This window comes from Panthera pardus, unplaced genomic scaffold, assembly GCF_024362965.1.
Source record: "Panthera pardus isolate Hobbes unplaced genomic scaffold, ASM2436296v1 HiC_scaffold_3, whole genome shotgun sequence".
Classification (NCBI taxonomy): domain Eukaryota; kingdom Metazoa; phylum Chordata; class Mammalia; order Carnivora; family Felidae; genus Panthera; species Panthera pardus.
Window position 1 is genome coordinate 17237418 of NW_026526876.1, and position 141669 is coordinate 17379086.

Consider the following 141669-nt stretch of genomic DNA (forward strand, 5'->3'; position numbering starts at 1 on the left):
GGACAGACGCTCGCTGGATTCTCACCTCCGCCGTCAGAGTCCGATGCTAAACCAAAGGCTTGGTAAAAGCAGGCCTGACCCGAAGACAGGGAGAGACCTCAGAGCACGAAATAACGGTGTAAACCCTGCGCTTCCTGCAGCCACAGGCTAAGGCGTCGAGGCCCTCGCGTTGCCAAGAAGGGGATGGAGACCGTCACCCGTCTCCTCTGCCGACAGACTCAGCACCCAGGCCGAGCTCGCGACACGCAGACGCTCACACGCCTGCTGCCCACGCCACATCCCCGGCCGGTCCCCTCGGCCAGCTCCCACCCACCCTGACTAGAAAACCAAGTGACGGCTCCCGACCGAGGCGGCAGTCGGGCGCTCCGCTCGGCCCTCCTGGGCCCTGCCACCCTGCACCAGCCGGCAACCAGCCGCGGGGGGAAAGGGGGCCCAGGTTTCTGAAGGTCCACACCCGCCCATCTTCTTCCTTCTGAAGCCTCGGGATTAAAGGATCCGTTTTATTACTGAAGAAAGGACGCATCGGACACCCTGCCCCCGGGCCGGGTTTGCCTTCACGGAGTCCAAGAAACCTACAGCAGGTCCCCTGACGGGAGCGAGGCAGCCGCCAGCCCCGGGTCGCCTCTGTGCGCCAGCCGCTCACAGCCGCGATCCGGCTCCTGCACCAGCTGGGCACTGCTCGGGAACTTCTCGAATACCAGCACGCTGGCTCCAGCTCGGCCTTGGCCCCTGAAGTCTCCTAAGAATGTCAGCCTCTTCAAGGGAGACGGCCGCTCTGCATTTCACAGTAAGAAAGAGACATCCTTTTCTTTAAACGGTTCACGTTTATTATCGAGAACGGTAAAAAAATCTTTTAAAGACTATCAGTATTGTATTACCAAGAGTGAGGTAATATGTTTACAAAACATTTACAGAATTTGATATGCAAATAAGGAACTTAGGAAGAAAAAGGGGTTAAGACATTAGTAATAGAAGGGAAACCGAAAGAACCCTTAGGGCAGGGGAGAAGTGCGGGGCACTGACAGTCGGGGCTCGGTCCAGACCCGTGTGCCCGCGGCCCCTCCCGGGAGAAGCAGGTGCCGTGGCCGTGAGCCGGCCCTACGAACGTGCTCCGAACTCTCGGAGGCACTCCACTCCCTGGGGACAGGACAGGGACACTTCCGAGTCAACTGAAAAGGAACACATCTTCAGACTGGGGGAGGGGGTGGCTGCAACTCAAAGAGTTCTACAAACATCCCTGGGCTGAGGTGGGCTGTGGAGGGAAGTGTTTTCCTGGCAGCTGGCAGCAAAATCGCCATCTGAGACACAGAGAGAGAGAGAAAGAGAAGGAAGGGACCACCTTCAGGTCCTGGGAATCAGGAAGGAGGAAGCGCTGATCGGAAGCAGCGCAGGTGTAAGCAACCCTCCTGTGCTTTCTGGAAACAAGGCTCTAGGTGCCAATGACGAGCGTATCTTCTCAAAGGAAGCCGGTGGCTGCGCCCCGGGGAGGCCGGCAGTCCCGGAGGGGCCCAGGGCTCAGCGTGCAGGCCACCCCGGAGCCGCACTGACCGGGCGTCCCTCCCGTCTCGGTGCTCGCAAGGGAGCACAGCGCCCTCCACACGCTCCTCCGCTGCGTGGCCACCCCACCTGGGCCCTCAGAGCAGACCGCGAGCACCGCGGCCCGGGACGCACATGCCCCTCACGCACACCCAGAGCGGCCGCGTGGGTTTTGGCACGGATCTTTAAAGACACAGCCTCTTCCGACACCACCCGACACGTCACGTCCTTATCACAAACGCGAACCCGATGCAACCTGCGGTCAGATCTGCGAATGACCCGCGTTTCCCGTAAAAAGCTGAAAAAACCACGGGCCACCACGAGATGGACCGTGCTCTGTCGCCGGGGTCAGAAAGAAAACGTAAAAGGCAAAGCAAGCCCACGTTCTGATTTGCTTCTAGAAGAATCCCTTGTAACTTGGACTCACTTTCTACTTGCCCGTTTCTCCCCAGCATCGCACTGCTGCCCCCGCCCCCCCGCACCCCTCCCCGCCCTGCTCAATGCCACCCACTCGTGCTCGGTCTCACACGCACGCGCCCCCCCCCCCCCCCCAGACACTGACTCACAGACACCCCTGCACGCGTTGACACGCGTCATGCACGTGCGCCCCACTGCTGCCACAGGCACCCCCACGGTCACACCCGCTCGCACCACTGCCACCCCCCACCCGCATGCCCGCACCCGCAAACACACCCCCAAAGTCCGCACTTTTCTTCTACAAAGCAGCGGGGCTCCCGCAGGCCGCGCGCTCTCCCGGAGCGGCCACACGGCGAGAACACGGTGGGCTGAAGTGGACACCGGACGATCTCAACGTGGCAAAAGCGACTGGGCCTTCAAAATACCCCTCCAGTGACGAGAAGGACCACAGGGGCCCCGATGCTATTAGGCTCTGAGGAGGCACCGGGATTAACGCTGGAGGGAGTTCTGAACCAGCGTCCGCAGGGAGAGAGGACGACACGCCACGGGAAGAGGGCAAGAATCCCTTCCCTGCGGGTTCGCTTCCAGAAAAATCCTGCTCTGAAAGTATCAAAAAGGTGTGAAAAGGAGGCAAGAGGAAGTGTTTAATGACGGCGGTGGTTTCCGGGCGTCGCCGGGAGTCCCCGAGGGTCCCCTGACCGTGGACGCACCTGCCCGCGGGAGCAGAGCTCGGCGCTCCCACCGGCCACCCCCAAGGCCTCCCGGGGTAGCAGGTCTGCCCCCGGGAACGAGGGGGGGGGGGGGGGCGGCCACTCAACCTGCGGGCCGGGTCGGCTGTGCACGCGGGGTGGGGACCAGCTGGCAGCTTCCGCTCCGGGTAGGGGGGTGGCTCGTCTCTGAAGGACGGTGTGGGGACCCACCCGCTAACGGACAGCGTGTGGAGGTTGTCGGAAACGTTTTTTGCATCAGCTTCGGAGGCAAAGTCAACGTCTTAACTGTACACGAGCTACTTGCCTTTCGAGGGAGCCCTTGTGCTCTGGTTTGCTTTTGTGCCCACTGTGTACAAAATCTATGGCTATCGAGTTGGAGTTAAAACTACCTGCCGACAGGGTCTGGGGCGGAGGACTACGTCTGCCGTCTGCAGAGCTATCCGCGGCCTACAAGGTGACGAGTCGGCACAACGCGGCCGCCGGCAGGGGGCGGAGCGCGGCGGGCCGTCCGAGGAGGCGCGCTGTCCCCTCCGCGCACGGGCGTCGCGGCACTACCTGGAAACCATGGAGCCGCAGTGAGACTGGCTGGAGGACGTGGTGGCGGCGCTCAGCTGCGAGAACCCGCTGTGGCTGGACTCCAGGCTGGTCATGGAGCCCCTGCGAGCGGCACAGGGAGGGACGAGGCATCAGGACCCCGCGGCGGGCCGCCCCGCCCCCGCTCTCGGCCGCCCCGCCCCCACCGCCCCCGCACACGGAGGACGTCGCGCGCCGGCCGCCACGAACGGCCCCCCGAGGCCACGGCCACCCGTACGCGAGACCCCGCGGCCGGCGGCCCCGGTGGGAGGGGAGCCCGTACCGGAAGTCCTCGGACCCGATCACCTCGGTGTAGTACATCACTTTGCACTTGTGGGACGACACCTGCAGCGAGGCCAGCACGTCGTCCACCCGGGGCAGGTTGGTGGCGGCACACGCCGGCATGCTGTGGAACTTCCACTGCAGGATGTAGAAGCCCGGCCACCGCGTCACGTGCGAGCCCTGGAACAAGTCGGGCGGTGCCGGCTGAGAGCTCGCTTCGGAGCCCCTCCCCCAAGCCCACCCCCCAGCAGACGCCACCCGGAGGCTGGCCCCGTCATCGCGCTCCGCAGTGACCGCCGGCCATCTCGGTGGGTGGCCCGCCTGCCGGCCCCGCGGCCAGGGCCCCGCTGGGCGCCGAGGAGGACCTGTGGCCTCATGGGGAGGACGGCCGCAACAGGGGCAGGCGCCTGGGGGGCTGGGTGAGCTCAGGCCACCCTTCGCTCAGCCCTAAGGGGCTCAGAAAAGGTCATCTGACCAGGCGATGCTCTCCCGGACCTGCTTGCAATCATCTACCTAGAGCATTCTGGTTAAAAGGATGTCAACCTAGGGACGCCTGGAGGGCTCAGTTAAGCGTCTGACTCAGCTCAGGTCATGATCAGCTTAAGATCAGCTCAGGTCATGATCTCACAGCTTGTGAGTTCGAGCCCCGCGTCGGGCTCTGTGCTGACGGCTTGGGGCTTGGAGCCCGCTTCCGAGTCTGTGTCTCCCTCTCTCTCTGCCCCTCCCCCGCTCGTGCTTGGTCTTTCTCTCTCTCTCAAGAATAAATAAACACGAAGAAAAACCTTATAAAGGGTGTCCATCTAAAGTAGGACTCAATGTCAACGTGCGAAAATGACCGGAGCCTCACCTTCAACTGTCCGTTACTTTTAAAACGGAGTAAAAGCCTCTCTTTTACTCTACTTCTCAGACCAAACACTGACAGGCTTATCCCTGAAAACTGTAAAGGCAGCAAAATTACACATCTATTATGCAGGCCAGAAGCGCCCAAGGACCACTGTTCTTAGTACAAGCACTGAAAATAACCGTCCACGACTTAACAAATGAACCGACAGAGCATTTTTAAACGAACTAGAATGCTCAGTAACGACAGCGGACAGCTCCCGAAGCACGTGCCTCTCCCCCTGCTGATTTAGGGCACTTTTCCTCTCGGCGGAAGCCTGCCTCCAGCTGTCCAAGTGCACAGAATGCCTCTCCCTTCCCTCCACGTCACTTTCATGAAAAGAACTTCTAAAAAAACCTCATGCACTTTAGATCCAAGTCATGGATTCAGTCCAGAACCGTCACTCAGGTCTGAGTTTTCTTCGGGGTCTCACTTGGCTTCCTGAGTGTCGTCCTGACAGGAACGGAAGCCGGACACAGCTACGGGCTCGCCCGAGGACACACCGCGCCAGCCACGCGGGGCATCGGTGAAGCCCGAGAGCCCTCCTTTGCGAGACGAAATACGCAAGCCGCAGGGAATGCCGGACGGGCCTACCTGCACGCTCTCCCCTTCTTTGCAGATCAGAGGGGACTCGACCATGCTGTAGTCACGGCCCGGCTGCCAGACTCGGTCTATCAGCTGCACGTTGTTCCCTCCCGGGGAAGTGATGCTGTGCGCCCCCAGGGAGTCCTTTTTGGGAGGCTGGGGCGACCTCTTGGAGTGGTAGATGTTGAAGACGATGTCCCCTTTGCACACGTCAAAATCCCAAGTGATCACCGAAGAGGCATCCACAATCTGAATGAGGATCTGGAAGAAGAGGTTGCATGAGGCGACCAAGGGAAGCACGAGGCCGCCCCCCTCCACCCCCGCCCTGTGCTGCCACTGCCACTGTGGTGGCTTCGTCTCCGGAGGGGCTTTCTGGCCCAGCGGTGTGTGTGGGGGTCGTGGGAGGAAGGGAGACGTGTCACGTCGGCCGTCTCTTCACCCACATCCGCCTTCCGGCCACCCAGCCTTCCGGCTCTCCCTTCTTTCGACCAGTGGCCCCCGCTCCAGGTCAAGCTCTGTGCTCTTCCTTGGCTGCCCCCACGGCCCAAGACTTCCCACTGCACGAGCCTCCGCGCTCGAAACGCCGGGCCCTGGCTGCCAAAATGCCTTAGCCACACAGAACAGAAGGAACTCAACACGGTACAGAAGCGGTTCCGCGGGTCGCTCTAGGCTGGCCAGCACAAGGAAGGTGCCGGAGAAGGCACAAGCAGAACAGAGGGCACGTGGAGGAACAGAAAAGGAAACGTTCCGGGCAAGCGGAGGGAACAGAGGCTCGCAAGGCACGGTGGCAGCCAGCGCAGGCGGGGGAGCAAAGAGCCACGTGGCATGGGGCAGGGGAAGCGCCCCGGGGACCGAGCGCCAACCTAAAACCCGAACTTCCTAACGGCGCGCCCGTATCAAGTTTCCCAGTAGGGGATGATCAAAGTTACATAGTTCAGAACATGACTACGGGAGGGACGTGAGAATTGAAGCCAGCTGTCCGAGGCTCTGCGTTCGCTCGGAAACCTTAGCCGGGGCCGGGGCCCCCTCTTCCCGGGAAGAGCCTTCTGCTCGTCGTCAGGCAGACTCTTTCCTCCTCACCACAGAAATACCACTCCGGAATTTCCCGAAAGAGCAGATTCCGGGAGCACCAGAGCCCTTTGTGGGAACCGCGCTTCCCTTCCTGCAGCGAGGCGGCTCCCCAGGGGCACAGCTCTCCCGAGAGGCACCCCGTCTGCCCACGGGCCCCCTCCTTTCTGTGCTCATGAGGGGGACACTGAATTCAGCCTTCGTTTCAGGGGCGTCACCATCCTCGATTTGTGTTTTACTCCAGCCCCAAAGCAAGTTCTGGTGCCGTGACACAGAAGGCGTTCCCACTTCCACAGATACCCCGTGACTCTCAAGACACGGTCATGCGCCACCGAATTCTGTGCCACAGACAAGACGGGGTCACCGGAGAAACGAGAACTCCGCCTCCTCGAGCCTGGTCTCCGTGCAGGAGATCAATATAAACAATCCTGAAGGCAAAGCCCTGAGAATTCAAGATCTCCCTACAGAATCTAGGAATGAGGCACACCTAATGTGCCTCCGCTTGTGTGAGCACAGTGACGGTCCCTGCCCGCCCCGCAAGTGACAGGCCGGCCATTCCGGGACACACACCAGCAAGGACAGATGGTGGGTGGCGGTAAGGGGTCAGCTCCCGGCCACCGGCTGCGGCCTGAGCCCGCAGCCCCTCCTCGCTGACCCCTCGCTGGGAGCCCAGGGCCGCCGTCCTCGGCATCAACCCTCGAGGCGGAAAGCTGCCCGGAGCTCAGGAGGGGGGCTCGGCTGGGAGCCCTCACAGCTCAGGCCGCCCACAATGTCATCAGAGGACACACGGCGTATACAAAACACAGGCGCACTCTTGCTTCCGCACCAGAGGGGACAGCAAGAAGGGAAGAGAAATGTGCTTTTCTCCTCACTCTGCTTGACTTACAAAAACGGGCAAATTCCTTAAAATCTAAACCACCAAGGCCCGGTCAGGAAAAAAGAGAAATGAAACCGGCCCTATGTAATCGCTAAACTAACCAAACCGAGGAGTCAAACATCTTCCACAGGAAAGACTTTCCACGTGCCCCCCCCTCTCATCCCTGCGCTAAGAGGTTATCCAGTAAAACAGAGGTGAGGAGGCCTGATCTCCTTCCGAGCACAGATGCCTTGAGAGACGCCTGCCCTTCAGTGTAGACATGTGCCTCAACTACAGATTTAAAAAAAACAAGCAACAAAAATTGACAACAATCTAAAGACAACAACCAGAGAAAGCATCTGATTTTCCTGAACTAAATCCTATTCGGCAGGCCGCCTGAAGAATTTCCCCCTGGGGAGAAGGGGCCCCACCGCCCTGGGCCGTCACCGCGGAGGGTGCACCTCGTGCGGGGCTCCCTTGAAGACGCTGGCAGACTGGTAGATGGTCTCGGTGCACAGCTTGAGATCTTCATTCTCCAGTTCCTCCGCGGTCCTGTACAGAGATTTGGGGACCAGTCCGCCCTCGGGCACTTCACACTGGAAACAGAAACGCGGCAATAAAAGTTGTGCCCGCACACGGGGTCCCCCTGAACACCAAACACTCCGGCGAGGGCCATGTCCCAGCATGCTCGACTCCTCCGGGCCGCCCGGGAAACGGAAAACGCTGGCGAGGTCGAAAAACGTTCTGTACGACTTGGCAAAAGGATTTTTAAGAACCTCTTAAATACACGTGTCATACTTTAAACGAGAGCAAGTTGAAGCTGATTTAGCACAGAATTCACACGAGTATTTACGAGGTACTGGACTCAAATTACGAAAGCTGGTTTATGTAAGAATCGCAAGCATTCACACGGCACCGTGAAGAGGAAACGTCACGTTCAGAAAAGCTGGATTCTCGGCAACTACAGGCATTTCTTTATTACACGCAATTGCCGTCAATACATACGTAACCAGCGATGAGAGCTTTGTGTCTGACCCGGGTCAGAGGATCCGTCCACAATGCCAGACAAAAAAATAACAAAGGAGAGCCTCTTCTGAAGCCGCTGCAAACAGGCTAAGTTGAACTAGAATCTGTGTATTTCATAAACTTCCTAGTCGACCTTGACAGAGTGACCCAGCACTCAAGTTCACAGCATCTTAGCAGCTCTCGCACCATCGGCCCCGGGAGGCGAGGGAGGACACAGGGAACCCACACGACGGTGTCCGGCCGGCAGTGCGGCCAGCCTGGAGACCTATCCCGGCATGACGTCCTGTTAGGGGACATCGGAGCGCCGAGTGCGAGAAGCACAGTGTGCAGGGACACATGACAGCCGGGAGAGCCTCAGGCGCCGGAGCCCGGACGCGTGGACAGAAGAGGACTCTCAGCCCGGTAATCGCATCACGGTGGTCGGTGCCTGACAAACGTGGTCCGATCCGCCGTGAGCCAGGCCTCCCTCCAGCTCACAACGGAAGGACCGGCCACTCGGGACCGTTCTCATGTAACGCGAGCCGTCTGTAGGATGCTACATGCCTGACCTCCCGATTCAACGTCACGGCGCCTGGAGAGGAGGGCCCTGTAGTTCGTTTGCCCCTCGCACCGCGACGCCACCTGCAATTCCCGAGCGCAGGACCCACGACCTGAAAGCTGGATCCGAATGCTGTTCAACCTCCTCCACCCATCCCGAAAGATTCTCCCGAAAGCCCAGTTCGTTAGCTCATAAACACACACGTCAGATCCAGTGTGTACGTATCCGAAGCGGGTAACTTTATTTACCGTGAAGATGACAGAGATCCTTCCCCTAACGAGAGCCTGACCCCCCTCTGGCTTCGGCTGTCACTTCGGGAAGCCACCTGCGCCTCCGCAGGTCTCTTTCACCCTTGTGTCATGCCCTCGGGCTGTAAGGTCCTCAAGGACCCCTCATCACAGTTCAGGGCACACAAGTGGAGGTGTCTGCCCGAGAAGCTAGCAACCCCCTTTGAAATGTTATCCTGATTTACGGTCGGGGGGAAATCTTGGGAGAATCATCTGGACTTAAGTGTTTTTAAAAAACGCACAGCTTCCCCCCGACAGGTAAAAGAAATCTGATCCACACGAAGCTGAGTGAATAAAGCAAGCCGTAATTATATTAGAGTCTAAAACAAATTCTCATTAGTATTTAACGACGAAGAAATGGGCATGTTATCGACCATCACTTACATGGTTCTATTTAGTTTAACTCTGGGTCAGAGAAATGTCAGCCAAAAGAAAGACAATACTCCCAACTAAAGGTTCTGAAAATCATCTGTACCAACCAACGCCCACCCTCCCTATCCCTGTAAAGCGGCCAAACGTGTAACTACTTGCCTAAATACATACCATGCACTCCCCGCTCAGGAAATCTGGAATAATCTCTTTATCGATGTAATCCAGCAGGCCGCCAGGACCCTGGTAGTCATTTCCTGCGTAAATCAGGAATTTCCTTCTGGTGTTGTCATCGATGAATGGACTAACCTGTAGGTAATGAGAGAAGATCATGCGGTCATCTTTGCTTGGCCGTCCGATTTCCAAAGATTAAAATGACAACGAGACAGTATGAGTGGGGGGGGTGGGGGGGGGTGGAGAGGGGGCCGGGGAAGGGAGTCTGATACATGGAAAGTCTGTCCGCGTGACAGAAGGACGTTCGGGAATTCTTTCTTCCCTTCACTGGTTTGAGAAACTGCGTATCTTTCCACGTTTATTTTGTTATTTCCTAGCCAGCTAAGGCTAAGGGTCAGGGACACACGCACGCGGACGCACGCACGTCCGCCTTCCAAGTGGCTCGTCGTTCGTGCAAAGCGGCGTCCAGACCTACCAGCGTCCAGAGGACGGGAAACACCCTGGGGGCGCGAAGAATGAGGAGGCGGCCGAGCGTCTCGGGGTAGTTGGCCTCGACCACCTCTATGATGCGCAGCAAGGCCTTGACGCCGGGTCTCCACAGGTGGCGCATGTTCAGACCCTCCAGGTCCACCAGGCAGGTCCACGAACTGTAAGGGCGTGCAGACGTGTGTCACTCGCCAGACGGCACACTCGCCAACCGCGTCCCAAGCGACTGCTACTGTTTTCTCGTTTCGATACTGGGCAACAGCCCTTTACACACATCAACACAAGTCCACCAGCCTTGAAAAACCAAAGTGTCGCGCACCGTGTTTCTATCTACTCGAGGCAAGCACGCGGGATCGGTGGGGTGGGACCGATCCCCGAGACGGCAAAGCATCAGCGGCTCATCGACCATCGCAACCTCACCCGGGCACGCACGTGACCCAGCACAACGAGGTGACGTGCCGTGCTTGACCCGCTGCGCGGCCTCTGCCGACCCAACGGGGCACGGGCCTGGCTTTCTAATGCGCGCTGTGGCGAACCACGAGCAGCTCTTCCTCCGCAAGGATCGGAGTCCAGCGCGGCCTCAGGAGCCGAGACTACGGCAGGGAACGCAAAACCCTCGCAACTCCTTCCTGTCATGGCGGAACTTCCGTTCCAGTTAACCTGCCGTCCCCTTCTGGTGTGAGCCTCTGAACCGCTGCACATTCTCAGAATGGTTTACCAGAACTACGAGTATGGTTTAGAAATGCAGAATAAGTTTTTGCACCCCCGGGGGCTCCCCCCACAAGGACCATGCAGACTAACCAGACAGGCCGACCCACTCAGAGCGAGGTGACAGCAATGCCTCGGGGTTAAAAATGCCAAAACCCAGCACCTGTCCCTCCCAACTAACCGTATTACACGGTTATCCTTCTTCCGCCTTTGAGGACGCTGTAGAAAACAGGCTACTATTTAGATTGGGTTCTAAAACCCTAAAAGCGTGACAATCAAACCGGCCTTGGGTCCTAAAAGTCAACTAGAAATATTTAACTCGTATTCTCAATAAGCTGGAAGGGAAAACAACATCAACGTCTACCTGATAGGTCGACCAAAGACTTTTGTATTTTCCTCACACCGTCTCAGCCCTTCTTCGTTTATGGAGAGAACCTAAGTGAAAAAGGGCCATAAAAAACCCACAATTAGTCTAAGCAACACCACCGTGTCAAGCTAGGAACCAAAGGGACAATAACAAAGCCCGTTTTAGGCAAGTAAGTCAACCGAAAGAGTCATCGGTTTAGATTTTACGACACGTTCATACACACACACAACCTGTGGCTGACAAAGAATCTCTCTCTCTCTCCACAGGGGGTGAGCACTGTCCTTTGGGCGAAGGTGACAGCTACGTCCCGTGAGATGGGAGCTAGGTGTCACCGGATGGGCGGGGAGGGCGTGCCCCGCTGACCTGTCTCTGGAATCAGCGCCTCTGGGGTATGGGGGGGGGCGGGGGGGGGAGGGTAGCTGCGAGCAGGGGAACGTTCAGCCACACGCAAATCCACGAGGAAGGGCAGTGTTAGAGCGGACTGGAAGCACGGCTGAGGGGACTCTCTGATCTGGATTCACTTCCCCTGGAGACACAGTCCATCCACATCTTTATGTGCACGAGTGCGTATATGCGGCCACGCGCGTGTGCACGTGTAAACGCTCACACGGTGGTGGGGCCGACAGAATACACGACGAGATGCCAACGACAGATATTCGAAGACAATGGGATCACGGAGGTGTCTTTTAAAGTTTTCGTTTGTGTTTTGGTTTAAGGACAACACTCTTCTCCTAACTGCCCGCACTGTGGAGGCTGAAGGGGCAGGGGGGAGCCCGGGGTCCAGGGGCGGGAAGGAAGCATTTCTAATCGCTCAGATGGGAGACGCTAACCGCCCTCCCACCCCCTGGTGAGGCCGTGCTGGGGAAAGAATACCATGAAGAGGTCTGACCTGAGTGAGACACATCTCAAAAGGAGGAGGGGGGAGGGAGCGATTCGATGGAAGAAGAGGGCTCCAAATCGGCCCCAAGAAGCCATCCTGAGTGGCCATGGTGATTTTTCGTTCACGCTTTCCTGTGAAAAGTATCTCTAGAGCTCCTGGGCCCTCTTCTGAAGTTCTAAAAACGTACTGAGAGAGTTCCTCTCCTGATTGCAAACGCACTCCACGCTCGCTCTAAGGGGACAGTTGTGACGGTCGGAAGGGGGCGGTGGCCTCCCCGGGAAGCACTTACGTATCGCAGCAAAGCCTCCTCGCCGAGCGCTCGCACCAAACCCTTGGTGTCCATCTGCCCCAGCCTGAGCACGTAGAGCGGCCGGCCGTCTGCGGAGGGGAAGGAAACGCATGATCGGCACCGTTCCCGGCGAGCAGCTGACCGGAGCCCTAACGAGGAGCGCGCTTCCCCGCTCAGAGGCCGCGGCCGGCTGCGTGGGCACAGCAGAGCCCCCCCCAGCAGCCGCCCCTCTGCCCGGGACCCGGGGCACCCAGCGGAGCTCAGCCTCCGTCCGGCCCTCCTCTAACCGCCGGTGCCGACCGGGGCTCAGACTCGAGAACAACCAGGGGGTTGAACAGAGCCCACTTTCAACGGCGGGGGGGACCTCAGAGTACCCACGCTTCTTCCGTGAGCAGGGAGTATTTTAAATCTTTGATTTTTTTTAGGGAAGAAAACGTGTTCATTTCATGGGTTACCAAAAAGTTAACGTCTAGATTTCCTAGAAGTGCGCTTACCCTTGATTCCCACCTAGAGGATCAAGATAATTGAGGACTTTCAGGAACTCTTTACTTTCATACCAACCAGCACAGGGCGGCTCTACGTGTTTACAGCCTGGAGGCCTAACATGGAGCCTGAGAGGAACCTCATTCGCTTTACAGATGCGCTGTCATCACACGACAGTTACGCGGACGGCGTAAAGACCTCAGTGGCCACAGTGGGTCCCGGAATCAACAGACTCTCTAGATTCTAGACCCCTGACACTTGTTGTCTCAGGGGAGCAGGGGAAAGGATAGGGAAGGAATCTGCTCCTGACAAGCACCTGAGACCCGTCTTATGTCGTCCACGGGAAGCCAGCCCGCTCCTCTGACAGACGGGGCCCAACTTTTCCTTGTGTTTATCACCCGGTGAACTTCATTCACCTCCCACTGGCTCCAGACCTGTTCTACGTTTTTGTTTTTTTTTTAATTTTTTTTTTTTTAATGTTTTATTTATTTTTGAGGCAGGGAGAGACAAAGCATGAACAGGGGAGGGTCAGAGAGAGGGAGACACAGAATCCAAAACAGGCTCCAGGCTCTGAGCTGTCAGCACAGAGCCCGATGCGGGGTTCGAACTCACGGACCGAGAGATCATGACCTGAGCCGAAGTTGGACCCTTAACCGACTGAGCCACCCAGGCACCCCATAGACCTGTTCTACTTAAAACAAACTCTCTAGACTCTGGCTCTAGATCTGTTCTACTTAAAACAAAAAGGTCTTTGCGCTCCCAAATCCTGTTGAAGGGAAGGTTTATAAAAAGTGTCTCCCAACGTTTATAAAACACATTCATGTTTTACTACGACGCTTCAGTCTTCGAAGGGTCGGGAAACAGAATAAAGAGATGTTTCCAGTAAAAACTAATAAAGCTACAATTAATATGGAAAAGCACAAAAGATGACGTCTGGAAAACAGACACATCAGACCTATTCCGCTTGGGAAGGGCCTGCTTTGAGGGGGAGGGCGCGCCAGGGCCGCCCCGTGCCCTGTCCACGTCTGCGATCCCGTCCTGTCCGCTGCCCAACTCCGAACCAGGATGCAGAGGGCACGCCTCTGGCAATGCCGGCCTTCCCGCAACACGAAGAAACTTGGCGGCCAAGGGGGGGGGGGCGAGAGCGGAGGGAAGGAAGGGACAGCCCGTGCCTGCGCTCCACAGGGACGCAGGGCGGGGGGAGCTCCCAAGCAGGTGGGGGGGGTGTGGGGCTGGCCGCGATGAACGGGCGCCCCTCTGCCCAGGCGGAGAGAGGCGGGGAGACCACCCACAGGCCCTCTGGACTCGGCGCGAGGCGGCCTCTAAGCGCGCCCGAGACGCCCAGCACACCTTTGTCGTGATGGTGCCAGCCTCCGGCGTAGTAGTCCTGGAGGACCTGGGGGGGGCTCCAGGTATCGAGGATGTAGTCCACCTGGTGCTGCTTCCGCCAAGTCAAAGACTGACACATGATCTCCCTGGCTTTGTCGATGTTGAAGTCCCGGGCACGTAAGAACCGAAGAATGTGCTCGTCCTTTGGAATCTGTGAAGAGAATAAGAGGTTCCTAAGCAACGGTAAAAGCTGCTAAGGGAAGAAAACCAAGTGACTGAAGGGGAATGAAACTCTAAAACTCACTTCTCGTCCAGAGCGAGCTGCATTATTGCGCTATTTAAAATCAGCCGCTACTTGTCGCTCAAAAAGAAACATTCAAAAAACAATTTTTTTTTTTAAATCGGCTGTTACTAAAAAACCCCCCTCAAGGCTTTAGAAAATCACTACCGCTAATCTGAGTAATCTTTCCAGAATTCTATTTTGGTGTCAGCAAAGCAGAGCGGAGGCAGAAATAATCTGTTAAACGTCAAATGCTCCGGCCTGCCGGACCGATCCGTGATTGTGATCTGCGTTCTGCACATGTGTATCGCACCCGAGCCAAAGTCAGAACGCAAAAGTGTTGCTGGTTTTGGTGGCGGTGTCGCTAACACACAGGGACCTTCTCTGGAGAGTCTGCTACCGGACGAGTCGGCTCCTCTGAGGGAAGGACCAGGCCAAGACCGTGTCCGAGTCTTATCTGGCCCGGCCGTCTTCCTCCACGGCCACACGCTCGCCGGTGCACACCGCCGGTCCACGGCGGGTGGGAGGGCAGGGAAGGGGGAGCCTTCCGACTCCCCCACTGCTGGGAGAGTAACTCCAGGCACGGAGATGGCATCGCTGTGACTCAGGAAGGACCAGCATCCCACGGACGTGGTAAAGAACGAGGGTTCTGGGACCGGAGGGCCTGGCTTCAAACCCTCACGCCAGCACTCCCTCGGGGGAAGACCTCGGGCAAGTTACTTCACTGCCCTGTGCCTCAGTTTCCTCGTATGTACAACAGGGGTGGAAGACACGTCACCGTCTCAGAGGGACGTTGGGAAGATCTCGTAAAGGTCGTGAGAGTGTCTAGCCCGTGGCAAGCTCACGACAAACGACAGCCATCATTACAGCGGCTGTGCTCCCGGTAAGTGCTACCAACAGTCGTCAGACACGGAGGTGCTGGTAACCAAGGCCGGCAGAAACCAGCGCGTGGGTGGGCTCCATGCAATGCCCAGCTTCCCTTTACTAAGCGATGCCAGTAACTAGCGGGACATAGCAACGTCCCTGTGTTCACTTCTAGTCCCGTTAGCATGAGGCGGGTTAGAAAAACCCGACTCCTTGGGGCGCCTGGGTGGCTCAGTCGGTTAAGCGTCCGACTTCAGCTCAGGTCACGATCTCGCGGTCTGTGAGTTCGAGCCCCGCGTCGGGCTCTGGGCTGATGGCTCAGAGCCTGGAACCTGCTTCTGATTCCGTGTCTCCCTCTCTCTCTGCCCCTCCCCTGTTCATGCTCTGTCTCTCTCTGTCTCAAAAATAAATAAACATTAAAAAAAAATTAAAAAAAAAAAAAAAAGAAAAACCCGACTCCTTATAAGGCTAAATTTTACCAAAACCTCAAAATCGAAACTCAAACACTTCTAGTCTTAGAACAATCTGTGAATTCCTTCCAAAGCTTCTGAAAATTAAAATGTCAGAATACTGGAACGTGATATCGCTTTATAACGTGACATGTAATTTTTGAACACCTTTTATTCTTTTTATTGCCAAATTTTTTTTAATGTTATTATTTATTTTTCAGAGACAGAGAGAGAGAGAGAGAGACAGAGCACGAGAGGGGGAGGGACAGAGACAGAGAGAGACACAGAATCCGAAACGGGCTCTAGGCTCTGAGCTGTCAACACAGAGCCCGACGCGGGGCTTGAACCCATGAACCACGACATCACGACCTGAGCCGAAGTCGGACGCTTAACCGACTGAGCCACCCAGGCGCCCCTAAAGATTTTATTCTTAAGTGATCTCTACACCTAACGTGGGGCTCAAACCCACAACCCTGAGATCATGAGCCACACACCCCACTGACGGAGCCAGCCAGGTGTCCCGACGTGTAGCTGTTTTTAAGTGACACCCTTCTCTGGTAAACCTAGAAAAATAAACTAATTCTAAATAGAAAGGCATCACAATTTGCCGTCAAGGACTCGGATGCCACACAGAGAAACACAGATCCTGGGACTCTGGGACTGGGAGGGGCTTCCCCAGCTACGGTAATCGGGAACATTTACTCCGAGGAACCATGAACAGGACCCGGGCCCACAGTTCCACGGACAGCACCACCACACACGGCGGGGGGGCCGGTTCTCACTTTGCCCTTGTGGGTTTCCTGGAGCCACTGGCGAAGCCGGATCAGGCAACTCTCCTGCAGCGGGGTCAAGTCCCCCAGGTATCTCTTGATGTAGTCTGCGTCTAGTTTGTCTGGAACAGAAATTACACGACAGCGTTTACAACAAAGAACGCTGGAACTTGAAGGCGTCCAAAGTCGTCCCGCTCAGTAAAGTGTGGTCCTCCGGCCACAGAACTGAAGGATGCCACAGGGACAGCAGGGTCAAGCCGGCCCCCCCTTAGAGACCCTCAGTGATCGTCTGTAAGACTAAGTCCCTGGCCAGGCCGCAGCTCAACCTACTGACTCAATTACCTTTAGGGCCTAGCACACGGAAGGCATAGAGTATCTGGCGACGCTACGATTGCAGTAAAAGGCTTAGTTGCTCCCTTTCGTTTGCTAAGTACGCCTTCAATTAAAATAACTGAAAAACATCTCCCGGTTTCAATAAAAGAACAACTTGATAGAACTCTTCCTGCCCATTAAAAAAAAAAAAAAAAAAATGAAACTTTTCTTCGTTCTAAGAGAAAAACTACAATGGGTTACCTAAGCCAGAGGAAAAGGGAGAGCGACAAAATGATACCTAAAGGTCCTAAGGAGACAGGAACGGGCCGAGGAACCGGAGGGAAAGGACCCCATACGACCCCCGGTCCTGCTCGTGGGACACCGCATCTTTCCTACCTTCAGGGGTCCCCGCCGCCGGCTCGGGCGGCCCGCCGGGGCTGCTGAGGGCCTCGCCGCCCAGCCCCTCCGCCTGGGCAGCATCCGAGACGACAGCAGCCGAGGACGCCGCCTGTTTCTTGCAGGACGAGGACGTCTCTGAAGAGGAAGCTATGGGAGGCGGAGTCCAACGGGGCACGAACGTGATGCCTTCTTCTTCCAGCTGACGAAGATAGTATTCAATGATTTCTTTCCCCTTGAAAATAAAACCGATTTGACGTTTAGTATATGATCCACATTCAAATTATTCGCCCCTCCCCCAGATTTTTAAGACACTAACAAAAACCGAATAGCCACAGAAGAAATCTATAAAAGCCAAAGCCAAATGCCTCTGTGTCTGGGTTTTTCATAATTATTTTACTTCCTCTTCTCCAAAGGTCCAGGAAGTAATTTCTAAAGAGACAGGGTTTTTTAAATGACTGATTAAAAGCACCCATGTATCACCCTTGTACTCAATCTGTGCTTTGTGTCTCGACCCAAGTTCTCTCCAACACCCTGAAAATAAAGCCAGCCTTCACCTAACATTCATGATCTCACACGGACACTCTCAAAACCAAAATCCCACAGCAGCGCTGAGCAACAGCACAAGAACGAGACGGAAAGTTTTCCACGCAAGGTGAACCTAAGAACCCGAGGCCTGGGGACCCCCGGGGATCCCCGACAAGCGCTCCCCCTGCCCACAGACAGGTCCGCTCCCGCCTCGCCCACCCACCCCAATCTGCCAACGATTCTGGGCAGAGGGCACAGCGGCCAGTGGCTGCACCTTCCTTCTACATCACTGGCAACAGCAATATCTGAACTCCCACCCAACCCTCCCCCTCCCTAGAACCCAAGACTCGGGGGAGAGTCAAATCATTTCCGCGTCGCGAAACGGCCGGGACGCCCGACTGGCCCGTTTCCGGCCTTCTGAAAACACTGCCAGCCTCGAGCACCTCAGAGGCTCCTGCCTCCCCTTTTCCATAAAATCCCAAGCTGGACTCACTTTTTTTATGTTGCTGGTGTATTGTTTCATTGCAATTTTTTCCACTGTACTTTCGAAACCAAAGAAAGATTTAATATCTAAACTTGCAGACTGTTCAAAACAGGTCCAATCTTCGTTTTCAGGGTGAACCTGCAGACAAATGAGAAATCATTCCCATTAACTATGCTGATGAGTGACGGTATCATCTGTCGGCTTCTCCATCAACTAGTAACCAAAAGAAAACACTTACTCTACCAGTAACGTTACGGTCATGAAAGCAGCAGATGGAAAATTTACACAGGGAGGCTCAAAATCATAAAAAGACCTAAATATTTGTAAAATATTCTAGGAAAAAAAAATCGAAAAACGCCTGTTAAAAGGAGAGCTCCGCTTTCATTGGTGGTTCGTTCATTCACCGTATTTCCTGAGCAGGGTTCTCCAGTGTAGACAAAACGAAGATCCCTGCCTGATGCAGCTTACGGTCCGGAGGGGGAGACAGCCAATCAGCCATGAACATAAAGAGGTAAGAAACTGAAGACAAGCGCTAAGGGAAAAAGGAAAAGCTGGAGCAGGTGAACGAACTGGGGGGCGGGCAGCAGAATTGAACAGGGCGTTCAGGCTGGCTTCATCCGGAAGGGCAGATGTGAGCACAGACCGAAGGTGAGGGCGGGAGTCCAGCAGAGATCCGGGGGCACAGCGCCCCCCGGCAGAGGGCGCACTTGGAAGCAGCCTGCGCCATCAGGGAACAGCAGGTGCGTAGGCTTGTGCACAAAGACGGCAGGACAGCAGATGTGTGCGGACGAGAAAATGAGGGGCCCTGTAAGCCCCTGGGAGGCCTCTGGGCTTTTCTGTGTGAAACGCAGGAAGGCTGCAGAAAGTATGATACGATCTGACATACTTTATTTATTTATTTAAAGTTTTTAATGTTTATTTATTTTTGAGAGAGAGAGAAAGAGCAGGGGAGGGGCAGAGAGAGAGGGAGACACAGAATCCCAAGCAGGCTCCAGGCTCCGAGCTGTCAGCACAGAGCCCGACGTGGGGCTCGAACCCACGGACCGTGAGATCCGTGACCTGAGCCGAAGTCGGACGCTTCACGGACGGAGCCCCCCAGGCGCCCCTGATCTGACATACTTTAAATGGATCACTTGGGATTCAGCGCTAAGGATACGGTGTAGAAGGGTGAGGAAGAAGCGAGAGACCCTATTAGATTATTCTAATAATCTGGTGGCGAGTCAGTGACGAAGAACAGCAGATCAGCCTGATCCAGAGGTACCCACCACAGGCAAGCCCTGCTTTCCCGAAGTCTGCATTCCGCCCCATCGCCTCTACGAAAGACTGACATTCGTGCCTGTTTTGGCTAACCAAAAGAAATCTAAAGAGGATTTCCTCATTTAGGGAAATGGGTGAACGTGAAAACAGCGTTCACCGTTTGTTTCGCAAAAGCCGTTACGGAGGCAGCTCGTACCCCAAGCGGCGAGGATAGCACCAAGCCCCCCACCCGGCCTCCGGAAGCCTCGAGACTCCAGAGCTTAGAACAGTGTCTGTGGGCCTCTGGGCTTTGTCTCCGTTTATTCTGTGCACCTGTTAGCAAGACGGGTCCTGGGGCACCAGAAGCCCTTAAAGAAGCTCTGTTTTGCATACGGGAAGGCTAGAAAATCTTCCCATATACACTCGTAATTGCTGCTTTGCTTTGCCCGTGTTCGGCAAACGAAAGGCTTCACGGGAACGCTCTACTTTCAGAGAGCGGAGAAAACTGTTCTCTTGGGTCCTTCCCGTGTACTTCTGAAGTGTTAGAGTGGTGCCGGAAAGGAAGGGACATGGGAAGGTCACAAGGCGACCTCGACTGCTACAACCATGTGACCCATTCTGCAGTAAACCACAGCTGCCACCCGCTGACCCCACGCGTCCGAAGCGAGGGGCGGTACCTGAAGAACACAAGGCGGTGTGCCGTTTAGCGCGACGGCCACGCGGGTCCCAGAAGCACAGGCCGGCCCAAGCCTGCGTCCCCTGCCCTCCCCGCGCCACCCCCGCGAGTGCGGTTACTCACAGTGTAGCAGCAATGTTCGTGGATGATGACCCGGTTGGAGAACGTTTCGTTATGGGCCTCGATGTGCAAAGTACGTTCCCGAGAATTCAGTGAGTTTTTTTGGACAAAATAAACATAATCGACGCCTGCAATCTTTAAAAAAAAAAAAAAAAAAAAAAAAAAGGGAGAAAACAGACTTATTACTGACACCGAGTGCAACAGAAGCCGTGAGCGTTAAGTTCGTCTGCAGGGGGACGGCCTAAATGTCCCCGTGGGTACCTTTTTCAGCAGCCTTGGTGCGTCTATGTCCAGCTTGCAGCGCCGTTCTATAATGTGAACGGCCCCGTCTTCGCTCTTGAACTCGTTCACGGTGTCACTGTCCACAAACATCGGGATCAAAGGACACGTAGGGAATCTCCTTTCGTAGGCCTGGGGATACATTGTTTTAAAAAAAGGAATTGAACAGAGATGCGACCCGACAGCCCGTCACTGAGATTCTCCCAGGAATAAAAGCATCTCCCGGGGCGCCTGGGTGGCTCGGTCGGTGAAGCGGCCAACTCTTGATCTCAGCTCAGGTCTCGATCACAGGGTAGGGAGTTCAAGCCCCGCATCGGGCTCCACTCTGGGCACAAAGCTTGCTTCAAAAAAAAAACAAACACGGCATCTCCTGATACATGTCCACGCGTCACCACAGAGCTGCCTTTGTCTTTACATCATAAGCTTTTGTTAAAAAAGAAAAAGACATTCTGTGTTCATGGACTGGGAGACTCAGGGCAGTAAAGACGTCAATCCTTCCCACGTGGCTACAGAGGTTTAACACAACTCCTATCGAAATCCCAGCAGGGCTCGTCTTTGCCTAAGCTACAGACAAGATTATTTTAAAATTTATATGGAGGGGCGCCCGGGCGGCTCAGCCGGTCGAGCATCCAACTCTTGATCGCGGCTCAGGTCACGATCTCACGGTTCACGAGTTTGAGCCCGGCGTCCGGCTCTGTGCTGACAGTGTGGAGCCTGCTCGAGAGTCTCTCTCTCCCTCTCACCCTGCCCCTCCCCGGCTTGCACTCTCGCTTTCTCTCAAAATAAACAAACTTAAAAAAAATAATAATAAAGTTTATACGGAAAGGCAGGAGAACTAAACCGGCTAAAACAATTCTCAACAAAAAAAGACTAAACTGGGAGGCGTCACTCCAAGAGGTGTGGGATGGGTGCCTACTGCGCAGCCACGGTGACCCAGGCTTGCGCGGCTGGCGGTGGAAGGGACACAGACGTCACAGGGCAGACAGCCGTACACGGACCCACACAAATACGCCCAAGTGATTTTCGACAGAGATGCAGGAGCAATTCAACGGAAGAAGGACGGCCTTTTTGCCCAACAAATCTGACTGGAGGCCTTGCACACCAACAGGAAGGAACAACAACAAAAAAAAAAGGACCTCAGCCTGAACCCCACACTGGATGTACAAATTAGCTCAAAACGGACCATGGACTCAAACGTGTTTGTAACCTGCTTGAAATGACAACTGCAGAAACGCAGAACGGATCGGCGGTTGCCAGGGGCAGGGGTGGGGGGGAGGGGGGGGGAGTGGGTGCAGCCGTCAAGGCACTCGGAGAATGTTCAGTACCTTCGCTGCATCCACGGCGGTATTCTGGTTGTGACGACGGACCACAGTCTCCCTAAATGTTACGGGGGGCGGGGAGGAACGGGTAAGGAACACAGGGGGACCCCCGGTGTCATTCCTGGTGAATAACAGGGTATTAACACACCGTGAATCTTCAATTATCGCAAACTACGAAACTTAAAGCATGAAAAAAAGCTTCACTTCCTGTATAATTCATCCAAACTTTTCGACAATGCACTCAGGCGCCCGATTTAGTTTACGGCGTAGCGAGTGTGGTGCTCTGTGAAGACAGCGTTGCTGACGACCTGACTATTGAATTTACGCTAAAACCGAAGCCACCCGGCGGCTCGCGGGGCTGCAGGAACAGGAAACCGAGGCGGCCGGATGACAAGCGTCTGGGCTCTAAGAAGCAGCATGGAAAAGAAGCCCGGGGCTGGGCCCAGCACCTCGGTGACGCGATGTTCCTATTAAAGTGACAAATGCCACTCCTCCACCAGCTGTCCTAAAAATGGGGGGGGGGGGGGGGGCTGGCTTCCCGCCTTAAGTTAATCACAACCACACACAGATTTGAGGAGAAACGTATGCTGTTGGCAAGGTGAATGACAACCTCAAAGTGGCACCGACTGCTGCGATGTGACCTCCCACAAGGGGCGAGGCGTTCCGGCGCACGGCCAGACTAACACGCTGCCTTCCGAGGAGCAGTTTCCTGAAGCTGCCCGTGGACAGATCTGACGTCTGAACAGAAGTAATACTCAGGTCGCAGGAGCTGCACTGAACCCCCCATAAAGCACCAGAGCAACCTATTTCTTATTTTTTGTATTTACAATTTTTTTGTATTTGTTTTTTAGAGAGAGAGGGAGGGAGGAGCAGAGAAAGAGGGGGACAGAGGATCCGAAGCGGACCCTGTGCTGACATCAGCGAGCCCGATGCGGGGCCTGAACTCACGGACCCTGAGATCCATGCCTGAACCGAAGTCGGGACGCCGCTACCAGAGCGACCTATTAATCCCTCCACCCGGTTTTCACTAATCTCACTCTAAGTATCCTCGATAATCTGGTACGTATCTCCTCTCCTCTCCATAACATTACAGGGCTACACCAGTCTGCAAATTTCCGGCTGTGCTCCTGCTGTCTATGTAAGATACCACGCGAGACAATATGGGAGGCGGTGGAAAATGAAGCAGACAGTTCAGGAAAGGGAGTCAGGGTCATACACGAGTGTGTCCTAAGAATAAGCAAGTGCCATAAAGGTGTAAGAAGAAAGAGAACACCCTGAGCTTTGGAGAGAGGGGTGGTGTAGGAAGGCTTCACGGAAGAGGGGGCATTTACACTGGGCCTCAAGGCACACGACTGTTTATAGTTATCGAGGAGGGGAGAGATTTCTAGGAAAGAGAACCCAGGAGCGTGGCCTCAAGGGAATGCCGCAGGGCGAGCAGGGACCGAAAGCCAGTGGAGGAGGGAACGGTGGCCTGCAGTGACACTTCTGACAAGGCCTGTCCCTGCTGAGCACAGCCCACGTGGCCACACCCTGAGGGCACAGTGGGGACCAAACCCAATGGAAGGTCTGGCTGTCTTGGAGTTGACCTACCTCACGGGGCGATGGAGAAGGAGGGAAGTCTACTATGTGACCAGAGTCGCCCTTTCAGAAAATCAAGGACAGCCATGCACAGGGCGGTCTGGAAGGGAGGCAAAACTTACGTGGTGGCCAATTATAACTGCTTTTTAAAAGTCTTTACTTTGGGGGTTGAAAACATATCCTTCCTATTTACCTACTCCCCCCTCCTCTCAAATATATTCTGCATCCCATTACTGCTATAATCTTGACAAATCACACAGCATTCGTCTCTTAATGCATTTGAAATCAACAACACGTAAGGAGTTTATCGAACTGCTCAGACCATACCACACAGAAGTCTCTGGGAGGCCCGTTGAGTATTGCACACGGGAACAACTCTAGAAAAAAAAATTTGCTATCATTTGTTCTACAGACACTGAAAACCATCTAAACTGAGTTTTAAATTTTAATAATTACAAAAAAAAAAAAACAAAAAAACCCTGGCTTTGTATACTCCAGCGCTATGACATATCAAAAAATTGAAATACAAGGATTCAAACAAAAAGATTCTTTTTAAGTTACATACGGGGCAGAGTAGGCACTCGCCAAGAAATACCCGAAGCCGGGATCTCTCCTATCAAAGGACCTATTAGATCATTTTCAAAATGCCCACAACGGCCTCTAAATTCTTGCAACAGAGTGGTCGGCACAGGGCATTACCCTCACAGCCCAGTCTTCAATTGAAGACACAGTACAAACTCTCCATTCCCTGTAAAATCACCCATCCGTGTAGACGCCTGTTTTCACAGAGACTGGCTTTTACTTTGGCCAGATGGCCTTAGACGTGACAGTGCTAATGCACGACCCACCCGGGGAATCGGTACACTCCTCTGCAAAGCTGTCTGTGCGGAAGGTTCCTAGCGAGCTTCTCCCTGCTTCCCTGCGCGCCCTGGTCGGCACCTGCCCCCCCATCCCCAGGCGCACCACTCAGCCACGGGGCAGGGGCCAGTCCATGCGTCTTCGCATCGCCTAAAACAAAGTCACTGCTCAATAAACATTTTTTGAATTATGGAATAAAACCTTGCTTAGACAGGGGCGCCTGGGTGGCTCAGTCGGTCACGTGTCCGACTTCGGCACAGGTCATGATCTCAGGTTTCGTGAGTTCAAGCCCCGCGTCGGGCTCTATGCAGAGCTGATTTCAGATCCTCTGTCTCCCTCTCTCTCTCTGCCCCTCCCCTGTTCGTGTGTGCTCGGGCTCTCTCTCTCTCTCTCAAAAATAAACATTAAAAAAAACAACAACAAAAAAAAAACCTTACTAGATAAAGCAACAAATCAGCTCTTTGTCTCTGTGCTCACTTACCTGGGCCAATCTTTCGGAGATATATAAGGCTCAGGAATTCTGCATACTGTTGGCGCAGAAAAGCCTAACTTTCTAGAGGGTTATAGAAAAGGAAGATCGCAAAACGGTGACAAAACTTTAGTCTCTGAAACTGCTTACGGATACCAGACCCCAGTTTTTCAGCACAAACTACAATCTACAAACTTGCTGCAGCCTCCGAAAAACAGAAGCATCCCAATCTTATTGGAAACATTTATGCACATTCTAGTTTTGCCCACAGGAAGGGCCTAGAAGCAATGACACCTCAGCAGCAACAAGAAACTTGGCATCTAGAGCTCGGTTTCTAAATACCACTCAGGACTAGAGAAGAAGGCGTGCACTGTCAAGAAATGACTGATTACAAGTCTGAAGGGAAAAGGTCAAGGTGAATCTGAAGTACTTACCAGAAATAAGGATGCGCTCAGTGACTGAGGGGGGGGCATGTCAAAAGGACACAGGAACCAGCCTGAAGGGGTTCCACTCCCCCCCGTTCCGAGATCATTTGAGCACCAGAAAGAGAAAAGATAGTGATACCCAAGAGAAATGGGCGGGGGAGGAAATCTTACAGACAAATGTCACCTAATAACCACAGGGGCAAACAACACAATCAGAAAACCACAATTCTGCAACCACCAATTCATAACTGGTTCGGGCAAGGATCGACACAGGGCACTACTGAAAGGCTGGAAGAGACAGCACGGTCTCCAAGATCAGCCTGCAGGTTGTCAGTTACAAAGGGACAGATGATGGAAATCTGTCCCTTTATACTGTTAAGATCTAGCAGATACCAGCTCCGGCCAAGGATTTAACTTAGGACCAAGCACGGGACAACCTGCCGCGCTGCTGTGACACAAGGGAAGCACGCGCGACCTCTGCACACCTCACAACAGAAAGGGAGGAAATAATCAAGACAAGTCCAAGTTACGGGGCACTGCACAAAAGCACCGGCCTGGACTCTTAAAAAATGAGAAAGGCCACTGTCTTGAAAGATGAACAGAAAAAGCCGAGAACTATCTAGCATGAAGTCAGTTAAAGAGACAGGACTACCAAAGGCTATGCTGCATTGGCTCCTTGGAATAAAAATAGCTCTAAAGAATATTTAAGGACATGTGCCCATGCATCACACACTAAATACTATCATTCTGTCCGTGTGAAATTTCGCGGGTGTGATAACGATGACCGTTAAGCAGCGTTTCTGTTCTGAGGCAATAATGCTCTAGTACTTAGGGCAAGGGTAATGATACACACAGCTTCTTTCAAATGGTTCTGCAAGACTCAGGCTGTGAGTGTGTGCATGCATGCATGTGTGTGTGTGTGTAAGAGATAAAGAGAATGTATTAATTTATCTAAGTGGAAATGCAGACACGTATTTGCTACGCTTCATCAACTTCTTTAATAACAGAAATTTCTCAAAGTAAAAAGCTGGGGACACTAGCAACAGGGGAAGGTCACTTCGGGGGGAAGGGCAATATGGAGACCAACAGTGCTTTTGCACGGAACTGAGTACGACCTTGTCACATCTTACCCAGCGTGAGGTTTGGCCCAGCTCCAGCCCGAGGTGGAAGGCCAGGTGAGAGGTCCCCCGGGGCCCTGCACCTCCGCACGGGGGCCTCCGGCCTGGCCCGGCCACCGTGGCTCTGAGGGGACGCGGGCCCAGAGAGCTCCAGCTGCCGGCTCTTCACGAGAAGGCAGCAGTCTGGATTTCTGTGTGCAGCTTCCCCATTCTGAAGGCTTAGTTCGTGCCCACGGGCCCACGTCCGCAGGCCTTCGAGTCTCCTCCCCGCACCTATCTCTCCAGAACTGGGCAGGAACCCAGGCTTCAGTTCTCTCCGGGTTCAAATCACCGCCTCGGGAGAGCCACAGGAATTTCCCTCCGTCTTAGTTTTCACGAACTATCTGCAATATTATTACGTCACTTCCTAATCACACTCGGCGTGTATCAACCACAAAAATCAAGAGAGGCCTGAACAGAATTAAATTTTCCAGAAGGCATTCTTCCAGCGCGAGAGAAATGTTCTTCGATGTCCTCTCTTAAAAGGAAAAGCTACTTTCGCAAGAGACCAAGAGACGTTGACTATTATCATCATTGGCTCACTCGTTTTGTTTCACAGAGCCACTGTTTCAATAATAAAAACAAAAGCAGGGCCTTACCCATTTGCCCCAGGGAGGAAAGCTGCCTGCTGGGTAACTCGGCTTCCTCCCACCTTCCTACACCCACTCTTCCTCCTTCAAAAGGGATTTCTGAGCCTGTAATTCGGGAGCTTGGCAACAGCACTTTCAGTTTTTAACCGAACTTTGAATGCAATTTTGAGATATTAAAAGCTTGTACTGTGCTAAATAAAACCATATTTTAGGGAAGACATTTCAACTTGAGAAGTAACGAGCTTAACAGCGCATTCTGCCAGGAAAACCCATTTAAAAGAAATTCCATTTAAAGAATCTACCTTCAGATTGAACTAGGTTCATACACAACTTAGCCAGCGAACTAAGCCAGCCGCTTCCCGTACGACTTGGATATCCTATGGCACTGGACGTGACCCTCAAACGCACTTAGACGCAGAGCTGGTTTTACCCCGGAAAGACTCCCGAAGTGGAAAAACCCTAAATACGGCGGGAGTCTCTCAGAAGTTGCCAGTGCTCGAAGAGGCAAATATAAAACGCATCGGGAAGATGTGGGAAACTGACCGAAGCCCCTCAGAGTCGGTTTTCCGTAAATCGCCGACTTAGCAGAAGTGACAGCCACATACGTACAGAGGGCCTGCCGCATAAGCCACCGTGTTGAGATCTAGACGTGACTGTGGAAGACACAGGGACGGGGCTTCTTCAGAAGCAAGACACAGACACACGTACCGTCCACAACGAAGAAAAGACAGGGAGGAGGTCACGGACAGCAATGCACCGTACTGACAATGAAACTGCTTCAGACAGTGGGGGGGGGGACATGGCTCCAGGATGGGTGGCGAGAGCGCGTGTGCAGAAGGGAACGTTCCCGATGGGGGCCACGGGAGCGACACCACAAGGGAGGAAACACTCCGTGGACACGCTCCGGAGCAGCCGTTCAGACCCGCGGACACCGCGTCACCTGCCTCAGAAGCGGCTCAGGCACAGGAGTCACGCGGCGAAGAGCTTCGGGCACCTGGTCTGTTGCTGGGACTCCAAAGCATACAAACAGCTCGGCTAAGTGAAGGCGTGAAGAGTGTCAACGGCCCGAGGAAGCTGGGCCCCCCCACCAACACTGCATGTGGTCACAACTCAAGTCCTTGATGGGCTCTTGAATTCCGCCTCCGCTATTACAAGACAGGCGGACTTCTATTTAGTCCACTTGTAAGGCGAGGTTCCGAATCACGTGCTACTTACTTGTGAATAAATGTGTTCATTCTTTTTTTACTTTTTTTAAGTTTATTGATTTTTGAGAGAGAGAGAGAGAGAGAGACAGTGTGGGTGGGGGAGGGGCAGACAGAGAGGGAGAGGGAGAGAGAGAGAGAGAGAGAGAGAGAGAATCCCAGGCAGGCTCCGCACCGTCAGCGTGGAACCCAACGCGGGGCTCGAACCCATGAAACTGAATGAGCTGAAACCAAGAGTCAGACACTCAACCGACTGAGCCGCTCAGGCCCACTCAGGCGTCCCTATATATATATATATATTTTTTATATATATATAAATATATATATTTATATAAACACAAAACAAAATGTTTATAAAAACTTAAATTTTTGAAAATTTGAGTCCTTTCCAAGAAAAGTTATAATCCAATCAGTTGTGATACACTTCCATTCATCCAAAGTCTTCATGACCAACCCAGTCAGATTAGCGATTTTCAAACGAGTTCAAGACCATGAGCGGACTAACTGGGGTAACAGGGTACAGACAACTGTCCGGGCCAAGTGCTGAGTTAGCACCAAAGTCCCCATCCTCAGTCACCGGCCTTCAGTGGGACCCACAGATCAAGTCACAACAGACTGGACTAGCCCCGGGAAGGTCACACAAGAACACACAAAGATTCTAGGGCAGCTAAAAAAAATACGCAAACATCTGACAGGTGCCAAGCCGTCTCCCTCTGGGATCAAACACATCTGAAGTGTAAATTAGGCATTTCGTCTTAGACAAGCTCAGTTCCAGGGTTCTGAGGACACACTCTCTCAGGGTGACATTTAGTGTGGAGAGGGTGTGAGTCGGGCCCGCGGGGGCCGGGAGCTCTAAGGACAGGGCATCATGACCGACGCCAACGGGATCCAGTACAAGAGGCTGGACCCTCTTCTAGGACCTTCTCCGTGGAGCAGGGCCACGATGAGCGAAGACAGGAGCGCAGCCGAGGCGCAGATGGCGGACGTGCGGCTCCCACACCTTGCGCCACAGTGTCCCGACCGCACGCACATTCTTCTGACCGTCCCTCGGTCCCGCGGCCGCCCTCACGGCCACCACACCGCGGGAGACACCGGCCGTGCTTCCCGGCGACCGAGGAGCCGGCTCGGTGAGCTCCCCCACACCCCCGGGGGAGACAGGCGGGTACTGGGAGGCACCGGGAGGAGCGCAGGTCAGGCCCCGTGTCCCTCGTTCACACGCCTGTGCCCCTGCTCTGGACGGTTCTCAACACGAAACGGCTGTGTTAAACGACAGAAAAACTTCGCAATTTCTTCCCCAATCCACCTATTTTCGGTGGGACCACAGCACACGGACGCGGGACATGGTGCCACTGGGGGCGGCGGGCCTCCCTCAAGCAGAGGGGGCCGTGCACGGCGGCCACCTGTGTCCCCTGCCCCGTCACCGGCCTGCAGACGACCAGCAGTGGCAACAGCGGCACAGGCAGAAAGGTTCTGCTGGAAATTACCCACAAGATCAAAGGACTTCACGTGCGAGGAGTTTCAGTTCCATCGAGGTCGCTACCCTTCCTTACCCATACTACGGTATTTGTAAAGAGGGCCCCAAATCACACAGCAGGAGGGTGCTTGCCGACCTCTTCGACAACTCGGGTGCGTGAGACCCAAACCGTGCCTGACTCCGCTCCAAAGGGCAGGGTCCCACACCCCTGAGCGCGAGGTGGGACGGGAGCCCCCTAAACCCAGATGCCTGGCAAAGGTCTCTCCGCGAGGGTAGCGGGAACTGGCCCTCCATGAACTTGTATCTAGTTGAGGATGTCCGACCACAAACGTTTCGACCGTGAGGGTCCCAGCCCAAGTGACCGCGAGTCCTTGACAACAACACTGAGCCAAGGAGCAGGTGCAGGTGCGGCGGGCGGACCGCAGCAGAATGTGATGGCGCCCGTGACCGCGCCCCTGCCAGTGCTGCCCCTTCCCCCCCCACCCCCGCACCCAGGACAGCAGGACGTCAACCTGCACCCACGGCAGCACGCGGCCCGAGCACACTGCTCCCGGCTCCCGGCAGAGAAACGCGAAGTCGCTCTCTGACAAGGGCCAGCAGAGTCCCGGGACTCCTCAATGCTGTAAGAACCAAACGAGCAAGAAAACAAAGAACTGTCCTTAGAAGAAAAATAATCAATCATCCGAATCTATTTCAAAATTAGCATATGTTCGGGGAGGGGCGGCAGCGCCTGGGAGGCTCAGTGGGTAGACCAAGCGACTCTCGACCTCAAGGACGTGAGTTCAAGTCCCACGCCGGGCACAGAGCTTATCTGGCTCCGGCAAAGCTACCAGGCACAATAGTTTCTAGCTGTTCCTGGTTAAAGACAAACGTGAAACCATTCCTTCCCTCCTTGCGTGTGCAGGCAGCTGTACGGCTACACTCCTGATTCAGTAAGGTCTTCTAGAATACTCTACCTTACGGTACTTGTAATGTATTCCTTCTCGAGAATTTCCGGGCAAGACTACGTGGGAAACTTCTGTGAACACAATTTAATAGACCGACACAGAGTTCTTGAGCTTTCAAATGAAATTCCAAGAACGATCTAGCATGCTCGATAAACCGGATCTTCCGCTTTTTAGCCTAGAGTAGAAAGCTAAGGCCCTCACGTGTTGCACGGTATTATGTTTCTGGAAGAGCTGGAGATCGACATCTCAGACACTAGCCTGGGGGTGACTTCAGTTTGTTTACAGCCTTGAAGATAATCGATGAGGACATTTCTGACTGGCTTCTCTGGGAACGTTTGTCCTCAGGCACCACCACATGGTGCCCTACGTCAGAGGATTCTAAATGTCCCTTCGCAGCACCCTTGACATCTCAGTAACTTTTCCGCGGTGCCCCAATGCCAGAAGAAGTATCTGTTGTCATTAGGTCCAGACAAGCTTGAAAAGCACTTGTGTCCTAATAACTCAGTAGCCATCTGAAAAAATAATACTCTCAAGTCGAGGGAAAATGTGTTTTTGTCCCATTCCTACATGGCCAGTGTTACTTGTGAGGGTGGACGCTTGGGTGCCACCAAGGCTCGGAATCACACGGGGCGCTTGTGCTCTCGTTTCCTGTTGCCCACGGATTCTCGTGCCGCACTAGCTAATTTTTAGCACAGCAGCCAGCGAAAACGCAGCTCCACAAAGATGCGACGCCATGAAAAGAAACCGTGTGATCCAATCTTGAAACGTGAGCTACCGTGCATGCGCCAGGAGTTTGCACAACGTCCAAGAAACGTTGACTATCGAGCGTGTTTTCTCAAAATGTAAAAAACACCCGACAGCACTGTGGTGCCCTGGGGTGCCTCGGCACAGTGCGGGAACTGTGGCTGCAGGTGCTTTATTTATTTTTTTTAAATGTTTATTTTTTGAGAGACACAGACAGAGCCCAAGGAGAGGGGCAGAGAGAGAGGGAGACACAGAATCGGAAGCGGGCTCCAGGCTCCGAGCTCCCAGCACAGAGCCCGACGCGGGGCTCGAACTCACGGACCGCGAGATCGTGACCTGAGTCGAAGTCGGAAGCTCAACCGACTGAGCCACCCAGGCGCTGCCAAGCAAGTGCTTTAAATGTTATTCATTTGTTCCTAAGTTCTGCCTGCATAGAGAGGCGGTATTCAAAATCTGAACAAACTGAGCTTCAATCCAATGGATCATTCTCTACCATCAAACTTTCTATCAAAAACAAAGGGTCCAGTGTTCTGCTAAGTTTCCAACTTCTGCACAGAGATCCTGGAGAAGCAAAGAGATGGGTGAGCAAAGCTTCTGTAGTAAGTGAAGGGCCAAAAAACAAAGACTTTCAGCTTCACGGGCCAGGTAGTCTCTGTCGCAAATACTCAACTCTGCTTTTATAGGACAAAAACAGCCACAGATAATACGCGAACAGATGAGTGCAGCCGTGTTCCCTTAAAACTGTATTTACAGACACCAAAAACTGAATTTCATATACTTCTCACATGTCATGAAATATTATTCTTTGGAATTTTTCCTAACCATTAAAAAATATAAAAACTAAATATATATATATATATATATATATACACACACACACACATATATATAATTTATACATATTTTTATGTATCATCTATATGATCTATATATAAAAACTAAGAGCTGTCTGCAAAGACAGGCAACAGGGCACAGCCTGCCCACCCCTGATCTAAGAGATGACCTCTAACATCCTTAATTGGAATTCCTTATGGAATTTCCATTCCTTAATGGAATTAAAGTTCCATTTAATTATTTTCTCACAAAAATTCCAGAGTTCTTGAAAATGCCAATCAGAGGGTGGGTGATGGGTATTGAGGAGGGCACCTTTTGGGATGAGCACTGGGTATTGTATGGAAACCAGTTTCACAATAAACTTCATATATTGGAAAAAAAAAAAAAAAGAAAATGCCAATCAGTCAAAACTGTGGACAAAAAAAAACTTGACATAAAATAGAAAGAACTGTGAAGCCATGGATGGTCACTTCATACGTTTTACGTTTATTTACCTGAACCGTTCTCCACGAGAAGGCAGGATTCCAACAAATACACATCTAACTGACATCCACAAATCTGACTATGTGCATTTCACCCAAAAAAGGAGTGGGGAGGAGGGGAAAGGAGAGAATGCATTTGAACGATGAGGAAAACACCCACCATTCCACGCCATGAACGGACGACTCTGGAACTCTGTCATCTGAACCAGCAGCCACTAACCACATGTGGCCAGTTAAAAGGTACGTAACTTTAACATTTAGTTCCTCAGCCTCACTGGCCACATTTCAAGTTCAAGAAGTTGCTCTGATATCCTTGGCTGATTTACAAGGAACATTTTGACCTGACAACTACACACCTTTGTCCTAGCTCATGTCCCTAGAACGTCTGTGGGGACTGCGGTGAGCCCTAAATAATAAGTCTAACGATAAATGTCTTCTCTCCTCGAGACCCAGAGAGTCATTCATACTTCTTGATAAGCTAATTATACTAGTCTGAGTTTCAAGTCTGTTTTATTAACTGGGTCTTGTTATTTAAAGCCTTTTGTCCAGACGCAGAATAGAAGGCTGTATCACCTATTTAAAAATTTCTGGGGGCGCCCGGGTGGCTCAGTCGGTTGAGCCTCTGACTTCGGCTCAGGTCATGATCTCGCGGTCCGTGGGTTGGAGCCCCGCGTCGGGCTCTATGCTGACAGCTCAGAGCCTGGAGCCTGCTTCGGATTCTGTGTCTCCCCCCTCTCTCTCTGTCCCTCCCTCGCTGGCACTCTGTCTCTCTCCCTCTCTCTCTCAAAAATAAATAAACATTAAAAAAATTTTTTTGTTTTTAAATTTCTGGCATCGGAGGCAATTTTTTAGAAAACAGGCAGCTTCTGACCACACACACCAATCACAAAGGTGACTTCGGGTGAACAACAAACAGTCCATTCCTTCCAGGACTGAGGAGGCCCCCCTCCTCTCGGCGCCCCCCCCCTTCCTGCTCCACCCTCCCCACCCCTCTCGTGGTCTGAGTCCCAGATCCAGTTGCCTTTTCCGCCTAGAATAGAACTTTAGCAACTACTTTTCATCTTCCTTTTTGCTGACAGCCTGAAGAGTATCCCTTTGTTTTCCAGCTTGCAAGTATTAATCCAGATTTGAAAATAAATTACAGGAGCAATAAAACATAATAACAATAAACCATAGGTTTCCATCTTGATTCTAACAGATCCAAAATCTTAGAAAGGTGCTACGAAATCAGAAAGCGTTCTCTTTTCGGGGTGCCTGGGTGGGTCAGTCGGTGAGGCATCCAACTCTTGATTTCAGCCCAGGTCACGATCTCACGATTCGCGGACTCTGCAAGATGCCTGCTTGGGATTCTCTCCCTCCCCCTCTCTCTGCCCCTTCCCCACTTGTATACCCACACGCTCTCTTTCTCTCTAAAAAATAAATTTTAAGGAAGTTAAAAACAAATGTTTCAGTGTTATTTTTTTTTAACGCCAATGTCTTCTGCTGCAGTATATATAAATAAACCCACCCAAGGAGACCCTCTTCAGCAATACAATGTGATGAGCGATTCATCCGTGCATACATGAATGAATCAAAATAATTATGCTGAATCAAAGAAAACAGGCAAAAAAAAAAAAAAAAAAAAGTACGTGCGATTCTGTAAAATTCTAGGAAGTACAAACTAATTTACAGTAACCGAAAGCAAATCAGTGGCTCCCTGGCGTGAGGAAAAAAGAAATTACAACGGGACATAAAGAACTTTTGGAGCGATGCCTACGTTAATTATCTTAATTACAGCGATGGTTTCAAAGGTAAGAACACATGACAAAACTTACCCGACTACGTAGCTTTAAAATGTACAGTTTATTCCTAAGAGACTCTTAAATATGGAGAACAAACAGAGGGTTACTGGAGGGGGTGGTGGGAGGGGGCTGGGCTAAATGGGGGAGGGGCACTAAGGAATCTACTCCCGAAATCATTGTTGCGCTGTATGCTAGCTAATTTGGACGTAAATTTTAAATAAATAAATAAATAAATAAATAAATAAATAAATAAATGTATGTACGGTTTATTATTCCTCATTTATACCTCAGTTAGGCCAAACAACAACAACAGCAACAAATTCATCGAGTTTTAACTGGCAGCCAAGTCAGGAATTCCTAACATCTGCAGCAGTGACCAGTCTGACCGACAAGGGAACTTGATCCACCAGAGCAGGGAAGCGGCAAGGGTGAAAAGGGACGCAGGGTGAAAGGCTTTGTCCCTCGCTGTCCAAGACCGGAAGCAACCAAGGTGTCCTCCGAAAGAGGGATGGATTGGTAGACTGGGGCGCGTCCATACGGTGGAGCGTTACCCAGCCACAAAGAGCAATCAGCCATCAACCCCCAAAAATACGTGGGAGAAACTTCAATGACTGCTGTTTAACGAAAGAAGCCTGTGTGAAAAGGCCACCTGTCATAGGATGCCCACCACATGGCATTCTGGGAACGGAAAACGACAGAACCAGCCGAAAGATGAGCGGCTCCCAGGTACTGGAGGAGAGGGGGGTGGGACGGACAGGCGGAGCACAGAGGGTTTCCTGGGCCATGAAACTGCTCCGTGTGATACCTTAACGTGGACACGTGATGTTCTGCATCTGTCCAAGCCCACAGGATGTCCAACACCAAGAGTGAATCCTAATGGGGGATGCTAATGAATAGTCACGTATTGGGGCGCCTGGGTGGCTCAGTCGGTTAAGCATTCGACTTCGGCTCAGGTCATGATCTCACGGTTTTCGTGAGTTCGAGCCCCGCGTGGGGCTCTGTGCTGACAGCTCGGAGCCTGGAGCCTGCTTCGGATTCTGTGTCTCCCTCTCCTTCTGCCCCTCCCCTGCTCACACCCTGTCTCTCTCGCTCCCAAAAATAAATAAAACATTAAAAAATAAAAAAATAAAAAAGATCATGTATTAATACTGGCTTATCAGCTGAAACAAACACAGCACACGGGCTTTAACGACAGGGGTATCTGGAGACCCTCTGTGTGGTCTCCTCAATCTTCCGCAAACCTAAACAAACTATTCTAAAAAGTAAGACCTATGAAATATGAGAAAAGAGCAAAAATCTATCAAGTGTGCTCTAAGAAAACAAAAGACAAACTTCTTTTCAGAAGGACCTGGAGAAATCACTCAACAAACATTCACTCCCTTCCCCACGGCGGGCGCTGAGGAGGCAGGGACACAGGACAAGGACCTTGCCAGCACGGGAAATGAGGCTGACAACACTCTACCCAAGCATCGCCTACTTACTGACCGCTGCGTATGCACCGTAATTGGCTTCACAAAGTCTAATGCGCTTACTAGGCAGAATCTTTCTACGAAATGAGTTTCTCTCTACTTAGAAACGAGGAAACAGAGGCCGAGAGAAGCCAACGTCCCGGGGATTTGAACCCGGGTCCGCGCCCCCTCGTACAGACCTTGGGATAAAAGACCCGCCTTCAGGGGCGCCTGGGTGGCGCAGTCGGTTAAGCGTCCGACTTCAGCTCAGGTCACGATCTCGCGGTCCGTGAGTTCGAGCCCCGCGTCGGGCTCTGTGCTGATGGCTCAGAGCCTGGAGCCTGCTTCCGATTCTGTGTCTCCTTCTCTCTCTGCCCCTCCCCCCTTCATGCTCTGTCTCTCTCTGTCTCAAAAAATAAATAAACGTCAAAAAAAAAAAAATTAAAAAAAAAAAAAAAAAAAAAAAGACCCGCCTTCAAATCTCAGCTCCGAACAGCAGTCGGCAGAGAGCCCCGGGAGATTCCCGTATTTCGCAGAGTCCCAGCTTCTGCATTTTCTTTAGCGTACAGAATCGTGGAAGATTCAAAAAGGAACTGGTCAGCGGGCCCTGACACAGACTAAGTACAACAGTCAAAAAATGTGGCTACTGTCCTGTGCTGAACTTCCCCAAGAGGAAGAAAGTGAGTGCGCATTGAGTGCGGCAGCCCAATGGTTCCAAGGAACCAAATTGTCTAGGCTCAAAAAGGGGAAGGAAGCCTTTCTAACGCAATCGGCTTTAAAAACTAAAATATTTTTTGACGTTTATCTTTTCTACCATGCTTTGAAAACTCACCCCCCAAAAACCGCTCTGTTCACCAGACTAAAGTGGTAATCATATTCCCAACGGCCCTAAAAACACACGATGCAAATCTCATGAGGCTTTGGTGAAAACCCACTATGTTAAGCTTCTAAACAGCCAAGTTAAAACAAAAACAAAAACAAATACTCGGTGTAAATAATATCACGTAGGTCTCCTTCTTCCTACAGAGAAAAGGCAAACCGAAGATACAGACAGAAATCACCTTTACTTCGATGCAGGTCTTATGGATAAAATATTCCCTCTGGAAGATGAAATAAATACAAGGAATAGATTTAGCTAAAGAACTGATTATTAGCTAAATGTACTATACTCAGTTGCGGGAATCAGAAGATAGGGCCCTGAAGATAAACACGGCCAGGGCTGGGAAGAGACCTTTCACAAAATACAGGGGGTGGAAGGAGGGTGCTGAACGAGAGGACGTTCTCTGAAAAGGTTTCGGTTCCAGGGAGCCCTGAATCAGGCCTCAGGCTACTGGTGTTAACATTTTCCACAGAATGAGGAAACACAATACACTGGAAGGGAAAGAACTCGCGTCAGGAAACTAATCGCTCGGCTCCCATCGCGGCCTGAATAAATGTAAACATTAGACTGCTGTTCCCCACAGTCCTGGGCGAGTCCTCTCCTGCTCCAAGGACAAAGCCTTCCCCGGATCTCGCACCGGATCCTGACCGGAGATGTGATGCCGCGCCCGCACTCACGGCCTCCAACGGACTCCTTGGAGCGCAGGGTGCCGGCAACGTCCTATCCACCCCCCCAGCCACCAGCTGTGTGACTCGGCTAGTCACCAGTGTCCTTTCCCTCTGCTCCTGCAGCACTGTCACCTCGGGCCTGAGACACAAACCAGGGAGCCGCACGACAGGGCCAATGGACAGCTTGGGCTCTGGTGTCGACGGGCCTTGATCTGAATGCCACGGGTACCAGCCGTAAGCAACAGCCTTCGATGAAGAAGACGACCGTGAGCCACCAAAGACAGGGCACGACGGGGAAAAGTGTTACTGTCCGGCAGGCAACCCAGTAGGGCACAGGCAGATCAGAGGGAGAACGAGGAGGAGAAAGGGAGAGGAATTTTAAAGCAAAGCCCACAGACCTACTCCAGACTACACACTCCCAGTTGGAAGATAGGTAAGTCCAGGGGCGCCCGGCGGACTCAGTCGACAGAACGTGCGACTCCTGATCTCAGGGTCATGAGTTCAAGCTCCACGTCGGGTGTGGAGCTTACTTAAAAAAAAAAAAAAAAGTCCTGGTGATGTAATGCACAGCACAGCGATTATAATTAATACTGCACTGCATGTTTGAAAGCTGCTAAAAAAGGACATTTTTAACATTTATTTTTGAGAGAGAGAGAGAGAGAGACCGAGTATGAGCGGGTGAGGAGTAGAGAGGGAGACACAGAATCCGAAGCAGGCTCCAGGCTCCGAGCTGTCAGCACAGAGCCCGACGTGGGGCTCAAACTCGCAAACCACAAGATCATGACCTGAGCTGAAGTCAGATGCTTAGCCAACAGAGCCACCCAGGCGCCCCTAAAAGAGGGTATCTTAAAAATCATCATCACAAGGAAAAAAATGTGTAACTGTGTGAGGCGACAGATGTTAAATAAACTTACTGTGATGGTCGTTTCACAAATTTGTACGTATCTCAAAACATCGGTAGACACCTTAAACTAATACAATGTTAAATGTCGATTATATCCAAATAAAGCTGGTGGGGCCCTACCTACAAAGTAAGTGCAAGCCATCAAAAAGATACCGGTAGGGTCCTCAACTTCTTCCGGGTCTAATTTAGATCTGTGGAAATTAACGCAGCGTGTGCATCTCTTTTAAAGATTTTATCTTTAAGTAATCCCTTACACCCACTGTGGGGCTTGAACTTACAACCCTGAGATCACGAGTCACGTGCTCCACTAACTGAGCCAGCCATGCGCCCCTAACGTTGCGTCACACAAACGAATGACAAAATACTTACGTACCCCATAAATGCTCACCATTATCCTTACACCTTTTGTATGTTAAGTATTTCTCAAACACTTAAAGGGAGAAATGTTGGTTCAAATTCAGCAGGAGGGTCCCTGTTTGCCCCCAGGGCCCGGACAACTGGGTCTTCTCATTGGACTATAAGCTCGCTGAGAGCAGAGCCCAAGAAGACGGCTCGGTCGCTCTACAGGCTCAAGGCCTAGCTGATGCCCTATCAACCTCCTCCAGGAGACCGGCCTCTGAAGGCAGGACCTGTTAGAACCCCTTCCCATCTCCCTGTGGCATCCAGCCCTACTTTAACCTCCTGGGCACATGACTACCATTCTCAAACTAAACTGCTTTGACGGTCTTAAACTTTCTTTTTTTAATTAGTTAGCTATGTGATCTCTGTACCCAAGACGGGGCTCCAACTCAAAACCCTGAGATCAAGAGTCACACGTTCCACTGGCCCAGCCAGGTGCCCCAAGAGTTTTACACTTTTTTTTTTTTTTTTGAACGTTAATTTATTTTTGAGACAGAGAAAGACAGAGCATGAACGGGGGAGGGGCAGAGAGAGAGGGAGACACAGAATCGGAAGCAGGCTCCAGGCTCCGAGCCGTCAGCCCAGAGGCCGACACGGGGCTCGAACCCACGGACCGCGACATCGTGACCTGAGCTGAAGTCGGACGCTTAACCGACCGAGCCACTCGGGCGCCCCAAGTTTTACACTTTTAAAGTTGAAAACATGATATAGTTGTATTTGAGGACCATGTACAAAACACTCTAAAATTCCTCTCGTGAAAAAGATACATGACTGTAAGAATCACAAACGTAAAGACTTCCCGCCTCGACCTTTCCATTGTCAGGTGACAAGAGTTGAAACGTATCCTTGTGATTTTTTCTTTACCTTATTTGGTTGGAGGAATACGGGACATAAGGCACGTGCCAGATATGTGTCGATCAACTGCCTGTGCGATCGGTAAGGCTTCGGTCAACAGTGGGCTATTAGCAAAGTTGTTGGAGAATCAAAGGTTATATGTGCAGATTTTTGACTGCATGCAGGGATGGGGGGGTGGGGTGTCTGTGACACTAATCTGTGTTCAAGGGCCAACTACAGTTGGAAAAAACGGAGGTATACACATCTTTTAGGTAGATCTTTATACGTAAGATATACGTCAATACATTTTGAAGGTCAAAGGTCTCACAGGTGACAATTATTCAGGCCCCAGGCAAACACGAACGCCTGCAGCGCCGTGACAGGTCTCTCTTCTCTGGGGTTTTCCGCGTGCAGTCACGTGACGGACCCATGCATGATCCAGTGGGATCCAAGACACCCCGTGATTTACCAAAACCACTCCCAGTCCGCACATTTTTTTGTCTAATAAAGAGCAGAGTGTGGGTGACAACGAAAATAGCGGTTCTGCATATTCCTGTTCAAATCAAGTTGGATTTGGCAGAGTACGGCTTTACTTTCCAGAGTGTAAAAAAATAAATCCAAGGACTTGAGAAAAAGCATTTGGTGTTCTGGGGAATTGCAGCTGTCAGCTTTGAAAGATGCCATGTGTTTGCCCACATAAAAGAACGTAATGAGCTATGGAAATATTATCCGGTTTCATGAACCAGAATAAAAACTCCATCATTAGCGGACTGAAACTAGGAGCCGTTTTAATCCACCAGGAAAATATCTATCACGTACTATTTATTAAAGGCCTATCAGACCCGTCGTACCTCACACCCGAAGCGTCTGATTCTCTATTGTCTCTTCGACTTCTCTTCCCTTATGGCAGGAGCCCAGCGTTTTACATCGGTGGCCCCTACACCTGCTTCTTTCTTAAGAAACCAGGAACAACAGCAACCACAAAATGCACATTATAAAGATATACTCTGAGGGGCGCCTAGGTGGCTCGCTGGGTTGAGTGTCCCTCCCTTGATTTCGGCCCAGGTCATGATCTCACAGTTTGTGAGATCAAGCCCCAGGTTGGGCTCTGTGCTGACAGCACGGAGCCTGCTTGGGATTCTCTCTCTCCCTCTCTCTGTCCCTCCCCCACTCGCACAAGCAGGCTCACTCGGGCTCTCTCTCTCAAAATAAATAAACTTAAAAAAAAAAAAAAAACTTGCTTAAAAAATATATGTATACTTTGAATATATGGAACAAAATACAGTGGTAGAATTCTTCAAAGAACTTGCCTTTTGGATCTAGAATCTATTAATATAAAAGACAAAAAAGAAATGAACTTAGATATGCAATTTTTTGGTTGATCAAAAACTAGATCTTAAAAATGTTCAGCCTTGGGGCGCCTGGGTGGCTCAGTTGGTTAAGCGTCCGACTTCAGCCTAGGTCATGATCTTGTTCCCGAGTTCGAGCCCCGCGTCGGGCTCTGTGCTGACAGCTCGGAGCGTGGAGCCTGTTTCAGATGCTATGTCTTTCTCTCTCTCTCTCTCTCTCTCTCTCTCTGCCCCTCCACCACACATGCTCTGTCTCTCTCTCAAAATTAAATAAAACATTAAAAAAAAATTTTTTTTTAAATATTCAGCCTTTTAAGAAGAAAACAAGTTCTGGGGTGCCTGGGTGGCTCAGTTGGTTAACTGTCCGACTCTTGATTTCGGCTCAGGTCATGATCTCATGGTTGGTGGGATTGAGCCCCGCATCAGGCTCCACGTAGACGGCACAGAGCCTACTTGGGATTCTCTCTCCCTCTATCTGCGTCCCCCACCTCCCGCTCATATGCACGCTCTCGCTCTAAATAAATAAATAAATAAGGAGGAAAGCAGCTCTGACACGTGCTACGACGTGGATGGCCTGTGAAGACAGGTCGCTGAGTCAAACAAGCAAATCACTAAAGTACAAACACTGTCTGATTCCACTTCTAGTAGGAACAGTCATAGCGCGACTCACAAACACAAGGTAGAAAAGGGGGCAGAGGGTTTGCCGGGGCCGGGGGATGGGGAGCTGGGGTTTAACGGGGACAACGGTCCTATTTGGGAAGGCGAAAAACAGAAGTGCTGGGGATGGAGGCAAAACAAGGTGAATACGCCCAACACACTGACTTGTCCGCTAAAAATGCTTCCAACGGCAGATTGTATAGCATTGTGTATTTACCACAATAAAACACAGCACAGATCTTCTCCACCTGAAAATTCGCAGAGTCATACAAATAACTAAGACAAGTTCAGAGAAGCACACGTTATAACCCTGTATCACTAAGTAAACACAGGAACAGTCCGGAGAAGCACATAAAGCCAGTAGTCTCCCCGTTGGCATGTCAAATCCTTCGAAAGAAAATATGATGTGAGAACAGGCCACAGCCTGTTAGAGAGTCTATTCCTTTCAAAAAGTTTAAATTAAAAAGTTATAGCTGAAACCAGCTTCCCTTCCTCCCCTTCCATGTGCTATAAATTCAATTTAAGGAGACCTCAACCAGTGTTTCTCAAACCCGAGCAGGTATCCGAACCGCCTGCGGGGCTGGGACACCGGGCTGCTGAACCCACGCTCAGAAATCCCGATTCGGGAGAGAATCGGAACTTATTATTGTCAGAATTCTCATTCTAAACCAACTCTGTGTTAAAAGTAAAATGAAGATGAGAGGTGTTTGGAGAAAAGTTTTCTAAATATTAATAGTATAAATCCTGCAATATAATCAATGATCTCTTAGATGAATTTCTTCTTAAAATCTGTACCTTGCAGCTTTTAGCTCTGGACTTGATTTTTAAGACAGACACGGGGATTAGGCTAGAAAAAGTAAGAGAAACATATCCCTTAAAATTAGACCTACTAACATTCATTAAGAAAAAAAGAGACATATAATAACCAACCTTTCAGGTTTAAACCTGAAGAAATCTTTTTTAAAAAAATCAGACTACCATACTATCAGAATCAATAATTTTTAGGTGAATTTTATGTTCTATAGGGGAACCCCAGAAACGACATTCTCTTACACTTGGTATTCATCACTACGGGAGAAAAGCCACTCCAAACACCAAATAATCCATAAAGCAGGACACGTTTTCTACTCAACTACACTGATTATAAGCTTCAGTTCACGGACTATAAACACTATTCTACCCACAAAACATGGTGTGAGTCAGATTCCTTCAAAACATGAGTTGAAGGGGTAAGGGGCATCAAGGAGGACACTTTTGGGATGAGCTCTGGGTGTTACATGTCAGTGATGAATCGCTAAATTCTACTCCTGAAGTTATCGTCACACCATACGTTAACTAACTTGGATTTAAATTTGTTTACAAATACCAAAAAAAGTTTTTAAAGAGCCACGATTTAAGCGCAGGTAGCAAATACCTCCGACCGAAAGAAGACGCTCCAACGTGCCCTTTTGTCAAAATTCTCACTGGCTCTGGGTACCAGGCCGAAGAAGTTGAGCCTCACCTTGAAGGTGTGGGGCGGCCACTCAAAGAACTCTGAACACGAAGCGTGTTCAGAGTTTCAGCCGGAGCCCCCGGCGGCAGCCCCGAGCGAGGGCAGGCGGGTGAGGGGCAGCGGGGAGGCGGCGTCCAGGGGCCCGAACGGGACATCAGGCGCTGTCATCGGAGAGGAGCCAACACGATCAGAGACGGGCAGATTCAGACACGGTCCGGGAGACATCAGGGAAGGTTCTGGTCATCACAGAGCCTGAGGGGTGGGGAGGGAAGGCGGCCAGGAACGCCGAGGCTTCCGGTCTGGGAACAGGGCACGTGGTGATGGCACTCGTCAGGAGCAGGAGTTCACAGGAAAAGGCAGAGCTCCTGAGGGGCATTTTATTGGGTGTGTGTGTGTGTGTGTGTGTTCTGGTGGGCTGTGTTCTTTGTGCGGGCAGGAGGAGGCAGTGGATTCTGTTTCAGAAACTCTAAATTTGTACAGCGTCAAATGGAGACGTCCTAGCAGGCAGCTGGCTAGGAATCTGGAAGTTCCTGAGTGGGAGTCTAGGCTGAAGATAAACTCTGGGATCTTCTGTTTCTAAAGTGACGGTTGAAGCCATGGGTTTCAGAGGCTGCCCAGGAAGAGATGTCAGGTGAGAGAGAACCGGATTCTTCTAAAACAGCACGAACTACCAACTAAAACAGCACGATGTTTACGATGGCCAGAAAACACGAAATATACAACCGGCGGTCCCAAAACGGCAAACCAAGTGTCATCAGAGGAGGGGTCCATCTGTCCCCGAGAAGGCACGGAGGTGGGAGAGAGAGGCAAGACCGGTCAGAGGGGCAGGCCAGAGAGTTCCACGTGCAGCCTCGATCAAATATGCAGGACACTCACACGCTGGCTGCTCATCAATAACTCAAAGTGCACGCTGAATACTCTAATGCGAAAACGTGCAGGGGAGCCAGGGAACACACGGCAAATTTCTGAATGGAGAAGGGACCCGGTACACATCAAGACACACAAAGCATAAAGCTTTTGTTCGTTCGACAAAAAGACTCGTTCTCCTAACCTCAAACCGTGCCTCGCCAGGGCATCAGAATGCAGTCTATGCTCTGTTTCAACACGGGAAGTCACTCCCCTAGAAATACACAAAACTGGTTCCCTCTCATGCAGGTTAAAAAAGAAAGAAGAATCAGTAATGACAACGGCGACCGAAGTCCTCTCTTCAGTGAACCTGCCTGCGGGCACTTCTCCAAGCGGCACCGCCACCCCGGCCCCCCCTCCACCAGATTCCCCCAGGCACCCCCCACTGCTCACGCTACCCCGAAACCCTCTCAGTCGGCCCTGCCATCAGATGCACTCCTTCCCTGCTTTCTGTAGGAACCACAGGGACCCATCATAGAAAGACCCGGTTTAATTTGGGAAAGAATATTTTGCCTCTTATTAGCGCTTCAGCTTTCCGGAGGACGGCCACAGGGACGGATGGGGAGGCCGAACCGATCGAGGCCGCATGTGCTCCCATAGGCTCCCCGGAACAGTGATGGCGGCTGAGGGTTAGGATGACAGGAGGGGACGGTGGCAGTTTCTCTCACAAAGCGAGGGCACGAAAGGACACGAAGGGAAGGGAGGAGGTGGGAGAAGCAGGGAGACTGAAGACAAGAACCACGAGCGACAGCTGATCTGGAGCGGGAACCAAAGACACTGTTTTAGGCGATCGAGAAAGTCTGAACGTGGACCCGGTATTTTTGTTAAGTATGACAATGACGTACATGGCGATTATGTTGAAAGAATAAAAGGTCCTTACTGGTTACAGACCCTGCTGAAGTAGTTATGGGTGAGTTCACAAGATGCCTGAAACCTGCTTTAAATACACCAGGGGAGGGGCGCCTGGGCGGCTCAGACGGTGAAGCATCCGACTTCGGCTCAGGTCACGATCTCACAGTTCGTGAGTTCCAGCCCCGCGGCGGGCTCTGTGCTGACAGCTCGGAGCCTGGAACCTGCTTCGGATTCTGTGTCTCCTCTCTCTGCCCCTCCCCGACTTGTGCTCTGTCTCTGTCTCTCAAAAATAAATAAATGTAAAAAAAAAAAAAACACTTTAAATACACCAGGGGGAAAAAATGGGGAAAACAGATTTAACAATAGTGGCAAAGCACTGCCCCCGCCACCAGAGGAGGGTGACGGGCCCCTGGCCCTGCCTGGACCCTTCATTCTCCCAACTTGGAGAGGCTTGAAAATGTCCGTATCAGTGTTCGGGGGGTTGTGTCTTGTTTTTTTTTGCGTGTTTCTGCAAAAACAGGTAAACCAAAGAGGCAAGGAGCTGAGTCAGATCCTGCTTTATTTTTCCTTCAGAACCACAACTGTCTCCACCCTAGCACATTAAAAATAATTCAGGATGCATGATGTGTTGGAGAGTGGGTGTAAGAGAAGGGAAAATGCCTAGTTCTATACAGAGTAGTGCGTACTGAGAATGTACTATAACTGTCTGTTTCCAAAACTAAGTGAGTCTGACTAATTACACCCCAATGTGTATCAAATGCGGTAGGATTCACACCCTGGCACTCGAGAACCTTATAAATAAGAAGTCTACCCTCTCCCCGCACTGAAAAACTGACCAGGATCCTAATATACCATCAGACGGACTGGGTCCTTTCCCTCCTCTCCCAGAAGGAGTAAAACTGTTGAAAGGCAGCCCCCGAGATACACGAGCACGGCTTGTTCACCTCTGAGCAGAACAACCGCTCCTGCCCACCAGGCCGCTGGCAGACCTCACGACACTTGCGTTAACGAAAGGGATGCATCTCAGTGTCACCTCGAGAAACCGGGAAACCGGAGCGAGGGACGCGAAAAGGCCCAGGGCTGAAATCTAGGGTGAGAGGAAGAAGCCGTGCTTCGAGAAGAAGGACGACAGATGGCACGACAACACCTCAAACTAAAATCCTGCTCAAAACCCAACGTGCACGGCACTCGGGTCAGAGGAAAAAAACAGAGAAAACGGGACAGGTGGCTCAAAATGTCCTCGGGAGAGCGGACGGGGCTTCGGGAGGCAGCCGGCTGCCACACGGAGCGAGAAAGGACAAAACAGGAATGCGCTCCGGCAGGACCCGTGCCCCTCTATCGCAGCCAACCCGAGGAACAACCTGGAAGCGGCTGCCCGCGGGGTTGGCTTGTGCGCCAGGCCACCTCCTCAGGAAGCACTCCACCTGCCAGATTTCTGCACGCCTCGCACTCGCCCCCTCAGAAGACCAGACTCGGGGCTCTCCTCACACTGCGGGCACACATGCAAGGCGCCTGGGGCCCCCGCAGGTCTCCCTAGCTGTTTTGACAAAGGAAATCTGAATGGATGCAATAAAGCCTAAATAAAAATATAAATGCCCGCTTAATGCAAAAGACATAAAAGGCAAAAAAGAAAAGAAAACACACACTCCTGATGCACTCCACTTCGTACGTGGAGGCAGGCACAGGGCTGGCTGCGAGCAAGGAAGAGGGGAGGACGTGTGGGTCTCGCCCTCCCCCACCCTCCTCTCTGCGGGCTAATTCCAGCACCTCCTCACCACAGCCTGACACTAGGAAACTGACCCGTCCCCGAGCGGGTTTGCGGCAGGGCCGGTGGGGACCGAGCCCACAGCCCATCTCTCCCTCCTGCCTTCGTCATCTGGTCTTAGCAGGAAGCCAGGGGGCACCTGAGGAAAGGAAAAAGGGACTAGAAACAAAAACAAAAACCAAAAAAACGGGATGAAACAAACAAAAATGAAACACGAGAGAGAAGAACAAAAAGTCAGTCTTGTGGTCGTGGGCCATTTAATCAACAGCGGTACCCCGGCAAATAGCTTCTCTGTTTATTCAACCTACAGAAATACATCGTTCAAACTCCTAATAAGGGGTTTGTCAACAGGACTTCGTAGGGTTTAGGAAGATGTAAAAACAAAAAAAGAATTCGCCACATTCCCCACCAAAAGGGCTCTGCTCCTAAGGGAGGTATTAGCTCACTGAAGGATCAAAGTGTTCCGTGGGGAACACGTAGATCTCGTGTCTGAAAACAGACCACAGGGCGACATTTCAGAGCTGAGTTTCTGTCAAACCCACCTCCCGAGTACTCAAAGCTCAAGTGCACACATGTCGGCTGATCAAATGCAATCTGAGAGACTACTATGCATTTAGCGCTGACACTCGAGGGAACAAGGAAAATAATACACGAGGTCACTGCCCCCGAGGAACATTCGAAATAGCTGCATGGAACCCTGAGAATGAAAGAAACGCTAATTACAAGGGGGAGTAGCTAACACGGATGACCCTTATGACCCTGATAAGGGATCGAGGAAGGGGAGACAGACCCCAGCAGCGGTGCTCAGAGGCCTGGGAAAGTCAGCTGGGTCAGCGGGACGGAGATTCAGAGGACAGACGGGAGAAGCAAGCAGCGAAGGGAAGGAAGGAAGGGTCAAAGGGGTGTGAGGGCCAGAAAAACACCGTGTGGCAAGCCAGGACAGCACAGAGCAGACTTAAACGTCCATGTTCGTGAAGTAAGGTGAAACAGAGAGGGGAGGACAGGAAGGGCCTTGCGAGAGAGAGAGCAAAGGAGTTTAGAGCGGGTGGGACAGGTAAGAGGTCAAACAGGCAACTGCCAGGCAGACACAGCGTATGGCAGCCGAACGTAGGGCGACCTGTCCACGTAAAAGACGTAAGGACAGAACAAACAACTCAGGTGGTGCAGGGAGAGAAGGGGACAGGAAGCGCGTGACCCGAAGGCACGACCAGAGGACAGGTGTGCTGGGACGCAGACGGTGGGCGCTCTGGAAGAAGGACGGGGCTTCTGAAAGGAGGGAAGCTGGCCAGAGCAGGGCAGGAGGGGAGGGCACCACGTGGCTGGCACTGATGGCCGGACAAGGTGGCGGTCCGCGGGGTGGCAGGGCACGTGGCAGAGCCTCTCCCATCACGCGCTCCAACTGGTCAAAACGACGGCTGTCCTCAGGTGAAAAGGGATCATTGGCAAGGGGGCGCCTCGCCGGCGAATGCTGGCAGAGAGCCGTCTGGGCCGCGGGCTTTCCTCCCCCTCGGGGCCCTGGCCTCCCGCGTGTCCCTCCATTTGCTCTCCAGCAACTTTACCCTGCCTCTGGGTCACGTAGGAAGGGGCCCTTAACGGTCAGCGGGGGCGAAGCCGTCACTGAACACGTCTAAGTTTTAAAATTATGTTTTAGCTCAGAAATTTCCACGCGCAGCCCTCTCGAGCCAGCACGCCAGAACCCTCCTGCCCATCCAGAGCCCCTTCAGTCCCCCTCCCCACGACCCAGGCAGGGGAGCCCCGGGAAACGTGCTTGGCTGAGACTGGACAAGTCCAAGGCGCCCTCGCGAACAAGAACCTTCGGAAAACACCGCAGACACACACGGGGCGCCGGAGGCCTGGCAGGATAAAGAGAACCGAACGCGGGCAGCAGACCTCTACCACGAGGTGTGTCTCAGGTTCCTCACCCTCCGAGGTGCCTCAGGTGGTCTCAGGCGATTTCTCAACTCACTGAGGCTCTCCCGTTCCGTTTCTGGGCAAATACAGCATGAGAGCGGGCCCTTAAAACGCCACAACCGTTTTGCTGGTTTCTGCAGAAACTCCACCTCCGTTTTGCTGGTTTGCCATTTAATTCAAATGGGTTAGTGAGAACGCTCACGTGATTTCCTAATGCTACGGGTACACTGATCCCAAAACAAACGCTACACTGAATCCATCAAATGCAATTAACATACTTGATACTCCCCCCCCCCCCCCCCCGCGCAACTTACAAGCAACTTACACTAGTCGCTGTTCCCCTAAACCATTTTCAGGCCATACTAAATTACAGTAATGCTCTCGGTTAACAGACAAGGGCATCCGTTCACGGAGTGGCATCTTCCCCGACAGTCTCCCCCCCACGGGACCCCTGTAAAGCAGGGCTTGGATCCACCCCCAGATCCCACAGGCCGACCACCTGCCCAACGCCGCTGTCACCGCCACGTGCTGTGACTAGCGCCTCACCCCTTCTGAGGCTCGCTCTCAAAAACGTTTCCCTTGAAGCTATAGTTCCGTTCTTGCTTTAACTGGCCATCTCTCTCCTCACTCTGAATGAGCCGCAAAGACTATTTCTACAGGAAGTCTGTTACACTCCTGCTTAAGCTCAAGGAAAAAACCAGTGATAGGACAAGGTAAATGAGGATTTTATGACGTACAACTTCAGCTTGAAAAAATGGCAAATGACACCACACCAAAAAATCACTAAAGACTTAAAACGTGCTAGCTTCTAATTCCCGAAGGAAAACACATTTTGTTTTCAGATTAAAAAATATTTTCGGGGGCACCTTGGGTGGCTCAGTCGGTTGAGCGTCCGACCTCAGCTCAGGTCACGATCGCCCAGTGGGATCGAGTCCTGAACCGGGCTCTGTGCTGACAGGAAGGAGGAGACTGCTTGGGATTCTCTCTCTCCCTCTCTGCCCCTTCCCTGCTCGTGTGCGTGCACGCACACTCTCTCTCTCTTTCTCTCAAAATAAATAAACTTAAAAAATATATATTTTCTCACGACTCAAAACAAAATGATTTCTTGCTTCAAAATAAAAGCAATTTAAAAATGCATTAATTTTAAAAGACTGGGAGGTGGTTCAGAATTTGAATTTCAGTCTCCTGTAAATCCATGCATAAAAATGGGCAGGACAAACTTTACCATTTTGAAAATAGCAAAGTAAGGAAAATAAGGAAGTTGATCACTAGACAGTCAAAACTCCTCTTTATTAAGCTAGCATCTGTAGAAGAGACCAAAATACCTTTGCCACACAGAATCAGGGTTGCACGGAGCTTTTATAAGATAGTACTTCATGTTTTAGAAAACAGAATGGCTCCTGTCCCCCTGCCCCACCAGGCCTGGCCCAGTCCTCGGGGCAGTCCTCTGCCCCACACGGTGCCACTGGGCTCTGTTGCTCCCTCACCCCTCTCCCCCAGTTCCACCAGCCTCTACCAGCTGAAAAGGGTCAGGCCGCCAACCCTGGGCAGATAATCCACAGGCTGGCCAATAACCTACATCCTAGCTCCAGGGGAGAGATGACCGGATCAAGTCTCTCCAGAATCTGAACTAGGAAACAAGACCAGAATCGGTCACTTAGAAACTGAAAGAATATAACAAGCAATGCCACAAACTGGGGCCTGCGGGGTTTTGAATAGCTCAAAGAGCACGAGAGCTGAAGCCACAAGGGAGGGAAGACCAGGAGCGAGCAAAGCAGCCAGCTGGTAGGAGAGGGGGGCTCCCGCGTACGGAGCAAGGCAGAGTCCCACGGGGTAAAGTTCCAGGGACAACTGCTGTGGACAGACGTTCCCCAGAGCTGCCAGGAACCACCCTCCAATGCCAGGTCCTTGGAGCTCAGCCCATCCAGCTTGCATTCCTGCATTTCTGTGCAATTCACATCACCCCCCATGTGCTCCCACGAACAATGCCCCTTCTCAAGCTCTCTGGAGTGGGTCTGTGCTGCACACAGCCAAAAGCCAAAACAGCACGTATAACATGCAAACAGGAAACAAGCCTTTCTTGATAAACCATTCACAAAACATACTCAACGGTCCTAGTATTTAAGGGAAATACAGGGGCGCCTGGCTGGCTCCATCAGTAGAGCACAACACTCTTGATCTTGGGGTTGTGAGTTTGAGCCCCACGTTGGGGGTAAAAATGACTTAAAAATAAAATCTTGAAAAAGAAAAAAAAAAAAAAAAGGAAATACAGAACTAGAAACACCACCCCCACGCCAAAAGTAAAACCCCCAAAACCTCACACTGACTGAGGAGAGGAACAAGGCAACTTTCTGAGGTAATGGATGGAAAGGTTCTACAAGTGACGTGTTGGTCACTCTTCCTTCAAAACTAATCAAAACGGACACTGAGTATGTGACCATTTCACTGTATGTAAATTATACCTCGATTTACAAAAACAAACTCCTTGAATCTAAATTGCTTCCTTGAGAGGACTTGAGTTTTGGAGGTTATTTTTCAAAACTATATTGACCTGGATAAATCTCACAACCAAGGTTGAGCAGAAACAACCAGATGCAAGAACACCTGAGTTTCTAGTTAAATACAGAAACGAAACAGCCAACACCCATCAATGGTGTTCAAAGTGAGAGCGGCGGCCGACTTTGAGGTGGGAGGGAGGTGGGGAGTGGGACTCGGGGAAAAAAAAAACCCTCTCCACATCCCTCTTCTCCTTTAACAAACAAGAAGAACAAAATCCAGAGGAAAAAGTATTTCATCAGAATCCTGCTTCTGAGGGGCAAAGGGGGAGGGAGAGAGAGAGAAATCTTAGGCAGGCTCCACGCTCAGTGCAGATCCCGGCGCGGGACTCGATCCCGCGACCCTGAGATCACGACCTGAGCTGAAATCAAGAAATGGACACTTAATCAACTGAGCCACCCAGGCGCCTCAACTCAGATCCGTATATCAACCTGAGGTGCAGTTTTAAAAAAACAAACAGGCAGGTTTTGATTTTCAGAGACTGAGAGTTTGAAGACACTTCACAAACTCTAGCCGTGGCTCGTCAGCATAAAAACAGAACAAGTAAAAATGGGAGAATGGAGACAAATGATAAACATCCGGCTACAGGTCAAATCTGAATACATCCAGCTACAGTCAAATCTGAATACTTGAGACAGGCCAAAGAGTAAATCGAAATGTAAAGTACTTACAGCCATAATTAACTCAAAGGGGTGTTTATACACCCTCACTGGTGACTGGTATTTCTGCACCATGATTGTAACACAACAGCAAACCTCTCACACCTGCAAGACACAAATGTATTGCGATTACAAAAAAAACCCGTGATACAGGGAAAATTTAAATCCGTGTTTACTCATCAAACCACAGCCCGAGTGGAGAAAGGGACCTCAATAGGTCGCATCATTCTCTACACACAAAAATCGAAAGATGCTACTTTGATTACACGAGGAAGGAGAAGGTAATGAGACAGTTTAAGAGTCGGTGAAGGAAGTTCAAGCGTAATGAGGGAATCCCCTCTGGTCGGCCTCCCGGGGCCTCTCCAGGGAACGTACGGGGATACAAGATCCCAGTCCTTTCCGGCACTGAGATGTTACGATCCGAGTATTAGTTCCCGAATCATTTTCTCTTCCACGACTTTTACAACAAGCCAAACCAAAATGATGGCACTTCAGGATATGAAGTCTGGAGACACACAAGCATAGAAGTGGAAGAAAATACTACCGTATCTCAAATGATGGAAAACTCCTCAAAAGCGAGCTTCGAAGTCTAACTGTCCATCCCTGTCTTCTAACTGCGGTGACCACAATTTCAGAGACTTGTCTTCACGTGGCGGCAACACCAAGCACTCTGGCTGGAGGCTCCCCTGAAACTTCCAAGCCTCAAATAGCTGTGGTATCTGTCCGCAATCAATTCGAGTCCTGGAGCCTACTTCCCCGAGGTACCCCCTGGTACCTTCCCCGAGGTACGTATTCCTGCACCGGTGGTGCCAGCCGCCGTGCACTGTCGTGAAAAATACACTCTTTTTGGTGGGGGGGGGGGGGGGGGGGAGTCCTCCGCGAGACCCTACTTCCCTATTTAAAAACGAGGAAGAAAAAGAAATCCAAAGAGCCTACCTGTCCTGCTGAGGATAATCATTAAGAAGGTTACTTCATGCTGGATACGGTGAGGGGCTAGTCCAAAGTACAAAATGGAAAATACTCAAGGAGCCCAAAGTCTAGCTGTAAAAAAAAAAAAAAAAAAAAAAAAAAAAGAAAAGGATTACGGAAATATATTTTATTTCAGAAGATTCCTATCTACGTTATTACATTTAAACAGGGTCTGGAACTCTCTCCGGCATGTTTGTTTAGCTTATCTCTCTGAAAGAACAGGTTATGTTGGAAAACAGCGCTGACAGTCTGAAAACTGCCACACAATTACTCTCGGTGACCTCAAGCACGTCCCTTGACTTCCCGTGGACTCAGTTTCACCTCTGTACAATGAGGTGTGGAGGGCGATAACCTTGAAAGACTTCCAGCTCTAACATCATGACACGCAGAGCCCCAACTCCGGAACTCTCCACCTCCCCTGGAAGCCCCGCATTAATCCTCACTCTGGGACTGGCAGGTCCTGATGCGCTGGGACCACGATCGATTCCGTTTTGCAACCCTGGCGATGCTGGAGCACAATTTGAAAACCGGGAAAACGGATTTCCGAGGATCTCCCAGAGAAGGGGAGGGCGATTACGGGGTATACAAAGGGATGCGGGGGGCTGGGAGACTCAAAAAGCAGTGCTCGGCTGAGATACTCTAACATCCATTCACGATTCCACTGCCCGGCAGAACCCACGCTGGGGAACCCGCTAATTCACGAACTTCTGAACTCCTGCCAGTTCCAGCTTCGGATGCTCGGGTCCAGAGAAACCTCCTACGTGGGAATCCGGAGTTACGACGGCCAAGTGGCACCCCGGACCCGGGCAGCCTCTATTGCATGACAATTGGTGCTTAAAAATCAGCCAATGGCCAGACCCAGGGAGTCCACCGCGCGCAGGCTGAGGGCAGCCGGGCCCTCGGGCCGGTACGGGGGCTCCAGCGCGGCGGCCCCCGCGGGCCCCCAGCCCCGACCGGCCCGGGGGAGGGGAGCCGGGGACGGGATCAGACCCCAAATTCTGTCTCCCGCAGGGAGGGCTCCCGGAGTGGGAGAGCGGGGGCGGGGGGGGGGGGGGGAGTGCGGGAGCGGGGGGCGGGGGGGGCGCTCCCGCCGGGGCGGAGGAAGCCGGGGGGCCGCGAAGGGCCCCGCGACGCCGGGAGGGGCCGGGCCGGGGGCGCGCTCGGAGCCCGCCGCGGCGACGCGCGCCTACCTCTTGTCAGAAAGGCCGGGCCCGGAACGCGAGGCGGCGGGGGGGAGCTCATGCCGGCGGCTCCGGGGTGCCGTCGCCGTTCCACTGCCTGCGATCGCAGCTCCGCCGCCGGTTCCGGGGAGTGGACCGGGGGGGGGAGGGGGGGGCGGGCAAGGGAGGGGCGCGGCGAGGCTCCAGTGGTTGTTACGGGTGACGGGGAGGGCGGGGCCGGGCGGCCGGAAGGGGCGCGCGTGCGCGAGCGCGGCCGAAGGACGGAGGCGGGCGCTACGACCGTTGCTAGGGGAAGGGGAGGAGGGGGACGACCCGGGCCGAGCCGCGCTGCGCAGGCGCCATCTCGGCGGCCGGCGGGCGTGGGAGGAGCTCGGAGCTGGCGCCGGCCCTGACGCAAGGCTAGTCTCGCAAGAGGCCGCTGGCCCCGCCCTGTTTTCGTCACAGGGCGTGGCTAGGCTGAGGGGCGGGGCTCGCGGGCCGCGGTGGGGAGGGCGGGAGGCGGGGCGAGACACGGGAGGGCGGGCAAGCTGGGCCTGGAGTTGCGCCGAGTTGGAGCAAGCCGGTTCCTGCCAGGTCAGAGTCAGCTCCGGGCCGGGGCCAGGCCGCTGCTGCGAGGCCCGGCCGGCGCCGGAGGTCCGGTGCCTCCTCATTTTTTATGGACTGCTCGGGGGCGGCAGGCCTCCCCCTGCAGCGCCCTGACCGCATTCTCGCCGAGTAATGCAGCGGAGGCGAGTGCCAGGGCTTGGGAGGGGCTGGGTGGAACCGAGCATCGTCTTGTCAACACGTCCAGGCCGCGCGATGGAACGAACGCGGGGCCAGGTCAGCCCCTGGGGACCAGGAGGGCTGCATTCCAGCGGGACAGCCGCACTTCCAGCTGTAGCTTCAGAGCGCGAGGGTGATGCACCTTGAGACCCGGCGCCTTACGGGGAGCGAGGGCTGGAGGGGGAAACGGCGCACGTCCCCCCACACACCGCAAGGCTGGCTTTACCGCCAACACACAATTTCTCCGGCCGTGTCACTACTGCGCCCTTTGCATTAGTCACCCGGGGTGGCTGCACTTCGGATGCTGCCCCTGCACAGAACACTTCCGGAACTGCTTTGGAATTTCCTCCAGGGTTAGTTTAGCAGACACCCAAGAGCACCATTTATAACTTGATCACACCCTATTTTTCTCTGACCCTCATTTTCCAACTTGAGCAGCCACACTGCTCACTAGACTCAGCTCCGACGGGCTTCGGCCAGTTTGTAAAAATTGCATCCACCTTCAAAAGATGCTTTCGGAAAGAAACATCCCCGGAATGATGAACCTCCCGGTAGGAGTAAACAGCGGCACCCATGAAATGGTCTTGTCAAAAATTGACCTGATCTGATAAGCTCTAGGTGTAACCACCAATTTACTGGAAATAGAGAACAGAGAAACGTGCCAAATGATTTCAGGGGAAAAGAATCGCCCAAGTTTCAACTGTGGGAAACACTGCATGACAAACATATTATTTATCGAATCAATTCTAAAGGAAAAAGGGTGGGGGGAGGACCTAAAAGAGATTGGGAGATCATTGAGCCATACGCTTATGGTTTGTAGGCTTTGGTGTATATATAGTATACTTCAGTTAAAACTTTTCCAAAAGGGGCACCTGGGTGGCTCCGTCGGTCAGTTAAGGGACCAACGCTTGACTTCGGCTCAGGTCATGATCTCACGGTTTGTGGGATCGAGCCCCAAGTCAGACTCCTGCTGCCAGCACGGAATTGAAATTCAGTCTCTCCCTCTCTCTCTCTCTCTCTCTTTCTTTCTCTCTCTCTTTCTCTGCCCCTCCCTCCCTCCCTCACACGAGTGCCCACACGCTCTCTCTCAACCCTTTAAAAAAAAAAAAAACTTTTCAGAGGAAAAAAAAAAAAACAGAACTAAGACATTGACCATGAACCTTATTTCTGTCTTGATTCTCACCAGTGAAATACATTTTTATGAAACCGGGGAGTTTAAACACTTTGAACATGTTACGATACTAAAAAAATTAATTTTTTTAGGTGAGATAATGGTATTATAGCCAACATTTTTCAAAGAAGCCCTGTCTTATAAGGATGTGCCCGGAAATATTTTGCAGTGAAATGATGCGGCGTTGGAAATTACTTTCAAAATAATCTAGGTGGGGAGAGGGAGGAGTGAGGGCTAAGACGAAATAAGATTGGTCCTAGGTTGATAATTGTTCATTGTATGATTCTGTCCGCTTTTGTACACTTGGAAATGACCAATGTTTGAGTTACCACATTTGAAATTACCAATAATAAGACGTTTTTCACACACACAAAAAAGATGGCTTGTCACCACTGAGGCTTACGTTGGATTGTTTTTAAATCAGTTTTATTGGGCAATTGTCGAAAATGCACAAGAAACTCTCCCGAGCGACATACCACAGAGTTACGTGAAAAGATCCAGTGCTCAGGTCATGATCTCACAGTTCGTGGGTTCGAGCCCCACATCGGGCTCTGTGCTGACAGCTCAGAGCCTGGAGCCTGTTTCGGATCCTGTGTCTCCCTCTCTCTCGGCCCCTCCCCTGTTCACGCTCTGTCTCTGTCTCAAAAATAAATAAACATTAAAATATATATATATATAATTTATAAAATAAAACATAAGGGGCGCCTGGGTGGCTCAGTCAGTTGAGCGTCCGACTTCGGCTCAGGTCATGATCTCACAGCTCGTGAGTTCGAGCCCCGCGTCGGGCTCTGGGCTGACCGCTCGGAGCCTGGAGCCTGCTTCCGATTCTGTGTCTCCCTCTCTCTCTCTGCCCCTAACCCGCTCACATTCTGTCTCTGTCTCTCTCAAAAATAAGTAAACATTAAAAAAATATATAAAAAAGATGAGTACCGTGGGGAAGGGGAAACGGAGAAGTGCAGGGGTCAGGTCTGGCTGCCGGTGCCCAGGACCCCCAAGCAAATGTGTCATGACAGAACAGAAGTTTATGTCCCTGTGAATGGCGTCCAAGGCTGGTATGGTGTCTCATCATCACTATCAATTGCCGATTCCCCCAAAGGACCACCCTGATGACCCAAGGCTACGGTGATTAAGTCAAGTCCACCAGGGGAGAGCTCCACCTTAACCAGAGTCAGCCTGGAGACACTCTTGGTGGGTCAGCGGGGGGAGGTTGGGGGCACACTTCAGGGGATGTGAGTCTGGGCTTAAGCGTTCAAGGCAGCTGTCTCAAAACCGGGACCAAGAAGGACTAGGTCCGTTCGGTGATGTAGTTGTTTAGACCTGATGGGTACAGCAAGCAGCGGGTCTTGAAGATTTGAGCCTCGACGAGTACACGGCCGTCTGCTAAACAAGCTGTTTGCCAAGATGAGCCATCTTTTGTTAGAAGGCATTATTTTTTCATGAGTTTCCTGAAGCAAACGGTGAAGCCGTTCGTTGGTTTACGGTCTTATCTTCCCCGGCCAGGAATTTTCCAGACACACAGCGGGTCGTGTCGACACAGGAGTCCCGATAGTCAGGCTGTGTGGACGCGGGCGGTCTCGTCTCTCATCGGCGGGGCCATGGGGTCCTTCCGTCTTGCTGCCTTGTCTTATCTCAATGTTTCCTGCACCCCCAGCCAGCAAGGAGGAGGAGAGCGAAGGTGAGGACCTAACACCCCTCCTTGATGGCGCTTTGTGGATGTAACGCGTGTGCGCGCACGGTAGTGCGTGCGTGACAAGGCAAAGGGCAGGACGGCCGGTGGGACGGCGGAGCACCGGTGGAGGTGACGTGACGCGGCCACCGCTCATCTGCCGCAGCACCCCTGGCTCTCTTCCTCAGACTCGCAAGTTGTACTACGAGAGAATTCTGAGACACCCGGAGTGAGCCCCCAGCTCCATGAGCCTTCTTCCTAATAAGCTCCTCACCTGCTGTCACCTCTCGTTGGGTAGACGGAAGCCTTGATGGGGACCCTGGGACGGAAACCGAAGAGTCCCAAGTTCTGACATCCACAGAGAGACCCTCTGGTTCCTTTGGGTTGCTCAGCTGAGTGTCCACTAGGAGCCCGAATCTAAAGCTCCTGTTTTCCGTGTGGCCACCTCCGGCTGATGTGGATGGATGTGGACCCCTGGGCCGCTCACACCTGGGCCGGGGCACAGACCCTGTGGCTGTTAACGTCTTCCCCAACAGAAGTAACCTGAGCTGGGGACACTGTCACTGTCCCTGCAGCCACATCTTCTCCATCGCTCTTGGTGCCCTTTCAAGAGTCATTCCGAGGGAAGCATGGGAAGGTGGTGACACCGAGAGGTTTGGGGATATGTTTTAAGGGGAGGGTCATTCAGGGGAGAGACGCTGGGAGCCCAGTGACAGTCTCGGCTCAAATTCCAGCCTGTGGAGCCCAACCGCTTCCCCACAGCAGCCAGAGAAACGGGAAATAAGGTCTGAATGATCCCTTTGAATGTGACTGAGAGTCAGGGTCAATTAAGTATCCAGGCTGTGTGACAGGCCCGATGGCACTTATAGTCCGGCGGCCCTCCCCCCCACCCCCACGTTGGTCCTTTACACATTGGTCAGTCGCAGGGACGTGTCAGCCCTCTTCCACGTCTGGAAGAGATTACTTTCTCCTTTGGTGGCAAAAGACAGCCTTGCAAAACGTGACAGATTCTCCTGACACGGGCCATCTGGCGAAGTTTCCAGCCTGGAGAAGTCTGGGGGTTGGGGGAGGTAGATTCCCCCACAGGCACAACTTCCTAATTGCGCTCTGGCGGTCAGCCAGTGGCCTTGAGCGAATACCATTGCCTCATTTCCAACCTGGGAAAACTTGAGGCCAGGAAGCCAGATTTGCAAAAGTTATCATCCGACCTTACCCGTCTCTGAAACATTTCCTTTCAATCCGGAGAGGGCAGAGCTCCCGCTTTCTTAATTGGTTTGGCCGCCCAAGTCTTCCCTCTTCCAGGGCACCCTTGAGGCTGCCGGCAGAATATTCTCTCTCGAAACCACCAACGCAAACTCACCCCTTCACTCGACACCTGCACTGACGACAGAAATCAATGTAAGCATCGAAGCCTGCCATCCGAGGTCTTCTATAAATCTGGTCCCCAGCTTTCCTCTGTCCAGAATGATTTTATTTCCATCCCCCCGCTGCCTGTTCCCTGATTCGTGCCTTTGTTAACTGGGCAAACACTTATTCGGCTCCTTAATTTATTCAGACACCATATCGAGCGCGGGAGTGTGGGAAGATACACTATATAAAAGCAGATTTTCCCTCCAGGTGCTGAGCCTACGGCACAGGACAGACGTGGAAAGGGCGAAGTTGTAGCTGCTGAGTTCCACAGCCCTCCCCGAAGCCTTTCTTGTCACCTGCTCTTTCTCTAGATGCTTATGTGCTTGGCACTTCCGTTGAAGGCAAGCCGTCTTCAACGAGCTTATAAAAGAATCGGGTCGGGGCGCCTGGGTCCTGGGTGGCTCGGTCGTTTAAGCGTCCGACTCTCAACCTCGACTCAGGTCATGATCTTACCGGTTCGCGGTTTCGAGCCCCTTGTCGTCGGGCTCTGTGCTGACAGCGTGGAGCCTGCTTGGGATTCTCTCTCTCCTTCTCTCTCCGCCCCTCCCCTACCCACTCACGTGCTCGCTCTCTCTCTCTTAAAATAAACTTGAAAAGAAGAACCAGGTCTGTGTCCCATCAAATTGTAAGTTGCTTGGGTCCTAGGACCATATGCACTCATTTTCTCCCACCTATCATGGCACCTGGCGTTTTTCCAGAGCCCTATTACATATTGGTTGGGTTGAAGTCATGAGCCTTACATTCGGCCTTTATTCTTTTCTTTTTTAAATGGTTTTAACGTTTATGTATTTTTGAGAGACAGAGAGAGTGCCAGCAGGGGAGGGGCAGGGAGAGAGGGAGACACAGAATCCCAAGCAGGTTCCAGGCTCTGGGTTGCAGCAACAGAGCCCGATGCAGGGTTCGAACCCATGAACCGTGAGATCATGACCTGAGCCAAGGTCGGCTGACCAACCGAATGAGCCACCCAGGCACACCCCCACCCCACCCCACCCCAGCCTTTATTCTGAGTGCATTAAACACATCTCTCCATCCCATGGACTGAGCTGAAGCATCCTTGAGGGCGGTGGTCTCCCCACCCCGGTCTGTCCTCTGTGTCACCAGGCTAGGACATCTAGAGCCTAGGGAAGCAGCCTGGCTTAAGAGGCAAATTGTTGTGTGTGCCCTGAGAAGCACAGCACTCCTCCAGTGAGATTTAGGACAACAAAGGATGGCCTGAGGCCTTTCAGCTTCCGGCTCAGAGAAATAAAAATAGCCAATCCAATCATACTTCTTTTGGGTTTGTTTGTTTGTTTCGCAAAATATAGTCCTGGCTTCTCCGCCCCATGCAGCTGTGTGGCACTTTTCTTGTAGGCTAGAGGGGGACTTAGGTTAGCAAGCCAGCAGTGGGTCCCCAGGCTGCTCTGCTGGTGACACAAGCTGGGGGTGGGGTTGGCCTGGCAGGACCCACCGAGTGCTAACAAGGGACCGACCAAAGGTCACACAACAAGGGGACCCTGAGCGAGGAATGAGAAGCCGATCCCTCGGGGCGTCTGGGTGGCTCGGTCAGTTGAGCGCCCGACTTCAGCTCAGGTCGTGATCTCGCGGTTCATGGGTTCGAGCCCTGCATCGGGCTCTGTGCCGACAGCTCGGAGCCTGGAGCCTGCTCCGGATTCTGTGTCTCCCTCTCTCTCTTCCCCTCCCCTGCTCACACTCTGTCTCTCTCTCTCTCTCAAAAATAAATAAACACTAAAAAAAAAGGAAGAAGAAGAAGCTTGAGCCCTCTAAATCTGATCAATGAAGCATCTGTCCCAAGGCTAACTGTGGACAGCAGCACTTTCAGTCTGTGGCCCAGAGGTCCCCCACTTTCTCCGTGACACAGATGAAAGAGAGGCCTGCCTCAGACCCCAAAATCTCCTGTCGCCCCAAAGACTTTTGAACATGGTGGGGGGGGGAGTATTTCCGCTCAATTCCTTATTTGGGGCGCCGCCCACAGCCAGCCGTCCGACAGCTCTGCCTCCAGAATGTTCTGTGGCCTCCCGCTGAGAACCACGCATCTGCTCATTTCACACCTCGCTGAAAATCCCATCTCTCAGCCCTTCCTACCATGGCAGCGCCTGATGGAACCATGGCTGTGGCCCAGAGCAGCTTCGGAGGCCTTGCTCTTGCAAAGGGGGGAAAAAGAAATTTTTTTTTTAATTGGATGTTGATGGGATTTGGTGTCAGAAAACGTTTCTCACGGGGTTTTCAAGCTTAGATAAGAAAATGTTTGCAAAAACCCTTTGTAAACGGTGAGGCTGTATGCAAAGGCTTCCCACAGCCAGACATCTTATAGCTCTGCCTCGGGAACGTTCTGTAACCAGAGATTATTATTACCCTGCCTACACCTCTGGTTGGTTACTAGAACCATCCTCTGTTTATTTAGATAAGCCCTTCTCCATCTGAAATTTCCCCCCAAACCCAAAAATAACAAACACAGAGTGCTGCTCAAAAGACCAGTCTTTGCCTGAATGGCTGGAGACACAGACCTGCCCGCTTTCTTGGTAAAGCGCCTTCGATAATTATAAGCTAGATAGGACTTGAAGGTGTCAGGGAAATGCAGGCAGAGATGGTCACCTTGCTTAGCTGGGCACGGCAGCCCCGGTCACCGGTCACCCTCCACGTTCGGAGAGCTCACTCCACTCTGAAGTGCTAAGGCGACCTTCCTCCACACCCCCCGGGGACGAGAGGTACACCTTTGAACTTCACACAGCAGGGAAAGGAGACTTTTTACCACCAGCAGGCTCAGGAAGCACCCAAAGCCAGAGGACAAAGACATCTCTGTCCTTGGTGACCAAGGCTGACCTCTGTGTCCGGGCTGGCCTCGTCGAAAGGTTCAGGACGTGCACCTGGGGACGAGCTGGCATCACAGGCAGGGACGCGAAGGACTTCTCTGGGGACCGGCTTCTTAGCGGCTCAGAGAGTCTCTCTCCGGTGCTGGCGACCTGAGTTTATCCCACACTCCAGGAAACCAAGGTACGGGGAGGCCTGGTTGTTTAAACCCTGCAGAGAATTCAGAACTCGGGAGCCGGCTGACCATGCCTCTCTTCCCATAGGACATCCGAAGACGGCGCCCTCTTTAATTTAGTTACATTAAGAGCTCCGGCTGAGACCAAAACAGCCCCCTCGGCCACCTACCAACCGCATTGGGCCGGTGCTAGGCACTTCACACCCATCCTCACTGATCCTCGGGAGAGCCCATGTTACAGATGGGGGCACCAAGGCACACACAGGGTAAGCAACTTCCAGGGCAAAGACTCTGAGCCCAACACCGACTCCAACGCTCACGGGGGGTTTTCACGTTGCATCAGCTTCTCTCCGTTTTGCGTTTTGTTCTTTCTTCCAGCTCACCAGCTTCCAGATTTGTGTGCCCAGGTGTCGTGGTGGAAAGCCCATCACCCATAAGCACAGAAGGCATGTGAAATGCCAGGCGGTGTCCACCTGGCGGTGCGTGAGCGCCCGATGGACGGAGGCGCCCGTGCGTCCTCGGACATTCTTTCAACGTTTTTTTTTTTTTTTTTTTTGGGGGGGGGGGACAGAGAGAGACATAGCGTGAACGGGGGAGGGGCAGAGAGAGAGGGAGACACAGAATCGGAAACAGGCTCCAGGCTCCGAGCCATCAGCCCAGAGCCTGACGCGGGGCTCGAACTCACGGACCGCGAGATCGTGACCTGGCTGAAGTCGGACGCTTAACTGACTGCGCCACCCAGGAGCCCCAACGTCCTCGGACATTCTGCTGAGCGCGGCTGAGCCAAGACCGTCTCTGGCCTAAAGCTATTTCCGTATGGGCCCTGAGTAGCAGTCTGAACCGTCCCGACTTATAAATCCTTTAGCTAACAAGTGGCAATAACCTGCACGACTTTTTAATGTTCCATTTATTCTTCCAAGCGTCTGTGGTTCGGAGATCTATAATCGCAGCGCTCCTGAGCGCCGAGCACGTGACATAACGGAGGGAAGAAACACTCCACAGCTTCGCCAGCCAGGGATGAAGTTCAGGTTTCAGCAGTCTCAGTGGAGTTAAAGCTACCCTGCACTCGGCGAGAATAATAGGAAGAATTTTCTTTCCCTTTCTTTACTTTTTTTTTTTTTTTTTTTTTTTTGGTAGCAATCTCTGCGCCCGGCGTGGGGCTCGAACTCACAACCCCGAGATCAAGAGCGGCGCGCCAGCGGACCCAGCAACACGCTTCCGCCAAAGCCCTCCACGGCGGGGCCGACCACACGACGGTAATTTTCAGCTTTTAAAAATTTAGCGCAATTATTTATTTATTTTATTATGTTTCGTTTTAGGGAGAGCGCGCGCGCGTGTGTGAGCCGGGGAGAGAGGCAGAGAGAGACAGAGGAAGGGAGAGAGGGTCTTAAGCAGGCTCCGTGCCCAGAGCAGAGCCCGACCCCGGGGGCCCTGACCCGAGCCGATGTCAAGAGTCGGACGCTCGACCGACCGAGCCACCCAGGTGCCCCTGTCATTGTTTAAGTTATAAAATAACATCTGCCATAGTAGACTGTCTACAAGGCACCCATCCCACGTCTTCAGTCCTCAACGCCCCGACTTTGTTCAGGCATTTGCCCCCGTCCACGTTACGGGGCCCCAGGGCCACCTCCGGCAGGTAGACCAGGTGAGTCTAAGGCACCCCTTGTCCCACAGACAGATTTTTTTTTTTAATTTTATTTTTACATTTATTTTTTTTTTTTAAGAGACAGAGAGACAAAGTGAGAGTGGGGGAGGGGCAGAGAGAGGGGGAGACGCAGAATCTGAAGCAGGCTCCGGGCTCCGAGCCATCGGCACAGAGCCCGACGCGGGGCTCGAACTTGTGAACCGCGGGAGCGTGACCTGAGCCGAAGTCGGAGGCTCAACCGACTGAGCCCCCCGGACGCCCCTCCCACGGACAGATTTGGGAGTGAGCGTGTCACCCAGTTGTGACCAATGAGACCTACAGGGAAGTCTGCCAGGGGGTGCCGGAAGGGTTCCCGCACTCTGAAAAGGGAGACGCGGAAACAGAAGTCCCCTATGTATGTCTGTGTCTGGCCCTGTCGTGCCTGCTCGGGTCCCTGAGGCTGCTACCGTTGGGCCGTGTGCATAAGAGGAGCCAGCGTTTGGTGGGGAGGATGCTGGGGCCACGGGGAGGAGGTGGAAGAAGCAGAGGGAGTCTCTGGTGACGTGTCCTTGCCACGCGTGGGGCCCTCCTTCTGCCAGACATCCAGTCCCGTGAACCCATCGGCGTCCTCACCGGGCGGCCCAGTTTCACGCCACGTGTTCTGTTCCTCGCAGCGAAAACCCACCGGAGCGCAGGCTCAACTTAGAAACGTGTTTAAAGGCGGACGCACACCCAGAAGAAAAGAAAAATCACCTGCAACGCCACCATGCCGTCATAACCACAACGTAGGTTTTGGTGACTTCCCGTCACCCTTTGGTGGTGCCCATTTCGAAGCGTCATTGCCTAAGGGCGACGCTCGCTGCCTGGAGAAAAAATTCCAACGGAGCGGTGGCCGAATGAGAAAGCGCTGAGCTGCGGTAACCCCTCCCTCTCGGTGGGGGACCCTTTGCGGTGTTTTCCGAGGCCTGAGCTGCCTGCCCCTGACTCATGAAGACCCACATGGTCTGTTGAGCCCACGGGTAAACTGCACTTTTTTTTTTTTTTTTTTAACGTTTATTTATTTTTGAGACAGAGAGAGACAGAGCATGAACAGGGGAGGAGCAGAAAGAGAGGGAGACACAGAATCTGAAACAGGCTCCAGGCTCTGAGCTGTCAGCACAGAGCCTGATGCGGGGCTCGAACTCACGGACCGTGAGATCATGACCTGAGCCAAAGTCGGACGCTTAGCCGACCGAGCCACCCAGGCGCCCCTAAACTGCACTTTCAAGATCGGGGTCAGAGAAGGGAGACGCAGCGGGAGGGGGCGCTCCTACTCCCTTCCGTAAGCGGGGCTGGCCTGGGCGGAGTGATAAGGTGGAGAGATCTCGGGCTTAGCGCGAAAGGATCCGGGCTCCCATTCCCGGGTCACAGTGGCAGGCGGTGTGGCCTTGGGCAGGACCCTTCACCGTTCTGGGACGAGTTGCTCGCCTGTAACACGGGAAGAATCACGCCAACTAGAGCTGTTGTAAGGGTTGCAGCGAACGCACGCGGCGGGGCCATTGTTCAAAATCCTTGTCAGTTTCCCGTATCTTTTTCTAGACTCTTCTGCCGTATCCTGAACCCCCTTTTCCCTGCTCTCTGCTGTCCTCGCTCTGTGTCCACCGGGGGGTTCTTAGTCGCGGACAACAGAGTCCGCTGTGGCTGGTTCAAGCCAAAGAGGTTTCTGAAGGGGGGTGGGGGAGCAGGGAGCTCACGGGGTTACTGAGATGCCGCCACCGGGCAGGCTTCCAGGAACAACCGGAGAACCGGCTCACCGACGGGGCCGCACCAGGATCGGGAAGCTGCCAAGTCAGGATGTTGCTACCTTGGCTCCCGTCTCCAGAACCGGGCTCGCTCTGCCACAGTAGACGCCACCAACACCGTGCCCTGTCCCCTACCCCCTGCCTGCGGCGTGAGTGCTGAGTCAAGTCTCCCGCGGAGCACGCGATTAGTTGAATCTAAATCGCACATCTGAGCGCCAGCGGGTCTTACGTTTCCACGTTGGAAAGGGGACACCTGCAATCTGGAAATCTGAGCACAATCCACGTGTAGAGAGAGGTACAAAACCTCTGGGGCAGCCTCAGACTGTGGTGGGGAGAAGATCAAGGACACATGCTTGGGAGTCACGCACCTGCTTCCCCGTCCATCGGAGGTGACTCGGAGACCGGCTCCGGTGTGACCCCAGCTGAGCTCAGATGCGAGAGGTGAGGCCGGGAGACCGAACAGGCCATTCCTGGGGGTACATGGTTGATGGGTCCTGCACATTTTGTACTTTTAAGAACATGCTTGGGTGGGGTTCAGGACATGGTACCCCCAAATTTGGCATCTTGGCACGTTAAATATTGCAAGCTAAAGGAATTTGAGAAGACAACAGAAGCAGGAAGTTCAGGCCGACCTCCCTCCACTTTTCCCTGACATAGGTCATAAAATCCTGACATGAGAGGCACCTGGGGGGCTCAGCTGGTTGAGCATCTGACTCTTGATCTCAGCTCAGGTGTTGATCTCAAGGTCGTGAGTTCAGGCCCCACGTTGGGCTCCATGCTGGGTGTGAAGCCTAGAAAGGAAAGAAAGAGAGAAAGAGAGAAATGAGAGAAAAAGAAAGAAGGAAGGAAGGAAGGGAGGGAGGGAGGGAGGGAGGGAGGAAAGAAAGAAAGAAAGAAAGAAAGAAAGAAAGAAAGAAAGAAGAGGAAGGAAGGAAGAAAGAAAAAGAAAAGAAGGAAGAGAGCGAGAGGGGGAGAGAGGAAGGAAGGAAGGAAGAAGGCAGGGAGGGAGGGAGGGAGGAAAGAAAGGAAGGAAGAAGGGAAGGAGGGAGGGAGGAAGGAAGGGGAAGGGAAGGAAGAAAGGGAGGGAGGGAGGAAGGAAGAAAGGGAGAGAGAGAAAGAAAAGAAAGAGAGAGAAGAAAGGAAGGGAGGAAAGGGAGGGAGAAAAAGAAAGAAAGAAAGAAAGAAAAAAGGAAGGAAGGAAGGAAGGAAGGAAGGGGACGGGAAAAGAAGGGAAGGAAGAAAGAGGGAGGGAGGGAGGAAGGAAGGGACAGAGAGAAAAGAAAGAAAAGAAAGACAAAAGAGAGGAAGGAAGGAAGGAAGGAAGGAAGGAAGGAAGGAAGGAAGGAAGGAAGGAAGGAAGGAATCGATCCTGGGGCACCTGAGTGGCTCAGTTGGTTAAGCGTCCAACTTCAGCTCAGGTCATGATCTCACGGTTCGTGGGTTCGAGCCTCACGACGGGCTCTGTGCTGACAGCTCGGAGCCTGGAGCCTGCTTCGGATTCTGTGTCTCCCTCTCTCTCTACGCCTCCCCTGTTCGTGCTCTGTCTCTCTCTCTCTCTCTCTCTCTTTCTCAGAAATAAACATTAAAAAAAAAAAAAATCCTGATGTGAGAGGTGCCCTCCCTCCGCCCAGGGCAAAGGGGGCATCTCCGATGCCAGGGGGACGCCAGGAAGAATCCCAACAAACGGCCCTTCCGAGCGTGCCCCCGCTCACCACCCTTACCTCTAATTTTTGACCTGTCACGTTCCTCCACGACCCTCCACTCGGCCTCAAACCCAGCACAAAAATACTCAGGTTTAACTGTTTCCTCACGTGTTCATTTCCTCGTGACAACTCCCGGTGCCACAAACAACTTCCACTCCGTAACCGTTGGGTGTTTTTCTCCGCGAACGTCGTTGTCGGTTTGATTTTCAGACCTCGCCGGGGACCTTACGAGAGTCCAGGAAACGTTCTTCCTCCCTGTGCTTGTCCACTCTTATCTCCAGTTGACGATCTCTCGGCCAGACTGGCCCTCTCCTCGGGGATGAAGATATTACTCGTTACGTGCCCTCGGACGTGCTATTTTGCACTCACTCAGCCTAAGTGATGTTCATCACATACACCCCCCCCCGTTCTGCAGGCGGCTAAAAGAAACCCTGCTTCCTGTCCTGCCAGAGAGCCGGACGCCTTCACGACAACCCGGTCTCCTCTCCCACAGGGTACGGGCCGTTTGTGAGCCTTTCCTCCAGCGACCGCGGTGATTTGAGCCTCGGTGTCTCAACTCCTGAGAGACGCAGGTGCTTCTTGCGTGGCCGGGGGCCTGGAAATGACCCGCAACCCCTAAGGAGGGTGGGAGGCCAAGTGATCTGCTGAAGACTCTTATTTTCCTTCCCCCATCGCTGCGCGCGGAGGCTCATTTTCCTGGCTGTTAATCTAGCTCTTGGGACCCTGCTCGGGAAGACAGCCAAGCCAGCCGCTGCCTCCCTCCCGTCGAAGAGGGTGGGGAGGCTACTGGAAGGTGCTAGTTACTTCTTTCCTGTTCCGGACCCCCTGGGATCACCTTGCCAGCCAAAGCCTGCGCTCCGTGCGTAAAAAGACAGGAACGCGCTTACAGAGGTGATGCTGATGTTACTAGAGACGGCAGCGGGTCTGTGTCCCACCCGCACGCGTGTGAGAACAGTTACGTGACAGAGGCTCCCGTGCTGCGGAAATGTAACCTTGACTCAGGAAAGATGACCTTCATCTGGCCACGGCCAGGGCTCTCCCTGGGTTAAATGCCATTCCTGGACCGGCAGCTGGAAATACTCTGTCCTTTGTCACCTTTGGACTCAGTGGCGCCCGAGATTGCGTTACAGAAGAGAAAAGTGTCCGTTGCCACTGGGCAAGTGTAGGGCTCAAAGGACAGTCTGACATGGGTGGAGACAAAGGGGCCTCGTTCACATTCCTTCCCTTCTTTGTCCTTTCTAGTTAGGGTGACAGGTGTCCCGGCTGGCCCAAGGCAGTCTCCGGGTATGCCTGTGGACTCAGAGTAATTATTCACAATGCCCTCCTGTCACTCTCAGAAGTGACCTGGTTGGACGACACATTTTAAGATCATCGGTTTGTAACGGTCGAGAAGAGGGAGACAAGGCCTCTCTGTGGAGACGGACCCCCTTGAGAGCCTGCCGGGATAAGAGGCGTCAGGTTGAAGAAAGCAGCACTTTTTCCAAACCCTTCCAAAGAGCCCTCGGCGATGCCCACCCTTCGTGGCTCTGAGCAGCCACACACCCCCAGCTCGTGAGCCACTGGGGTGACCAAGCTAAGCCAGGTGGACCCGTTGGCCTTCTGGGTGTGATTAGAAAATCACGTTATTCCTGCCATCCCGCTGACCCCGCAGCCGCCCAAGATGAAAGGCCAGTCTTGCTGCTGGGCCCCCAAGTCTCAGGCCTTCCGGTCGCGGGTTCAAGGGCACATGGGTGCCAGGCTGGCACAGGAGCTCTTGTTTTTAGGGTCTTCTGACCGTGCCGGGTCCCATCACGGCCCATTCTGCCTTCCTACGTACATCCGCAGCTAGAGAGATGGGAATACGAGGGAGGGCCGGGCAGGGGTCTTCAGGGAGCCTCAAAGATCTGACACCCCCCCCCCCCACCCAAACTTAACCTTTTGCCTCCAGCTCCGCGGTAATGAAGGCACACCTAATCCCTCAGCCCTGAGAATGTTTCTTCCTGCAGGAGACGGCCAAGGCCAACAGGGGGATGGGTTTTCCTGAGCCATCGCTGGGGACAGACCAACCCCGTGGAGCAAATTCTCCTCTAGGGCTTGATCCGTGAAGTTTCTCTATAATTCATCAGCTCCGTCTAGAAGCTGTGGAACACATCGAGCACCATTAGGCTGTCAAAACATCCATTCAGCCGGCAAGAATAGCTTAGTAGAGTTTTTAAAAATACCAGTCGTTTGCAAAGACGTTGGTCGGGTCTCTGCGTCTCTGCATGCACCCGGAAAGTGCCTCTGCACGTAGGTTAGTTTGCTAGCGTTTCCTGCAGAGAAGAGAGAGGCTGGAGACTGTGGGGTAGGTGGTGCTCAAAGGACCCAGAGAGCACCACCTATGGCATCAAAAGGATGCTGAACGTTTAGTTTTGTAAACATGGGGTGTTGGCCTGTAAGTCATGGTCCAAAATCTCCCCCAGCCCGAGGCCTGGCCCCCACTCACATCCACAGTCCACGAAGAAGGGTCAATTCTACAGTCGGTGGTCGAGTATCTTACCTGGTGGCTTCTTGGAGGAATGGGCAGAGGTTGCGGAAAAGTCTGTGGACCTCCACGGTTGTTCGAACACGCTGTCGCTGGTAAAAGTGCCTCTCTGAATTTCAAATCGAAAATCCTGACCTTGTGTGTTTGTGTTAGTTCTCAGACTTGTAAAGACGATACAAAAAACAGCAATCAAAATACTGGGTTTCTTTTTTTTTTTTATGTTCATTTATTTTGGAGGGGGAGGGGCAGAGAGAGAGGGAGAGAGAGCATCCCAAGCAGGCTCCACGCTGATGGTGTGGAGCCCGACGTGGGGCTGGATCCCACGAACTCTGAGATCATGACCTGAGCCGAAATCAAGAATCAGACACTCAACAGGCTGAGCCTCCCAGGCGTCCCCAGAATAGTTGACTTGAATTCAACTTTGCCCCAAGAGCCAAGTCCATCGTGCTGGGGCTCAAGGGCTTGCTGTTCCGGGAAGCACACGCCTCTCTCCCTTTCTGGAACTTTGAGCCTCTCCCACCTAGAAGGGCTTTGGTCCCAGTATCTGCTCTGAGAAATCCCACTCCACCCCTCATGGTTCCGTTCCTCTGTGTAACACCCAGATGCTAAGGTCAGAATTAATTCCTCTCTCCTCTGGACTCAGGGTCGGGGGTTTTGCTCACACTGTCGTTAATGCTCTCATAATGGGGCGCCTGGGTGGCTCGGTCGGTTGAGCGTCAGACTTCAGCTCAGGTCACGATCTCGCAGTCCGTGAGTTCGAGCCCTGTGTCGGGCTCTGTGCTGACAGCTCAGAGCCTGGAGCCTGCTTGGGATTCTGTGTCTCCCTCTCTCTCTGCCCCTCCCCCGTTCGTGCTCTCCCATTCTAAAAAATAAATGAAAACATTAAGAAGAATAAAAGATTCTGCCTGATTTAGCCATTCCACAGATACACCAACTCCCTCCAGGAGCGAGAACACCCCAAAATGGGCTCGTTCGCATCTTTACAGCCTTGTGAATTTTTGTAGGGTTTACAAAGACATACGAGTCAAAGCTCTTTCATTTCTTTTCTTTTAATTTTCTTTACGGCACCATGAACGGACTTCAAAACAGGGCTTGACAGAGAGGCTTTTCAATGTAAGTGTTCCTGCTTTATTCTGCCAAGTACTCCCAGGTACTTGGAAAACATCTCCCACGACCAAACTTAGCTGCCAAAGGCCAAGGGCCTGGAGCATTAAGCAGCTGATACAACCACAGAAACGCTCTGCCTGACAGTCCCCAGGAGAAAAACCCACATTTGCATTCAGCGGTCTATCTGTAACCGGTGGACGCCAGACCCAGGAAAGAGCTGGAAGGCGGAAGTTTTCTGGAGTGAATGATTCAAGGCAAAACAAGAAAACAGATCTGAAAGTAGGACCTGAGGGGACCTTTGTTCCAGCATTTCATGGCTGTGGGCCTCCAGAAAATGCGAGCCCACGAATGGTTTGACGTTTGTGCCCGACTCCTGAATCAGGAGGTGGGGTGGAGGGAAAGGAGAGGTTCCTAGGACCTCTATGCTAATGGCATTTATCACAGATCTCCAGGGGGTCCACCCGGTATTGTTAGAAAGGTCTCACGTAGGGCACCTGGGTGGCTCAGTCGGTTAAGCATCTGACCTTGGCTCAGGTCACGATCTGATAGTTGGGGAGTCTGAGCCCCACTTTGCTTTGGGAGAGCCCCGCTTCTCTCTCTCTCTCTCTCTCTGACCCTTGTGGGATTCTCTCTGTCTCTCTGCCCCTCCCTCACCTGTACCCTCTCTCTCCAAAATAAAATTAGGGGCGCCTGGGTGGCTCAGTCGGTTCAACATCTGACTTCGGCTCAGGTCATTATCTCACTGTTCATGAGTTTGAGCCCTGCATCAGGCACTGTGCTGACGGCTCAGAGCCTGGAGCCTGCTTCAGATTCTGTCTCCCTCGCTCTCTGCCCCTCCCCTGTTCATGCACTGTCTCTGTCTCTCTCTCTCTAATATCAATAAACACTAAAAGTTTTTAAAAATAATAATCATAAATAAAATAAAAATTTAAATAAAATAAAATAAAATAAAATAAAATAAAATAAAATAAAATAAAATAAAATAAAATAATAAATAAAAAGGTCTCACTTAAGCAGGGATAGCACAGACAGTGGCCTCTCCTTCCCACCCCGGGGAGAATTTTAGGTCTATGAGTTAGGATACGAGGTTGTGTTTACAGCACACCAGGAGCAACCATGGCCTAATGTGGAAACAGTAAGAAGGGATAGCTCGTGTTTAACTGTGTCGCACTCGCGGGAAGCACGGAGGCCTCGGAGATCTTCACTTCTGAACTGCTGTTTGTCCCAAAGACAGTGGTCCGCTCGGCCCGGCAGTGTTTCCGGGAAGGACGTGCCGACAGACAGATTCCCCCAGGCTGGTATCCGTTCTTAACTGGTTCTTCACCTGCTGTGTGGCCGCAGCTACATTTTCGGGTGCACTTGGCCCGTGATCCAGAAGGTGCCCAAGAGTGGGGGGTGGGGCTGGCCGGGAAGCAACCGTGCGGACGCTCCCGTGGTCAGAGGTAGCACTGCCCCGTCTGGGACACGGGGGGGGGGGAGGTGAGCGGGCGACCTTGCGGGGACAAGGAACCCCGGAGTATCGTCATGTGTTTGTTTCACCTGTTTACAAAAAACCCCCGTGTGGAGCATCCTTTTGTTTCAAAAGTTAAACCTGAAAGCCTGATCGGAGTTTTAAGCAGAAGAGCGGTTCTTCTGGCTAAGAAGATGGCTCTCGCCTGTCCAGGAGCACGAGAGGCTCCAAGGGCAGTGACAACGCGTGGCGGTCTGCTCGAGGCTTCGGCGCTTTGGGTTCATCTCTCTGAACGTCAGAGGCTCAGGCACGCGATCAGGTGCTCGGCACCACACCGGGATGCTCTCGCCTCGGCGAGACAGTGGCGTGAGATTCAAATCGCCTCACTGCAAAAGCGGTACATGCGTTCCCAGGAAAACTGCTGAAAATACAGACGAGGGAAAAAAGGGGCGGGGCGTGGGCGGAAGACCAGCCTTCTCGACTTTTTCCGGTATGCCCGCGGTCGGCAGAAGGATGTCGCCCAGTGTCCACATCCGAAGCCTGGAACCTGTGATATGTTAGGTCACACAGGGGATAAGGGGCCACACGATGAAGCCGATGGAATTAAGGGTGCTAATCAGCTGACCTTAAAATATGGAGATCAGGGGTGCCTGGCCGGCTCAGTGGGTAGTGCACGTGACTCTTGAACTCGGGGTTGTGACTTCGGGCCCCATGTCAGGGGCAGAATCTTCAATGGGGCGCCTGGGTGGCTCAGTTGGTCAAGCGTCTAACCTTGGTCTAGGTCGTGATCTCGCCATTCCCGAATTGGAGCCACAAGTCGGGCTCTGTGCTGACAGCTCAGAGCCCGGGGCCCGTTTCGGATTCTGTGTCTCCCTCTCTCTCTGCCCCTCCCCTGCTCATGCTCTGTCTCTCTCTCTCTCTCTCTCTCTCTCTCAAAAATAACGCTGAACAAATTTTTTTAAATAAAAAGTAATAAACTCTTCAAAAAATAAATAAATACAAACAAAACAGAGAGATCAGCCGGGATTCTCCAGGGAGCCCAACGGAATCACAAGGGTCTTTCTGTAGGGTCCTTGATTTCAGCTCAGCGAGACCTGGGCCGCACTTCAGACTCCCAGAACTATAAAGAAAACACACTTGTGTTGTTTCAGGCCACTGAGTTTGTAGGAATTTGTTACAGCAGCTGCAGGAAAGAAACACGATGCCCCCGCTCCCAAGGTCTTCTTTGCATATATATTTTCCACCAAAAAAGGGACCATACTGTACATGCTATTTTTTAATTATCTTTTTTTTTAATGTTTATTTTTAAGAAAGAGAGAGACAGAGCGCGAGCCGGGGAGGGGCAGAAAGAGAGGAAGACACAGAATCTGAAGCAGGCGCCGGGCTCTGAGCCATCAGCACAGAGCCCGACACGGGGCTCAGACCCACAAACCGTGAGATCATGACCCGAACCGAAGTTGGGACGCTCAACCGACTGAGCCCCCCAGGCGCCCCTTTTAATGACCTTTTATTGAGGCACAGCGTTCAAACAAAATCCCAGATCCTCGGCAAACAGGTGGAGATCAGGGAGAGGCACACCTGTGTGACCACAGCCCCAGGTCAGGAGCTCTTCCTTGACCAGCTCCCCTCCCCCAGAAACCCCTCACCCTACTCCCGGTCACCCACTCCCCAGAGGGAGTGAGCCCACTATAATTCTTCGACACCACGGCCTAGTGCTCCTGTCTGTGACCTTCCCAGACAAAGTCACATCGTCGGTACACGGCGGGCTGGCCTTTTCATGGAGCCGTAACTCACACACAGCAAAGAGCACAAAATCTAGGCGTGTCTTCACATTCCCAGACACAGATTAACTGCCCTGATAAGGTGAGTCTCAGGACCGGGTCCCCAAAGCTCCCTCCCCACTGCTGGCCGGTCCCCCGTCCTCCCCAAATAACTAGTTTTCTGACCTCTGTCACCACAGAATGACTTGTGTCAGATTTGGGACTCTGTGTAAACGGCACCCTACAGGACGCAGAGACCTTCGTCCTCGCCCGTCGACATGCCATGAGCACTTCCCACCGCGCGGCCGTGCCCTGCCTCGTTCGCTCGACTGCCCCTTTTTGTCTCGGGCTGCTTCCGGTGTTCGGTTGATGTTGAGAATAAAACATTTGAGACACCCCAGGCTTCTCCGGCTCACAGAGGCCAGGGGTACAGATCCGCGGCCTGGTTCTCACGCTTGGTTCCAGCCACGTCCGGAACTGATGGAGAGGAGACTGTCCACCCCCCACCCTCAGAAACAGTTGTTTCCCGACAGTCCCAGGGTCCAGGCCGCTGCCTCTCCTCGCGACCTGGCAACCAAGAGGGTATTTCCTCTCTGAGCTCCGTCAACCGGCGTCTGATTACTCTGGCTGGCAAGTCACGGCCGAGAGCTTCGTGTTCCAAGACAGGAACTTTTCTCATGCATTCTTTGGAAGACAAAGAAAGTTCCTCAACGCAAACCAAGTAAACGCGCCCACGCCTCCCTTCTGGGGAACGTGACCGAGGTTGATACGAGTGCCGTTGGCCTGTGGTTGGTCCCAACTATTGTGTTTGCCCCAAAAGTACGGGATTCGGAAGCACAGGGGAGCCCGGCGTATTCCAAGGAAAATGTTTGCAAGCTGACAAATGATGATAAGATATGACCTTACTTTCAAAAAATGTGCATAGTAGGGTGTTAGCTTTTTTTTTTTTAAGTTTATTTATTTTTGAGAGAGAGAGAGAGAGAGAGACAAAGTGCGAGTGGGGGAGGTGCGAAGGGAGAGGGAGACACAGAATCTGAAACAGGCTCCAGGCTCCGAGCTGTCAGCACAGGGTCCAACGTGGGGCTCGAACTCACGGACTGCGAGGTCGTGACCTGAGCTGAAGTCGGACGCTCAACCGACCGAGCCACCCAGGCGCCCCAGACATATGATGTAAACACTGCCGAAAGCAGATAGAAAGCACAGCTTTGAACACCTAGTTTCAACCATTCCTCCTTCAGAGAGAAGCACTTAAAATGCCTGATGAAACACGCTTTGCTACTGTGTCACGGGACTTTTGTCTTGGGACGGCCACAGTTCTCACGGACCTGAGATGAAGGCACATTTGGGGTGGGAGACGCCACGCGTGCCCACGATAACTTGTAACACTGGGGTCCCCTCCCTCTGGCCCCGCCTCAGGTCCCGTGGGAAAGAGCGAGAGCCCCCCAGGGCCAGGCCACCCTCTGCGCCTGTCCCCGACACACACCAGGGCCGCAGGCTGCAGGCCTCGGGTTGGGATGACAGGTCAACTTGGCACCTTCCGGATGAAGGTGCCGGAAGAGCCGGGCCGGGCCTGGTGGCACCACCATCAGATGGTACCAAACACGTGGTGTGTGCTTACCTGACAGGCTGGCGGGGCTGAAAACAAGGACATAAATCCCAGCCCCAAAGTGTCCCCTTCTCAGACTGTGGAATGGTACCCATCGGCAAAGGCCCTTCGTCACAGGGACTTTTGGGGGCTGATGACGCTCTAGCACAAGAAAGCTCCAAAAGCACTCGACCGTCCGCTCGTGTGGGACCTTTAGAACTTCTAGAACCTGGGGCGCCTGGGTGGCTCAGTCGGTTGGGCATCCGACTTCGACTCAGGTCATGATCTCACAGTCCGTGAGTTCGAGCCCCGCGTCGGGCTCTGTGCTGCCAGCTCGGAGCCGGGACCTGCTTCGGATTCTGTGTCTCCCCCTCTCTCTGCCCCTCCCCTGCTCATGCTCTGTCTTTCTCTGTCTCAAAAATAAATAAAAAAACAAAAAATATTAAAAAAAAAAAAAAAAAAAAGAACTTCTAGGACCTCTGTCAAATGAGCCCGTGTGCCGTTGTGGGCTAGAAAGTCAAGAGAAGCGCCTCTCACCGCGCCCCCTTTCGACGTCTTCGTGAACTGCCTCTGACAGAGAACGGAAACCCGTCCGAGACATCTTGTACTTGCGATACTTTGACTCGTTTATGTTTTGTGAGCTTCAACGCAGACGAACGAGACTCTTGTCACTGCCTGTCGCTGGGTGGGTCAGGCACGGCCCGCGTCCAAACCCCGACACTCGCTGGCTGCGGGGCCCTGGCAGCGGCTGTCCCTCCGGCCCCCACGCCCTCATCTGCAGGGTGGGGGACAATAGGGCCTCAGAAATCTGTCCGAAGGAGCAGTGAACGAGATGAAGGCAGTGAGCCAGGCCCGGCACCCAGGGCGGTGAGGGGTCCTTGGGTGGAAAAGCAGTTCTCCGCCCGCGCTCTCCCACTGTGGGTGGACAGCGCGGGCGGCCGAATGAATGAGACCCTTCATTGCTACCCCGGAATCTCAGGTCACGGGGGCTGCGCGGTGAGCCTCTGGTTTTCTGCAGGACAGAAGCGACTCCTTCCCAGCAAATCACAGCCCCGCGGGGGTAAACGAGGGCTTGTAGGTGGACACGCCAGGTCCTGCTCGTGGGGCCCGGTGGGCTGTGTGGGCAGGACTCAAGGGAAGTCAGCTGCAGGGTGAGGCCAGGTCACGGCGGGAGGTGGGGGGGTGGGGGGGGGAAGCCGGGGCCTGGAGGCCCCAGCCTGCTTCTTGCCTGACTCTGGAAAGGGCCTGAGTGATTTCAACTTCCCCTTACTTGGGAGGAGGGAAGTAAAGGATTTCCTGGACTCCCAGCAAAGTCAGATAAGAAGGAAGCCAGGGAACGGGTCCAGAGCGAGAGGGGTTTTTGGAGCTGTTTGATTTTCCGAGCTCTCTTTATCTGCCCGAACGCAGAGCCTCCGGAGAGGATCCAAGGGTCGCAAGTGCCCTTCCCAGGCTGAGGGGCAGAGCGTAAGCTAGCACTCCCCCCCGCCAAGTAGGATAAGGAATGGGGTTTAAGTCCTTGGCGTGGTGACGTGGGAAACTAAGGCAGAGGAGACACTAAATTCCCTTACTGCCTACGGCCCGCTGACGAGTCCTGGAAACCAGCAGAGTGACCACCCTCTAGGAGCTCGGCTGCCTCGATGGTGACACTTTGCGGGGGGCAAAAGGGAATCTCGGCTTAACGTGATCGCAACCTAGGGGACCCTGTAAGTCAACTTCCTTTATCTCGACGGCCTCAAGATATATGCTGGCAATCCCACTCCAAGTTCATGGCCCCCGATACACATCTGAAGGGTCTCAGGATGGAGGTTTTATTAAATGGTAATAAATGGCATCTCCCTAGCAACAGCTAGTCCCTCAAGGTCCCGGAAACCTTGCTTCCAAGATTCCTTAGAGACTTACGCTGTCCCTGCCCCCCTCCCGACCTGAGGGGATACAACCCGTCACCCGTCACAACCCCAGCGCAGCTCTTCCTGCCCACGGGTCCCGTCCCCCTGTCCCCGTGCTTTAACAAAATCGCCTTTTGGCACCCAAGACGTCTCAAGAATTCTTTTTCGGCTGTCGGCTCCGGACCCCACGAACCCCACCATCACCCCAAAACTTCATCAGCGGCACTGTCGCGAAACCATCACGCCTGTCACCTTTTCAAAAGGCTCATTATGTTTTCCAGAAGTCTTGCTTTCCTGCAAGTGTCCTCCCCTCCTCTCCCCAGGAGCCCTCACTTCTAGCCTCCAGAGACCTTTTTCTGCAAATTCCCACTACCAGCATGAATACAAATCGGACTTTCTCTTGCTAAACTGTCTTTGTCTGTTTCACCTGCAGGCCTCCAAAGAACGTGAGAGGGTAGAAGGGTTCACATCTCGTTACTACTACCGGTAAGGAAAACGCGTGCAGTGACACTTGTTAGGGACGGTGAGGTCGACTCTATTCAGGACCTTCGAGATGGAGATGGGACGGCGGGGACGTGCCGTGGGGGAGAGAGAAGGGGTTCGACTCTTGCTAACGCTGCATTTGACGAGGAAGTGCATGGATGGGCCGACGAGAAGGTCCAGGCGCCTGACTGAAGTTTGTTCCAAGAGCCCTGGATAACAGACCTCTCCACCAAGGTAGAAGAGAACAGTGCTGTGAGCGTTAAACCACAAAATATGGCGTTAAACCACAACGCGAGGACCACCCCCAGGCCACCCGCTGAAGGGACCGCAAACACAGAAAGAAAACGTGCTCTTTGCGTTCAGTCCTCACGTAGGTTTGCGATTAATCTGGGGCCGGTGGAGTCTGGCCATCCCCTCCCAGGACACAGAGGGCATTAGCCTCCTCACATCTCAAAGAGAACGCTCTCTGGGCCCAGGGAAGACATTCCTGAGTTGGGAGCCGCCTGAGACTGATTCAGCCACAAACAGATTAGCAGGGCAGAGAGAGAGAGGCTGGGAATATAGGGAGTAGGGGTGGGGGAGGCTCCTCCCTTGTTCCTTTCCTTTCCTTTTTTTTTTTTTTTTTAATTAATTAATTTTTTTTTTTGGTTCCTTTACTTTTCAACAGTGCCTTATTTTTACAGGGTTTCAGATCCTTCAAAAAAAAAATTTCTTTTTAATGTTTATTTAATTTTGAAGGAGACAGTAAGACAGCATGAGCGGGAGAAGAGCAGAGAGAGAAGGAGACACAGAATCTGAGCTGTCAGCACAGAGCCCGACGCGGGGCTCGAACTCCCGGACCGTAAGATCATGACCTGAGCTGAAGTCGGACGCTTAACCGACGGAGCCACCCAGGCGCCCTTCCCAACTGCTTTTAAATCCCTGTGTTCTCAGAGACCAGGGAACAAGGGCCACCAACACCGGCTGGGCGTGGGGCCGCCCCTCTTTTCCCGAGGATCCCAGACCTCGGCAGCGGTGTGCCTGACGTGCCAGAAATGCCGGAACTACTTGTTAGGCTTCCACGCCGGGCCCGTGCTTTCCCGTGGGAAGTAGAGTTCCTCAATGTGACAGTTCTGGCGTCAGCGCTGGATTAGACACATCCATCATTTCCCGGTAGGAAGGAGGACAAGTCACTGATGCTATGCACGTAGTTCCTTAGCTGGGAAAGGACTTTCCAAGGCATCGCGGCACGGCCCGATCGCTGCCAGGAACAGGTTGTGGACCAGGCCCGTCTACATACGTTAAATTTCGAGCAGACTGTGACGGACTCCGCAAACTTATACACAAAGGTCAAATCTTGGGAGTTTGCTCCCAGAACCAGGTGGGAGGCCTTGAACAAGCTGCTGTCCTGGAGAGTCTGCTGGGCTCTGCATCTACCTCCTGCCCTTACCGAGAGCCGACCGAGGGCCGTGGGGCGCTCGGGAAAGCATCAGGCTGCGTTTGCTGCCTGAGCCGCAACTTTAAGCATTTCCACCGGAAGGAAACTCCAGTCCGCAGGCACGGGTCCCGTGGGCCCAGCCTCTGCTCCGAGAACGTGTTGACTGAAGGGGAGAACAGACCCCCTAGATATGCCTCTTTGGCATATTATCTTAAATTGGTTATTTTTAAGAAACTGCAGGCACAAAAGCTCTGAAGGTAGGGGAGAGGTACCCTTTGGTAAGAGACATTTCATTCTAAGAGAAATCTCCACGGATGCGGGGGTCTCCAGAGATCTCTAGAAACTCATCAGTGGAGGCGGTGTGGACTTATATGCACACCACACCCTTGCCTTGTTGGTGGTGCTTTTCCTGGCCCCCTCCCACAACTGATCCCTCACCCCGACATCTCCTAGGTCTTTAGCCGGAGGTGGTATCTAAGGTGATGGCTTTGGCCATTTGGGGGAGTGACTCCGTTTTTTTCTGCCATGTTCACAGGAGGTATGCACTTGATTAAACTTTTGTTTTTCTTTTTCATATATTTTTTAAACGTTTATTTATTTTTGAGACAGAGAGACACAGAGCATGAACAGGGGAGGGGCAGAGAGAGAGGGAGACACAGAATCCGAAGCAGGCTCCGGGATCCGAGCCGTCAGCACAGAGCCCGACGCGGGGCTCAAACTCACGGACCGTGAGATCATGACCTGAGCCGAAGTCGGATGCTTAACCGACTGAGCCACCCAGGCGCCCCTAAACTTTTGTTTTTCTCCTGGTAATCTACCTCGTGTCAATTTAATTATCAGCCCAGCCAAAGAACAGTAAAGGGCAGAAGGAAACTTCTTCCGCCCCTGCAGCCTCACAGGGTGGCCTCATCCCTCCCCCACACCTGCTCCCCCTCCCCCACCCCACTCCTCCCACGAAGGAAGTGTCCTTTTTGCTGAACTCTTCCGTGGCAGATCCCTGGTCAGAGCATTCTCCCTGGCGGGAGAGAATCACCCTCACAATCATCCTTAACAAGACAGTCTCTGTTTCCTAAGTCGGGATTTGTTTTTTGACACGGGGCAGCACAACAGCAGAGGCCTTGGTGGGGAGACCATGCTCTTTGGGGTCGGGAAGCACAGGGTTCCAGTCCCAGGGCCACCCCGCTAGTGGTGACCTGTTGTGTGGCCTTTGCACATGCTGTTCCTGCCACCTGGAATGCCCTTCCCTCTTCATTCCTGGCCCATGGCTTCCTGTGGTTCAGCTTTCCGTGCAGACACCAGCAGGGAGGACTTCCCTCTCCTCCAAGCCAAGCGGGAGCCCCAGCCGCACCCAAGAGCAGAGCAGGGACCTTTCCCCAGCCGTGGTGACGCTCGTTCCCCCTGCATCCCCGGGGCCTAGCACGGTCTCTGCGTGTGTCACCCACATTTGTGAATGAGGAAGTGGACACTGGCCTCTGACCCCAGCAGTCACCTGTCCTTGCTGAGCCTCCTCCCCCCACGTGAGACAAGAAGTTTGCGGAGGGAACGTTTGCAAATTACTTGGAACCTACCAGACCCGTAAGAAATTTTGCTTCCCATTCTCTCTCCATTACAGAATATTTCCTTTGTCTCTCCAATTCTGGAAAGCGTTCAAATCAACCTCAAAAGGATTAATGAGGGGAAGGTTGGGACAAAGATTCTTTGTCAGGCTCCTGAACCTTCTGGCAGCCCCATCCGCAAACTTCCTTGTCAAATCCAGTTTTAGCAAGAACCCTGCTGAGTCAGTTTCACAGAACCACCCTCCGCTTCCCAGATACCTGACTGGGTTCCCCATCCTCCACCGGCCCCTGGGTGACGCCTGACCCCCCGGCCTGCCTCCGGCCAGAATCCTGCTGGGTCGGATCAGCCAGAAGCCCCCTGCCCCGTGATGTATTGTCCTCGTAGCGATTTTCCACCCGCTGCCCTCCTCCTGCTCCCTCACCGTAAATCCCCACCTGTCCCCGCTACATTTGGAATTGAACCCCGGTCTATACTGATGTCTCTTTTCCTTTATTGCAATAGTTCTGGAGAAAACCTGTTTTTACCACTTTAATCCGGGCGCTGATCTTTGACAGCTGGGAGGTTTTTGGTTTTTTTTTTTATATTATATTTCATGTGACCTTGGTTTTATGAGGCAAACGGTAAGGAGATGTTTATCATTGCTTCTTGCTGTAGCCAGCTGTAGAAGAGGCCTCACAGAACCCAGCGTATATAAGGAGGGAGTTCAGGGTCAGATTCTAGGCCCAGGTGCCCAGACCGTAAGAGATTACCACTCCGTGCTGCACAGGTAAGGCCTTCCCTAATATAGGAAACTGGCTCGTGTGTGTGTGTGTGTGTGTGTGTGTGTAGATCCTGCTGGTAACTACAACCGGGTGTGTGCCACACAAATGAAACCCACACCCAAGCCTATCATCAATGGGAGATGTACCTAGCAACCAAAAATGCCCTCCGTCACTCCTCAAAGGGTGGCCCCCCCAGACCAGCATCCCTCGGGAGCTCATGAGAAATGCAGAGTTCCAGGCCCCACCTCAGCCCTGCTGTGCCAGAATCTGCATTTGACAGATCCCTGGTGGGGGACGGTGGTTGTGCACAGGTTGTCTGGGAAGTGCTGACCCGGGCAACACTTTTCGTTTATGTTCTTAAAACCGAAATGCAGCAAGACGCATTCTTGAGCAAGTCAAAGGCGAGGTCTAGGTCAAAAAGAGGGTATAAAGATTGGTCTAGGGGCGCCTGGCAGGCTCAGTCGGGAGCACGCAACTCTTGATCTTGGGGTCATGAGTTTGAGCCTCACTCGGGGGTAGAGATTACTTAAAAATAAAATCTTACCCCCCCCAAATTAGTCTAAACCTGGCTTGGGACGGAGGCTTTTTTTGAATAAAATCTGTTCTTACCACTTTAATCCAGCTCTGATTTTTGACAGATGATAAAATTCATAGCCTCCTTCTGGGAAGATTGGCCTCCCTGATATAATTTGCAAGGAATTTCCTAGGAAACCTACCCACCCAGATGACCTTTAGCTGGGACTCTTTTTGTATTTACTCTAACAATAATCCAACCTCCCCTGTAAAATATTCCAAACTTCCCTGCAAAATACAAAATCCCTAACTGAGATCAGCTTGGGGACTGGCCTCCTGGGGCCTCTCCCCTTGCACCCGAGATTGTAACAAAACCGTAACAACACTCCCACCACAGCTGAATTGTGTGCAAAGTCTTTCACACATCTAAGCGACAGACCAAACGGACAGATCACGAGACGTGGTTGACCTTGTGCAAAGTTAGGCAGAGAGGCTCCGGGCCCTGCAGGAATGAGAGTTGGCCACCAAAGAAAGTTCGGCCACGGAAACCGTGAGACAACAACTAGGCGGGGAACGGGAAGGAGACGCAGAGGGTCTGGCCAGACGAGTCCAGGAGGCGGGCGACTGTTGTGTCCACACGACAACCGTGAACGCTGGCTGAACAGAAATCGCGCAGGAGGACGGGGAAGGGGAAGCAGAGGGGGTCCGTGAGTGCTCAGCCTGAATCCGCCAGAAAGGAAGTCAGCGGGCAAGGCTCAAGACGATGGGTCAAAAGGCGCAGTGCACGGACGTTACTCAGAAACAGGAGACCCGCACGCTTGGAAGACAGAGCCGCACGAAGCGGGCGCCGAGGCCAGGCCCCTAGGAAGCCGGGCGCCGGGAGCTGCTGTTCAGCGCCAGCCTTTTAATCCTCTGCGCTTTGCAACTTGTGCGTTGTTACCGTGGGGGGAAAAAACTACAGGCAAACACCCAGCAGGGCTCACACGTATCTACAATGACCGGAGAAGGAACACCTTTCTGTTACTTTGACTCCTTCCTCTCTCCTATCTCCTCCGTTGACTTTCAAAGGGGTGCAGCGATCTGGAACAAAGAAGGCACGTGGGTGAAGGGGACTCCGCCCATAGCTCACCCCGCTGGAGGACAACCGAGCAAAATTCCCAAAGGGACACGTATGTCAGAAGTTGGGCTTTAAGAAGCGTATCCCATGGTCGGGGGGGGGGGGGGGGGGGGGCACCGCCGCAAAGACGGACACACACACGGCTCACAGAGCCTCTAGTGGAGGTCAGGGTAAAAACCCAAGTCTGGTTTCCACAAAGAATTTGTTGTCCGAAGAAAGGCCAAGTCTTATGTTAATTCCACACGGTAATCTGGGCGCTGTGCTGACGGCCGCTGCATTCTGGAGCGGTGCTGGGTGACCATCCCACAACCCCACGGCTGCCGGGCCCGGACACATGTGACCTTCCAATGACTCACTCGGCTCCGTATTTAACTAAGTCTGCAATAAAAGAACAAGTTTTCTGCTGTGGCTGCATTACTGATCTGCACAAATACCGGAACGAATAGCTGTTTTAGCCACATTCGTTATGGACGGCCACGTGAAACCGGGACAAGCCTCGGCCTCGTAAAGCTTCGAGGAGAATGCGCTTTCTGTAGCCTTCTTGGCGGTAATTTAAATGAAAACACATCTACTGTTCGTTGAGAAAGCAAGGAGGGACACGGCTCCTGCGAGGGGGCAACAGGCAAGAAAAAAAAAAACCAGCGGGTGAGTCCTAGGACAGAGTCCCGTGTGCCCGGGGCCCTGCTGCTCTGAGACCAGACGTGTGGCCCGACTCCAGCTTCATCCGCGAGGTGAAAGGCACCAGGTCGGCTGTCCCAGGAGCTTACACCCAAATGTCTCTTCCCGTGTCAGCCATCCTGGGGACGCCACAGTCACGGCTCAGCAGGGCCGAGAGGGAGCCTCCCACAGCTGCCAAGGGGAGGGGACACACTGTGCAGATCTTGGATCCTCTCAGGGGGCAAATCTGCTGACACAGGAACAGGAAATGCTTCGAATGCAAACTACTCTGTTGGGGGGGGGGGATGGTCTCTAAAAGATGAGAGAAGACATGTAAGCTAGTGACACCCACTCGGGGAGTAAAGGCCAGACTTTCCTACAAGGCCCCGCAAGCCCCCACGCCCCCGGCCCCTCCAACCCGGCTCAGAAAAGCCTTGTTCACTCACCATCGTGCCGGGCCGGACCGGCTGCCTTTGCACTGGCTGCTCCCTCTGCCCCGCCCCCGCGCTTCCAGACTGTCACGTGACTTCTTCTCTTCCCTTAGGATTTGGGCCCTTTCCTGACGACCCCTTCTGAAACTGAACCCCCCCCCCCCATCCACCCACCCCTCCACACTGGCCCCGTTTTCCTTTCCTGCAGAGCACATACCCTGCTTCTCCACATTTTTAAGGACTGGGTTCTGGTCCCCCCTGCTCCAGAATGGAAGCGCTCCGGGGGACGGGGAGTTTCCTGTGACTGGCTCCCGTCCCGGCCTCATGTGGCCAGCAGGAGGCGCCCAACCCACCGTTTGTTCAATTCATCAGAAAGCAGTCAACCAGGGTCACAAACCCGAGAACATTTAGTACTCTGCCTAAAATTGGGCTTCGGGATCGCAACTCTTTCCCCTGATTCAGCAGCACTTTCCAAGCGGACGACAACCAGCAATCCAGACCTCACCAGCTCGGCATAGATCTTGTTCAGCTTTGGTCTGTACCTTTCAACTTGCAGCTATGAGCAGCGTTCTCTCGAGAGATGCCTCTAAACCCTTCACACACGGTCTGGCACCTCAAATACTGGCTTGTGTATTGCACGGGGGTCCTTACCAAAGAAAATCTGCTCACACTGAGTAAAGCCACCTGCTGTCGGGTGGGGAATCCGGAGTGAATCCGGATGGAACGTCGCATCACCCTCTTCTCCCCAAGCGCCAGTGTCCCGTGCCCGGGTTGGGTTCAGCTCGTCCATGACACGATCAACACCTCCCAGACACCGTGTGCAACTGGGACACCCTGGCAGATTCCTAACAAAGAGCCCAGCCCTGCAGATTAACCTTCCGCATAACTTTCTGGTGAAATAAGGGCTCGGCTGCATTAAAAACCTAGAACTGGACCAAGTTGCCAAAGACAGCAGGGTGGTGTGGGATTGCATCCCCTAGTGGCCAGAGAGGGAACTTCAAAACCATGACTCGCTGTAACTCTTCCGCGGTTGTTTTCATTCCATTTCCTGCTACAGGCCTTTTGTGTTCCACGGCTGTTGTTGACATTAAAAATCACTTCTCGCGGACCACGCGTTTCGTGATCTAGTGCTCCGCTGAAGAGTCTTTGGCAGCCTGGGCTCCTGCCCCTACTTCAACCCTCTCTCACACAGTCCAGAGGAACAAAAGCCAGAGATGCTGAAGCCCAAGGGCGTCCTACCGCAGCCTATTTCAAATTATGTGTTCTTTGGGGAAAACACCGTCGCCGCGCCCAGGGAGGCATGAAGGAGCTGCGACCGAAGGAGCGGGAGACCGCTGGCATCAGCCACACGAAACGGCCTCCCGAGTCTCCTCCCGTGGGTTCGGGGCTGCCCTCCCCTCGCCGACAGCGCCCAGCACACCGCGTTCGTGCACCGAGGTGCAGTCGCAGAGACGGGGCTGGGGGTGCAGGTTCAGAGTCAAGCAGCCCCATCAGGGGAGCGCTCCAGCAGACTGAGAAGACGAGCAGGCATCCTGAGGGCTGCGGGACTGCCAAGGAGGACCGCGTGGTCTCAGCCCACACCACCCCGCATCAGAGCATCCCTTCCCCTGTCCCGGGCGGGCTCTTCCGCCCCAGGTCTCAGACCAAGCCACGTGGACCCACCGGGGACGACACTCGAGCACCCAACCCCCGCCAACATCGATGTCAAACGGGAACGGAAGGCGGCACGTGCACATCACAGACGACTGCCCAGCCCAAGCACATCCGGTTTTGCCTTTCCCGCCCCAGAAACACCACGTTCCTGCTCGGGGGGGGGGGGCCAGAACGATCGGAGGCCTCCGGTGAACCTACCGAAGCAGAGGCTGCGGTAACTCACTGAGCCAGTCTGCAGACAGAGCCCACGGCTGCTCCGCTGGACGCCACCGAGGCCAGACCGGGCCCTGCCCACGGCCACAGTGGCCGTTTGCCCTCAAGAAAAACACCGCAGGAGAGCAAAGCAGGAAGCGGGCGTCGAAGTTGCTTATTATTCCAGAAATGCCAACAACACACGCTGTGTTCCCCAGTACACACGTCTTAACACAACGTCAGTCTGGGCAACTGATACTTCCGCCGAAGACGAGCGTGTAGAGGGCGGGTGACCACACTGAGAGTCACGTGCTCGTGTGAGCGCCCCAAACGTGGACACTAACAGGCTCAGAAAGCCAGGAGCCTGTAGCAAACCCGCCTCAGCTCCCACGCTTGGCAGCAAGGAGGACCTTCCTGTCGCCCTCCCGGGCCCGCCTGCGCAGCAACAACCTAGAGGCTCACAGCCAGGAGCACCGTGAAAGGCTCCGAAGGTCCGAGAATGTCCATCAGCCAAGGCGGATCTCAAGTGCTCCTGACTCGCTCACAGACTCCTCCCAGGCACCCGCCTGTGGGCGTCCCTGTCCTCAGAGTCCCCCATTTTACTAAGAAACAGGGAAGGGGCCTGAGGTCGCAGTGCAGGCCAGGGCGCAGCTGGGATGGGAGACCCCGTGCTAACTGTCCAGGCTGTGCGGAACGTGGGAACGCCTGCCCTTCGGTGCGGAGGCGCTTTCTGGGGCCTCTGAATGGACATTTCCCTTGGGGGCCACGCCCCCCACCCCCACATCTGTAGTCTCGGACTGTCGGTCCGTTATAAAGCCCGCTGACAGTTCACCTTGCAGGTTTTAAGTTACATTCTCGGCTTTGCAGGCACCAGTGGGCCCGACCCTCCCCGCACTTGAGCTGGACAAGATGAGGGGCGGGGGAGAGGATGCCAAGACACCCACCCAGTATGGGGGCGCCTGGGTAGCTCAGTTAAGCATCCGACTCTTCACTTCCCTTCAGGTCATGATCTCAGGGTTCGTGGGTTCAAGCCCCATGTCCGGCGTTGATGGTGACGGCACAGAGGGATTCTCTCTCTCCCTCTCTGCCCCTCCTTCTCACTTTCTCTCTCAAAATGAACAAACTTAAAAAAAAAAAAAAAAGGACGTTATACCCCAACTGTAACGAGAAGAGAGCACGAAAACAGTCCCAGGCTCACCCTACGTGTACAACCGTCACTAACGCGACAGCTACAAACACAGGCGGGCTGGGTTTTCCTTTTCTCACATCAGTAGGTGGTGAACAGTCAGAAGACAGGAAGGCCTGGGAGAGACGGGGCGGAGACATCGGGGAGGGAGCAGGGACCGGCAGTGCCTGGCAGCGATCAGTGCCAAGGTCACAGCCGTCTTTGGAAATTCTACCCCAAGTGACGTCTGAACAAGGTGACCACCACCTTGAGCTACACCAGCCTTCCCCCTGCCCCCCTCAGACCACGGAGACAACAGTCACTTCCCTCCACGCGTCCCCAGCGCTCACACTTCCTAGAGACCCGTGGCTGGCTCCCTACGTCACTCTCCAGCTGGGAACACTGCTGCCATCGACGTTTCTCAGAAGCAGAAGCGACACGTCACGCACAAGGTCGCTGGGAACGAAAACCACGAAGTGCGTGAAATGCTCCTTGGGGACTGACCCCTTTTATTCAGGTCCATACAAAACAGGGTCTGAAGCACGAACAGGGCCCGCGTTCCAAAGTGACATGGTTGAGGGAATGAAACCAAAGGAATCTGGAAAGTTCCAGGCCCCAACAATTCTATTTCAGGCACACGGAACCAGGCAGAAAAGAAACTGGCACACGTTCAGCCTGCACACAGATCTTCCCGTAAACTCACCTGCAAAGAAAGTGCACGTCAGTTTTTATTCTACCTGGGCAAGTCTGTTAGCACCGTAAGACACCCTCCAGAATCGAGCAAGCGGCCCCGGGACACAAGGTGGGAGGTAGTGACCCTGCGTCTACCAGCCCCTCCTCCCTCCAAGCCTGCGGGCTCCCTCTGAGGGCTCATCACCTTCTACCTCAAGGCACCCACAGTGATTTCCCAACCCACCTCCCCCTGGGCTGTAATCCGCATACCGCCTGGGGCCTTCCTCAGAAACCTGCCTGCACAGGAGCCACGGCAAACCTGAACTCTGACCGAGCCTCTACACCCCACGCCCACCCACCCACGCCTTCCTCCCGTCCTGCCCGATTCCGGCCATTTAGTTCCCCAGTTTGGCCCGAACGTGTGAGCTGCTCACATCCCCCAAGCATTTTCAGGCTTCCTGCTTTTTGCCACACTTCAGCAGCTGGAAACAGCCGTTATGTCCTCACAGGGGTCCCATTCCACGAAGTCCTATTGGAAATGTCCCTCCCCGTGGCTCCATAGCATATGACGTTCACCTCTCCGGATGCTAAGCCCCTCAACACCCAGGACCACTTTTCCTCACATCCCCTCCGAGGCACAGACGTGACGCGGTGACCCCTGCAGGCACTGCTCCCTCTGCATGGGGACAGCCCACCAGGCCGAGGAAGCAGGAGGGGCAGGAGGACGTCTGGCCAAGAGCCCAAAGTCCCAAGTCCCACCAGCAGGCACTGCGGTGGGCGAGCTCCTGGGGAGACAGTGGGAGGGTTCTCAAAAAGCAGGATCCCTCTCAGCCTTGACCCGGGACGGGATGCGGTGCAGGAGACACGAGAGGGTGCGTGTGGCATGATCCCAAAAAAGGTGCTCCCGTGCCCTTCAAAACGCACTACACGCGTGCCCGACGGTGGCGGCCACCAGCTACGTGTGACTGTTTATGCTGAAATTAACATGACAAATCTTGTTCCCCAGGAGCACCAGCCACGCTGCCAAGTGCTCACTGCCACCTGTGGCTCGTGGCTGCTCAACTGGACAAGGCGGGTGTAGACCACTTCGTCACCGCGGCATGTTCTATCGGACAGCACAGTTCTGTACACAGTGTTCTCTTGAAATTACAGATTTTAGCACCTCATCCTCTTACTTAAAACCCACGATGCCCCACATTCTTAGGAAAGATCAAAACGCTCACATGAGCCACAGGCCCTGTGTGGTCTGGCCCTTCCCCGCCTTTTCAGCTTCATTCCACCCCATTCTCTTGCTTTTTGGGTTATAATGGCCTTCTTTCGGCTCCTCCACTAGCCACAATCTGCTAGGCCACCGGGCCTTTGCACGTGCTGCCCCCCCGGCCTTCCACGGAGCCCCCACATATCCTCCAGACTCCAGCTCAAGGATCCCATCCTTAGGAAAGCCTCCATCACGCTGTAATTCGCCTGCTAACAAGGCTGGGCTTTGAATTACACCCTCTTTAGTGCAATCATCTAACCTCTTCTCCCCCCGACGGGGGCTGTAGCTCCCTGAGAACCAGGGCCTGGGCTGTTTTGTTCATCTCTGTACCCTTAACGTTCAGCACGGTGCCTGGCCAAAATTATCAACATTTATTAAAAGTCTCCACACTCTGTTTACAGATGTTTGGGAACCACCGTTCTCGGATACTAACTGTAAGGGTTTTTTCCTTCTTTCAGCGTAGGTCCTGTTTGCAGTATCATACATGATCATCAAACTGCTGCTAGAATGTTCACACCTGTTACTGCAAATTCAAACCCCAGGAAAAACTTGCTCCCGGGAATTTACTTTAGGTCAGGGTCCGGCTGTCTGGTTACAAGGCTGCACCCGCAAGCCGGCAGGTTCAGCAACACAGGAGCCTCTCCCCAGACCATCGGCCTCAAGACTCTCCGTCCCCGTGACTGGCATACCTGGATCCCCATAGGGAGGGTGCTCTGGGTGCTGTGACCGACGAGGACAAAGCGGCCAATCGGTGCCTGCCTGCATCTAATCGCCGGGGGACGGGAAAGTTCTCGTTTTCCGAGGAGACCCTGGGGAAAGAGTAACAACGCGCTCTAGGAGGGTGTCTCATCCGCTATCTACACGCTCCCCAGAAGCCGCCTTGTCCCCCGCCCCGGCGGGGCCTCCAAGACTCATCGGCCAGCAGCCGCACCTACTACTGCCCGCCCCGCCCCGGCTTCGGAGCCCGCGTTCGGCCCGAGCCCCCTCTGCCTCCCCGTCCGGGGCCTGCGGGGAGCGAGGCCCGCGCCCCGCCGAGAGTCGTCATCACCGCCCCCGCGATCAGCCCGTAGCCAAGTGCGGGGGACAAAAGGGCAGGGGGTCCTTTCCTCCCAACACGAGGAAGCACGCTTCCGCGCTCGCTGCCCGCCCCACCTCGCGCCAAAGCCGCGGGACGCACCGACTTCCGGCCGGAAGTGACGACTCACCATAGAGGCGGCAGCCAGAGGGTCTCCCTGGGCTTTGAAACTGGGTCCTCCATGGCCGTCTTAAAGGGGCCGAAGCCGGGGATGCGGGTTCCAGGGGGATGTGCGCCGCGGCAGGTGGTGGGAGAGCCCTAGCGCCAGGCAAGCGGAAGGGACCCGTGTTTGTCGAGGCTCATCCAAGCTATAGCATGTATGAGTGTTTCATTCTTGTTTATGGCCAAATGACGTTCCACTCTAATAGGCAAGAATTTTTTTTTTTTTTTTTTTTTTTTAATGTTTCTTTTTGAGCCGCAGGAGAGGGGCAGACAGGGGGACAGAGGATCTGAAGCAGGCTCGGCACCGACAGCAGTGAGCCCCATGCGGGGCTAGAACTTACAAACGGAGAGATCATGACCCGAACCCACTGAGCCACCCAGGCGCCCCAATAGGCAGGACTTTGAAGGTTATGCCCACATCAAGAGGAGCGTGGAGGTGCCAAATGCCCCCACCTCCAATGGTGACTTGCTCGAGCGGACACAAAGGCTCACACTGCCTGTCCTCTGCTTTCTTTCTGGCCTCTCCAGCGGAGATGGGCCGAGCAGCCAGCACAGGGACTGTATGTCCCCTGAATCTCCTGGGCAGAGCCGTGGCCTCACCCGCAACCCCCCACCCCAGGCTGCTCTGTCCTCAGGTCCTCAGTACTTAGTGGTGGCCTTCTTAACGCAGAGCCACCTCTGATTGCTCAAGGGCTGTGGGCGGCTCCCCCCGAAACGTGCCACACACAGGGGGAAGCCCTAGGCTCCAGGATTCCGCCCCCCCCCCCCCCGGGGCCTCTTCTCTCCCCTCTGGGTTCCCACTGATGAAGTTTTGGGGTGACGGGGGTGTGTGTGTCCATGAGGTTCAGAGCCGACGGCCAAAAAGGAATTCTTGAAGACGTCTTTGGTGCAGAAAGCACGGGGACAGGACCCATGGGCAGGAAGAGCTGCACTGGGGTCCTGATGGGTCACTCACTGTATACCCTCAGGTTGGGACAGGGTCAGGGGTAGAGTAAGTCCGTAAGGAATTTTGGAAGCAAGGTTTCCAGCACCTTGAGGGGCTAGCTGTTGCTAGAAAAATAGCATTTATTGCCATTTAATAAAACGTCAGTCATGAGACTGAGTCACGTGACAGAAAGCCAACTCAACTTCTATTAGAAAGTGGACTTACTCATGGGTGGAACTGATGTGTCCGGGGGTGGGGGGGGGGGGCGGGGAGGAGCTGCAGAAGTTCAAGAACCCCGTCACGGGATGCGGTCAGGCCTCTGGACCTCTGGCTGCCCTCCCTCCTCTCCTCTCCAGGTGGTGGAGGGAGGGTGAGGGTGAGGCGGGGCCCAGAGTGGACAGCTCCGGGACAGGTGAGGCCGGAGGGACAGCGGTATAGCGGGTCTGGGGGGCAAAGTTGCTGTTCGTGCCCCGGTCCCTGGACCCTGTGCACGTCACCTCACAGTGCAGAAGGGACTTTGCAGGTGTGATGAGGTTAGGAGGCCTGGGGCGGGAGATGGTCCAGGGCGCTCCAGGTGGGCCCAATGTCATCACAAGGGGCCTCCCCGAGTGGGAAGCAGGAGAGTCCGGAGATGTAACAACAGAAGCTGCTGCACTTGAGGGTGGGGGGAGGGGGCCATGAACTTGGAATGCAGCAGCCACTAGAAGCTGGAAGGAAGCAAGAAAAGGCTTCTCCCCTGGAGCCTCCAGAAAGAACCAGCCCTGCAGATGATGAGGTTGTGGGAGGCGATGGGGGGGGCGGAGGGGCTTCATGGAGTCTGGAGCCGACGGCCAAGAAATAATTCTTGAGACGTCTTTGGTGCATAAAGGTGATTTTATTAAAGCATAGGGACAGGACCCGTGGGCAGGAAGAGCTAGCTGCCCCAGGACCATGGGGAGAGACTGGTTATGTACTTGGGAGTTTGGCGGAGGTCAAGTCCAGGGGAAGTTTCCAATGAGATTTTCCGAGGCTAAATTAGACTCACAGGATCCTGGAGGCCTAGCTATTGTCAGGCTAAGGTTGTCTTTCCCTCTAGCAAAGCGCCAGCGGTAACAAGCGGGGGGGTTCCTGGAGAAACGTTTTGCTCTGCCGGCCTCAAGGATTTGCCAGTGGGCTGCTGGTTCTAAGGAAATTTAATTTCATCTGCCATTTCCTTCTGCCTTTGTTTCCCACGTCGCAGTCAGCTTGATTTATCACATTTGGCCGCCAGGGAGTTCAGAAAAGTACAGCCTTTTAACTGGGTACTCCTGCTGCCGGAGGGACAGGGGCTATTGGGGGGGTGACTCTGGTCTCTTCCAGGGCCCTGCAGGGTGTTTGGAGGCCCAGCAGTGAAAGGGCCAGGCGACAGCTGGTGCTCGGAAGCGGCTGATGTGCGGCTCTGTGTCTTTGTTTTCAAAAATGTCTCCTCTGAACGCCGAGCGCATTTATACCTGTAACAGGAACTCCCCGGATGGGCAGTGATTAAGCGATTTGCGGACCCGTTACTTTGGCGTAACAACCTCTTCATCATACAAGAGTCACGGTGGAGAGGAGGAACTAATGCCCAGGTTTGGAGTGATGCCCAGTGGTGAGCGGAGTGATGCCGGCTCAGCTTAATGAGGACTCTCTATCCCCTTCAGTCTAGTGGCTCGGAGAGGCCCAGGAGGACCCGGCTAAGCCCTGTCACCTCTCTGAGTGACTCTGGGTGTCCTCGCCCAGAAGCCAGGGGGCTGGGGCAAGCCACGATTCAGCAGACAGGGGCTGTGTTCTGGACCCACCTTAGGAGACTTCCTATTGGGGGCCAGCGAGTCCTGGGGTTTGAATGCCAGGATATTGTGCGCCTTTGAACCTGACACCCGGCACGCCCCCTTTCTAGGGCGGTGGGCATCCTGCCCTGGCTTTGCAGAACTGGCCCCCTGTCCCCCCTGCCTTCCTTCCCCTCTTTCTCATCAGTGTCGGGGAGCCCTTCCAACATGCCAGGGGTTTTAAGTGCACTGCCTTATCCCCACAACAGTCACACGAAGCAGGTATTGTGAGGAGGAGAAAAACTGAGACCCGGGGGTTAGGGACACAGAGCTGCCAGGTGACGGAGGCAGAATTTGAACCCAGAGTGGGTGCTCTCAACCCTACACTACGCCCCAAATCTGAAGTCCCCCCGCCAAAGTATTCCAAGCAGGGCTGCTGGATTTAGCAAAGCAAAACAAACAGGTTGCACAATTAAGTACGAATTTCAGATAAACAACACATAATTTTTTTTTAATGGGGAAAAAAAATTTTTTTAGGTTTATTTTTGAGAGAGAAACAGAGACAGAGACAGAGCATGAGCGGAGGAGGGGCAGAGACAGAGAGGGAGACACAGAATCCGAAGCGGGCTCCAGGCTCCCAGCTGTCAGCACAGAGCCCGACGCGGGGCTCGAACTCACGGACTGTGAGATCATGACCTGAGCTGAAGTCGGACGCTCAACCGATTGAGCCACCCAGGGGCCTGTTTTTTTGTTTTTCTTTTTGTTTTTAACATTTATTCATCTTTGAGAGACAGAGCATGAGCGGGGAAGGGGTAGAGAAAGGGAGACACAGAATCCGAAGCAGGCTCCAGGCTCCGAGCTATCAGCACAGAGCCCGACGCGGGGCTTGAACCCACGAACCGTGAGATCGTGACCTGAGCCGAAGTCAGAGGCCTAATTCTGACTGAGCCACCCAGGCACTCCCAGAATTTATTAATGAGGGATTTTGCTTTTTATCTTTTTAACCTAGTCTTTGAAATCCGGTGTGTATTTTAAACTCCCGGCTCATTGGGGTTTGCACAAGCCCTGTTTCAAGTGCCCAGGAGTCACGTGGGGCTTGTGGTGGCCTGGAAAGTGCTAGCACCTGGAGGCTGGCCAAGCCCGGTGCCCGGATTCTTCGGGATAGATAGACAAGGAGGGAGGGAAGGTAACCCCACCCCCATGGCTGCCTGGGTGCGTGGCTTTGTGATAATTGCTTTTCTGTACATGGTGTGATTTCACCTTCAGAGAAAGCTTAGGAACTAGGGATTACTGTTATTATATTGGAGGCTCCGACTTGCCTGAGGTCACTCAAAATTCCCTGGTCGCCAACTCCCAACAGCTGACCGCCCCCATGATCTGCCAGAATCTGTGATGCCCCCAGAATATCTGTGATGACCAGCCAGGCTGGTCAGCTGGCTCAGGGTTTTGGCTGCCCCGTCCTCCCAGACCACTTCCCCAGGCCGCCCTCCAGGGTAGCACGGGGGGGGGGGGGGGGCCTGGGAAGCCAAACACGACAGCTCTCCCTCGACTAAGAACGAGTTCTGGAGGCTGAGAGCAGACGTGCTCCGTTCTGCCTTCTGTGGAAGGAGCCGGGGGTTGGGGGGAGCTGGGGCCCCCACCATGCGTCTGGATTTATGCCCTTGCCCCGCAGCCCGCCCATCTTGTGGTCACACGCTTTCCTGTAGCAGCTGGTGCTTTCGTTTTAAACCCATTTATTTAGCCGGGTGCTCAAAGGACTTCTGGTTACTGTCACTCTGCGGGACTGCCAGAACCGATTTCCTAGATCTCTTCTCGTTTGCTGCTCTCAAGCTGTGGGTTCCTTCTGAGTCCCGGAAGGAAAATATTTTCGAAAGATGCCATCTTCGGGAAGGACCCTCTCCCCGCCAGGCTGGGAGTTGGAGGGGGCTTGTCCTGGGCTGCCCCAGCCTGGTGACTTCTGCACACAAGTGGGCACATTTCAGGACCGGAGAGGCACAATGGGAGGCAGGTGGGGCAGGGGAGAGGAAGAGGAGGGAGGGTGGGGGGAGGAGGGTGGGGAGGGGAGGGGAGGGGAGGGGAGGAGAGCTCCTGCTTGGATGTCTTCAGAGCAGTGCTTCTCTGGGGCGCCTGGGTGGCTCAGTCCGTTGAGCGTCCGACTTTGGCTCAGGTCATGACCTCACGGTTCTTGGGTTCGAGCCCCGCATCTGTGCTGACAGCTTGGAGCCTGCTTCAGATTCTGTGTCTCCCTCTCTCTCTCTCTCCACCCCTCCTCACCCCCCGTCTGTCTGTCTGTCTCTCTCTCTCAAAAATAAATAAAAACATTAAAAAAAAAACAAAACACAGAGCAGTGCTTCTCAACTTGGGTGGCACCTCAGAATGCTCTAGGAGCTTTAAAGACCCTGAGGCCAAGCATCGCCCCCACTCGCCCTGAAATACTGATTTTATGGGTCTGGGGTGTGGCCTGGGAATCAGGATGTTTCAAGGCTCCCGACCCATTCTACTGAGCTGGATTGAGGTGAGACAGTCCTGCAGGTGTGAGAGGACTGAGTTAGTCCCCTGTCCAGAGTCCCCTGTCCACCTGAAAATGGAGAAAAGGATATGAGCGCTTTCGATGGGGCGCGGCCGCAGCGCCCTCCCCAGAGCTCACCTGGTTTTGGAGGAGTGTGTACCTTCCCATCTATTGACTGGACAATTTTACACCTCTTGGCGGGGCGGGGAAGGGGGAAAGAGAAGTTAAGTCATTAAAACTGAAATAACTTTTGTCCATAACATCACAAATGGCTTTTGTCTCGCGGGGACACGAGAGGGTGGCATCGATCAGCAAATCCCATTCTGGCATTCCTGATTGCCCGGGTTCACGGCTGATTTGCACATTCTCTTTTCAACCAGTCATCTTGTCAGTTTCCTCATTTATTAGCAGGTTGGAAAAATTATTTATACATATTCACTTTTTTAAATTAAAAACCTTTTTTTAACATTCATTCATTTTTTGAGAGGCAGAGAGAGACAGCGTGAGTGGGGCAGGGGCAGAAAGAGGGAGACGCAGAATCCGAAGCAGGCTCCAGGCCCCGAGCTGTCAGCACAGAGCCCGACGTGGGGCTCGAACTCACAGACCGCGAGATCGTGACCTGAGCTGAAATCAAGAGCCGGATGCTTAACTGACCGAGCCACCCAGGCCCCCTAGTCTTTCTTATTTTTCATACGCACACTCAGGGGTTTCACTGACCTCTAAACAGCAGGTTAGCTGTATCTCACGTGTTTTCGTATCGCACAGGACCAGGACACGTGGGACAACTCTCCTGCCCTCCGGCGGAGTCTCGGGGCCGTGCTCCTCCTCCCGCTGCGGCCACTGCGGTCACGACTGCTCGTCCTGGGCCCAGACCCAGCGTCCAAGTCGGGAACGCGGAGGCCGTAGACGTCTTCCGTCACAGCCTTGGAAATCACAGCATCGCTTCCAACAGCCCTGTGTCGACCCAAGCCAGATCCTGTCGTGTGGCCAACTCAGCCACCTCGCATCCGCCACGGAAATACTGCACGTCTGTTCGACTTCCATCAAGTGCAGAAACAGACCCGACGCATCTGCAGAATAAGTGTCCGAATGGTGGCTGCGTCTGGGGGTGGGGATAGACTGAAAACAGCACAGGGGAATTGTCCGGGGTCCTGGCAAGATTCTACGTGTTGTGTGAGGCTGTTGGTCACATAGGTGTATGTGCGTTTGTCAAAACCCATCAAAGTGTGCACTTAACAGCTGTGCATCTTACTGTATAGAATTGTATCTCAGTAAGTAACCAACAACCACAAATACCACGCGCCTATCTGGGTCTTAGAACCCCTCCCCGCAACACACACACACATACACACACACACACACACACACACACACACACACACACACAGACACACACACCCAAAGACCAGAGCCAGCGACTAAGGCTTGTTTATTTAGGAAATAATCCTGTTCAAGGAGTGAGGGGCTGGGGGACGAGACAGGGGAGGAGGGAACACCAATATCAACCAGAATGTGTCATTAATTTACTGCCCCCGGTGACTGGTGCTTGACTTCACCGGGACCTTCTCGGGAGCCTTATGAAACGCATCTCGGAACCGTCTGCCCGAGAGGGCAGAGGGGAAGGACTTTTCCATTGACTCCTGTCCCTCATGGGTCCCAGTTGACTTCCCAGGCATTAACTCAAGGGTGCTTCTGGGTTGTTCAGAGGTTCATAGGCAGCTCCCAGGTGGCCCCCAGGGACGCTTGCTCCTGGGATTCTCAGCCCTGTGTAGTCCCATTGTGTTCTAGCACTTGGGGACAGAGCATCACCTGTTGGCCATCCATCTAGCACATCCACTCTATCCTAGAGGATGGTTCGGCTACACGGCAGGACGTTACCCCAGTCAGGTGCCTTTGACGAGCCTTTAGTGAGCCATTCCACTGTTCTCTTAGTCCAGATGTTTCCAGATGATGGGCTATTATTTATATGGTAAGGTCAATGGATCTCACGGTCAAGTGCACATTATCACATCTCCTCTGCCTCTGGGACTTAGGAGTGGGAACTGATTGGGACGGGAGGGAACTTTCTGGAATGATAGCAATGCTGGGTATAGTGATAGAGGTTTGTGACACACAGTATAGGAATCTGTCGAAACTCGGCAGATATACGCTGAAGATCTGGACATTTCTTTGTGCTTTACTTTGCCCCCCCCCAAAAAATGCAAATAAATGTATAGCTCTAGTGAACGAAAGCCATGCTCAATTATTTCGGGGTGTACCGTGACAGCAATTTCCTTTTATTTATTTATTTTTTATTTTTTAAAAGTAATCTCTGGGGGCGCCTGGGTGGCTCAGTCGGTTAAGCGTCCGACTTCGGCTCAGGTCACGATCTCGCGGTCCGTGAGTTCGAGCCCCGCGTCGGGCTCTGGGCTGACGGCTCAGAGCCTGGAGCCTGCTTCCGATTCTGTGTCTCCCTCTCTCTCGGACCCTCCCCCGTTCATGCTCTGTCTCTCTCTGTCTCAAAAAAAATTAAACTTAAAAGAAATTAAAAAAATAAAAGTAATGTCTGCACCCAATGTGGGGCTCGAACCCACAACCCTGAGATCGAGAGTCACATGCGCCACCAAAAGAGGGAAAGGGGGTTCTTGACGCCTCGAGGGCGTGGGGGGACTTGAAATAATCTGGACGTAAGCATTCTTCTGGACAATAGTGATCCACGGAGCAGGACAAACTGGGGATTGATTTGGCCGCTTCTCATCTTGAGGGTGTGACGAGCAGGTGTGTCAGGGCTGCGGGGAGCTCATGACCGAGAGGACAGGCTTCGAATCTTGACAAGCGATGTCGCAGCGACGCGAATCGTCTCAGTCGCGTCCACTTGGAGGTGAAGTGTCAGGCAAGTCGCCGAAACTTTGCTTCAGTGCGTTTCCTCGCGTGCAGTGTGGGCATCGTTACGCCTCCCCCCACAGGTAGGGTTAACCGGAACCCCGTCTGCAAAAACGTGTTGTGCCTGGCACACGTAAGTGCTCAATAAGGGGCAGTTTTTATTCCTCTACCTACGTAGGTAAAGCACTTGCCCCAGAGTCGTTGATTTCATCCGGGCCACGATTCAGGAGGACACTATCTGTCGGGATTGGAGCCCAGGAGACAGCCCGTCAAGTACAATATTTCTGACATGTGGTTACTCGTGGATCCTGTACGTCCACTGCTTCTCAGCCCCTTTGATTTTCCGCGGAGCTTGACAAGAAAATCTCCTACATCTCCCCGCGTCCCACAACGTGTCAGTGTCGCTCTATTATCTGCTACATTTCTTTTCTCCCCGCCGTCTTTCTTTCAAAGCGGCAGCTACAAGAGTGAGGAGCTTGTACGTGTTTTATAAATCCTTTCTCCCTCCTGTCGATTGCTTGGCAAGCGTCCGATCCCATTATGACACGGAGAATCAACTGCGGGCCGCGGGGGGGTGCTCGCCGAGCCGCTGGAAAGCCTGGGCGCCCACTCGTCACCCTCTCCCGCGCGGCTGCCGGCCCCGATGTTCAGCACATCAGACACTCGATGGCTCCCGACTTCCTCCACCGGGCTTCATATTTGACAACCAGCAGGCTCTACAGAGGGTCTGCTCCTTCCTGCTTCGGTGAAAAACTGGCAGGTGGGGGGGGGGGTGGATCGTAAAGTCCCCTCCTCCTTTCTTTTCCCTCTCGTCTGTGAGGGCTTCCAGACACACATGACTTATTTATATTCTGACTCTGAAAGAGGCTTGTTCTGAGGATGCCTGCTGGGTAATTGAAGGATGGTCTTTGGAATTTTTCTGTTTCCCCTGTCAGCGTGCTATTCAGTTACCCACAATGGCATTCCTGCAGAATAGAGTGCTCTTGCCAGCTCTGGCCTGATTCTGTCTACACTCGCTGCTTCCTCGGCCACTCGAGAGGCGGGGGGTGCCGGATGGTGCCCAGCGGCGCCCAGGAATGGGTGGAGAACGATGGGAAAAACCTTTGTTCGTTCTTTTCCCCCAAGGTTTTCCCATTCTTTTTGCTTTATGGCATCTGTGACGGTTTGCCCGGGATGCAAACCCGTGAGGCAGGGGAATGCACGCAGACTCTTGCGTCAGACGGCCCCGAGTTCAAATCCTGGGGCCCCGCCTGTGGTCGATGAGACCCTTGCTCCCGACTCTCCACTCCCCACCTGTGTCAGAATGGGACACTGTTGCCCTTTGGCGTGTGCGTCTGGGTGTGAGTCTCGAGTCCCTCCTGCCAGATCGGGCAGGGCCTGTGGCTGTTGGGGGCGGAAGGGACCGTGTGGCCCAGGGCATTTCTGCCGTATGTCCTCTATCCACCATGAGAAGGACCGTGTCCCCGTGACTGCTGGCCCCCGACGAATACAGATGGAGCCCGCCTGATCCCACCCTGCAGCCCGGGAGCCGTCCTAGCCGGTCCAGATGACTGGGGTGGGGGAGAAAAAGAAATGTCGGCAGGATTTGGCTAACTTTTTCTTCACAAGACCGGCTACTAATTATTTTAGACTGTGAAGGCCAGATGGTCTCTGTCGCAACTCCTTAACTCCAGCCGTGTGGGGCTAGGCAGCCACAGACGGTTCATAAACAAATGAGTGCGGCCGGGTCCAATAACATTGTATTTATGGACATTGACATTTGAATCATACATAAATCTCTCCTGTCACAGAATAGTCCTCTCTCGGATTTTTTCTTTCTGACCATTTAAAAATGGAAAAACCAGGGGCGCCTGGGTGGCTCAGTCGGCTAAGGGGGTCCAACTCCGGCTCAGGGCGTGATCTCGTGGTTCGTGGGTTCGAGTCCCGGGCCGGGCTCTGTGCTGACCGCTCGGAGCTTGGAGCCTGCTTCAGATTCCGTGTCTCCTTCTCTCTCTCTTCCTCCCCCATGCATGCTCTGTGTCTCTCTGTCTCTCAAAAATAAATAAATGTTAAAAAAAAAAAAAAAAAAGGGAAAAACCACCCTTAGCCTGTGAGCCTTAGGTTAACAGGTGTTGGGCTAGACTTGGCTCCCTGGTTATCGTTGGCCCCCTCCCCCCGCCCTGGTAAGTCACTGACATTGGTAACATTTCTTTGTGATACAGTAAGACAGATGAATCCACTGTTCTGATCATGCAATCTTGGACAAAACACCGTCTCTAAATCTCAACTTTTTGGAGGCAAAACTAGAATATTCCTCTCAGGGTAAATGAAATAGTGCATACAAATTGCTTGGATTATGAGTGTTTAATCTGTTGTGATTTTATTTTATGTTCCAGTGAGGGCGGGGGGGGGGTGCCAAGCGAGGCAGTGTTTCCCTCCCCACAGTGGGGCTCCAGGGGATAACTCTTAGCCGTTGACAGGGTCTGTGGGGAGAGGCCGTGGGGGGCCGGCCCCTAGCTGGGTGCCTCCGGGGCTCCAGTTTTCCCTGTCCTGCTCTCAGGAGTGGAGAAGGCGTCCCTGGGAGAGCCAGGCTTGGGCCTCTGGGTATGGTGCGCATGCAGACATAGGAACTGACAAACCTTTGCCACCTGGAACATTCTGGGGTGCAGGTACCAGGAAGAGAGGACAGGGGGTCTCCTACCCATTTCTTCCTAGTTCTTAGGAGTCATTGGAGAGTGCCTCCAATTCCTAGGGTTCCGTGCGCATGACCATGACACTGAGGATAGGCAGCAGTCGTGCAATGCCCGGAGACATCCCACAGAGGGCTAAGGGCCCAGACCATTGGCACGGCCTGGGCGGACATGGGCATCTTTTCAGAGGGCGTCCTCAGCCATGGAGATGCCCAGAGTCTGAACATCATCCCAAGAAACTCGGAGGGGGAGGGACCTGCCATCTCCATGGAGACCACCTGGAGGGCAGCAGCTCCCCTGGACCAATGGAACGAGACCAAGTCAGAGACAGATGGGGCGGGAGCCCTGCCCACACCTGTCTCAGGCTGCGGCAGGGACAGAGACCCGAGGGCTCAGAACTGGACTGAGAGGAAACCAGAGGGAATTGATTCTTTATTTTTTTTTTATTTTTGAGAGAGAGAGAGAGAGAGAGAGAGAGAGAGATAGCGTGAGCAGGGGAGGGGCAGAGAGAGAGGGAGACACAGAATCCAAAGCAGGCTCCAGGCTCTGAGCTGTCAGCACAGAGCCCGACGCGGGGCTCGAACTCATGAACCACGAGATCATGACCTGAGCCGAAGTCAGACGGTTGACCATTTAACCGGCTGAGCTACCCAGGTGCCCCAGGGAATGAATTCTAATAACAGAGAGTGACCAGAAGGCGATGGGACCTGCCTGAGATGTCAGCAGGAGATGACAGAGTGTGGCTGATGGCGTTGATTAGACAACACGTAAAAGCATCTTATGTTTTTATGTTTATACCCTCGAGCCTGAGGCCGCTCCAGAAGCCAGGTAAACGTTCGATTACAATCCTCATGGTTTCCCTGCACCCCATCTCCCCACTCCCCGCCAGTGGGGAAATGTTTCAGCCTCTTGCCGGAGGAGGGAAGGAAAGGGAGAGGGAGAGAGACAGACACTGTCTGTTAGGCTATGACCTACATGGGTTATAAAAACCTGGAAACACAGCTAAAAGGACAGTTTATGCTACTGAGCTCAAATGAACCAAACGCATGCTTTCTTTCTGGGTCCCTTCCCTGCTCTTCCCCTTAAAACTTCCCATGCATGGGGCACCTGGGTGGCTCAGTGGGTTAAGCTTCCAACTTTGGCTCAGGTCATGATCTCCCGGTTTGTGAGTTCGAGCCCCGCATTGGGTTCTGTGCTGACAGCTCGGAGCCTGGAGCCTGTTTCCATTTCTGTGTCTCCCTCTCTTTCTCTGCCCCTCCCCTGCTTCCTCTCTCTCTCTCTCTCTCTCTCTCTCTCTCTCTCTCTCTCAATAAATAAATAAACTTAAAAAAAAATTCCCATGCATATCCAAGACCCAGTTTTAACTACCTCTTCTCCCCGAGTGGTTTCAGACCAAGGCATGGAGGCACAACTCCTAGCTAAGAACATGAGGCCTCCCCAACCTGCTTGATGGGCAAATTCAGTCCCCAGATTAAAAAACATGTTCTCGTATTCCTAAATTCGTTGACTTGGTCTTACGCCCACCACACTTGGAAGGCTTCCCCAGCTTCCAGAACCTCAAAACATCCGTGCAGATTTTCTTCTAGTTACTTCGATGATTCCTTTTTTTCACATCGATATCTAGAATCCAGCTGGAATTAAGTTGGGTATAAGGATAGAGGCAAGAGGCAAGATGTCGCGACAAATCTGTGCTCCCCGGAGTCACGTAACGCGGCAGCTCTCGCATCACACCTGACAGGTACCGTTCGCACGGCTGGCACGCCCCTGGGAGCCCGTGCAAGGGCCAAGCAGGTGCAGGCCAAGCACAGAGACGGCGGAGTCGGGCAGGACGGCGGCGTTCTCCGAGGCGAGTAGCAGACAGAGAAAAGCAGGCGTTAAGCTCTGAACCCGGAGACACTGCCAAACCTAGGAAGCAGAAACAGGAAGGAGAGCCCTCAAGGGGACAGCCGGCAGAGTCCGCCCAAGTGCGGGCAGCCTGGCTGGAGCTGTTTCTGCTGCAGCTGGGATGGGCATTTCCGAGACAGCAAGGGGTGGGCTTTGGGGGTCTGACATCCTGCCTCGGGCTTAGTCTAGCTGAGAAACCTTGACCCGGCTAACTACCTTTCTGCAAAAGCCTTCATTTCCTGCTTTGTAAACTAGAAACAATGCTCGTCCCTGGGGTTGCTGAGGATTAGCTGAATATTCAGCAAGCTCCCTGGACGGTGCCCTGTGCGGGGAGAGCCTAATATGTTAGTTCATTTCTCTTCCCTCCCTTTTCCTTTGAATTCCACCAGAGGGAAGCTACGGCTGGGGAAGCCAAGGATACATTGTTTCTTCAGGTAAAAAGGTTGCAAGGCATTCTGGGTGGGTTGCTCTTGGGGCCAGAGACGGCTTGGCAGGATTGTTGGGTGTGGGTGTTAGAAAGCAGGGTTTCTCTATCGCACCCACCCTGGAGGGGAACGGAGCCCCAGCGGCACCTGCACGGCCCTTCCGCGGGGTACCTGTAGCCTGTGGGTGTCTGTCTGCCTCAAGGGAAGGATCATGGGGTCCGAAGCTCTGCCCCCAGGACCGTGGGGACTTAGGAAGCCAATCTGGCACCAGCTGCTTGGAGCAAAACAATTCCCACGTGGACCCATCTCCTGGGTGTAAAATAGACGCACCGGCGAAGCCCGTTTGTAAAGGTTTATGAGTGAGCCGGGGTTGCGGAAGCACCTCTCCAGCTCTCCAGAGGGGGGCGCTCGCAGGAAAGGATGAATCACCGAGCGGAGATACAGATAGCCCATTGGTGTCTGGAATCATCTTGGAATGCGACACGGACATAAGGTGCCCTCTCCTTCCTTTCTCTTCCTTTTCTGGTTGCGTTAGAGAGAAACAGAGAGGGAGGGAGGAAGAGTGAGATGACCGATGAAGGGGGGGGGGAGGGCGCGCACGTGCCCTAAGGAAGGACGCTCAAGATGATAAAATAAAGCCCAATTTTTGTCCCTCTAGGGGTGCTCGTCGCAGAAGCCGCTACGGATGTCAGTGGATGTCAGCGCTCACGCGCAAACACAGTGCTCCGTAATCCTGCAGCCACGGCCTGAGGACGGTCACATGTCACCCATGTGTAGGGACCGGGTTCCTGCCGCTCGCGGTCCTTCAGTCATGGTAGGAGGGGAGCAGAGTGTTTAGACCCACGCCCGGGCGCCTGCCATCTCTCTCCTACCTGCTGGAGATGCCCCTGCGGGACAGACGTGTGTTCATCAGACGGATGTCCCTCTGCGCACAGGGGCTCTCTCCGCATAAGTGCCCAGCGAGGGGGGTGTTAAGGGGGTGCGTGGGGGTCCTTTCCAGGGTAGGCTATGGCAAGCCCTCTGGGGGGCTGTCAGCCTTTGTTGCGCTGGTATTCTGGCTCCAACCGAGGGTCCCTAGAGCAGAGATGCTGGACAGTCGTGTGACACGGGTGGAGGGAGGTATGACCTAGCTGGAGTCAGAGGGAACCAGACGTCGTCCCCAGAGATGGCTCGTGCTGCCATGACTCGGCAGCGACCGGGCGCGCTTCTAATCCACCGGCGATGCCTTGCTAATGGGTCACCAAGCGTCACCAGCGTAAATCTTCTTTGTCTGCTGTCTGTCCTCACCATAGAGCTTGGGTTCCGTGAATGCGGGGAAGGTTTTTGTTAAATTATTATGTCCTCAGTAATTAGAGCAGGGCACAGAGTGGTACCGAGGATATTTCGGGAATGGCCGAAGAAAGGAATGAGCAAGGAGGAGAGTGGACGCTCCCGAAGGCAAGGTGCCGGGATTTGAGAGCCACATCTCCACGGACCGCGGCCCTGTTTGGGTCCTTTGCCTCCCTCTGCCCGAATGGCTTGGGTGATCTCTGAGGTCCCCAGGGCTCAGACCGTCCTGAGGCTGCCTGCCTCCTCCATCACTGGTCCAGTTGTCCTGGAAATCTCCTTTATTTTGTTTTTCGGTGGCAGAGATGACAAAGGACAGGGAAAATTTAGCCTCCAGGCCCTTGGTTTGCTTAACAGGTTTAAGGGAAAAGTCACTTCTCCAGCCCACTGTGAGGCTGGCTTGCGATTGCCCCTTGGCCTTGAGAAAGCCCGTGGTGCCTGAGAGGGAGTGGGGTAAACGCAGGGGGGAGCATAGATAAAGGGCACTTGGGGCCCTCCAACATCCCCCCTACCCCCCACCCCCGCTTTCAGAGGTGGGAGGCGTGGGGACAGGGTGGCCGTCCCTTTGCCCGACCACGTCGGTCCCCAGCACCAGGTCTGCGCGGTGGCCGAGACTTCGTGTCCAGGAGCCACCTGCTGGGCCGGGAGGGGGTTTATTTATCAGTGTGAAACACTCCACCCTCCCGAGTGTTTTATGGGATTCCCAAACCATGGCAAGCAGACGAATGTTCTTTCCCCCAAGCTTCCCTCGGGAGAGAGAGAGGAAAAACACGAGGATGGGAGAGATGAAAAGCTTTTTTTCTCCCCCTTCCCCCACCCCCCCTGCAAAACTGGGACTGCACTTCAGATGAAAATAATGCGTCTTGAAGGTGGTGATAAGGTAGAGGCGAAAATTGCCCCCGCGCTGTTTAAGACGGTGCTTCCGGCTTATCTCTGCGGTGCCCGTCAGGTGGAGACGGCATTTGCTGCCGACTGAGAGAGCCCAGGGTGTGGAACAAAAGCTGTCTTTTGAAACGCGGTCTCTGAGAACACTGGCCTATTTTTTTAAAGTGTTTAATTTCAAGGCTTCAACGCATTCTTTTTTTTTTTTCCTTCTTTACAATTTTTTTTTTTTCTCTATAATAGGCGATTGTGGGGCGCAAACAAAATGTGGCCGCCGATTAGGGCTGCGTCTCGCTTGCTCGTCCAACTGTTCTGTCTTTTGTTGTGCCGTGAATGCGTTTTCCTAAGCCACTTGGCTTCTCGGATGCTGTGTATTTAATTTGCCTCGAACATTCCTGCAGATCAGGCCCTTTTAGACCAGCGTTTCGTTAGGGCCTTGTATGATTGCACAGGGAGTGGGGCCACGGGTCCAGGAGACTGGGTAGGGGTGAGGGCGGTCTGCTGGCCCGCTCAGCTGGCTCCACGCCTGCCCCTCCAGGCCGTCTGACGGGGGCTGGGCGTCTCAAACATCTTTCCCCAGTTGCCCTGGCTTTTATCTCCCCCCCACCCCCAGGCTCTTGGGCAAACTATTTCTTTAACATACCAAAAAGCTGACCACTTGACCCACAAAAGCCTGACTTTCTAGAACATTCCTTTACACTCAGAACAATTGTTTGGACTCAGAACAATTCTTTGGACCCCTGTCCTTCAGAGGCCTGCCGGGATGAATTGGGCAGTGAGGGCATCTTCTGAGCTCTGCCGACTTTGAGGGGTTTCTGCTCCGCCGAGGGGCGTCAGCTTGGTGGTGTTGACCCTAAGACATGCTTCATACAGCCGCCCCCATAATTGCAGCAGGTGCCTGACACCCGTGAGGGCCTTGGGGGACGGTGACACAGGGTGGGGCCTGGGGACTGATCTGGGGCCACTCCCGGGGGTAGGGACATCTCTGTAGCCTTTTAAAGACGGGGAGTAATGGAGCTGAGTGTGGGAGGTGAGCGAGCCAGATGTGACTGACATTTTGAGGTCAGAGCGGGCAAACCCGGCGGGGAGGGCCCACGGGACATCAGACACAAGTGGACTTTGCTCTTGACCCCGAGGGAAGATGGGAGCCCGATGATGCACGATCCGTCTGAGGGTTGCCGTGGACAATAGTGTCCCCTCCTCAAAAGACATACTCAAGCCCTAACCTCCTGTGAACGTGACCTTATTTGGAAATAGGGTCATTGCAGATGTAATCGAGCCAAGTTGAAGGTATACTTGATTAGTGTGGGTTGGGGCTCTAATCCAGTATGACTGGTGTCCTTATAAGAAGAGAAGACACACACACACACACACACACACACACGCACACACACACGTGCCCACAGGGACGATGCCGTGCGAATTGCCCACAGCTCCCAGAAGCCAGGAGCGAGGAGGCATGGACCAGTCTGTGTTAGGGCCGCCAGAAGGAACCAAGCCCGCGGACTCCTCGGTTTTGGAGTGTGGCCTCCAGAACTAGGAGAGAGTACTTCCTGATGCTTTAAGTGACCCCCTTGTGGCCATTTGTGACGGGAGAGCGACAGGAAACTCACACGAGGGCCTGCTGTGGGCCGAGGCTTCATATCCGTCCCCGTCGGATTCTGACAACAGCCCAGAGGTGGACGGTGACTCCTTTTCCAAGATGTTCTGAGTGAGCGGCAGGGTCAGGATGGGAACCCTGGCCACCCGATTCCTCAGAGGGCCAGCCCGGGGCAGAGATAGCTCTGCGCCTCTCGTCTCCTGCCCGGACACAAACCCACTCCTGCGTCTCTGCCTCTGGAAGGCTTCTGCCCTCGCTCCCCACCCGCCCCTGCGCACGGGGCCAACTTCTCCTTTCTGCATCCCTCTCGGACTTTGGCCACCCTGCCCTCCACACCCCCTGGCCTCTGGTGGGCAGAGCCGTGGAGCCTGGATGCCAGGGGGAAGCTGAGGTCTCCATCTGAAGTTGGAAACCCTCCCGCAGGCAGGGGGCAAGCGCCCCCGGGTGGGGTCCTCCGCAGGATGAACAGCTGCATCCGTTTCCCCTCAAGCAGGTCCCCCAGGGCCACACCAAGCCTGTTGCTGTCAGAGGGCTGGGCCTGGGTTTGCCCCGTGGAGACGAAACAAGCTAAACTACAGCATTTCAAAGGCGCCTGGAATTCTGGTCTCCGTTTTGGAACACTCCTCCTTGCGGTAAGTCCGGGAGCCACTAGATGGCAGTAAAGACCGAGGCTGGACCAGTGTCACCGCCAGGGGCTGGATAAGGCAGGGGGTGGGAGGGGGGGAGACCCAGAAAACCCATTGCGGGAGAAGAGAGGGCACTCGAGCCGCCGCTGTCCGTGAGGGACCCAGGAAAGGGGACGGAAGGATCAACGTGCAGTGAGGCTGGGCTGGGAGCCCGACGACTGGACGCACGGGAGCCTCTTGGAAGGAAGTCGGTCGGAGAGTCCCCCTGGTTCCTTCATTTTGAGACAGGTGACTTTCCAGAGCCCCAGGCATTTTTCTCAGGGATCACAGGGCCCAAGGCTGTTTGCCGGACGGTGCACATCTGTGTGTCAGGCCAAGGAGACCCAGGGAGATGGCGGCAGTGGCGGGGGGGGGGGGGGTGGCCACAGCAAGGCAGAGCTAGGGGTACTGAGGCACGCGGGCCTGGAGGACAAGCCTACCAGCTAGTGACCCCAAACAGGTGACTTACCCCTTCCTCGCCTGTAAATTGGGGTAATGACAGGTAATGGGGTAACCATGGCGGGGTTACATGAGAGAGTACAAGGAAAAGACGCACAGGACCTGGTACCCAATTCAGCCCCGAGCCCGTGCTGTTAGCAGAATCACCAACTCCATCATGCTTGTTCTTCTGTTTTTTTTTTTTTAAGTTGTTGTTTATTTATTTTTAGTAATCTCTTCACCCAACGTGGGGCTCGAACCCACGACCCCAGAGATGAACCCCTGACTGAGCCACCCAGGCGCCCCCATGTTATTCTTTTTTTTTTTAATTTTTTTTTTCAACGTTTTTTATTTATTTTTGGGACAGAGAGAGACAGAGCATGAACGGGGGAGGGGCAGAGAGAGAGGGAGACACAGAATCGGAAACAGGCTCCAGGCTCCGAGCCATCAGCCCAGAGCCCGACGCGGGGCTCGAACTCACGGGCCGCGAGATCGTGACCTGGCTGAAGTCGGACGCTTAACCGACTGCGCCACCCAGGCGCCCCAAGATTCTCTTTCTTGGGGAAAATGGGTGATGCGTTGAAGAGGAGGGAGCTTGTTGGGATGAGCCCTGGGTGTTGTATGTAAGTGATGAATCATGGGAATCTGCTCCCGAAGCCAACGGCACACTGTATACACTGTAGGTTAGCTAACTGGACAATGAATTATAGTAAACAAACAAATAAATAATAATAAAAAGAGAAGAAAAATGGTTCTACAAATATCTCCAGCTTCATTTCCTTGAGCACGACCTACCTATTCTGACCCTCGAACATTCCCCGATCAGGGCTCAATATGCTGAATCCTGAAGACACAAGATGCCAGGACCCAGGGCTAATGGGACACAGAAGGCAAGGGCTGCCCGAATAAATACCATCACCGTTCGAAAAAGAAAAAAAAAGATTCTCTCTCTCTCTCCCTTTGCCCCCCCCCCACTCTCTCTTGAAATGAAAGTAATAAAATAATAAAAATAAATAAGGAAGATGAGTCAGATGCAAAAAAAAAAAAAAAAAAAAAGCAAACCAAATCTGACTCTGTTTCGCTGCATACTCTGCACGCAGGATGCCCGGCTTTGGATTGTAGTGCGGTCCACCCAGCCTCTTCCAAGATGCTTTCCAAGTTGTCCCTTCCCATGGAGGGCTCAGCTTTGCCCGTAGATGTACACAGGCTCCCTCCCTGAAAGTCAAGGAGGGCCCTACGTGCGGGGGCATCAGGCGGGGGGCTCCACCTGCCTTTATCTGTGATGATGGAAAGTGACACAGGAGTTGTGTCCTGAAGGGGCCCCAAGGTCAAAGCCAAGAGAACAATCCCCAAGCCGGACATCGGCCTCAGGGCTGGGCTGAGAGTGGGAGCCACCATGTGGGAAAAGATGAGGCCAGGAAGAAGGTCTAGGAGGACTTGGAACCCGGAGGGCCACCCAGCTTTGGGGACAGACCCCAAAGAGAAAACACGGGCCGTGTGGCGGCCTTGATGGTCATTCCGCAGCTCGTTTGGATGGCTGATTAACAAGGCCGAGCAGCGGCGTGCGGGCTCAAGGGAGAGTATTGTTTGGTTCTGGACATGGGGGAGGCCCGGGGGTTAGGTCAGAGGCCCGTGTGTCCCTTCCGGGAGCCGCTCCACGCAGAGCGATCGCTTTCAATAAATACTGACAAAGTGCCGGCAAGTAAGAGCGCGAGGCCTCCTGGTCACTTTGAACGGGGCGCCCTTCATTCACCACACATTCGTTAGATAGGATCCTTCTGGGTTAGTTAGCTCGTCAGATCCTTGGGATCCTCGAGAGAAGTACCACTTACGTTTGCCAGAATGCCTGGCCACGTTCGGTTCCCCTGGGCCAAAACCAGGACCATCCTACAAGATGCTTCACGAGGTCTTTGGACCTGGTGTTGACAGTGATGACAAGGCAGCAGGGGAGGTTAGTTCTTTTCTTTTCTTTTTGTTTAATGTTTATTTCTTTTGAGAAGGAGAGAGAGAGCAGGGGAGGGGCAGAGAGAAAGAGAGAGGGAGACACAGAATCTGAAGCAGATTCCAGGCTCTGAGCTGTCAGCACAGAGCCCAACACGGGGCTTGAACTCATGAGCTGTGAGATCATGACCTGAGCCGAAGTTGGACACTTAACCCACGGAGCCACCGAGACGCCCCAAGACATTTTATTCTTAGAAAATAGATATTATAGGGGCCCCTGGGTGGCTCCGTCGGTTAGGTGTCTGACTCTTGATTTTGGGTCAGGTCATTGATCTGACAATTTGTAAGATCGAGCCCCGCATCAGGCTTTGTGCTGACAGCGTGGAGCCTGCTTGGGATTCTCTCTCCCTCTCTCTCTGCCCCTCCCCAACTTGCGCTGTCTCCCTCAAAGCAAATAAGTAAACATTTAAAATAAATAAATACTGGGGTGCGTGGATGGCTCAGTTGGTTAAGCGCCCGACTCTTGGTTCCGACTCAGGTCACGATCTCATGGTTTGGGAGTTCGAGCCCCACATCGGGCTCTGGGCTGACAGTGCGGGACCTGCTTGGGATTCTCTTTCTCCCTCTTTTTCTGCCCACCCCCCACTCTCGGTCTCTGTCTCTCTCTCAAAAATAAATAAATAACATTTAAAAGTAAATAAATAAATACCATAAAAGCTAGCATCTGTCAGGAGTATATGATGAGCTAAGCACTCTGTGTATGTTACCTAATTTAATTCACAATGACCCTCTCAGAGAGGGAGCAAAACAATAACTCTGATGAAGAAACTGAGGTTCAGAGAGGCTCAGAGACCTACGAGGCAGCGTCACGAGTCAGAAAGCCCTGGAACCGGAGTTTAAAGCAAGCCTTGGCTCTGTTGAACCCGCTCTATACAAGAAAGACGCTCACCCTGTGTGCAAAAATGTGTCAGGATGAGAGGGGAGGCGTTCAAACTGTCTTGAGGAAGGGGTTGGTGGCAAGGCTCCAGGTTGCAAACATGGTTTCCGGCACAGTCCCACCTTCCGCAGGTATCTCTGGTAGAACCCTACAAGAGATCTCCTGAGGGAGCAAGATGGCTCCCCAGATAAGACAGTTTGGGCAATGTGGATTAAGTGCACTGCAGTAGGGGTCTTTATGGCAGGATTTCCCTGGGCTTCCATTGAAGCCCAAGTGGGTCTCTGACAAAGGAGGGTACGGGGGCGGGGGATGACGGTCCCAAAAGCTGTTTGACCACAGCCCCTTCCTGGGAATGGCTGGAGGGGTTTGGGTTCCAAAGGACACACTTTGGGAAACGCTGCTCCCTTGGACTCCGGGAGACTGAAGCTGTGATTAGCAGAACAATGACTCCCCAAGGACGTGCTCTCGATCCTGGAGCCGCTCTCGATCCTGGAGCCGGTGGAAATGTTAGTGTCATGGTGTTCAGAGACTGACCTTGCCCAAAGAGGGATTCGGTCTTTGTCCTCAGCTCCTGGGAAGTTACCTCTGAGCCCTTGGAAGGTCCTGTCTGGTAAGAGTGTCTTCGTGTCTCTGGGGACCTTGGGCCGGCCAGCCAGTCTATGATAACAATGAGTTCTAGGGTTGGAGCCTTGGGCCCCAGGGTCCCAGCTCGACCTCTGGGGGTGCTGCGGATCGAGGTCAGCATGGCCAACAATCAGCTGTAGTTACAGGACTTAGACCCACTGAAAACTCTGGATACCAGGGCTCGGGTGAGTGGCCCTGGCTGGCAGTGCCCCATGTGTGCTGTCACCCATCTTTGCTGGGAGAATGAAGGGCCATCCGCACGGCCCTGCCTGGAAGCTTGCGCCTGGCTTCTCCCAGACCCTGTCCCGCGAGCCTCTTCCCACTGCTGATTTTCATCGGTGCCCTCTCATTGTGATCAACCCTAACCATGAGCATTTTTTGTTTCTGAGTCCTATGAGCCTTCCTAGTGAGTTATCAAACCAGAAGGTGGTCTTGTTGACTCCAAAACTTTGTACGTGGCCGCCGGGACTCTGCGGGTATAGTTAAAGTTAGACATCTTAAAACAGGGAGGTTAGTTTGCGTCATTGGTGAGGGGTGGGGCATCTCATAGCACGAGCCCCTCAAAGCAGAGAAACTTTTTTCCAGCTGAGGTCAGAAGAGGAAGCAGAGAGATTTCACGGATGACAGGAAGCCAGCCTGCCGTTGTTGGAGGGACACAAGAGAAGGAATGTCAGCATCCTCCAGGAGCAAAGATCGGCCCCCGCTGACAGCCAGCAAGGAAGGGGGAACCTCAGTCCTCCAACCTCACAGAACTGAACTTGGCAATTACCCGAGCGACCTTGGAAATGATTCTTCCCAGAACTTCCTGATCAGAGCCCAGGCTGGCTGATACCTTGATTTTGCCCTTGTAGAACCTGGAGCGGAGAAACCAGTTGGAGCCTGGATATCTCACCTGTGACCTGACAGATCTCTGTTGTTTTAAGCTACTGTGTGGCAATTTCTCACGGTAGCGGTAGGAAATTAATACACTCATCGGACACGGATCTTTCCCTTTCCTGTTTTCTGAACCAGACCGCATGATCTCTGGCCCTCCTGCAGCAATGTCCCATCCGGAGAGAGGCTGTCACGCTCTGCCCTGGCTCCAGGGGTGAAGTCTGAGAGCCAGAGCTCAGAGGTCCTTTTGAAGTTCTCTGTATGAAATAGGGTCTTCAGAGGCTGGGGGAGAGGCAGGGAAGCAGGAAAGATGTGCTTGGCCCAACAAAAGCTATTTTGGACCCCAACACAAAGATTCCAAATCTAGAAGCCTTCTCCAGCACACAGACTGCATAGAGAATTAGAGTTGCTTAAATATAATTATCTGGCTTTATGCAGAGTTAAAGAAGCCAGACACAAAAGAGCTCATTCTGTGTGATTCCATTTCTGTGAGGTTCTGGAATAGGCACAACTAATCTTTGGTGACACAAATCAGAACAGTGGTTGCCTTGGGGTGGGGGTGTTGGGGGTGTGGGTGTTGGGGATGTTGGAGGTGGGGTATTCGGGATGGGGGTGTCGGGAGTGGGGTGTTGAGGGTGGGGGGTGTGGGGATATTGGGGGTGGGAGTGTTGGGAGGGGGGTATTGGGGGTAGGGGTGGTAGGATGGGGGTTTGGGGAGTGGGAGTACTGGGCGTGGGGGTGTTGGGGATGTTGGGGGTGGGGTATTGGGGGATGGGTGTTGGGGACAGAGGTGTTGGGGTGGGGGTGTTGGGCATGTTGGGGGTGGGGTGTTGGGAGGAGATATTGGGGATGGGGTTGTTGGGGGTGCGGTATTGGGTGTGGGGGTGTTGGGAACAGGGGTGTTGGGGTGGGAGTGTTGGGGATGTTGGGCCTGGGGTGTTGGGAGGGGGTATGGGGGGTATGGTTATTGGCAGTGGGTTGTTGGGAGGAGGGGTGGAGATTGATTGGCAAAGAGCATGAGGGAACTTTCTAGATGAGAGAAATGTTCTGTATTTTGGTAATAGTGTGGGATACACTGGGATATGTATTTGTCAAAAGGTATCCAATTGTATACTTAAGATACATACATTTCAATGCATGTAAATTCTACTTGGGTTAGAAATTAGAAAAAAATTAGAATAGTGGCTTAGAAAAAAATAGCTGAGTCCTGTGAACAAGCCTCTGTCATTCAGAGAGATGCCTCAGCTTTACACATAAAGAAAACACATTTCTCTCCAACATCCAAATAACACACACTTCAATGGGCAGGACTGGCTCTGGGGTCCAAGGGCGAGTGACAGATGGTCTGTTTCTGCTGCTCTGTCCCCCGTGGGTCCTGACTGGATGGGAAGTTCATCGGTGTGTCATGGGCTGAGAAAGGATGGGAAATTCTGGTACATGGTTTAGGGCTGCCCAAAGCAGGGCTGGAGCCCAGGACCCCCCTGAGGAGCCTGTCAGGTGGGTTAGGGGCACCCCTCCACCCCCCAGCTGCTATTTGTGTGCAGGAGAGGCTGTGAGGAGGGTGTTAAGTGCTCAGAAGATTCCCCTGGTGTTGAGAAAACACTTCTTTTCAAGCACTGGTGTTACAGTCTTGGGTGACCCCTGCGGAGACCGAAAGTTGGGTTAGACCTGGTTATGCCCGCTGGCCTGAGGGGAGCCGTGTCCTCGGGAGGGGGCATGGGGGGCACAGAGTTCTGGTGGCCCCGCCTGCAGCTCCTTTGAGCACCGATCCTAACCGTGTGAAGGCGGCAGGGACCTGGGCTCCGGCCAGGGCTGAGGAGGGTCTTGACAAACTTGGTGTGTGGCTGCTGGGAAGGTCTCGGTCAAGGCTGCAGGGTGTATGCCTAGGGGAGCGCTGGACCCCAGGGGCAGACCTGGGGAGGACTCTTCCCACCATCAGCCCTAAAGGATGGGTGGGCAGAAAAGGGCAGAGACAGACGGAGACAGAGAATCCCAAGCGGGCTCCAGGCTCCGAGCTGTCAGCACAGAGCCCGACACGGGGCTCGAACTCACGGACTGCGAGATCATGACCTGAGCCGAAGTCGGACGCTTAACCCACTGAGCCTCCCAGGTGTCCCATTCCACTCTCTTTTTTTAACTTTTAGATCTAGGGGTGCATTGGTAAATTTTAATGACTGACTCTTTGGACCAAAAGTAAAAAAAAAAAAAAAAAAAAAAAGCCATGATTTACAGTATTTACCACTTTCTGTGGTGTCAACACTCCCGCTGTGGTTGATTTCGATCTATCAGCATGAACACAGAGCTACTCGATACCGTTCATCTGGTATTTCGACCGTGTGAACACTTACGTGGACGTAAGCGGCCTCAGGAGCACAGAGAACAGGAAGACGTCGTAATCAGGAAGCGATGCGTTTGGGTTTTCGTTATCTTTTTATAGAATCCCTGTCGCTGTACGTTTGCATCATTTATTCTTTTTAGTAACGGCCGTGTTTGACAACCGCTGTGCCGAAGTCCTGAAAACCTCACGATCTCGCGAGCAAGTAGGAGTTGGCCCCAGGACCGCGCCGGTGCTTAGACCAAATCCGAGACAAAGGAAAGCCAGAGCGGCTCCAAGCTGGGAGTGGGGACAGTAGCCAAGCCCTTGAGCAGTCTTCTGAAGATTGGGGGGGGGGGTTTAGCCATGCTCTCCGCTGAGATAACAGAGCCCCTGGGAGGGACAGGAACAGAATAAGCCCTCGGCCGGCCTCTGGGCATCCGGCCAGGAAACGGACACTTACCTTTCCCTCCAGTCCCTCCCACGCATTCTTGGTGCACCATTTAATACCTTGTATCTTTGTGCCCTGACTTAACAGTGCCTGGGTTTCCGTGCCCTCTACCGTGGATCTCAGTGTCGGAATGTTGCAGGTTTTAAGCTCCTGGATGTCCCGTTCTATTGGGCAGGGATTCTCAACCTCAGCTGAACAGTGGGACCACCTGGGAGGCTTTTAAACCTTCTGAGGTCTGGATTAGGCGCCCCCCGCCCCCAGATTCAGAATTATTGGCTCTTGGGTGCATCCAGCAACGGGTGGTCTAAAAACTCCTTGAGTGGTTCTAATGTGCAGCGGAGGACCCAGGCGATGGGGAAATAGGTGAAGACACCCTTGTCCCAGCCTTTGGGAGCTTAGAGTGAAAGTCCAGTGGGGCAAGTCCAGGGGGTCCAGGCCACCAAGGGAACGGTACTCGTCCTGGTGTCTGTTCCCCAGCACTGCTGCATCTGCAGTCGATTTGCAAAAAATTGTCCACCAGTTCCTTCCGTCCCCGCACGGGTGTCCCTTTGCAAGGTGACTTTGCCAACCCTTCCATTCTGAGGTGAGTCTACTGGCCATCCCCTTGAGTTGGTCTAACCTTGCGAGGGGCTTTGACCCACAGAATGTTCCGGAAGCGGCGTGTGATGGCGTGGAAGCAAACCGCATGGTTTGTCGTCCACAAGACTGCCCTCAAGTTCAGACACCAGCCACGAGTTCAGGGGTTGGCGATGAATTTGGGGGTCCCCACCAGCCCCCTCAAGTTGGACGTCTCACTCAGAATGACTCAGAGCTCAAGAAGGGGTTATATTTAGCATTACGGTTTTATTAGAGCAAAAGGATACAAATCAGGACCAGCCAGAGGACAGGTGAACGGCAGGTAGGGCTCCAAACGTGAAGCTTCTGGTCACTCGTCCTGTGGGGTCCTGGACCATGTAACCTCCTCCTGGCTACGCTGTGTGTCGGCACACAAGAGCATCGCCAACGAGGGAGGCTCGCTGAGGCTCGCCGTCCAGAGTCTCCCTGGGGCTTGGCTTCACGCCTCCACACGCTGACCTTCAGTTACCAGCTCCTCTGGGGGTTGCAAGAGATGTGACACGTCCCGAAGGCCCTCATGAGTCACACAGGCACACTTCCCAGTAGCCGAGGGCGGAGGCCAGACCTATCGCCGGACGACGTTATTCTGAGTCTAGACCTCAAGAGGCTTTGCGGTCTCCACTTGCGCCCTCTTGGAAGGTTCCTGTCACCTTGTGAGAAAGCCCAGGCTGGCCTCCTTAAGGGCGAGAGAGCACTTGGAGGGAGAGGCCACCTGGCAGCCAGACTGGATGAGCGAGGCCATCAGACTGTCCAGGCTCTGTCGGGCTGTCAGATGACCGCAGCCACGAAAGTGGCCCTGGGCTAGGTTGCCAAAGAAGATACGGAATTTTCGGTTAAATTTGAATTGTATGTAAACAATGAATAGTTTTTTAGCATAAATTATTGCCCGGGACAGACTAAAAAAATTATTTGTTGTTTCTTTGAAATGAAAATGTAATGGGGCATCATGCATTTAAAAGAGAATTTTTTTCTAACATTTATTTATTTTTGAGACACAGAGAGACAGCGCATGAATGGGGGAGGGGCAGAGAGAGAGAGAGAGACACAGAATCCGAAACAGGCTCCAGGCTCCGAGCTGTCAGCACAGAGCCCGACGCGGGGCTCGAACCCACGGACCGCGAGATCACGACCTGAGCCGAAGTCGGACGCCCAACCGACTGAGCCACCCAGGAGCCCCGCATCATGCATTTTTAATTGCTAAATCTGACAGTCCCATCAGAGGAGAGACTGAAGACCCCGCCAGGGGAACCAAGCCCGAACTGTTGACCCGGAGTCACAAGCAAACAAAATAGTTGTCGTTTAAGATGCTAAGTTTTGGGGTGGTTCGTTCCACAATAGGTAACGACACTCCATCCCAAATGGGGAGTCTCAAGCAGGGATTCTCAAACTTCACCACGCGTTAGAATGTTCCAGAAAACCCATTAAAATGCCATCTGGAAACAAAAAATTAGTAGCATTTCAGTTTAACCTAGGTAAAATGTTTTGTTTTGTTTTTCGTTTTTTTTTTTTTTTTTTTTTTTTTTTAATAAAATCATATGCCTCTCATTTTACACAACCTTGGGAACTGGTATTTAGGAAATCCCATTGGCAATGTAGAAGTTCATCTTGGGTCGAACAGCGGTTAAACCATGGTTTATAAAATCTATAATATGAACTATATTACAGCTAATAAAATATAGTCTAAAAAAAAGGCAGTCTGCTGAGGCCCACCCCCAGAGATTCTGATTCAGTGGTTCTGGGACGGGGCCCAATAATCTGCATTTCTAACAAGTTCTCCAGCGGTACGGATCGTGCGGGTCTGGGTACCACGCTTGGACAACCACTGGTCGGTTTGAGCCAGAGCCTCCGATTTCCGTGGCCAGTGATTGGCTCATGAGTGAACATGTGACTCCATCCTGATCAAGGGGCGCTGAGGGAGTCTGCTGAGGCACTTCTGGGAAAGGTTTTCAGGAGTCTTTTCTTCCTTCGGATGCTGTCCTCTGGACTTGATGTCTGGAGCTACCTCGGCCATCTAGTAGCCCTGGGGAGACCAGCCTGGTGCCACAGCCAGTGCCCTGGGGGAGGCAGAGCTGGGAGAGAAAGAGGCTGAATCCTTGTGACGTTGTTGTTGTTTTTTAATGTTTATTTATTTTTGAGACAGAGAGAGACAGAGTGCGAGTGGGGGAGGGGCAGAGAGAGGGGGAGACGCAGAATCCGAAGCAGGCTCCGGGCTCCGGGCCGTCAGCACAGAGCCCGACGCGGGGCTCGAACCCACGAACCGGGAGATCAGACGTGAGCTTAAGTCGGACGTTTCACCAACTGAGCCACCCAGGCGCCTGCCTCTTGTGACATCGTTGATCCGCTGACCCTAGCCTGCTCCCTGCCCTTCCCCCACCGCTCTTGCTGTGGCGATAGCAAGGCCCCTCATTAATAAGGCCCTTCATTACTGCAGCCAAAATCACCTAAGCTGACCTACGTATAAGCAATTGCCAAACGGCGTGACAGGTGCTAGAACGGAGATACGCCCGGTACCCGGCGCAGCTCGCTTAGGTGCTTCCGGAAGATTTTCACGGACAGAGCTGGTGATGATGTGGGGAGGTGGCTGCTGGCCTGTGAGGTGGGAAAGAATACCAACCATCCTCCTTGTGCCCCGGTTTCAAGGTTACAACGACAGGGACCACTTGACAGCCAGTGTTAGGAGTGCTGTGTGCACCTGCGGCGGGAAGCAATCAGATCAACCAAAGGTTTAAGTCTGTCTTATAATAGCTGCCCTGGGCTAGCAAGAGATTTGAGGGGACGGGGGATGGCCAAGGGGGCTCTCCAAGCCCTTCTAGGAGGTGGGGCTGCTTCCTAACTAATTTCATGTGGGGAGACTGCTTTGCAGTCTTCGAGGAGAATTAAAGGGGATTTGGGCTCCTGGGTTTGGCTTAAGGAGACAAATAAACCCTCGGTTATTGGATTAGCATCTCGCCGGGGCAGCGGCCAATCCAACTTTCCTTTGGGTGCTCGTGAGCAGGACGGTAGAATCTCAAGAGCGCTTGGCCGCTGTCCAAACCCTGCCTCGAGGCTGCTAGGCTTTTTGTTTCTTTTGGACATGGTCTAAAAGTAAGAAGTAAGGTTCAAAGTCCTCAGCAAAGGGCATTCAGATGCCCCATCTCGACGGAAGCCCTTCCTCTGACAAATATAGGTCCTGGAACAAAGCAAGGGAAGGAAGGGGCGGAGGATGATGGAGCTGGGCGCCTGGATGGCACAAGGTTGGAGCCTCTGCTGCGGGGCTCTGGGAATTGGGTGGTGAAACAGGAAGTAATTTGACCCGAAAGGGGTAATTTGCGTGAGAGCCAGGCGTGAAGTCATTAGTCATCATTTGGAGTTAGTGTGACTTTGTTTTCGCTTAAACATTGAGATAAACCTCACATAACTTCAAATAACCAATTTAAAAGCGAACGATTCCATGGCACTTAGTACGTTCACAATGTTGCGCAACCACCACCTCTAACAAGTTCCGGAACATTGTAGTCCCCCCAAAAGGACGCTCCAGACGCATGAAGCCGTCGCTCTCCCTTCCTCCCTCACCCTAGAAACCTCCGATCTTCTGTCCTTGTGGATTTACCTATCCTGGATATTTCGTACAAATGGGATCATATGATACGTGACCTTCAGTGTCTTTCGCTTAGAATGAGGTTTTCAAGGTGCATCTGTAGGTTATGTACCAGTACCTCCTTCCTTTTTTACAGCTGAATAGTATTCCATTGTATGGATATACCACATTTTGGAGGTTTTTGTTTGTCTGTTGGGATACAGTACATTTTGATTATCCACTCACCTGTTGATGGACATTTGCGTTGTTTCCACCTTTTGGATATGACGAATAATACTGCTTGAACATTCGTTTCTACGTATTTGTTTCGAGACGTGTTTTCAGCTCTTGGGACGTGTTTTATATTATTTATTTTAGGACATATTTCCAGGAACTTCTTATAGGGTAGGTCTAAGCATACGGGCACACACACGTGCTCACACACGTGCCTGAGCGTGCATGTCAACGCACACACACACGCACACACACACACTGAGATGTCCGAATGTTCCAACTCTTACACCCCCAAGTTGTTATACGAGCATTTTAGGGACTGGAATAAATGAACCCTGTGCACTGGCGTCCCACAGGCTCCCACACTGAGCAAAAACCAATTTCCTCCCTGAGAATGTCAGATAAATGATAGCACATTCAGAATACGGAATACAGTGTAGCCATTAAGACGATTTTCCAAGACCGATGTCTCTAGGTCACGAGATTATGCTCAGCAGAACAGGCAGAAAGCCGGCGTCTAATATGCGATGCGATCATTATGTGATGAAAAAAAATCCCTGCGCGCAGATGACGAACTACAGGCAAATGGATGGCAACACCACGGGCTTTACTTCCCTTCGTTGTTATTTTGTATTTTGCAGATTTTCTATACTGAAAATATTAGGTGGACTAAATGAGTTAATCCATCTAAAAGACTTAGAACAAGGCTTGCTGCACAGTGACTACAGTAGATGTCTTTGCTCCCGTTATAACAATTTCTGCTTAGAAACACCATTTTTAATTTTTTTTTAGTGTTTTATTTATTCTTGAGAGAGAGAGAGAGAGAGAGAGACAGAGCACAAGCAGGGAGGGACAGAGAGAGGAGGAGACATAGAATCCGAAGCAGGCTCCAGGCTCTGAGCCGTCAGCACAGAGCCCGACGCGGGCCTTGAACTTACGAACCGTGAGACCGTGACTTGAGCCAAAGTCAGATGCCCAACCGACTGAGCCACCCAGGTGCCCCAGAAACACCATGTTTAAAGGAAAAAAAAATAGTTTTGTCTTCCTACCCTTCCTCGGGATCGGAGCTGCACCTCTGAGGGGGCAGGGAGGGTCTGGTGGGGCCTGGGGGTGGGGGTGGCCCCACAGATGTGGGAAGAAAGGCAGAACTTCTTGTCCCTGGCAATTGTCCGAGGATGGGGTGAGACACTCCCCTCACCCCATGTCACCAAGATCCCCTATCCGTTCTAGAAACTATGCAAAGAGGGCTCCAGAGTGCTCTCTGAACAACAAGGAGATTGTTGCTATGAAAGGTATAAAATTGCATCAGGCTGGAGTCCAAGGTGACACTGGGGAGGGTGGCGTTAGTCCCAGGGGAGGTATCGTTTCCAGGTACCCACGGGGCTCTGCCCCCGAAAAGCACCCGGCTGCAGGTTTCTTTCTCTAATACCCAGGGTTCTGGGAGGAGGAGGGGGGCCAGCAGGGGACAGGAGGGGTTGTGCTTGTATCTCTTGCCTCCCCCCACCCCTTCAGGTGTCGCGAGGGCACCTCGACCCCCCCCCCCCCCCCCCCCGCCGCGCCCGGCGGGAGCCGCTGTGCCTGCACGGCTTGGCCACAAGGGGGAGCTCCGGAGCTTGGATGCGCCTCCCGCAAAAGAAAAGGAAAATCATCTTCTCAAGGCGAGGGGTGAGGCTTTAGCTGCAGCAGACCATTCTTAACAGGGGGAGGTGCAAGCAGGGCTGAGGAGGGGCTGAGGAGCAGGTTTCGAATAATTTCCCTGCCTGGCCTCAGGACAGGACTGAAAGAGCAGCCGCCTGTGAAGGAGGCAGGAGGCAGGAGGCAGGAGGCAGGGGTTTCAGGGGCCCAGAGGGCCAAGGGGTTCAGAGCTGGCCCCTCCCAGCCCCTCTGCTGGGCAGCCAGGGAGGGGGGCAGGCAGGGGCAGCAGCTCCTGGGGGTGAACAGCGGGGCCGGGGCCCCGAACGCCTCCTCGAAGTCGAGGCCTGGCTGCTGGGCTCACAGCAGAGGAATACCAGAGCGTGCGTGCGAATGTGCGAGAGAGAGAGTGACCGTGTGCACGTGACTGTGCATGGTGCGTTGACCACCTGCAGGATGCCCAGAGCTTGTCAACCCGCATGCACACGCGCGTGCATACACGGGCACACGGACACACAGAGACATGCGTTCGCACGCACCCACAGTACGTTCACAGACATGTGCACACAGGTACACACAGGTACCCGTGCCAGTCGGAGGTAATGTGACAAGACGCTCCAGAAGGAACAAAAACACGTAGAGGCTGCGGGCTCCTGGCTGCTTGTCGTCAGCCCCGCGGAGTTGAGTCGTGATGGAAGCAGAAAGCCACTGATTTGCCCGCTGACCAATGTGCCACGGAAGGGCCCCTGAAGTCAACTGTCCCGGTGGCTGTGCTTTTCTGGCGGCGGAGAAGCTGGAGAGCCGGGTGCCTGGGAGGACAGGGGCAGACCTGGGCTCGGCCCGGACTGAATGTGCTAGAGATTCTGGTCCAGCTGCGTGAGACCCAGCCCCCTCCTTCCCTGCAGGTGACAGAGGGCAGGGGGTGACAGTCCCTCCTGCTAGCCTGCAGAGCTGAAACCTCAGCCTGGCTCTGCTCGGTGACCTTTGGAAACTTGAAAACAGAGCCGGGGGTCGTCGCATTGGCCCTGGGTGTGGTGGGGCCACCCCCTGGGCCTGGGAGGCCGCGGCCCTCGCCAGCTTCTTGGCTCCTGGGTGGGAGAAGGCTTCCTCCTGCTTCTGGCCGGGGCGCTTCCCCACCTGGCTCCCCCTGCGCTCTCCTCACATCCAGCCCTCCACCCCTGCACACGGCCTGCACCTGCACTGCCCCTTTCTCAGGCCCCCACCCAAAGGCCTGCCCCTCCTCTCTGGTTCAAAGGCCTGCCACCTCCTTGCACGCTTTTAAAAAAATTTAATTAAAATGTGTTTAATGTTTATTTTTGAGAGAGAGAGAGACAGAGACAGAGTGCAAGCAAGGGAGGGGCAGAGAGAGAGGGAGACACAGAATCTGAATCAGGCTCCAGGCTCTGAGCTGTCAACACAGAGCCCGACGCGGGGCTCGAACCCACGGACCGTGAGATCATGACCTGAGCTGAAGTCAGATGCTTAACCGACTGAGCCACCCAGGTGCCCCAATACGCTTTTTTTAAATGAGCCTTTTTTCCTCATGGAATTTGCCCCTCCTTCTCTCTTTCTACCCACCTTATCCTGGGAGGAACCTTTTCGGTAAGGAGAGCTTCCTTTGCAGGATTCTGGCCAGGGTCCGGCTAGGAGAGGATGAGCCTCTAGCCCGCGGAGGTTTGCAGGAATGAGGTGTCCTGCGGGGTCTGACTTCAGGACGGAGCAAGGACCCTGGGGTGGAGAAGGGGAGGGGACCAGGGAGAGAAGAGCCCCCAGGAATATTTGCACTGTGCCGCTCTCTGGACGCCGTAAGGACCCAGTGCACCCACACTGAGACTTTCCTTAGAGTGTCTTCAAACCACATGGTCCCCGATGCTACAGGGACAGCCTGCAGGTGACAGACAGGCAATGGAGATGCTGCTTGACCCGGCCTGGGGCTCTGAGGGCCCAATCCCAGGCCACGGTGCAGATTCCCTAGGTTCCCTCTGTCCTGGGGTGAGGGGAGATGGTGCCCGTGGCGGCAGCCTGCCAGTGACAGGGACCACAGGGAGCCAAACGGGAGAAATAGTGGACGGGGCCATGGGGGGGGTGGGTGGAGTCAGGATGGCCCAGGCTCCAGGTGGGGGAGGGGCCGCCTGCACCTGCCCCAAAGACAGCATAAGGCCTGCTCACCGGGGTTCCCTCCACACTCAAGACGAAGCCTGAACTTCCTGGAGCCATGCTTGGTCCCAAGACCATCCTCCCTTGTGAGGCAGTTGCCTGAGCAGGCCCGGTGTTCCGGTCCGCAGCCCAAGGTCACAAAACCAGAGCGGACCCAGGGTTTGAATGCAGGCCTCTCTGACTCCAGAGCATTGCGATCATGACCGCGTTGAGGTGGTGGCGGCTGGGGGCTGGGGGCTGGGGGCTGCTGGCTTACCCTCTCCAGACTGTTCCGGATGCTCCCTCCGCCTTGCGCCTCTGGTCCTCACACAGCCGGCAGGCCGCGTGTTATTTGGACCACTGTTTTATGGACAGGGAAACGGAGTTATCACTGAGGACTGGACAGCGAGTATTTCAAGGGACAGAAGAACAATGAGAAACGGTGAAGGTAGTCACTTGGGAGATGTTTACCAGGCAGCGGTGTGCCCAGAGCTGGGCCTTCCGACTACAAAGATGGAAAACAGTGGTCCCTGAGCCCGAGGCCTCCTGGCACAGAGGCGACACGCTGTAGCAGATGCTCTAGGAGGGTGGCGAGGACAGGAGCCGCCAGCGGGGAGGACGCACAGGTCACACCAAGGCATGTGGACAATTGCCACGAGCCCTGGGACCCATCAAAGTAGGGGAGGGACAATCAGATCAGCAGACGGACAGCTTCTCCCATGCCCCTCCCGCCCCAGCACTTTGGGGACCGCATGCTTCATCTGTGGCGGGAAGAACGACATTGATATTTGAGACAACATTCAATGGAACCCAAGCGTACCCTTTTCTGCCCATCTCTGGGGGAGGTTCTGGAACAAGGGCTTCAAATCAAAGCCCAGTATTATCTGCTGCCTTGACGTCTAGTGATGTCTCCTGCGCAGAAGTCCCCTAGGCAGACAACTGTTCTTACCAGGTTGATGGAGCATGATTCCCGCTTATCCCTGAGCCGTGGGCTTTAGCTTTCTAGCAGCCCATGGAATTGTTCAAACAAGCCAATCGCTTCCTACCAGAGAACCAGAGGTCACACCATCCTTTTGATACTCCTTTAAAATTTTTTTTTAAAATTTAATTTAGGGGAGGGCAGAGAGAGAGAGAGAGAGAGAGAGAGTCCCAAGCAGGCTCCATGCTGTCAGCGCAGAGCCCAATGCAGGGTTCAGACCCATGAGCTGTGAGATCATGACCTGAGCCAAAGTCAGATGCTTAACCGACTGAGCCCCCCGGGCACCCTGATACTCCTCTTGAGACCGAGTCTGTCTCCCAAAGCCCACAGCCACGTTCACTCTGTTCCCGAGTGCAACTCCCTGCATGGTGTATGGTGTCCTCCCCCCAGGCCGTGAGCACCTGGGACTAATAAACTCTGGAGAATCTCATCTGTCCAGGGCTGGGTGCTGTGTGTTTAGTCCTCCCTCACTGACAGGGTCAGGGGGAGGTAATTAAACGTGCGTACTTGGTTCTGCAAGGAAGATGCATCGATGGGACTTTATGGTGAAGACAGCAGGTGGGGCCTCTGAATGAGGCCGAGTTGCACTGGGAGAGGAGAGAGAATGTCCCTGAGCAAGGGGCAGAGAGTCCCGGGGAAGCAGGGCTGTGGGCGAAGGGTCCTGATGGGAGAGCCCCTGAGAACCGCTGGGGGCGGGGCCTGAAGAGGAGGGCAGCGGGGGAGAAATTTTCCTTGACTGGGTTCTCCGAGGAATTCAGGAACAGAGGATATTCACTCACGATAATGATCAGAGCTTCTTTAGCACGTGGCTTGTGTCGAATGTTGTTTTTGCTGCCTCTAATTTTCAACTTTGCCCTCAGAGCAAAGTGCTTTTCCCATTTCATGGATGAGGAAAACAGAGGCTGGAGAGGCCAGTCCCTCGCCCACAGAGACCCACAAGACCCGTGGGTGGTGGAGTCTGGCTCCATAATCCATGTCATTTAGACCACAGAGGTTTCACACCTCACCATTGACCTTCATGCCTCCAGGTGATGGGAAGACTGCCGTGTGGCCGAGGCTGGCCAGGGTGCCAGCTGACCCACGTCCAGGATGTCCTTGTGGCTCTGTGTTCTTAGTTTTCATAGACTGAGGAGTAGCCCTGGGGGGAAGCCGCTGGGGTGTGGTTTGGGATGGGCATCGTGCTTGGGTCACAGGGCCCCTGGACTGCCTACCTGGCTCTTTTTCGGGGACAGCAGGTAGTATCCAAAGTGACATTTTAAACCAGGGGGACTGGCAGGGCAGAGAGGCAGCCTGCAACGTACAGGGCACGTGGGGAGGAGGAGGAGGCTGGAACTTAGCTTCTGTCACTGCCTTTTGGATAAGCTTGGCCTTGACACGGTTGACATCAGAGCACGACTGAGGGAGTTTTCTATTTGCATCGTTTTCAATTTATCTTTTGCTGTTTTTTTCTGATGCTTTGAAGAGGTTTTAAGTGCCCATCAATAATACTTTCCAAATGTTCACAGATGTTAGGTAATTGATTGGGTCTGGCATCAGAGCGTGAATGAGGAAGGAAGGAGAGTGCCTGAGAGGCATCCTTAGCATAGTCAAACATGCTCTAGCCCTTTCTCTGTCCCACTAATGGGTTAGTGGGGTTAATCAGGGCCAGGATTGGGGTCCCCGGCAGGGAGGAGCAAGCACCTATTTGTCTGCTCTTGGTTTCCTTTAAAGAATGTTCTCCTTCCCATTTTATTCTATTTCTGAGAGAGAGTGATAACAGGGAAGGGGCAGAGAGAGGGGGACAGATGATCCAAAGCAGGCTCTGTGCTGACAGCAGCGAGCCCGATGTGGGACTCGAACTCACAAACTGTGAAATGATGACCTGTGGCGAAGTCAGATGCTCAACCGACTAAACCACCCAGGCACCCCTCCCACTTTATTTTTAAGTGAAATCCAATGTTAATGATAATATGCCTATAGTTGAAAACATCAAACAATAACAAAAAAAATTACAGCCCCACCCATACACTGCCCAACCCTCGGTTCTGGGACAGCCAATTATAACTTTTCATCTTTTTCTTTTGTGTTTTGTCCCCATGATTCTAAATGCTATGCTCACGTTGTTATTTTCTTGATTTATTAAGTGTAGATATTATCTATTTATTTCCTGTTCTGGTAGGTGAGGGTTTAGCTCTCTTATATTCCAACTTCCACCCTATATTATTTCCCCAAATCCTCTCGATATGGTTATATAACTTTTGTTGTTGTTGTTGTTAAATAGTCAGTGTTTACATTATTATACATACGTAAATATTGCCATTTTCTTTCTTCTACAGCTTTTTGTTTTTCCTGGTGTTAATCATTGCCTCGGTTTTTCATTTGTATTGTTTTCAATTTAGCTTTTGATGTTTTCCCACATGCTTTGAAAAGCTTTCAGATGCCTACGAATAGTATCTTCCAAATGTTCATAGGCATTAGATAATATACCTGTTCCATTCTTTTTTTGGAGACCTTTCTTTTTGCTCTGATCTGCAACCACCCTTTCCTTTAAAAAAATGTTTATTTTTGAGAGAGAGAGAGAGAGAGAGAGAGAGAGAGAAAGAGAGTGTGCAGGGGAGGAGGAGAGAGAGGGGGAGACAGAGGATCCAAAGCAGGTTCTGTGCTACAGCAGAGAGTCTGATATGGGGCTCAAACTCACCAACCATGAGATCATGGCCTGAGCCTAAGTGAGATGCTCAACCGATTGAGTCACCCAGGTGCCCTGGAGCCATCCTTTCCATCATTTTTTTCCTTCTCCACCATTCTGAGACTTCCTCTCACTATTTTCCTGTGGTTGAGTCTCCTGTTACTTGGATCCTATGTTTTTGTTTAACTTGATTTATTTCCTCATTTTGCTGTAGCACATCCTCCAAAGCTTTCATAGAAGGGGTAAGTGGGAGTAAGTGTCCTGGTGACTCTGAAATCCTCCTATACAGAGGGTCCTACTCTGCTTCATCCTCCCACTATGATCCATGATCCAAAGAGACAAAGTGGTCTAGAACGAAATCTCAGGCCAGAGCTAGATGAGTTCCAGGTGTCAAGAAAAGGACAAGCTGTGGGTCCTCAGTCTACAGAGGAGACTGCCTCTTACATCTGCCCAGGGTTTGTTCACCCTAGCTGGACTGGCCTTGCAGATAAACCCCTGCCCTCCCAACCAGTCTGCTCAAGCGCTAACCTGATCTCATGATTTCTACCTTCTGCAAGATCATACGGAATGAGCTCCTGCCTTGGATACCAGCTTGGGAGTTCAGCCTTGGGTGAACCTCACACACTCAGTGACCACAGATTCCCCCCATGCCCTGATGTTCTTTTTCTGCAGAAAATAACACCCCCTCCTACCCCTACACAGCCTACTTCCCTTCCTAGGCTTGTCTCTACTTTATGTCCTAAGGCAGTTCAGGTGGAAAGTCTCTGAGCCCAGAGTCAGAGGCCTGGATTTGAACCCTAAACCCAGCAATCATGAAGTGGTTACTCAGCTTCATTCTACAGCTGGGTAAACAGAAGTCCAGAGGTTCATACGTCCCCGTGGTCGAATGAGAACATATACAAAAGGATTTCTATGGTATTTGAACACTACACAGAGTTTGGGATTATTGTTACTTTTAAAAGAAATCAAATCATTCCTGGGGGTCCAGTCTATCAGCTAATTTGCCAAGTTACTGAGATGTTCAAAGTCTATTTTACCTGTGGGCAGATGCTATGCAGAACGGAGTGACTTTCTTGAAGCTAGAGGGACCCAGAGTTTCCAGGAGCTCATTTAAAGCATGAAGAAAAAGTGTTTAGAGCAGCAGAAGCAGCAGCACAGCCTTGGCTGAGCATTAGGCTTACCTGGGGAGCTTTAAAAAATGCTGTGCCCAGGTTGTGCCCTGGGGCCCTTAAATCAGAGTCTCTGAAGCAGGGTCCTGGCATCAGTATTGTTTAAAGCTTTCAGAGAGTTCCAGATGCAGTCAGAGTTAAGAAACCCTTGCATCAAGGGTTCCCTTAAGGGAGTGATTCTCAACTCTGGCTGGACGTTCAAATCCCCCTCATAGGGGGATCGTGGAAACACTGATGCCAGAACCTCACCCCAGAGAGCAATTGACTTGGGACAAAAGCAGCCCAGGTGATTCAAATGTGCAGGCAGGTAGAGGAATTTTGCTGCAAGGCCATTATGGCCTTTCTCGAAGACCCCCAGGAATTAGAGGGCATAGGCTGAGTGTGGGTGTCTTGTGATCCATGGAGCTTTAGGGTGTAAAATGTGCTTTGCCCGGAGGAGCCACAGGGAGCTGATGTTGCCTCTCTCTACTTCTTGTTCTGTCTCCACAGCTGCCACCGGCGCTTCTTTCCAAAACATTTCCTCCACCGTAGTCCCTGCCAGTGCACCAGACCTTGCAAGCCCAGGGGGTGACAGGGTACCGCCTTCCAGCTCAGCTGGAAAATGCTCTGTTGGCAAAGTGGGAGGGGCCAGGGCTGGAGGGTGCACTTGCCAAATGTGTGCCTGCTGAAGAGTCTTGGGTTGGTTCCTTGGTTCCTCTGCCCACCGTAGTGGAGAGGTCAGCCTGGTATCTGAGGACACTCAGAGATTGCACGCAGAACACCTCAGCCCTGTGAGCACGCCATGATGGGGAGGGTGGTTATTGAGAGTGGAAGGCACTTTTTCCCCCCACTGGATAGAGATTAGGGGATCTGGCTTTGTCTTCCTGGAGAGAGGAACTTTCTCATTGTCTGAGCCATGGCTTGCTTTTTGCCTCCAGGTGTACGGAGTATCCTCCCAAAGGGGAGGTAAATCCATTCGTCTCCTGGTCCACGTAGAACTTGCTGCAAAACAGCAGGATTTGGGTTCCACTTCCTGGGCACCGAGGCAACAATATCCTGGGATGGTCGTTGTGAACTGTTGGGTTCGCCCTCGCTGAATTAAAGCTAAGTGCCAGGCACTGTTGGGCTGCCAGAATTCCTGGATGAAGAGTACAGCTCATGTCTTTAGGACCCCCAGCCCCACCCCTTGTGCCATGCTGGCTGGAACCTGGACCAGGCTCAGCATCGAAGCAGGTGGGTTCTGTGCTGGCATTTTCACTCACTCACTGTTGACTTCAGACCTTGGACAGCGCTTTTCTCACCTGTCACATGGGGTAATAACTGGTTTACTTAACAGGATTTTGTGAGGCTCAAACATGATAGTGTGAGCGAATTGGCTTTGAAAAGCATTTCCAAGGCATATAAACACAAGGGATTATAGGGCGAGGTCCCTCTGGATCAGTGGTGCTGTGAAGCTGTGTGCACAGCTCACGATCCCCCATGGAATTGGAGATTGTAGAATTCATTGCCTTTGGAGGCTCACTTTGTTGTGTGTGCACAGAGGAGAAGAACGGAGGTGGCGGGGAGGGGCTGGCCTTTGCCTTTTATGGCAGTCTGGGAACTTGAAACACTCAAATCCATCATTCTTAAAAAGCTTTTTATAGTCCTTCAGAAGCTTGTGTCTCTGCAGATCCACACATCACAGGTACACAGCTAGAGAGGGCTCGTTAAATCATGAGCTAATGCAGGGGCTAATTAAATGCTTCTGACACTTGTTACCATCTGTCGAGCTGGAGTGAAGTCTGAAAGTTCTGTGTGTTTTATGAAAGCCTCAAGCCACCACCACCCTGTGGGGCTGAGCTCTCGTGGTTGAGACCTAGAACTAGGGAAACAATATCAGAAGACAAATTCGATCCATAAGCGATTTCCATCTTAAGGCACAAGCTGTGGGGATTATTACAAAATTGCTTCAGTTAATTAAAAAAGAGAAAAGCTTTGAAGTAATTTACTAGTGTTTATGCATTTTGTCCCAGAGTGGTCTCTGCGGATATACCAAATTCCGGGACTGTGTGGCTTTCTCTTATCACTGACTGCAACAGAAGAATCTGTGAGATTAATTATGAACATTGGTTTTCTTGATCCTTCAGTAACTTGGAAGAATCCTGGTTAGTCGGGCTTTGAAAATTGATTGACTGTTTTTTTTCCAAAGTAGCCCCTCCCTCCTCCAGTAAATGTGAAATTTTCATTTCTTCTTCTTCTTCTTCTTCTTCTTCTTCTTCTTCTTCTTCTTCTTCTTCTTCTTCTTCTGATGTTTATTTATTTCTGAGAGACAGAGTGTGAGTGGAGGAGGGGCAGAGAGAGAGGGAGACACAGAATCCGAAGCAGACTCTGAGACATCAGCACAGAGCCCAACGCGGGGCTTGAACCCACAAACGATGAGATCAAGACCTGAGCTGAAGTCAGACGCTTAACCATCTGAACCACCCAGGCGCCCCGTGAAATGTTCATTTCTACGGTTGAAGAGAGGTAGATGGATTGTCGTCACGTCCCCCCATCCCCTGTGCTCCCTTTCTCCCCAAAGCCTTTTCTGTTTATTGGTTTTTAGTTTTAGATTCAGTTCCAGGAGAAAGGAATAGGAAGCCTTTTATTCAAAAAATAATGGGGTGTCTATTTTTTCCTTAATGATTTGTAAGGGTTCTTGATATATTCCAAACATGACTCCTTTGTCAAATACATGTATTGCACATCTCTCCCTCCACTCTGTGGGTCGGCAGTCCCTGAGAAGCAATCAGTACCTGCCAACTTCACAAAGAGAGAGAGAGAGAGAACCCGCATTATAGGGTACTGATGATAAAGGCTACTTATAAAGTAGTCTTACCACCACATCAAACCTGAGTGTGACCGCGCTGCCTGATCTAACTGCTAACCCACAGGAAACATGGCAGACAGAGGAAACTGGGAAACCACACCACAGGTGTAAGATTCAGCTCCTGGGAATCTCTACAGGACAGGTGATCCTCCTTTTCAACAAATTAGCTACAAGGAAGATGGGTAGATTATAAGAAACCGAAGAGCCAACCCCACCAATTACAGTGCTTGAAACTTCCTTGGGTCCTGATGACAATAAAACCGTAAACCAAAAATTAAGACACTGGGAGACATTTGAACACTGGGTATTCGATGCTGAGAAGAAGTCAAGGTTATTTCTTACAGGTGTGCTAATGATGCAGCGGTCTTTGTTTTGAGGAGTCTTTCTCTTTCAGAGATGCCTCCTGAAGTACCTACCTGTGGGGGAGGTTGCTGATTTGCTTAAATAGAGTCCGATGGGGGCCAGCAGGTGGGGGATAGGAGGTTGCTGAATTCACCAAGGGTTGATCATTAGTGAAGCTTGGTAACAGGTCCGTGGATATTCACTGGAGTGTCTCCGTGTGTAAGGATTTGAAATTTTCCACAACGAAACGAATTTTTAAGCAAGTGGTCTGCTTTGAGCCAGGGTGTCGGGTGAAACCTCACTAAAGTCTCGAGAGCAGCAAGTCCTTCCTATGCCCAGAGTGTGGTTCTCTGGCTTAACGTGCTGCTGATCCTTAAGAGCCAGCCCCGTGTACTGCCCCACTTTTGGCAGCTCCCTTCATTGCATGAGGACGATGTGAAGGCTTCTAGTTGCCTAGCAATGGCTGGCAGCAAATCGATCCCCCACTCTGCAGCACAGCAGTCGAATATTGATTATCTGGGTGATTTGGAGATTTGACTCCCTGGATGAACAAATTTTTTTCCTGGGCGATTGATCAGGGCCATGACAGAGGGTAAGCAAGAGACATTGAAGAGAAGGGCTGGAACCAGGTGGCGAGGCTGGCAAGGAAAAGGAAAGAGTGTAGGGCAGAGGGTGGAGAGAGCAGCTGACTGATGTCAGCAAAGTCAGTGGTGTCCCTGAGTGCACCACCCTCGAGCTCTGCTCTCTCCAAGACCTCCAGGAGGGACCTCCCTGGATTCAGCACCGCCGCTGCTGGACAGAGCTTGGGGGAGGCCGGGTTTCTGAAGGTGGCCGTGGACACTGCACTTTTCCCGAGGGCTGGAATGGTCCCTGTTACAGCTGGCTGGCTCAGGTGGTTAGCACATGATGTTACGGAGTCTAAGTCCCAGCTTGGAGCCTGGCATTGACCAACTGGCTTGAGCCGTTGAGATAGCTTTGCTCTGCTTATAGCCATATTGATAAGCAATCGGGGTGGCTGTTTGCTGGGAAGCCTGGCAAGATAATGGGCCTGACTCCCTGTAATGGGACCTCCAGTCCTGGCAAAGCTACTGCAAGTTTCCACTCTTCTTTGGGCATGATCAGCAACGCCAATTGCTGCCAATTTCACATTCAAAAGAACAGCTGGGGAGAATGTGGAAGGAAAGGAAGCCTGCCCCCTTGAATTAGCTAACTATTCTTGTCTAACAACCCATTCCAAAACTCAATGGCATACAACAATAAGCATTTCTTCCTCGCTCATTTGTCTGTAGGTCAGTGGGAATTTGGCTGATCTCGTTCGGGTTCAGCTGGGCTCGGCTCCAGGATCTGAGCGGGGTCTAGACCTGCTCTGTGCAGCTCCTGTCCTCATCAGACCTGGAGTTTGCTCAGGCCGCATTCTCGTCATAGGACGATGCCGGTGAGCAAGAGGACAAGCCCATACACGTGAGTTTACTTCTGCCCGTTGTCGTATCACATCTGCTAACATTTCGTTGGTCGGAGCAAGTCCCAAGGTTAAGCTCGATCTCATCGGGGCAGGGAATTATGCGCTGCCCACAGCGTACATGGTGACTACTTACTGAACATTAATTTAATTTACTTGAAAAGTGGTCTGTAGTTTAGCTGGAACAGTCCTGAAAGAGACAGCGATGGAAGAGGGGAAGTCAACAGTGCATATTCTAGTTAACGATTGCATAGGGAAGGGTCTGTCTCTGGCCCTCCTGCCCTCCATGGGTCCCTGAAGGTAACTGATATAGGAACCCCGCAGCTGCTGGTAACTGGTGTAGGGGGCCGAGGGAACCTTGGAGCCTGGGAAAATGTGCTTGCAGCTTTATTGAGCTGAGCAGTCTTACAGCATTAAAAGTTCCTCTCGTGTGTGCGTGTGTGTGTGTGTGTGTGTGTGTGTGTCCCTCTATTTATAGACTCTTGGGGGGGGGGGGGCAGGGATAAGTAAGGCCTCCATCAACACCAGGCAAAGAAGGCAAAGGGATTGTCAAGCCTGCCAAAGATGTATCAAAGACGCAGTGGTGTTTGCATAGAAATCTCTGGCGTGTAATAAAGGCTGGGAGGAACAGGAAGACTGAAATTAAAACACAGGCTGGCTAGTTACTAAACACAGTGTTTCCTGGGAGGCGCTAGCAGCTGTTTAAATTCCAGAGCATGGAATAGCACGTAACTCTGTCTTCTTCACCTGGCGACACCACAGGACTCTGGCTGGGCACTGACGCGGAGTCACCGGGGAAGCAAACCCATCAGGGTCCGACAGATTCCGAGGTTGGCGCAAATAACACGTGTGCCCAGAAAGCCCCCGGCTAGTCCCCGTGGCTGCGCCTCAGAGAGCGGGAGACGGTCTCCTTCCTCCTTCCTGGGAAAAAGTGAAGAAGAATGACATCAGCCCTGGCACACAGGGGAGCCGTGGACCCCTTCCCTGCCTCCTACCTGCCACGATGCTTTTTCTCCAAATGTAGGCTCAGGGAAAAGAGATGGCATCATTTCTGGAAATGGGGGAGGAGGCTTCCCGCAGAATATAACAGTGAGCTAAGTCCTGAAATATCTGTAGGCTAAGGAGAGTGTATGAGAGCATTCCAGGCCGAGGAGAAAGCGAGAGAGGGCAAGAAGTCCAGGTCGGTGAGGCACAGTATACAACGCTTTAGGGTCTGTGTTCGTCAGCTGTTGCCGCGGTGGTGCCGTGGAACAAATAATCCCACGACAGAGTGGCTGAGAACAGCAGTCGTGTGTTCTTGCTCAGGTCCGTGGGTGGGCTGGAGTGAAGTCTCTGTGTTCCATGTGCATTCACCTGGGGCCCCAGGCACAGCAGGTACCCACAGGACGCCCTTCTTCTGGAGATGGCAAGGGGCAAGGGGCAAGCTCAAGGGCACGCACTTGGCACCCCGGCCCGTGTCACCAGCCAGGAGGAAGCCTTCCCTCCTCACCTGCACCTCCTATGGCGTGAGACCCAACACAAGGTGTGTGTTAGATGCTGCCTTGACATCTTTGAGCCTCACAAGACCCCAAAGGCCTTCCTGAATTTGGCTACTCTCACCAGATACACTCCCCCATGGGAAAGGTTTCCCGAGAGCGGCTCCCCTACCAGCCTGACCAGCTGCACCTCACGTGGTCCTCACCTCATGGGTTCCATCTCCTGTCACCTGCTGAATTATTCAAACAAGCCAATCCCATCCTCCACGGGAACCAGGAGGAACCTCACCCCCCCTGCTGCTATACGGCCGGCCTCCCAGGGCCCCGGGACTTCAGTGCTCCTGCGTGCAGCCCCCGCGAGGCCCTCTCCCCCAGGCTGTGAGTATCTGTCGCTAATAAACTGGGGACAACCGCATCTGTCCAGCGTCAGGTGCCGTGTGTTTGGCCATATTGCGCTATTTAGTGAAGGGTTCCCTCCTTCCCTATGGAAGTGATCGGAACACCTCCCTTCCTGCTCTTGTCAGGCCTTGGGTTGGTTACGTGCATTTGGTCCTTATGTCTCTTTCCCTCAAGGTCAGGGACGGCGTGGCCCCATCTTGGGGGCCCCAGCACCTTACCTGGCCCGTGCAATCAGTTCTGGAAACGTGCGTCGACCAGATGGTTCCTTCACTCCCCTCCCCCACCCCTCCCCAGCTCTCCCAAAGCCCCTCCTCCAATTCCTCACCCCTCCAAGACTCACGGGACCAAATAAACCCTTGTAATTTGGGGCTACGTCCTGCTTTCTCAGTCTTCTTTGTCCACACCTAGGCTGAGTTGGGGAATTCCGGGCAAACATTTATAGACCACCCAGGAGCCCTTGCAAAGACTTCCTCCAGAATCAATACCCGAAGGCCATTTAAACACTGTCTGAAAGCAAGCCAGCCCCCCCCCCCCCATCTCCCTCGCTCACCTCCCAACGATGTTTAATTTTTCTCTAAATGAACTTACACTGTGTCACAGCACATTACCGCACCTTGGAACATTCCTACCCCGGATCTGCGAGCAGCTGACATGCCGAGCGAAGGCAGCGCTTCCTCTAAGGACATTTTCCGGTAATGTAGCTGATTAAAATACAGCTGACTGCGGGAGAGGCACAGGCGCTCCCGCCAGCCAGCGTGAGCCAGGGAAACGCAGAGATAATGAATAATGGTTTGTGGCAAAACTGATAATGCGCCCGCTATTATATCGACTGGGGCCGCGGCTTCCGTTAATCGCGCTAAATTGTTGGGCTGGAGCTGTGTTCTGTCGGAGGCCTGGTGGCTGCCCTTCCCCTTCTCAGAGCGTCCATTTGTCTGAAGTTGGGCCCTCGCTTCTGCCTCCTGTCATTCCATTCAAATGAGCTGGCTACTTTTGCTGCCGGCCGCGTGGGAGTGTGAGTTTGGAACCGGGCTGGAGTCGTGCGTTCCATCTGCTGGCGGGCGTGCCCGCCTCCCACGGGGGTGCGCGCCACGTGCGCTGGCTGCCCGGCCGATGAACGGGGCGCTCGGGGTCCAGGGGAGCAGACAGACCCCCGTCCGTGGTGAGGGCGATGGCTCCAGCACCAGCCCCTGGGCTGGAGGTTCGAATCCGGCCTCCTCCACTTTGTGGCCCCGAGACCTTGAACCTCAGCCCCTGGAGGATAAAGTGGCGATACTCCTGTATGTACGTGAGACGGTCGTGGCCTCAAAGGGGCCACGTGAGGGGACTGCTTAGCACTGCGCTTGTCACAAGGGAGGCCTGTGCAAAGGGCCACCGGGGGCAGAGGAAGCAATGGCCATTCCCTTGAAGGTCAAGGCAGCTTCACAGTGGAGGTGACCGGGAGCTAAGTCTTGTAGGGGTGAGTAAGGCGATGGGGCCAGGTCCTCGCCAACCGCCAGGGGCTGCCCTCACCCATCTCCCCCATCTGCTCACGCTCAGAGAGGCCCTGAAACGTGGAGGGTGCCATCGCCCCCGGAGACAACTTTGGCCCCCGACCGGAGTCTCAGTCCCCTGCCCTGTGGTGGGTGAGTCTGGGGCACAGCCCATGTGGCTCCTGGGGCCCCAACAGGCTTGAGCCTGGGTTCCCGGCACGTCCTTTGCTGGTTTGTCTTGTGGTCCTGCCTCCTGGGGTCTCCCCAGATAAACAACCCACTTCTTTTTTATTTTTTTTTATTATTTTTTAATGTTTATTTATTTTTGAGACAGAGAGAGAGCATGAACGGGGGAGGGGCAGAGAGAGAGGGAGACAGAATCTGAAACAGGCTCCAGGCTCTGAGCTGTCAGCACAGAGCCCGACGCGGGGCTCGAACTCAGGAACCGTGAGGTCATGACCTGAGCTGGAGTCAGAGGCCCAACCGACTGAGCCCCCCAGGCGCCTAAACGACCCACTTCTATATCCTGGCCTCAGGTTCTGCTTCAAGGGGAACCCAACCTGCTGGCAGTTGGCAGGTGGCTGGGGGGCTGACTGGTCTCGGACAGCCACAGCTGGCCTCCGCGTCGTTGCCATCCTCCCCCCGGGCCAGCCTGGGGCTTGTGCCCATGGCGGGGGCCCAGGAGAAAGCGGAGGCCGAGGCTTGGGGCCGACATTACTCTGGCCCCATCCTTGGGGTGAGTCAGGCAGCCAGGTCGAAGGGGTAGGGAGCAGACTCCGCGTTGTCACAAAGGGTGTGGGTAGAGGGGAGCGTGGAGGAAATCAGTCCGCCCGCCAAAGCGCGAGGCTGCCTCTTGTGTGGAAAAAGCCAGGCCCGGTCCCCGCTCTGCTCCTTTCAGCCGTGTGCCCCTGGGTCGGACGCCGAACTTTATCCGCAAAAGATGAAGGCCACTCTGAGGCTTCTAGGGACAATTCAGTATTTGTTGAGTGTATACTATGTGCCGAGCAGGTCTCTAGGTGCGGGCACTGGGACGGAGCTGTGGGAGAAGCAAAGATTCCGGCAGCTGACACGGTAGCAGCCGGAGACCACGAACAAGCAGCATGCTAAGTAAACGGAACAGAACGATGGAAGGTGCTAAGTGCCGTGGCGAAGCAGGGCAGAGAGGAGCCGCGGGCTGGGGGAGTGTGCGGTGTCGGGGGGAAGGACGCGACCGGAAATAGGGTGTCAGGCCTCACTGACAAGGTGACACTCGACCCCAGGCAGAAGCACGAGCCAGTGCAAAGGCCCTGAGGCAGGAGCGCGGCTGGCGGGTTTGAAGAACGATAAGGAGACCCACGTGGCCGGGGCAGAGTGAGTGAGGAGACGTGGGTGCAGAGGCGACGGGGCTAGATTGTGAAGAGCTGGGCAACCTCCACAAGGACACTTATGGGGTAAGATGGGAACCCACGGAGAAGCCCGAGCATTTGGCTGCCGCGTGTGACAAGGCTCCTGTCCTCTGTGCCGGGAATGCGCTAGGAGGGCTGTGGTGGCCCCAGAGCCATCAGGATGTGGCATCTGTGACCCGTGAGAGTGGCGGCTGGGGGTGGGGTGGGGGGAGTGCTGGTCTCCCTCCGGGTGTATTTTGAAGGGGGAGCCGGGATTTGCTGGGGGCTGGTTGAGGCACGGGAGGGGAAAGGGAGCCAGGAAGAGTGTCCTTACCTGAGCACCTAGAACCGCGAGTCCAGACGGAGAGGAAGTAGGAGACGTACGGCAGGCGGAGCACAGCAGGGTGGGGTGAGCCCCACGGGCCTGGGTCTGAGTCCCACTGCCACCACCTGCTGGCTGTGTGGCCTCAGTCAAGTTGCTGCCTTCTCTGTGCCTCTTTGCAAAGTAAACTATTAACGATGGCCTCTTCCCCCGCGGGGCACACGAGGACACGGGGGCTGATGTCTGGGGCACCATGTATAGGACTGACTGGACACTTGGCCGATGGGTCCCGAATTCTGGACAGGGATGCCTCTGTGACAAGTGGCGTGGGGCCCCTGGGTGCCGACCGGCCCTTCTCCCAGCCTGGCAGGGGCCCAGGGAGCGGGCGGCCCTCTGAGCTGCAGGTGGGGCTCCCCACCAGTCCCTCCCCAGGTCCCACCGACGACCCGGGGTCGTAGTTTGGGTCAAATGACCGCTCAGGAGCCGCGGAGATTTTCCCCGAGTCTCTACCAAATATTTACCACCTCCAGGCCCGGAGGGAGCCACTTGCCAATCGTGCCCTGAACCTGGGACCCCAGCCCCGGCATTGCCCCTCTCCGAAGACCCCTCCCACCCTCTACCCCCACAGCCCCGTCCCCCATCCAGGCCAGACCGCGTCCCCCAGGGGTCGAGGCTCAATCCTGCCTGTGAAAGGTGACTCATTAAATGGACAATCAAATGCAAATTGGCGTGCACCCTTTTCGTGAAGCTTTTTATATAAGTAAACGGGCTAAATCAGGAAAACATCTCTGGGCAGACCATCTGTCTCGATTTGAGCTTTGAAAAAATACGGTCCCCTAGCAATGTTCCTGTGTCAGACCCTAAAAGCGAAACACCGGGCGGGCAAGGGACCATCGGTCCCGCTCTGAAAGCAGGTGGGTGCCTCGGACCCGGGGTGGAGGCCACCTCCGGGGGACGAGCCCCAGTTCACCACACCGGCCACACGGACATGTGCGGGGGTTTCAACAGTGCTCTGCTGTTTTGTATTTTCCACGTCTCTGTGGCTCTCACTGTGGCCACACCGGGCTGCTTTGGGGGCGCCCCACGTCCCCCGCCCACCTGGCCCTCGCGATGCAGGAATGAGGTGCAGCCGCTAGCCGGCCTCTAGAGCAACCCCTCCTCTGTCCGTTGCCGGCGGGGAGGCATCGGGTCCTCCCCACCCCGTGGAACAGGTGTCCCTGGTGAGGCCGTGGGAGGAGCAGAGCCACCGCAAGGGTGTGGCCCCGGGCAGAGGGAGGCGGGGCAGCTCTGCCTACGCCCACCCTCCCATTTCCCACCAGCACCTCCTTCGGCCTGAAACCAGTCGGAAGCCCCAGGAAAAGCCAGCAGCGTTCAGACCCCCCCGAAGCTTCAGTCCCAGAAGGCGAGGAATGGATCTGAGGGTGCACGGGGCCAAAACTGGCCCGGTCAGAGGTACACACTCGGGACAAAACTCAGGAGGTACCGGGATAGTTTCCTAAGGCTGCTGGAAAAAAATCACGCAAGCCTGGTGGTTTAAAGCAATGTGTGTTTCGGGGGCGCCTGGGTGGCGCAGTCGGTTAAGCGTCCCCGACTTGGGCTCAGGTCGTGATCTCACGGTTCGTGGGTTCGAGCCCCGCGTCGGGCTCTGTGCTGATGGCTCGGAGCCTGGAGCCTGCTTCGGATTCTGTGTCTCGCTCTCTCTCTGCCCCTGCCCCCTGCTCACGCTCTGTCTTTCTGGCTCTCAAAAATAAACTTTTTTTTTTTTTTTAATGAAAAAAAAAAAAAGCAACGCACATTTCATCTCTTGTTCTGGAGGCGAGGAATCCAAAACCAGTTCCACTGAGCTGGAATGAAGGAGTCGGCTGGGCTGAACTCCCTCCGGAAACTCGGGGAGAGTCGGTCTGTTTTGACTTCTAGAGCCGCATTCTTTGTGACCCTTCTCCTGTGTTCAAAGGCGCAGGGTGGCGTCTTTGCGCCCCTGTCACTCTGAGGTTCCCCACACCTTCTCTTTTCCTTAAGGTCAAATCTCCCTCTGCCTCCCTCTCATAAGGACACCTGTGATGACATTCGAGGCCCTTCCAGAAAATCCAGGATCATCTCCCCAGCTCAAGATCACTAACTTAGTTGCATCCGCTAAATCCCTTTTGCCACATAAGGTTCTGTTCACCACATCCTGGGACCAGGAGCTGGATGTTTTTTTGGAGCGTTATCCAGCGTTTCACGGGTGTAACAGTGCACGGCGTCTGTAATGGCTAGCTGCTGCCGTGTAACAAATTCTCCCCAAATTCGGCAGCTCACAACAGCAAACGTTTATCGTCTCACACGGTGTCTGCGGGTCAGATACCTTGGAGTCGCTTAGCTGTGTGCTTCTGGCTCAGGGCGTCTCAAGAAATTGCGGTCAGGCTCTCGGCCAGGGCAGTGGCCGTGTCTGGGCTTGACCGGGTGGGACGAGCCACCCCGAGGTGGCTCACTCAGGAGGCTGTCGGCAGGACGCCCCAGCTCCTCACCTCGGGGGCTTCTCCGCGAGGCCGCCTGAGTGTCCTCACATGGTGGCAGTGGGCTGGCTGGCTTCCCCCACACCGAGTGTTGTAGGACAGGGAGGCCAGGCTGGAAGCCACAGTGCCTCTTCTGAGCTAGGCTGTATTCATTTGCTGCTGGGACAAAGCCCCGCAGGACTGGGCGGCCGAAACAACAGAAATAATCTTATCTCACGATTCTGGAGGCTAGAAATCTGAGATCAGGTGGGCGGAGGGTTGGTTCCCTCCGGGACCTCTCTCCTTGGCTTGCAGATGGCCACCTCTGTCCTGTGTATTCACACGAGCTTCCTTCTGTGCGATTCCGTGTCCAGATTTCTTCTTCCTCCTCCTCCTCCTTTTCTTTTTCTTCTCCTTCAGGGAGAGAGAGAGAGAGAGAGAGAGAGAGAGAGAGAGAGAGAGAGAATGCACACCAGCAGGGGAGGGGCAGAGGAAGAGAGAGAGAGGATCTCAAGCAGGCTCGTGCCCAGTGCAGAGCCTGACTCGGGGCTTGATCTCATGACAGTGAGATCATGACTGGAGGCAAAATCAACAGTCAGATGCTTAACTGCCTTGGCCACCCAGGTGCCCCCCGATCTCCTCTTCTAATAAGGGTACAAATCCTATAGCATTAGGGGCATGCATATGGCCTCGTATTACCTTAATTACCACTTTATTTTTATTTTTTTTATTGTTTATTTTGAGAGAGAGAGAGAGAGAGAGAGAATGCAAATGGGGAAGGGGCAGAGAGAGGGAGGGCAGAGGATCCAAAGTGGGCTCTTCACTGACAGCAGTGAGCCCGATGCAGGGCTCCAACCCACGAACCATGAGATCGTGACCCGAGCCGAGATGCTTAATGGACTGAGCCACCCGGGTCGCCCTCCCTTAATTACCACTGTAAAGCCCCCCTCTCCAAATACAGTCGCGTTCTGAGGTGCTGGGGGTGAGGACCTCCACGTGTGAATTGAGGAGAGGACCCCATTCAGCCCGCCGCACAGCCCCAGAGGTCTGTCTTCCCTCGGATGCACAGATCGTGACATGTTGCTGCTGTGACAGAGGGGACCGGACAAGGGTGTGAATACCAGAAGCTTCTCCCTTCCCCCCCGGGGGAGAATTCTTCTTCCTAGCTCTTGTGGGTGTTTCCAGGACTCCCCGTGTGTGCGGAGGGCCACGTGCGTGTGCTCGTAAGCGTACCAACCCGCTCTCCTCTCTGAGCCAGCCCGCGAAGAGTGGCCTCCTCCCTGTAATACTCGTGTGCGAGCTGCTGCCCTTTATTTAACTGGATGTTCGCGTTGTGTCCGATATTTTGCCACGGCGTGTAATGCTACAAGAAATATTCACGTCCTGCTCGTGTGTGCTGGCGGATGTATGGGTCAAGTGCCTTTCGGCAGAAG

The 141669-nt window shown here is 53.4% G+C and overlaps 1 protein-coding gene, 1 long non-coding RNA gene and 1 other non-coding gene across 7 annotated transcripts; 1 reads left to right on the forward strand and 2 right to left on the reverse strand.

Moving 5' to 3' along the window:
• Positions 1-2573: 2573 nt before the first annotated feature.
• On the reverse strand, positions 2574-89993 carry SEC14L1 (SEC14 like lipid binding 1). Of its 4 annotated transcripts, none has more exons than XM_053893101.1 (18): positions 89947-89993; positions 89484-89603; positions 52314-52418; positions 51390-51482; positions 20220-20369; positions 19962-20093; positions 17936-18064; positions 16915-17149; positions 16219-16328; positions 13865-14054; positions 12032-12120; positions 10860-10930; positions 9777-9948; positions 9302-9436; positions 7369-7503; positions 4993-5244; positions 3520-3698; positions 2574-3320 (listed from the first exon to the last, which is right to left on the reverse strand). In XM_053893101.1, exons 4-18 carry the CDS (start codon positions 51450-51452, stop codon positions 3215-3217), a joined length of 2148 nt encoding a protein of 715 aa, XP_053749076.1. In that variant the 5' UTR covers positions 51453-51482; positions 52314-52418; positions 89484-89603; positions 89947-89993; the 3' UTR covers positions 2574-3214. The 4 variants fall into 4 exon arrangements, with proteins under 4 accessions (XP_053749076.1, XP_053749075.1, XP_053749077.1 ...); XM_053893100.1 differs by lacking the exon at positions 89947-89993 and adding an exon at positions 89726-89938; XM_053893102.1 differs by lacking the exons at positions 89484-89603; positions 89947-89993 and adding an exon at positions 53537-53691 and having other exon boundaries at positions 52314-52414.
• On the forward strand, positions 60271-69269 carry LOC109276877 (uncharacterized). 2 transcript variants are annotated; one of them, XR_008418827.1, is made up of 5 exons: positions 60271-61527; positions 61608-61785; positions 61898-62054; positions 62293-62775; positions 66838-69269. It is a non-coding gene; the product is annotated as an uncharacterized LOC109276877 (long non-coding RNA). The 2 variants fall into 2 exon arrangements; XR_008418826.1 differs by having other exon boundaries at positions 61608-62054.
• On the reverse strand, positions 89259-89447 carry LOC128774367 (small Cajal body-specific RNA 16). Its single transcript, XR_008418945.1, has one exon. It is a non-coding gene; the product is annotated as a small Cajal body-specific RNA 16 (non-coding RNA).
• Positions 89994-141669: the final 51676 nt, after the last annotated feature.

Coding starts and splice junctions, on each gene's coding strand:
- SEC14L1 (XM_053893101.1), bottom strand. CDS start 51,452: ATGGTGCAGAAATACCAGTCACCAGTGAGGGTGTATAAACACCCCTTT. Junction 18,065..19,961: donor ACGAACATTGCTGCTACACT/GTGAGTAACCGC, acceptor ATTTGTCTGCAG/GTTCACCCTGAAAACGAAGA. Junction 9,437..9,776: donor TTCCCGTCCTCTGGACGCTG/GTAGGTCTGGAC, acceptor CATTACCTACAG/GTTAGTCCATTCATCGATGA.